At 40.7% G+C, this 113,980-nt stretch overlaps 6 protein-coding genes and 1 pseudogene across 8 annotated transcripts; 2 read left to right on the forward strand and 5 right to left on the reverse strand.

The window, feature by feature from the left end:
* Nucleotides 1-5,134: 5,134 nt before the first annotated feature.
* On the reverse strand, nucleotides 5,135-14,821 carry LOC124126648 (procathepsin L-like). The gene is made up of 9 exons (XM_048381825.1): nucleotides 14,714-14,821; nucleotides 11,661-11,803; nucleotides 10,103-10,208; nucleotides 9,480-9,554; nucleotides 9,135-9,275; nucleotides 8,370-8,493; nucleotides 7,801-7,898; nucleotides 6,885-7,147; nucleotides 5,135-5,401 (listed from the first exon to the last, which is right to left on the reverse strand). Exons 2-9 carry the CDS (start codon nucleotides 11,801-11,803, stop codon nucleotides 5,182-5,184), a joined length of 1,170 nt encoding a protein of 389 aa, XP_048237782.1. The 5' UTR covers nucleotides 14,714-14,821; the 3' UTR covers nucleotides 5,135-5,181.
* A 3,989-nt stretch (nucleotides 14,822-18,810) lies between these two features.
* LOC124135999 (cathepsin L-like) lies at nucleotides 18,811-24,078 on the forward strand. Its single transcript, XM_048381574.1, has 5 exons — nucleotides 18,811-18,825; nucleotides 20,215-20,335; nucleotides 21,105-21,205; nucleotides 22,611-22,882; nucleotides 23,979-24,078. Exons 1-5 carry the CDS (start codon nucleotides 18,811-18,813, stop codon nucleotides 24,076-24,078), a joined length of 609 nt encoding a protein of 202 aa, XP_048237531.1.
* A 4,124-nt stretch (nucleotides 24,079-28,202) lies between these two features.
* LOC124135974 (cathepsin Q-like) lies at nucleotides 28,203-34,316 on the reverse strand. The gene is made up of 6 exons (XM_046501710.2): nucleotides 34,208-34,316; nucleotides 31,531-31,673; nucleotides 30,042-30,144; nucleotides 29,439-29,513; nucleotides 29,089-29,229; nucleotides 28,203-28,454 (listed from the first exon to the last, which is right to left on the reverse strand). The coding sequence occupies exons 2-6, from the start codon at nucleotides 31,671-31,673 to the stop codon at nucleotides 28,308-28,310; spliced, it is 609 nt and encodes a 202-aa protein (XP_046357666.2). The 5' UTR covers nucleotides 34,208-34,316; the 3' UTR covers nucleotides 28,203-28,307.
* Nucleotides 34,317-36,412: 2,096 nt separating this feature from the next.
* LOC124135998 lies at nucleotides 36,413-41,638 on the forward strand (annotated as a pseudogene).
* Nucleotides 41,639-44,568: 2,930 nt separating this feature from the next.
* On the reverse strand, nucleotides 44,569-59,820 carry LOC124126641 (procathepsin L-like). The gene is made up of 9 exons (XM_048382107.1): nucleotides 59,774-59,820; nucleotides 57,086-57,228; nucleotides 49,563-49,668; nucleotides 48,968-49,042; nucleotides 48,618-48,758; nucleotides 47,844-47,967; nucleotides 47,289-47,386; nucleotides 46,352-46,614; nucleotides 44,569-44,896 (listed from the first exon to the last, which is right to left on the reverse strand). The coding sequence occupies exons 2-9, from the start codon at nucleotides 57,226-57,228 to the stop codon at nucleotides 44,695-44,697; spliced, it is 1,152 nt and encodes a 383-aa protein (XP_048238064.1). The 5' UTR covers nucleotides 59,774-59,820; the 3' UTR covers nucleotides 44,569-44,694.
* A 364-nt stretch (nucleotides 59,821-60,184) lies between these two features.
* LOC124135995 (uncharacterized protein K02A2.6-like) lies at nucleotides 60,185-61,000 on the reverse strand. Its single transcript, XM_046501730.1, has one exon. It carries the CDS (start codon nucleotides 60,998-61,000, stop codon nucleotides 60,185-60,187), a length of 816 nt encoding a protein of 271 aa, XP_046357686.1.
* An 11,849-nt stretch (nucleotides 61,001-72,849) lies between these two features.
* On the reverse strand, nucleotides 72,850-87,549 carry LOC124129214 (all trans-polyprenyl-diphosphate synthase PDSS1-like). 3 transcript variants are annotated; one of them, XM_046492727.2, is made up of 10 exons: nucleotides 87,375-87,549; nucleotides 85,334-85,513; nucleotides 84,942-85,075; nucleotides 83,753-83,891; nucleotides 82,908-83,019; nucleotides 82,359-82,468; nucleotides 81,493-81,573; nucleotides 80,785-80,898; nucleotides 74,292-74,372; nucleotides 72,850-73,106 (listed from the first exon to the last, which is right to left on the reverse strand). In XM_046492727.2, the coding sequence occupies exons 1-10, from the start codon at nucleotides 87,537-87,539 to the stop codon at nucleotides 72,966-72,968; spliced, it is 1,257 nt and encodes a 418-aa protein (XP_046348683.2). In that variant the 5' UTR covers nucleotides 87,540-87,549; the 3' UTR covers nucleotides 72,850-72,965. The 3 variants fall into 3 exon arrangements, with proteins under 3 accessions (XP_046348683.2, XP_046348685.1, XP_046348684.1); XM_046492729.2 differs by having other exon boundaries at nucleotides 87,470-87,541; XM_046492728.2 differs by lacking the exon at nucleotides 87,375-87,549 and adding an exon at nucleotides 87,196-87,331.
* Nucleotides 87,550-113,980: the final 26,431 nt, after the last annotated feature.

Here is a 113,980-nt window from a genome sequence, read left to right on the forward strand (position 1 = left end):
TAATCGAGTCTGGACCAGACAATCCAGTGATTGATATCACGACCACCGATCCACGCAATTGAGATACAATGACATGCATCAACCAAGTCAGCGAGCCTGACCACCCGATCCCTTTAGTCGCCTCTTACGACAAGCATAGTCGCCTATAACGGCAAGCATGGGTTGCTGTAAATCTATTCTTAACCGGATCTTCAAAGGTCAAGTGGGATTCAACTGATATGTTAAGATGAAATAAAACTGAATTATATGTGCTGTTTACATATCAAAGCTTGCCAAATTGTTACAAAATGTTTGGCCCGAGCAAGGCTACGTATTCACAACTTATTGTGGTAGGCACAGTATAACTCATGATTCTGGACTGAGGGAGGGCCGTTTTCCTCCTTGTGGGTCACCTGCTTGGCAATATGGGACGGGAAAACTGCAGGTGGTGAGGGCAGTTAAGTTGATGGTACAGACAGATAACAGAGATCATTTTACAAATGTGAAACCTCATTCCACAAAGGAAGAGGCGAAAGCTGAAACTTGGTAAGATTTACAGAACAAAGGCAGTTATTTCTAGTTTCTTACTGACTCTTGAGGATACATTTAATAAAAGTTCCTGTGTGCGACACGGCCACCAGTCACTAAATTTGGGTCACAATCTTTCTGTCTTCTTTCATTTGTCATCTGAAATACAATCCCTTCGTGCACTTTTGCTTCCTGCTCAAGTTACCAAACACACCCTGTTTACGTACACCTGCAAGATATATATTACGCCGAGGAGAATTTACGCAATGTCATATTTCTTATCGCCAGGGATCACAGGTGTGATACCAGTCTCCCTCAAGGAGACGTCTGATTAAACTCTTTGCTTCGTCAATGCTTCGTCTAGCCCAAACCGGTAACTGGTACCACTAGCAACGATACAATGGCGTACAAAGACTTACAATGAGTCAAGCATCCGTCACTCGATTTCCATTTTGATTGATTGTTTGATTGTTTGATTGTTTGATTGATAGATTGATAGATTGATACATTGTGAGTGAGTGAGTGAGTGCCTGTTTCACTGGTATGTCCGGATCTGGGTACGGGTCACCGGCTTAGCGTCACCGATCTAGATATATCTATGCAGGAATAGGTCATCCATGCGGATAGCGTAATCTCGATTAATGTATTCAGGAACCTTTCGTGAACAACATTTATTGAAAATGCTGCCGAAGAATCAAACAACTTTAAGATTTGGCTTCTGTGGTGGAATCATTCATATATTTAACATAACCGTTAACGTACTTCTTGAATGTTGTCACGCCATTCATTCAGACAGATCTCGAAGATATGTTAATATCTATGCGAGGACAGCGGATTAGATATCGCGAGGCCGGTTCACAATCCGTAAAAGCATGTGATATACCATGAATAGCCCATTGCATCTCCTGTACAAAGACTTTCTTTTGTACGTGTTGTCACAGAGCCACAAACTTAGGTCAATGGATCAGATAAAAGCAGGACTGCTGGAATCGGTTGAGGTGAACTTCCGATGACATAAACTCCTACTTGACAACCGCTTTAAGAAAGTGCCGCCATTCATGTACACACCCCTGTGGATGAATGAACGACCTAGCGAGGCCAGTAGCGCCACCTAGTGAGATATAATGGAAGAAGACCAACCGAGAGTTGAATCTTGACATACTCCGGTGCCATCTGCAGAACCTTGGTTAGCAATGGCACAGTGATTTATGAGAGTTTATGTGAGTCGGATTTGACGCCGCCTTAGCAATATTACAGCAATATCACGGCGGGGCATTCCCACATTGTGCCTATGATATGCAGAGAATCGAACCTGGACTTTCGGCACGAGGAGCGAACGCTTTTACTACTAGGCAACGCCAGCGGCCTTGATCATATGATCATATCATCACCATCATCATCATCATCATCACCATCATCATCACCATCATCATCGCCGTCACCATCATTATCACCACCACCATCATCAGCATCAGCATCGCCACCGGTATCGTTATCACAGGTATATACGGTACTCCACACAGAGATTAACGAAGGGCATCTATTTGATCAGGGGTTAGTTAAATATCAATAAAAGCTGTGGGTCAGTATATCCAGTTTCTGTCAGTACAGAAAAAAACCAAGTCGGTCAGCTGTGAACACGGTTCTTCAGCATCGGACATCAGCTGTCCTTGACACGCACATTTCAGCGCATTTGAAGCTACTGAGAATGCCCCCTGCAGAGTTCGACGAACATTCTGTGGTAGCGCTCGCGGCGGTGTTGACCAGAGGCTATCAGCAGTATTTCCTGTCCAGGTTATTTAGGTCCGTTGTGTGTGGGTGCGTGCGTGCGCGCGTATGTGTGTGTGTGTGTGTGTGTGGGGGGGGGGGGGGGGGGGGGGATGTGAGAACGGGGGGATAGATGATGGATTTAACAACAAGTAAGGTCATCTTGAGCGGGACGGTTTTCGTAGGATATAGATGGATTAGCATATGAAGTATGATTCTCTTTAGGTAGAAAAAGATCCACGATGTTCGACCTGGCAGAAGTGTGTAATCAAACTGCATAGCATTGGTCCTTGATTGACTGTGGCGTCAAAACAAACTCATTCATGTACTTGATCTGAATGTTCATCTTAATTGTTATGGATAGTCACGGAGCCGTGATCCAGAGAACAGGGTGTCATTAGATAAAAATGAAGTAATAATAGGATTACCAGAAAAACGGGGTATAACACCCAAGCCAATAACCTCCCCTCAGGAACACCAGAGTAAGTCAGTACAAGATTGAAAACTGCCCCATAAGTATATATGACAGGCTAGTCGGGTATTGTTACTTGTATATGTGAAAACACAAGTTATTAAAATTAATAGCAAAACTGATGAAAGTCACCAATAAACGTGTATAAGTGTTATATCGTCACTGTGTGTTGTCTTTAGTATTAACATTCAAATACGTGATATTTGTATTAGCGATATTGTCTACGTTCCACCGGTGAGTAAGCGTTAGCCTTACTATCTCGTAGTATAAATGTTGCAAGAAATTGCATTTCTGATGACATCACGATACAGTTTTTTTACGATGCATCACGTCTGCACCAGCGCTTGATAACAGCCTTGTTTTGGGTGTTTCAGTAGTTTAAATTGCTGTTCTTGATGTTGTTGAATAAACTTTGATACTATGAACAATATAAGGTTATATGAGAGTATGACTTTAGAATGGTAACATGCGTTAATGTATATCTGATATAAATATATATATATAATAGGATGACATAAATAGAACAATGAGTAGTACGCCCAGAGTATAGGCAAAATTTAAAAGTAGATGAAAGAACACAATCGTCCGGAATACAATGTATAATTCTAGTGCACTTCCATGGGACTATATAGCATACAATAAGCTTTCGGGCCCCGTTTGGGTCGGTTTGGGTGGCAGCTTAGATATCCATAGAGTAGATTCATCTCGGAATCTCCCATATAACTGGGGCTCCTCTTCAATTTAAATGGAGTTACTTGTTTCTTTCAAAACTATACAGTTTTAGAGACTAAGCATTAGTCTGAATAGATATCACCAGTTTGGAATTTGAAACTAATCTGTTTACAGTAACAGAACACTGTTTAAGTGTCATGTACAAATGAGAAAGTGGAATCCCGTCAATTAGGCGGACGAACCTTAAAACTGTTAATAAACATTAAAATAAGCAATATCAGGAAACTGATATGCATATACTATCAGGCAATATACACCAAGATCACCTTCTACAAAAATAAGTTTTAAAAGCCGGTTGATATTCTTTTGCGTATTTGACGATTATATAACTTTCGAAAGTATAAATCCTTTTCCTATACTCAGACGTTCCTGAGCCTTGCGCTTTCCTAATTGTTTTGACTAAAATTATTACCGTTATCATTGTATTTGTTAATGGGAAATACGCGCCGATCAAGTACGTGCCATAAATTAAAGCGACATTTTTCTGGGGGAAAAGAAGTATATACTGACTCAGGTATATTATCGCGGGCTCTATATTAACGCGGTATCGGTAAATCTCGTAATCTACATCCCCTGTCGACTGTTTACTTATTCAAAACTAAGCACAATATTTCATCGCATGATCGAATACAGGACTCGTTGCGTTATGTCATGGCTACTCGTAAGTATACACGTTAACTTTTTTATGATACTTTCTGGAATCTTTATGAGGTGGAATTATCCCTACCTCCATTCGAAATTTGTTAGAAAAGGATCCACTTGTTTGGACGATGTCCTTTGACCCAACCTAGGTCATATGGATACTGATTATGCATAATCTAAAACAGCAAGTGATGTTAACAACATAATCCACACGTAGCACACACAAAAATAGTGTAACCGCGATAATATAGAGTTACCCGCCCTTGAGTCGCCAATGACAGATACTTGGTTACCAACCTCGGTTAAGAAAATCAGCATCGATCAATCAAAATTAACATCCGCGATAATAGAGCGTACCATGCTATATACTTGAAAACTGGATTTGACAAACAAATTACGTTATCAAAATGTTACTTGGCTGAAAACAGTCGCCGAAACACCTCAAACGTAAGGTCCAAAAACACCATTTTGATACCCGTATCTAATAAACTATTTCAGATTTGTTTCCTTTCAGCCACTAAAACACATGGGTACCGTATTCGACGTATAAAGCGCCCCGCTCTAATAAGCGCCCACGGCGGTATTTGCTAATATATTGGCTAGTGAATAATCCCGATTAGCACCCCTTCCGATTGATCAATGTTCACAAGACTTATCTATTCGCGCACAATACGCACTCGTGTGTTATTTGCACCCTTAATTATGGGCAATTAAATTTTAGAAAAACATATCTGTCGTACATAAACATTCCAGGCTGTCAGCATAAACCACGAAATTTATCTTTCAACTCTGTTTTTTTTACTAAAATAATATTCTAATAAGAGCCCCCTATTTCTAATTTTGAGAGCGCCCTGAGCGCTTATTACGTCGAATACGGTATACACTTTATTTTGCCCGACAGTTTAGCATGGTACATAACTATGACTGCATTTCTGTCTGAACTAAGAAAAAACACAAACGAAGTAAATAACACGTATGATTGTATTATATACCAAAAGGGTAATGGACAAAAAGATAACAAATCATCAGAGACCGCTGTTTGTTTGATGGACGTTGTTACACTAAAGTAAAAATGTTGGCAGGAGGAGCGTCATGAACATTGCAGGGGTAGATACGACGGCGACGGTACCATCGATAGTTGCAGCAACTTCACCTGCGTGCACCGGGCCCCTTGCTACGTCTGTCAGAGTTGGGTAGGAGGCATAGTTTGAAATCTGGCACGCATTCGTCTCGTTTCTTGGGAGGTAGATGTAACCACTTTCTCCCCAGCCTGGTCCATAGCTGAAAGTGACAAAATCATTCCAACGTACATGTATGTACAGCAGACTGAGTGGAATCAGTTGGAACTCTTTAAGACCCTCCTTACAATACAGATAGCTTGATTTTGTTTGTTTGTTGTTTAACGCCGCACTCAGTTTATATTCCAGCTATATGATGGCGGTCTGTAAATAATCGAGTCTGGACCAGACAATCCAGTGACTGATATCATGAGCATCGATCCACGAAGTTGGGATACGATGACATGCATCAACCAAGTCAGCGAGCCTGACCACTCGATTCCGTTAGTCGCCTTTTAAGACAAGCGTAGTCGCCTTTTACGCCAAGCATGGGTTGTTGAAGACCTATTCACGGGTATCAGCTTGATAGCCAAAACTGTACGAATACTGTGTTCATGTTATTATGCTGTCATTTCTCTGAAGCGATGTAACCGGCGTGTGTCTTTGGTGGTGATAAATTGGACTGAGGATTAACATATGGAGCACGTGTGTCAAAACAGATTTTATTATGATTTTATGTATTATTATTATCTAAGCTTACTTACGACATTCAATGATTATCAAATATACATTAAGTTTTTAATAACAATCTCTGTATATGTAATGCATATTTTGCCATAAGTGTTGTTTGCGTGTCGCGAGTCATCTCCTTTGTTGTCCTGGGTGCCGTTGTACAAAACAACCTTAGCGCTACGACTGCCGTAAGTCTATGTTTAGATATGGGGGTTATGATCACCTTAGCGCTAAGATCGCTTTGTACAACGGTACCCTGTTCATATTCAGTCACGTAATTTCGTCAGTAGCGGAAAGTGGAGGGTAGTTGAGAATATACTGGCGCAAGTATACACGTAAAGCACATATAACGATGCCGGCCTTGACTTTCGGCGATCGCGTCAGAATAAACCCTCGGGGATCTGAAGAAATTACTGGGATATTTGTTATCGTTATCAAATAGTGTAAAATACCGAAAATCAGTGTTTAACCATGGACTAAGCTGAGACATTTTACAAGTTTTGGCAATAAATTGCAAAATGTTTTATCGAGGACACTAGCCAGATCAGTTTTCATATCTGTGCTTTAAGGCCTCCGCGGTTTGGGGACTTTCACCCAATTTATAACGGTTAGATTTGTCCAAAATGTAACCCTGTTTCATGTTTTCGCTCTGTGGACATCTGACTGCAATTCTTATAGCGGACCGAGAAAAGCTGTGTCGGTAATTGTAATTTTGCCTATATGAAGTGACGTTAATGTGTAACAAAATGTGATTAAGTAAGAACTATATTGACTGTGGTTACAATCATAGGGTTTGTAAGGGAATATATTAAAAGGCACATTCTTGGTTAGGTAGACAGGAGGCAGTCATTGTTGTGGTAGAGACATGCTCCATGTCCAGAACATACTCGAAGAACGTACGTCATGGGCAAGTGTGTACGGAGTGTGACAAGACTGGTACATATGTCGTTCAATAAAGAAGATATATACCATACCTGTTCTTCACCTTCCATACTGGGATCTTGTTGTATGTGGTGTATCCAACAACCAGCACAGCATGATTGACAACACCGCTACAGCCGCTGAACACACCTCGCTTGTAGGACTGCAGCCGCGGTCCTGTCTGGATTCCCACAGATATAGGCCCAATGTGTGCCAGAGCGTTCTTCAACATGGCGTCCGATCCCTGCTTCAGCGTCTTGTAGCCTTTGATATTGAGCCCAATCTTGACCGAAGCTCTAGACTTACATGGCCCGACCTCAAAGTAACATCGCATTATAAGTTATACTTAATGGTTAATCTATATGGCCTTCCGGTATCAAAGGTTACCATCGAGTGCATTTTTCAAAGGTTGCTCTCGCAAACGAGTGAGGCCTTCATTATCGTGCTATTTTGTTGCGGGTTAATTCTGCACATGGGTCCTACACTGGTAGTTATAACAGCCGAGCGTGTGTAAAAATATGAGACTGCTGTAACGTATTTAGCTCACGTGTTACTTCAGGTCATCATTTTGGTATCTCTCAGTGGCATCCTTTAAGTCATAAAGTGCTATTGCTGTGAGAGAAACTAACAGTCATCGTCAAAAACACTTACTGCCATAGCTAGTAATACTAACGAGTATAAAGGAAGATATTACTGTTTTAAATATAATATCGATTGTCAAGTTGAAATCATTACTTGATACTACTATTAGGCACTGTAAAAGAGTGAGTGAGTATGGTTTTACGTCGCTTTTAGCAATATTCAAGCAATATCACGGCGAGGGACACCAGAAATGGACTTCACACATTGTGCGAACGCTTTCACCACTAGGCTACCCGATCGCCACCACAGTGAAGAAGACATGACAACGAATTCATTGTCACTTTGAATGTTATTGTACACGTGAACTGAGAGATTATACAAACTTACAACTCCTCTGTAGGGGTATGATATTGCTGTAGCGATACCTTCCAGGATGACATAGGCATATGCCCCGGTGGGAAGACCGCCACCGCAACCTTTGTTTCCTGCAATGTTTATATACATATTCAGTCGATAGTACCAGCTTAACAATTATTGTTAATGACTCAGTGATCAAGTGGTGTTGCCGCCTTACTACTGCAGCCTGTAGATTATCGAGCTTGGCCCAGTCAAACCGTTGAGGTTTCCTTTTTTAATATAGTCTGAGAAACGCCCCTGTGCAGTCGGGTCACAATCAGCCTAGTCACACATTCTTACCACCAGTTCGCCATTTTAGTTCGACAAGCAAGGGATCTTGGGGACCTGTTCTGACTCGGAATCCTTACAGAGGGACCAGTTGGTGATGTTCAGTGGTCATTTCAATTCGATGCAAAATTAATAGGGTTTTTTTACATAATAAAAGACGTTTTCGACTTACTGGTAGTGGTCAAGCCAAAGATTCATTTCATTTGGATAATGATGAATGAATGAATGAAATATATTATCCTGGCCATCCTCAATGACCAGTCTGAACTGACCTTGAGCTGAAGAGCAGTCAACAAGATCCTGGGGGGATAGATCAACAGACTTCTTGTTCTTCTTGTACTGCTGGCCCTCCAGCGCCCCAACTGCGCTAAATGCCCAACACGATCCACATCTTCCCTGGTCAGTGGACACAAAACTAGTGCAACATGGTATCTTGTTTTATTTGTTTTGTTTTTTTATTTTGTAATCAATCTATCATCCCATCTGATATAGCGAAGGTTTCATGTTCATGTTTGAAGGACCATACTTGTATGCACTGCTTATCTACGAATGCATAGAAAACAAGGGTGAGGGAATGAGTTGGGTTAAACTGAGATCGATGTATGGTACATCCTTCCAACCGGTTATATCTGCAGTGTGATAGTTTACCATAACATGTTTTAAACCGTCATTGGTTTCATATGAGCTCTTCGTCTTATTACTAACAAGCACAAGCATAAACGAAACCAGCTCTCAAGCTGCTTAATAAGTTCGAGATGTGAACACCAACTGACGGTATAGGGGCATTGTTTGGCAAGAAGGGAAATTAAGTTTTTATCAATCGTTTCATAAAAGTGTACATTATGCAAAGGTCGGGGTGAAACAGGTTATGACATGAACACACAATGCCATTTAGAATATAACATGTGTTAGGTTATGACATGTATACTTCGAGTGTATACTTCAACTGACTTATCATTACGAATCTGTATAATACACAACTGCAAATATCAGGACGTTATAACACTCGATCCTTCTGTATGTATGTGTAATATTACCTGATTCTTAACACTCGTCACATAGCCCTTCTTGGACCAGTCGACATTCTCTGGTAAACCGTCCGAGGTATTGAAGGTGTACGGGTTTGACGAGGCTGTCCATACTTCGTCTTTGAAGCAATCCCCTGTGCCGTTTCTGTTCTGTTGGTCCACACAAAATGAAGGAATAAGAAAATGTGATATTTATGGATATATGAATAAAACAAACATTGTCCTAATGCATATATTGGGTGACCACTTAATGAGTACGTGCAATGTACAGTGATGGGGTTTCCTTTCTTATAAACTTTCACCCTTTCAATCTTCTTTTATTGGAATAGTAGAAGGTCGGTAAGTAATACATACCGCTCTCTTGGCTCTGTTCATGGTGTTGACGTCGATGTCTTCGCCGTGGTGGTAGGCAACATACTCCTCGTACGTCTGTGTAAATAGAAAAAGGTACTTCCACCCTATTCAAATATGTAGATAGGGGACAGGTAGGGTTGAGGGAAGATATAACATAATATTTATAATATCTCCATCTCTCTCTCCCTCCCTCCCACTCCACCATTGGATTCCACATTAGAAAGGGTTAGCATGTCCTGCTCTACCGGTAGCACTCGCCACTCACACAATTTACAATACAAAGTCAGACTTAGTATGATTTGTTGCCAGCATTGCACCTGTCATGCGAAGACGGCCCCTAAACCACCGAGTCCGGACCAGACAATCCATTCCTCCATATCTATGGAAGGATATGTCAAGTAACACATTCAAATGAATATAGTCACTAAGTGCACATTTGTGTTCAAAATCCACTGGGGTGGGTAGTGGCCATGGGTTGGTAGTTGGTCGGTCGGTCGGTCGGTCGGTCGTTAGGTCGGTCTCTCTCTCTCTCTCTCTCTCTCTCTCTCTCTCTCTCTCTCTCTCTCTCTCTCTCTCTCTCTCTCTCTCTCTCTCTCTCTCTCTCTCTCTCTCTCGGAATGTACCATGTCATCCCACTGAGTCTCCTGCATCCAGTAGTTCTGTAGTCCTTGGTCCGCCTCCTTGTTGTGCCTCTCAATGTCCTTCACCTTTCTCTCCCATATAGCACGCCTGTAAGAGAACGGTTCAAATAATTCTGATTAAGTCAGCTCGCAATCTGAGAGAATAAAGCGACAAAACCTTTCCCATAGACGTAAATAAAAGCGACAAAACCTTTACCAAAGACGTTAATAAAAGCGACAAAACCCTTTCCATATTCATGAGAAATCTTTGATTCCGACTGTATCATGAGTACGTGTTTATGAATCACAATCAAATAGTGATATTACCAGGTGTTCGCGAAAACGTTAAGGCATCTTGTCCAATCCGTGGCATCCGTCACAGACACATGTAAGCAGGGTCATTTGTAAAGTTCTGACTGCATAAGGGGCGGTCGGGTAGCCCAGTGGTTAAAGCGTTTGCTCGTCACGCCGAAGACCCGGGTTCGATTCCCGACATGGGTATAATGTGTGAAGCCCATTTCTGGTGTCCCCCGCCGTGATATTGCTGGAATATTGCTCAAAGCGGCTTAAAACCATACTCACTCACTTACTGACTGCATAATGAGCATGTGTTTATAAATCACTATCAGTTAGTGATGATACCAGGTATTCGCGAAAAGGTTAGCGTATCCTGGCCCACCGGTGGCACCCGTCACATGCAAAGGCAAGTCAATTATTAATTTTAACAAACAGGGGAACATACAATGAAAATGGGAAATTGCATCAGACATCGTATTGATGAGTCAAATTTAGATATGTCCAGCATAAAACATTTTTATCAACTTCTCTGAGGCCTTGAATATGTAACTTTGAGTCGTGTGACGCTGTTTGAATTCCCCTCATAAATTAAAGTGTACCCGAAATTAAACTTTACCCCATTGTGAAATGTAGGCACCAAAGGGTGCCGGCCCAGTGCGCAGACAAATGCATGAAGCCCATTTCTGGTGTCCCCTACCGTGATATTGCTGGAATATTGCTAAAAGCGGCGTAAAACCAAACTCACTCACTCACTCACTCTTCTTAACGACCCCAGCACACGCAAAGCACCAAGGTCGGACGAGAGGGGAGCGAACCTCGGTTCAACGGTTATTTGTCGCGAAAAGCACATCGCTTCCATGGCCCACCTGGTATAGGTCAGTTAGCGACCCACACCTTTGCCAGCGATATGCGTGAGTGAGTGAGTTTGGTTTTACGCGGCTTTGGCTTAATGTGGGAGGAAAGTCCGAAGTGATGCAGGTCTCAGACGTTTATCACGTCGGTGAAACCCACGAGCACGGGTATGGTGCTGACAACCCTAGACACATAATCGGGGTAAACCGGGATTCGAACAACGGGCTAAAACAGAGTGCTTCTTGTTAACAATCAGAGGGTTCTGGCGTGCCCACGGGACGTCCATATCGCCCTAGAAGAGGGGACTCGTCATTACGGAATGATGATGTAAACAGTCCCTCAAGTCCTATTGTTATATGCCTGGGATATTGCTGAGTGTGGCGGTAGACAACAAACAAACAAACAAACCTACCTGGCTGCCTCGGCTTCTCTCGTGTACATCCGATTGTACTCTTCCTTAAACTCCACCCAGCGTTCATCCAGAGTCACGTCAGTACCACAGACAGTGGACCACATCACTGCCACCACCATTGTCCACGCTGTTATGAGTAGCATCTAGTTTTGAAGCAAAGGAAACTATCAGGTGCCTCAGAGAGATTCGTTGTTCACAGCCCCGTTGGAATTCCGGGTGAGAATCATCTTCCCGAGGCAAGAGAGTTAACTGACTATTAAAGTCCAGTTACCACCCTTGCCGAACTAGGCTGGTATAACGGAGTTACATTTTGTCTGGACTGACGAGTCTATGCATAGTCCAATCAAAATCGCACAACGAAATCGAAATCCGGTTCGTAAACTGACATGCCGATTTTGGTCGATTGCAGGATTTGCAAAACATGTGCACCGCCAACGCGTTGTCATCAGATATTTTCCAAATCTTTTCATGTTTTCAGTCAAGGTTCTCATGTGATTTGATGCATTTCGCGATTTAAGACCCCTTTTATCACAATATAGATCTTGATTATCGATCAGATCGTTTTGACTGGGCAGCGCCATTTTGTTTGAAGCAAATGCAAGTGATACGAGAGGTGGAATCTGATTGGTCCATAGGAGAGGCTTAGAGGTGACATAACTCGTAATAGCCACTGGTGGCGCTACGACCTGGAATTCCAGCCTATTTCGGCAAGGGTGGAAACTGGACTTTTAAAGTCAGTTAACTCTCTTGGCTAGGGAAGATGGGTGAGAACAGGTCCCCGACAAACTATTCATGTTGTAAGATTCGACTTAAAAAGAAAGCAATTGAAGCATGTGTAGCTTTTTACATGTGCGGATTGGGAAATATAGGTTAAGTTATTCTATATATTTTGATTTTGTTATGAGACTAAAATACACATGCAGGGATTTTTTTTTGTCCATTATAAAGATTTCATAGATACCATGTATATGTCCAGAATGTTTCTGTCATGAAGAAAATATATAAATTTATACTCATTATGAGGGGGCACGGGTGGCCCAGTCGTCTAAGGCGCCGCGATTCGCTGTGCAGAGTTGCGTCCCTTGGGCACGCCAGAAACCTATGATTGTGGGTTCGAATCCCGGTTCGCCCCGATTATGTTTCTAGGTTTGTGATCAGCACCATACCCGTGCTCGTGGGTTTCACCGAAGTGGTAAACGTCTGAGACCTGCATCACTTCGAGCTGTTCTCCCACATTAAGCGGACACGCCGCGATATAACTGGGATATTGTTAAAAGCGGCGCTAAACCCAACTCACTTACTCACTCATTAATAAGCAATATATGGGGGTCAGTTGTTTATGTTAAAAAGCGTTGGCAATTCCGTTGGGTAACTTTGAAATTCTGCATCAAATCACTTCTCTTTAACTTTTAAAATGGAATAATAATCAGCTTTTATTCCTCCACAAAAGAAGAAGAAGTATAAGTTACAATGAGGTGCAACTTTACATGAATTGAGAGTCACATTGGAAGTTGTACGTATCGTGCAGTCTGTTATCACATATATTTTGAACAGATGTTTCTATAAGTCAGATCAAATAATCTCATCCGGGGATTTCCTATAACATGAAGTATGTTCCAGCAGTTCGGTGCCTTCTCTATGGTCAAGTTCTTCCACCCTGCTACATTTCATAGCAACACAACGCACACAAGTAACATACTGAATACATCTTCCCGAGGCAAATGAGTAAACTGAGTATTAAAACCCAGTTTCCACCCTTGCCGAACTAGGCTGGAATTATGCAGTCACATTTAGGCTGGACTAACGAGTCTATGCATATTCTAATCAAAATCGCGTAACGAAATCGACATCCACTGGATTTTTACAGTCAGTTAAAGACCTTGCCTCGGGAAGAAGACTGAATATAGAGCGCAGAACGGATTCCATGAAAAAGACATTTGTTCAGAGGTGCTTAATTTGATTGATATATGGTGAAAATAAAAGTTGAATGTACTTTCACCTCACACCAGAATTCTTTTTGCACCGAGAACAAATGCAAGCACGTCCTAGACATAGCACACAAAGATAAACACCAAGAAGGCATTAGGCAACAACGCTTTACATTAGGAATGTGAATAATACTTAGCCACACGTTCATACACAAAACATAAACTGGAAGGTCAATGAATAACTTTAATCCAGTGACCCAATTAAAGCTTGTGCAGCGCTTACCTTCTACAATGAAAATCCTGGTTTAGCAATCGGCCTCCATCGTTCTTGTACATTGCGAGTGTACACATCATATATTATCTCAATCACATGTAAAAATCAACCCGTGAAGATCCGGGGTAGAATATGTCTTAAGAAACCCATCTCGTAAAAGACGACCATGCTTGTCGTACGAGGCGACTAACGGGATCGGGTGGTCAGGCTCGCTGACATGGTTGATGCATGACATCGAATCGAGATTGCGTGTGTCGATGCTCATGATGTCAAACAATGGAATGTCTGGTCTAGATTGTTTTCGGGTTCATGTCATCTCCCATCTCCATCTCCCATCCTTTTCAATTGAAATGGAGTTGTTTGTTTTATCAAAATTATATATTTTCAGATGCTAAGCGTTAAGTCTAGCTTTGAATATGGACCAGGAGTTCACGTCAACGACAACCCGACAACTGCAATATAACAATACAGACTACGGTGATAGGAACATCTTTCAGGGCGGTGGGGTAGCTTAGTGGTTAAAGCGTCACGCCGAAGACCCAGGGTCGATCACCCACATGGGTACAATGTGTGAAGCCCATTCCTGGTGTCCCCTACCGTGATATTGCTGGAGTATTGCTAAAAACGGCGTAAAATCTAACACACTCACGTTAATCTTCATGTGTACCAGTAACCGATATATATTATATGCACAATGTTGCTCTCCGAAAACGCAGTTAAGCATCTACGTAATGCATACTGTCTACGGACTACACACTTAAAGTCTGTTCTATAGCTTTCAACAACAACAACAACAACAAGATTAATAGATCATGAACAACACAGAGTGAGTTAAAGTATTTGAGAAATACCTTTACGGTCTGTTTGTGGATCAGGACAAGAAGCAATGTGTTTCAGCCCGTCCTCACAAGGTGATATCCCAGTGCGCTGGTGGCGCACACAACCCAGCGCTGCTATTTTACTTCCTGTTCACCTGGGTATCGTATTTCTCAGACAGATTGAATGGATGACGTGTATACAATCTACGCCGCGAATACCTGCAATATTGCTCATGCGGCGTTAAGCAATAATTACTCGCTCAATCACCGTTTACACAATCCGTAAAGCCACACACAGCAATATTCCAGCTATATGACGGCGGTCTTTAAATAATCGAGTCTGGACCAGACAATCCAGTGATTGACATCATGAGCATCGATCTATGCAGTTGGGTTGACATGCACCAACAAAGTTAGTCTCCCTTTGCGGCCAGCATGCGTTGCTGAAGACCTGTTCTTGCCCGTGCACCGACAATGAAGACCTCTTTCCCACCCATCTCCTCCCACCGTAAACCCAATTCTTAACACGTACACTGTCTGAATGACAAGGACAACCAACGATAGGTTATAAGAAAAAGTATCTAGTCTCCATACAAAATCCCACCGACAACCGAATATCAAATGGTCGGTCCCTACTTGAGCCTCATCTCCCGAGTTGCAATCATTTCCTAGTTGAGGACATAACTTCTCATTTTGGCAAATATAATTGAATATTTACGGAAGCGTAGTAGGGCCACGTTGAATTTTTTTTTGTCTAAGTATCTCTCTTACGTAGGAGATCGTATTTCTAGACAATTCTAAGTCCTACGTAGGAGATACTAAGTCCTACGTAGGAGAAATTCAGTCCTACGTAGGAGATACTTAGACAAAAAAAGATTCACCGAGGCCCTACTACGCTTCTGTAAATATTTCATCTCCCACCTTTATCCAGTTTTAAAATTTAAAATTGTGCATACAATTTTGACTGCCTCTTAAAATATGTATTCTCGCAAAAATTTCAACAGACGAAAAGAAATTTATGTGTGAAAACATAGCTGTATATGATCGTGAGGACGATTTCAGTTTAGGTTCGTTCATATCGTAACAGACAACGTCAAGAAAGGCTGATAGCGTAAGTGTTTCTACTTGATTCCTAACTGAAACCGTAACTATATACCCTTACGATTTTGATGATTATTATCTATATTGATTCACCAAATTCCAGAGGTCTTTTTCTTTATAAACCTTAAACTTACCTATACTGTTATAAGGTAAAAATGCATCTCCAAGTCAACCTCAAATTTGGTGGTTATAGCTTTAATATGAGGAAGACAAAAAACGCAGAGTTGGCGCAAACAGGCAGGAAATCAAATATGAAAGCGCCAACCATGGACCCTTAAGAAAAGTCCATATAATCTATTCAGGTTTGCACGTTGGAGATAATCGCATTTGCGCATATTATGGATGTTTGATAAATTACTTTTAGAAGAACAAAATGTTAACACCAAATCAAAACTACACATGAAGTTGTGTGTAAATGTTATGTTAATGTTATTAAAGAATTTATTGACAAAACCTGGTAACAAGACACAAAGCGACACGCCCTAGAAAGTGGGATGGTGTAACAACTCAATTAACAATGTCAATATCGGGTTTGACCACCATTTGCGTTGTTACAGGCGAGGCAGCGGTGGCGCACTCAAGACACCAGATGATTGAAAACAGCCTGTTCCAGGATGTTGTTCCGAATGTCAACCAAAGATTGGTTTAAATGAGCCCGCTGTTATAGCTTGACCATTATATACAGACTTGTTCTTATAAAATTACAATTTCTTTGCGGAGATATGTTTCAGTCACTCAGTGATGACATCAGGTGTAAGGGTAAGCGTGTCTTTCCTCATCAAGAGCACCCAATACTCACACAATTTGCTTCAAAAGGTTTTAGTTTTGTTATCTGCGCCCGCAACAGTACTCCTGCCATGTAAACAAACCAGACAACCAGGTGAGCTACAAGCAATCGAGAAAGAGTAGTAGGAGTAAATTAATACCTCCAGCCCCTTCCGCAGGTGCCCTATGAATATTCATGAGCCTAGTGTTATGCTAATAGACATGCATGACATCACAATGAGAACGGCATCATTATGCATGAATGTTAAGAATGTGAAGAATGCAGCCTTTGTTAAAATGTCATAGTTGAGGAATTCTTTAGGAATGCCAGCTCTTTGGAATGCTTTAGGAATGCCAGCTATGTGGAATTCTTTAGGAATGCTAGCTATGTGGAATGTAGTCAGTGTAGATACCTTTAGATGTATACTAGAATGATCCTCATCAAATGGAATGTCACCCTTTCATGAAGAAATTTGGACTTCTTTAGGAATGCCAGCTATGTGGAATGTAGTCGGGGTAGATACCTTCAGATGTATACTAGAATGAGCGTCATCAAACGGAATGTCATCCTATCATGAAAGAATGAAACAGTCCTCGATCTCTTGATATACAATGAATAAGTTGAATGTCGTCATCGAGACGAAGAGGAGAATGTACGAGTTCATTCACCATTTGATCATCACAGTCGACTGCGAGGAAATATATATTATTTTTTTGTCTTACAAAATACAGACGTACCTTTCATTTTTGAATGGAAAAAATCTGATTCAACCAATACCATCAATTCCTTTGCTTATAACCTGCCCTAAGTTTCCCATCTAATCCCTAAATCTGACCATATACGTTCTTCTTAAATTATATCTGGTTCACATCACATATTATTTACCGAACATATGATAAATGAATGTAAGTATGTTGTAAAAGCTAGGTCGAAATGAAACATCCCCAGTTCTTATTAAGGATACATGAACAGTTTCAGAATAGTGTTATCTCACCGATAGTGTTTTCCAAATCCTATTGAAATTCACGAAACACATATCTTCCGTGTAGCATGTATCCCTTATTCCACACGGCTTTAAGAACTTTTACCCACCTCAACCATACACTGTGATATACCACCGTAAATGGTCTTATAGAAATAACCGTCCCCCCTTATGGTAACCCATGTTTAAGTTACAGTATCCTGTTGAGAGATAATACGTTAGTATGTACTCTGAAAAATAATGTTTACCTCATCCGACATCCGGATGAATAACAAATAGGATAGTTTTATAAAAAAAATCTCTACTTTAAAGTAGTAGTAAGAAAACTAGTATATGGTCAGAACAATCCCAAAACCTCCCTTTAGAAATGTGTGGAATGTGGGGAATTTTGAGAATGTCTATGAAACGTCTGAAATGTTATACCACGTCTGGTCTTTTATGGAATGTCTACAATGTTCTAACGCACCTCATTTATTATAGGATGTCGCGAATGTGTATCCCCAGTTTCATTACACAGATATATTCAACAAAATCTATGTACGCGAAGAAAACGTAAACCTCGTCATAAGCTGATGAAGAGATCGAGCAGTTATCTAAGTATTTGTCTATCATCTTCCTTTTCCATCGCATGCAACACTGACCCTTATTTCAACGACCACGTTACCCTAGTAGTAGAAAAAATATCGCTTTGAAACAACAAGGAAACGCGTGTCGACAACAATGTTAAATTCAAATGTTAAGTACACCATCACCACAGCTGGCGGAATGTAGCACATTACCGCACAGTTTCCACGACGTCTCGGGGAATCATCGACAATATCTATTATACCATATTCAAACGTCCACAAGCCTTACTCGTTATTTAATCACGAGTCACTGATTCGCGCTTGGGGGTAGAAGCAATAGTTTTCTTTCACATCTTTGAATTATTTTATATTTCCTGTTTCATTAAAAAGCAGCTTGTTCACTTGAACGCACACGCTATACAGCTGATGGGTCGTTAAGTAGTATTCAATCGTCGAGGTAGAAACGACTTTATCGTCTCGTTGTAAAGTATACATACTACAGCGACTATCGAGCATTGAAATAAATTATGTTTAAAAGTGAACTATTATTCCAGTTTGGTTCTTGGCTTAAAGTGGGAGCAATAGTCACCGTCTTCCGTTGAGGTTCATGTTTACTTCCTGCTTTTTTTGTAACTGAACGAAAATTGTACAACATATCATCTCCCGATGGGAAAGTGCGCCCGAGATTTAATAGCGAGATCTGAGGTTAATCGTCATGTCGCTGACGAACGTAGAAGAGGCATATGTATCAGACCCTTTCAAAGGGAGGACGCTGTAGTCGGAACTCTGGTTGGTTTACTGATGTTAGCAATCACCATTTTGACTGTCGTTAATGCGGTTACTTTTTCGAATTGGAAAAATAAAACTTCACAGCAAATAGACAGTGAACTATTTTTTGACGACCCTCCTATTGAACCAACCCTCAGTCTACAGTTTATCAACGCTTCTTCACAGGGTCTTATCCTATTCAACACGAGCTGTCGTTTGTCGTAGCGAAAATCGCAACGTACTTGACGTGAGACAGTTTCTGAATTAGAAACCAACAATAAAAGGTATAACGCTTACTCAGGGCGGATGGAAAGTGATGTTACGTCTGAGACCTTTCATCCGTGCAAAAATCAGATCCATGAATGAACGGACAATGAATAAACGAACACTGCCTAAATGATTTCCACGAACAATTTAAAATTACATATTTTGGCTATCAACAATGGGCTTAAAGACGATGAAATGAAGAAGAAAGTACTCGAAGTTTACTACGCTCATCAATGAAAACCTACATGCCATAGAATATAGCACTCGAACAGAGTTGTAGCGATATGTACCCGAATAAAAATACTTGAATGTAAATGATAAGATGAATTGCTTGTCACTCCTTTTGCCACGATAATCGAGACACTGTTACCTCCTCCCAATATGGGTTTAAGGTAAAGTGCATGCACGTGTGTGTGTGTGTGTGTGTGTGTGTGTGTGTGTGTGTGTGTGTGTGTGTGTGTGTGTGTGTGTGTGTGTGTGTGTGTGTGTGTGTTGTAGTGTGTGTGTGTTGTAGTCTGTGTGTGTTGTAGTCTGTGTGTGTGTGTGGGGGGGGGGGGGGGGGTGTGTTGTGTTGTGGTGTGTTGTGTGGTGTGTGGTGTGGTATGGTTTTGTGTAGTGTAGTGTATGGTGTGGTGTGGTGTTGTATGTGGGGTGGGGTGGGGTGTGTTTGTGTGTGGTGTGTGGTGGGGTGTGTGGTGGGGTGGTGTGTGGTGTGGTGTGGTGTGGTGTGGTGTGGTGTGTGTGTGTGTGTGTGTGTGTGTGGTGTGGTGTGGTGTGGTGTGGTGTGGTGTGGTGTGGTGTGGTGTGGTTTGGTGTGTGTGTGGTGTGTGTGTGTCGTGGTGTCTGTGTCAAATGGTCTATCAACCAACACATATGAATGATTCACTGTACATAACTATCTTTCAATGATGACAGAACCCACATATGTCAATTCTGTGTTTATTTCCAGATTTACAAAGTGGATAAAGTACAGGGATAGTTACATGGAATAGTCTGATGAGAAACATTGCAAGTGTCATCGCGCAGGAAGGGATTTTCGTCCTGGAGGTCCATATTTGGCTGGACTCCGTGTGTGTGTAAATAGGGTGCGTGTGGGTCGTGCTGGGCGTTCTCTGCCGCCTGTTCTCTGGAAGGACAGCACTACCGGAAGACAGGGCGACTCGTGTCCCTATCGGAACAGAACCTTGTGGACTTTTCACGGAATGGTGGGTACTATGCAGTGCCACTCACGCAATTTACCAAATCTTGTAACGTCTTATAGTTTATACACACTCTTATCTTATATGTCAGTTACCGAAAGTGTTTCATATTAAATCATCCTTTAAAAAACACCAACAGTGTCTTTTACAATAAAACATCAACGACAGAGAAAAAAACAAGTCTTGATTTGTTGAAACGACCCGTGAAGATCTGGGGTAGAAGCCATATTTGCCGTGAACGGTGACTATGCTTGTCGTAAGAGGCGACCAATGGGATCGGGTGGTCAAGCTCGCTGAATTGGTTGATGTATGTCATCGATCCCAATTGCGTGGATTGATGCTCATGATATCAATCACTGGATTGTCTGGTCCATACTCGATTATTTACAGACCGCCGTCATATAGCTGGAATATTGCTGAGTGTGACGTTACACACACAAAAGGTTACCTAGGAAGCACAGGAAAGCAACACATTTGGGACACATGACAACAACCCTTGTGGACCTGCCCCAAAACCTACATTATTTGTTTGTTTTGTTTGTTTGTTGTTTTGACGTGATTGACGTCATGAGCATCGATCAACGCGATTGGGATACGATGAAATGCACCAACCAACTTGAAGTCAGCAAGCCTAACCACCCGATCCCATTAGTTGCTCCTTACGACAAGCGCAGTCGCCTACATTTACATCATCCTATTGTTTCATTATAAAGGACAAAGTATAATATTTTCCTCCACAACATTCACCGACTAACAACCATCTATATTAATTAAGGTAATTACGGATGTGAAGGAGGATCCATGGAGTTGGCATTCGATTACATTCGTCAAAATAAAGGCATAGACACAGAGGAGTCCTACCCGTACGTAGCCAAGGTGAGAGGCAATTGATAGGATCGGGATAATTGAGCCGTAGGTGAGGTGAGTGAGTTTTGTTTTACGCCGCTTTTAGCAATATTCCATCAATATCACAGCGTGGGACACCAGAAATGGGCTTCACACATTGAAACCATTTGGGGAATCAACCCGGGCTTTCGGCGTGACGAACGAACGCTTTATCCACTAGGCTACCTCATCGCGCCGAGACTGAGTTGAGTATTGGAGATATGCTTTTCACATATTTGCAAATATTTAATTATATATAAGCAGGAGTTACAGTAAGAATGTGCATTCCCTCAACTATTGTGATGTATTTCAGTATCAAGTCTTACAGTCTTATCCAAGGTAGAGTTTTCATTGCTGCCGGATATTTACTAAATAAACTTTGAATTTAATATCTGGGTCAAGATTTTAACAACTAAATGAACAATTATACGAAATTAAAGATTTAACAATGAACAAATAGTCATCTTCTGCGAGGCAAGGGAGTTAACTGGCTATAAATGTCCGGTTTTCAGAAACTGGACTTTTACTGTCGGTTAGCTCCCTTGCCTCGGGAAGAGATAAATTGTATGCTTTAGATAAGCCGAGTCCCAACGATTAATATTCTGGGAGGCCTGAGAATTTGTAGCTTTTTTTCTGTGACTGCTTTTTAATTTTCTCTAAAAGAAGGTCGCTGTGTGGTTGAAATAATGCAGATGCGACATTAAATTTCAACTCACTCACTCACTCACTTTCTAAAAGGTTGGTTGGTCCGATGTTTTACGCCGCACTTAGCAATATTCCATCTAAGTCAAGTCAGCGAGCCTGACCAACCGATCCCGTTAGCCGCCCCTTACGACAAGCATAGTCGCCTTTAACGGCAAGCATGTGTTGCTGAAGCCCTATTCTAAACCGGATCTTCACGGGTCTCCCTAAAAGGAGGAACCAGGACAAATTGTGAGGAAGCACAACCCACTTGTGTCAGGACATCAACCACGTCCAGTAATTAATTGCTGGTTATTTTGTATAACCCGATTCTTTTGAATGATTTTTGGGAACAAATTAAATTTATTTTTTACGAAATATATCCCTTTCTTTTGAATAAAAACGTACGTTCAGTCACATTTGCGGGTCACATCTTCGTGGCAAAGACGCTTCATCGCTACTAACAAAATAGTTTCTGGCTTAGTTCGATATGTATCCCCATGACGTCATACTTTTATTTGCATCAATTGGAATACGAAAGTAACTTCTCGAGGCGAGCAATTTACGTAGCATCATTTCATCCTGAAATTTAGTCACGGTATGGCTGAAATATTGCCGATGTGACGCTAAATATTAACTCACTCATCCTGAAATTATGAGGTCACGGCAATAAATTACCAAATAATGTAATAACCAAATACCGTCCCACCCACAGCAAAAAGATTGCAACTTCAGCCAGGAGAATGTAGGCGCGACCGATGCCGGCTTTGCTGTTGTCATATCCGAGTCTGAAGATGCCCTTAAGAGTGCGGTGGCCTTAGAGGGACCCATCTCTGTGGGTATCGACGCCTCCTCAAGATCCTTTATGCTGTACAAGAGCGGCATCTTCAGCTCCTCTAAATGCAGCAGCACCAAACTCAACCATGCTGTGACTGTGGTGGGCTACGGCGCACAGAAAAAACAAGAGTACTGGCTGCTTAAGAACAGGTACACATGTACACATTGGTCACAGGCTAGCTGTTGCATTCCTGCTTTAGTAATCTTCCTGAGGCAAGGGGGTTAACTGACTATTAAAGTCCAGTTTCCTTCCTTGTCGAACTAAGGCTGGAAATATGGAGTTACATTTTGGCTGGACTAACGAGTCTATGCATGGTCCATCAAAATCGCGTAACGAAATCGACATCCGGTTCGTAAAATGCCGTGCAGATTTCGGTCGATTGCAGGATTTCGGTCGACAACTCGGCGTCAAGAGATATTTTCAAAATCTTTCACGTTTTAATCAAGGATCGCAAGTGATTTGATGCACTTTGCGAAGTAAGACCCGTTTTATTACAATATAGATCTTGCTTGTCGATCAGATCGTGCTGCCTGGGCAACGCCATTTTGTTTGAAGGAAATGCAAGTGATATGAGACGTCGAACCTGATTGATCAATAGGAGGGACATAGAAGGGACATAACCGTTATGGTCACTGATGGCGCAACGAACGAACCCAGAAATTCCAGCCTAGTTCGGCAAGGGTGAAAAAAGGGTTTTTACAGTCGGTCCCTTGTCCCGGGGAGATGTGGTTTAGTGAGAAAACACATTTGGCAAGGTGGGTGAGTGAATCAGGTTATGTTTGTGTGCACGCACCAGGTAAGATGATTGTGTGATAAGGTAATTGAGTGAACGCGTTAGGGAAGATATGTGAGTAAATGCATTAAGGAGGTAAACTGCAGGTACACCTTTGTGTGAGGTGAAAGGAGAGATGGAAACCTGATCAAGATCGTATGAAGAAAGGTACCATGATGACACATAACAAAGTAGGTTTCGCGTGAAAGGTCTTCCTCCAACTGTCATGAGTTGCCTCTACAACGATCTCTTATCTGTAAGTACGAAAGCCATACTCTTTTTTTAACTTACGTGTAAGCAGAGACCATATGGCAATAAAGTGATAAATAGCAACGACATTTCTCAAATTAAACTGATGATCCGTGATATTGCAGGAATGCATTCAATGCTAGGTTAATCCAACTGATTTACTCACTGGACACTCTAGTTCTTTTAGCATAAAATGTGACCACATCAACATTTCTGTCTTCCAGCTGGAGCACCACGTGGGGCGAGGACGGATATGTGTTTTTGGCCCGTAACGATGGCAACATGTGTGGGGTTGCCACCGAGGGAATCCTGCATCTTGTGTAGATACTGTGACGACATCTGACGTCGTGAGACGATGTTGTCATGTAATGTTTCAACTGACGGTCTCATGTATGTTATGAAATACTATTCGTAAACGTACTCACTAGCTTTTGTTTGTTTGTGGTTGTGTGACTGTAAATAATCGAGACTGGATCAGACAGTCCAGTGATTGACATCATGAGCATCGATCTACGCAATTGGGATACGATGTCATCGATGTCATCGATCCTTACCACCCAATCCCGTTCGTGGCCTCTTACAACAAGCATGGGTTGCTGAAAAACAATTTTAACCCGGATAATGACACTCAGTAATATTCCAACTATATGTTGCCCGCCTGTAAATATCTAGTCTGGACCAGACAAACCAGTGACTGATATTATTTGCCACTTGGCACCCAGTCGGGTTACGGTAACACGCAATCAACCCGACCAGGGTCGGTTGCTGGGGACCTAATCACTAGAAAGCTTGCTGAGTATGCACAATGCGCTTTCGAGTAGATCATGTTACTTTTCGTAAAAAGACAATATTAAGAGAACTCATAACCTTACATTATACTTTAAAACCGAACATGTGTAAGGGGGTCATTGTTTGTCTGTTTGTTTGTTTTGTTTGTTGTTTTATTCCAACTATGCGACGGCAGTCTGTAAATAATCGAGTCTGAACCAGACAATCCAGTGATTGATAGCATGAACATCGAACTACACAACTGGGATACGATGTCATGTATCAACCAAGTCAGCGAGCCTGACTACCCGATCCCGTTAGTCGCCTCTTACGACAAGCATAGTCGTTTTTTACGGCAAGGATGGGTTGCTTAAGACCTATTCTAATCCGGATCTTCATGGGTCAAACTGGTCATTGAAAACTCTTAATTGAACACATTTTTCTCAATAATGAAAGATATGACAAAATAGACATCACTCATTATTGATAGTGACGGTAAAGAGTGATTTGTCATTTGTCGATGCATTTGTCATTTGTTTAATGCATTCGTTTGGTGGTATACAGTGCTTCATAATAACTACCTTTAAGTTTAATTATATGAAATATGCAACCTTAACAACTCCCATGTGAACTTGATTTTAAGAAAAGGGAAATACTTATGTTAGACTTATATGTAATGGTTGGCAGGAGAGGCGTCATGAACATTGCAGAGGTAGATACGACGGCACCGGCATCATCGATAGCACCAGCGACTTCACCTGCGTGCACTGGGCCCCTTGCTACGTCTGTCAGAGTTGAGTAGGAGGCATAGCTTGAAATCTGGCACGCATTCTTCTTGTTTCTTGGGAAGTCCTGCGTGCACCGGTCCCCTCACTACGTCAATACTTATTAGTGGTGACGCAGTCATAAATTAAAGGGGCACTGATCTAAAGCAATTCCCCGGGACTGGTTGTTGCCTTTGTTATTGTATTTTCCCGTGAGTACCCGGATGATACGCAACGCAACTGAGCGTGACAAGAGACTGGGCTACCGTCTGCAAGGACAGCTAGATAAACTTGGAGGCAATATTTGTTTTACTTTTTTTTAACACTGATTGGTTAACCGTGATCTATAAAGATTTCGACAAAGGGCGCATGTTAATTAATTTCTTCAGCCTAATCTAACAGACAAAAAGAACGACGGAGTTCATCTGATGTCGTCATTTGGAAATACCCCTGATGGTTATAGTTTAACAATTCCCGGAGAATTGCTTAAGATCAGTGCCCCTTTAAGACCTGACCCCTTGTTGAGTTCCGGGTCAGATAAGGTGCCAAGCACCAATGCTTGTCTCACGGGCTGATCTGGGTCATTGGGCGCTATCGTACCACGATATCGGCAACTGGTGTGCATGACCCTTACTGGATTATTGACAGGCCGCCGTGACCTGTCAGACTGCAGCGTGACACAGGTATGACTCACCTACCCATACCCTTAATGACTCATAGTCTGGAGTTAAATCGATAACACTGGCTGCCAAATTGAAATAAAAAGTCTAAAGTATTCTTCTGGGGGAAAGGTATATTATCGCGGGCTCTATATTATCGCGGTATCGGTAAATCTCGTAATCTACATCCCCTGTCGACTGTTTACTTATTCAAAACTAAGCACAATATTTCATCGCATGATCGAATACAGGACTCGTTGCGTTATGTCATGGCTACTCGTAAGTATACACGTTAACTTTTTTATGATACTTTCTGGAATCTTTTTGAAGTGGAATTATCCCTACCTCCATTCGAAATTGGTTAGAAAAGAATCCACTTGTTTGGACGATGTACTTTGACCCAACCTAGGTCGTATGGATACTGATTATGCATAATCTAAAACAGGAAGTGATGTAAACAACATAATCCACACGTAGAATACCAAAAATAGTGTAACCGAGATAATATAGAGTTACCCGCCCTTGAGTCGCCAATGACAGGTACTTGGTTACCGACCTCGGTTAAGAAAATCAGCATCGTTCAATCAAAATTAACTTCCGCGATAATAAAGCGTACCATGCTATATACTTGAAAACTGGATTTGACCAACAAATTACGTTATCAAAATGTTACTTGGCTGAAAACAGTCGCCGAAACACTTCAAACGTAAGGTCCAAAAACACCATTTTGATACCCGTATCTAATAAACTATTTCATATTTGTTTCCTTTCAGCCACTAAAAAACATGGGTACCGTATTCGACGTATACAGCGCCCCGCTCTAATATTGGTGAATAATCCCGATTAGCACCCCTTCCGATTGATCAATGTTCACAAGACTTATCTATTCGCGTACAATACGCACTCGTGTGTTATATGAACCCTTAATTATGGGCAATTAAATTCTAGAAAAATATATCTGTCGTACATAAACATTTCAGGCTGTCAGCATAAACCACGAAATTTATCTTTCAACTCTGTTTTTTTTACTAAAATAATATTGTAATAAGAGCCCCCTATTTCTAATTTTGAGAGCGCCCTTTGCGCTTATTACGTCGAATACGGTATACACTTTATTTTGCCCGACAGTTTAGCATGGTACATAACTATGACTGCATTTCTGTCTGAACTAAGAAAAAACACAAACGAAGTAAATAACACGTATGATTGTATTATATAGCAATATAACGTTTTAAAAATCATCAGAAGAGGAAGAGATGTATCAAAAGGGTAATGGACATAAAGATAACAAATCATCAGAGAGCGTTGTTTGTTTGATGGACGCTGTTACACTTAAGTAAAAAAGGTTGGCAGGAGGAGCGTCATGAACATTGCAGTGCAGACGGCGACGGCACCATCGATAGTAGCAGCAACTTCACCTGCTGCGCCTGTCAGAGTTGGGTAGGAGGCAAAGTTTGAAATCTGGCATGCATTCGTCTCGTTTCTTGGGAGGTAGAAGTAACCACTTTCTCCCCAGCCTGGTCCATAGCTGAAAGTGACAAAATCATTCCAACGTACATGTATGTACAGCAGACTGAGTGGAATCAGTTGGAACTCTTTAAGACCCTACTCTCCTTACAATACAGATAGCTTGATTTTGTTTGTTTGTTGTTTAACGCCGTACTCAGTTTATATTCCAGCTATATGATGGCGGTCTGTAAATAATCGAGTCTGGACCAGACAATCCAGTGACTGACATCATGAGCATCGATCCACGAAGTTGGGATACGATGACATGCATCAACCAATTGCAAGTCAGCGAGCCTGACCACTCGATCCCGTTAGTCGCCTCTTACGACAAGCGTAGTCGCCTTTTACGACAAGCATGGGTTGTTGAAGACCTATTCACGGGTCTCAGATAGCTTGATAGCCAAAATTGTACAAATACTGTGTGCATGTTATTATGTTGTCATTTCTCTGAAGCGATGTAACCGGCGTGTGTCTTTGGTGGTAATAAATTAGACTGAGGATTAACATATGGAGCACGTGTGTCAAATCTATTTTCTGATTAATCTAAGCTTACTTACGACATTCAATGATTTTCAAGTACACATTAAGCTTTATTAACAATCTCTGTATATGTAATGCATATTTTGCCATAACTGTTGTTTGCGTGTCGCGAGTCATCTCCTTTGTTGTCCTGTTCATATACCACTTACCTTACCACTGTAGCCTGTAGGTTATCGAGCTTGGACCAGTCAAACCGTTAGATTCCTCCTACATATTTAAAGACGATTTCGACTTATTGGTAGTGGTCAAGCCAAACATTCATTTCATTTGGATAATGATGAATGAATGAATGAAATATATTATCCTGGCCATCCTAAATGACCAGTCTGAACTGACCTTCAGCTGAAGAGCAGTCAACAAGATCCTGGGGGGATAGATCAACAGACTTCTTGTTCTTCTTGTACTGCTGGCCCTCCAGCGCCCCAACTGCGCTAAATGCCCAACACGATCCACATCTCCCCTGGTCAGTGGACATAATACTAGTGCAACATGGTATCTTGTTTTATTTGGGTTTAAAAAATTGTGTAATCAATCTATCATCCCATCTGATATAGCGAAGGTTTCATGTTCATGTTTGAAGGACCATACTTGTATGCACTGCTTATCTACGAATGCATAGAAAACAAGGGTGAGGGAATGAGTTGGGTTAAACTGAGGTCGATGTATGGTACATCCTTCCAACCAGTTATATCTGCAGTGTGATAGTTTACCATAACATGTTTTAAACCGTCATTGGTTTCATATGAGCTCTTCGTCTTATTACTAACAAGCACAAGCATAAACGAAACCAGCTCTCAAGCTGCTTAATAAGTTTGAGATGTGAACACCAACTGACGGTATAGGGGCATTGTTTGGCAAGAAGCGAAATTAAGTTTATATAAATCGTTTCATAAAAGTGTACATTATGCAAAGGTCGGGGTGAAACAGGTTATGACATGAACACACAATGTCATTTAGAATATAACATGTGTTATGACATGTATACTTCGAGTGTATACTTCAACTGACTTATCATTACGAATCTGTATAATACACAACTGCAAATATCAGGACGTTATAACACTCGATCCTTCTGTATGTATGTGTAATATTACCTGATTCTTAACACTTGTCACATAGCCTTTCTTGGACCAGTCGACATTCTCTGGTAAACCGTCCGAGGTATTGAAGGTGTACGGGTTTGGCGAGGCTGTCCATACTTCGTCTTTGAAGCAATCCCCTGTGCCGTTTCTGTTCTGTTGGTCCACACAAAATGAAGGAATAAGAAAATGGGATATTTATGGATATATGAATAAAACAAACATGGTCCAAATGCATATATTGGGTGACCACTTAATGAGTACGTGTAAAGCAATGTACAGTGATGGGTTTTCCTTTTTTATAAACTTTCACCCTTTCAATCTTCTTTTATTGGAATAGTAGAAGGTCGGTAAGTAATACATACCGCTCTCTTGGCTCTGTGCATGGTGTTGTCGTCGATGTCTTCGCCGCGGTGGTAGGCAACATACTCCTCGTACGTCTGTGTAAATAGAAAAAGGTACTTCCACCCTATTCAAATATGTAGGTAGGGGACAGGTAGGGTTGAGGGAAGATATAACATAATATTAATAATATCTCCATCTCTCTCTCTCCCTCCCTCCCTCCCACTCCACCATTGGATTCCACATTAGAAAGGGTTAGCATGTCCTGCTCTACCGGTAGCACTCGCCGCTCACACAATTTACAATACAAAGTAAGGCTTAATTAGTTTGATTTGTTGCCTGTATGGCACCTGCCATGCGAAGACGGTCCTTAAAACCACCGAGTCCGGACCAGACAATCCATTCCTCCATATCTATGGAAGGATGACATGAATGTCAAGTAACACATTCAAATGAATATAGTCACTAAGTGCACATTTGTGTTCAAAATCCACTGGGGTGGGTAATGGCCATGGGTTGGTAGTTGGTCCGTCGGTCGGTCGGTCGGTCGGTCTCTCTCTCTCTCTCTCTCTCTCTCTCTCTCTCTCTCTCTCTCTCTCTCTCTCTCTCTCTCTCTCTAAATATACCATGTCATCCCACTGAGTCTCCTGCATCCAGTAGGTCTGTAGTCCGTGGTCCGCCTCCTTGTGCCTCTCAATGTCCTTCACCTTTCTCTCCCATATAGCACGCCTGTAAGAGAACGGTTCAAATAATTCTGATTAAGTCAGCGACAAAATCTTTCCCATAGACGTAAATAAAAGCGACAAAACCTTTCCCAAAGACGTAAATAAAATAATGCATAATGAGCATGTGTTTATAAATCACTATCAGTTAGTGATGATACCAGGTATTCGCGAAAAGGTTAGCGTATCCTGGCCCACAGGTGGCACCCGTCACATGTAAAGGCAAGTCAATTATTAATTTAAACAAACACGGGAACATACAATGAAAATGGGAAATTGCATCAGACATCGTACTGATGCGTCAAATTTGGATATGTCTGGCATAAAACATTTTTATCAACTTCTCTGAGGCCTTGAATACTGTAACTCTGAGTCGTGTGACGCTGTTTGAATTCCCCTCATAAATTAAAGTGTACCCAAACTTAAACTTTACCCCATTGTGAAATGTAGGCACCAAAGGGTGCCGGCCCAGTGCGCAGACCCAGTGCGCAGACCCCGGGAAAGTTGAAGCCATCCCAAAGCCACCCACTTGTCTTTCCAAAATAAAATAATATTATCAAGAACCATTCGCCTTCTTCAAGTATATATCTCTATATAAATGATATATATGAGGATATATGTAGATTTTCAAGTTGACAACTTTTAAGTTGACACTGAATGAAGATTTCATAACTTGTCGAAAAACATGTTATTCCGAACCAGCGTCTTATTATCCGAGGACATATGACAGTCGGCCTTGACATGACAGAACGGCGTGAAATTTATATTGACCTTAAAATCTGAGAAATTAACATGTACAACCTTGAGTTAGATCGTGTTAACGGTGCTCATGTTAAAGAAATTACATGAATTTTGATAAAAACAATTTATCAAATATCTATCTATCTATCTATCTGTCTATCTGTCTATCTATCTATCTATCTATCTATCTATCTATCTTTGTTCAGGGCACCACAAGGGTGCGTTATGTTCATGTTTCTGTGGGTCATTGTTCTTCTTAACGACCCCAGCACACGCAACGCATCAAGGTCGGACGAGAGGGGAGCGAACCCGGTTCAACGGTTTTTTGTCGCGAAACCGGGATTCGAACAACGGGCTAAAATACATTGCTTCTTCTAAACAATCATAGGTTTCTAGCGTGCCCAAGGGACGCCAAAGGGACGCAACTCTGCACAGCGAATTACGGCGCCTTAGACGACTGAACCACCCGTGTCCCCGCAAGCGATATGAACGCTCTCGATTGATGTTTCGGGGGTTGAAAGCCCATATCGCCCTAGAAGAGGGGACTCGTCATTACGGAATGATGATGTAAACAGTCCCTCAAGTCCTATTGTTATATGCCTGGGATATTGCTGAGTGTGGCGGTAGACAACAAACAAACAAACAAACCTACCTGGCTGCCTCGGCTTCTCTCGTGTACATCCGATCGTACCCTTCCTTAAACTCCACCCAGCGTTCGTCCAGAGTCACGTCAGTACCACAGACAGTGGACCACATCACTGCCACCACCATTGTCCACGCTGTTATGAGTAGCATCTAGTTTTGAAGCAAAGGAAACTATCAGGTGCCTCAGAGAGATTCGTTGTTCACAGCCCCGGAATTCCGGGTGAGAATCATCTTCCCGAGGCAAGAAGAGTTAACTGACTATTAAAGTCCAGTTAACACCCTTGCCGAACTAGGCTGGTATAATGGAGTTACATTTTGGCTGGACTGACGAGTCTATGCATAGTCCAATCAAAACGCACAACGAAATCGAAATCCGGTTCGTAAACTGTCATGCCGATTTTGGTCAATTGCAGGATTTGCAAAGCATGTGCACCGCCAACGCGTTGTAAACAGATATTTTCCAAATGTTTTCAGTCAAGGTGCTCATGTGATTTGATGCACTTCGCGATTTAAGACCCCTTTTATCGCAATATAGGTCTTGATTATCGATCAGATCGTCTTGACTGGGCAGCGCCATTTTGTTTGAAGCAAATGCAAGCGATACGAGAGGTGGAATCTGATTGGTCCATAGGAGAGGCTTAGAGGGGATATAACTCGTAATAGCCACTGGTGGCGCTACGACCTGGAATTCCAGCCTATTTCGGCAAGGGTGGAAACTGGACTTTTAAAGTCAGTTAACTCTCTTGGCTAGGGAAGATGGGTGAGAACAGGTCCCCGACAAACTATTCATGTTTTAAGATTCGACTAAAAAAGAAAGCAATTGAAGCATGTGTAGCTTTTTACATGTGCGGATTTGGGAAATATAGGTTAAGTTATTCTATATGTTTCGATTTTGTTATGAGACTAAAATACACATGCTGGGATTTATTTGTCCATTATAAATAATTTCATAGATACCATGTATATGTCCAGAATGTTTCTGTCATGAAGAAAATATAATTTATTCTCATTAATAAGCAATATATGGGAAATGGCAGGGTGGGTGTTCGTCAGTTGTTTATATCAAAAAGCGTTGGCAACTCCGTTGGGTAACTTTGAAATTCTGCATCAAATCACTTCTCTTTAACTTTTAAAATGGAATAATAATCAGCTTTTATTCCTCCACAAAAGAAGAAGAAGTATAAGTTACAATGAGGTGCAACTTTACATGAATTGAGAGTCACATTGTTTGTTGTACGTATCGTGCAGTCTGTTATCACATATATTTTGAACAGATGTTTCTATAAATCAGATCACATGATCGCATCCGGGGATTTCCTATAACATGAAGTATGTTCCAGCAGTTCGGTGCCTTCTCTATGGTCAAGTTCTTCCACCCTCCTACATTTCATAGCAACACAACGCACACAAGTAACATACTGAATACATCTTCCCGAGGCAAGGGAGTTAACTGACTATTAAAGTCCAGTTTCCACCCTTGCCGAACTAGGCTGGAATTATGCAGTCACATTTAGGCTGGACTAACGAGTCTATGCATATTCTAATCAAAATCGCGTAACGAAATCGACATCCACTGGAATTTTACAGTCAGTTAACGCCCTTGCCTCGGGAAGATGACTGAATATAGAGCGCAGGACGGATTCCATGAAAAAGATATTTGGTAAGAGGTGCTTAATTTGATTGATATATGGTGAAAATAAAAGTTGAATGTACTTTCACCTCACACAAGAAACTTGTATGCACCGAGAACAAAAGCAAGCACATCCTAGACATAGCACACAAAAATAAACACCAAGAAGACATTAGGCAACAACGCTTTACATTAGGAAGGTGAATAATACTTAGCCACACGTTCATACACAAAACATAAACTGGGCGGTCAATGAATAACTATAATCCAGTGACCCAGTTAAAAGCTTTTGCAGCGGTTACCTTCTACAATGTAAATCCTGGTTTAGCAATTTAGCAAGCGCCCTGCTATCGTTCTTGTACATTGCGTGTGTACACATCATATAGTATCTCAATCACATGTAAAAATCAACCCGTGAAGATCCGGGGTAGAATATGTCTTAAGAAACCCATCTCGTAAAAGACGACCCTGCTTGTCGTACGAGGCGACTAACGGGATCGGGTGGTCAGGCTCGCTGACATTGTTGATCCATCTCCCATCCTTTTCAATTGAAATGGAGTTGTTTGTTTTATCAAAATTATATATTTTCAGATGCTAAGCGTTAAGTCTAGCTTTGAATATGGACCAGGAGTTCACGTCAACGACAACCCGACAACTGCAATATAACAATACAGACTACGGTGATAGGAACATCTTTCAGGGCGGTGGGGTAGCTTAGTGGTTAAAGCGTCACGCCGAAGACCCAGGGTCGATCACCCACATGGGTACAATGTGTGAAGCCCATTCCTGGTGTCCCCTACCGTGATATTGCTGGAGTATTGCTAAAAACGGCGTAAAATCTAACACACTCACGTTAATCTTCATGTGTACCAGTAACCGATATATATTATATGCACAATGTTGCTCTCCGAAAACGCAGTTAAGCATCTACGTAATGCATACTGTCTACGGACTACACACTTAAAGTCTGTTCTATGGCTTTCAACAACAACAACAACAACAACATTAATAGATCATGAACAACACAGAGTGAGTTAAAGTATTTGAGAAATACCTTTACGGTCTGTTTGTGGATCAGGACAAGAAGCAATGTGTTTCAGCCCGTCCTCACAAGGTGATATCCCAGTGCGCTGGTGGCGCACACAACACAGCGCTGCTATTTTACTTCCTGTTCACCTGGGTATCGTATTTCTCAGACAGATTGAATGGATGACGTGTATACAATCTACGCCGCGAATACCTGCAATATTGCTGATGCGGCGTTAGGCAATAATTACTCGCTCAATCACCGTTTACACAATCCGTAAAGCCACACACAGCAATATTCCAGCTATATGACGGCGGTCTGTAAATAATCGAGTCTGGACCAGACAATCCAGTGATTGACATCATGAGCATCGATCTATGCAGTTGGGTTGACATGCACCAACAAAGTTAGTCTCCTTTTGCGGCCAGCATGCGTTGCTGAAGACCTGTCCTTGCCGTGCACCGACAATGAAGACCTCTTTCCCACCCATCTCCTTCCACCGTAACCCCAAATCTTAACACGTACACTGTCTGAATGACAAGGACAACCAACGATAGGTTATAAGAAAAAGTATCTAGTCTCATAACAAAATCCCACCGACAACCGAATATCAAATGGTCGGTCCCTACTTGAGCCTCATCTCCCGAGTTGCGATCATTTCCTATTTGAGGACAAAACTTCTCATTTTGGCAAATATAATTGAATATTTACGGAAGCGTAGTAGGGCCACGGTGATTTTTTTTTTGTCTAAGTATCTCCTACATAGGACTTACTATCTCGTAGAACTTAGTATCTCCTACGTAGGACTCAGTAGCTCCTACGTAGGACTTACTATCTCCTACGTAGGACTTAGTATCTCCTACGTAGGAAGTCCTACGTAGGATATAGGAAGTCCTACGTAGGGGATAATAAGTCCTACGTAGGAGATAATAAGTCCTATGTAGGAGATAATAAGTCCTACGTAGGAGAAAGTAAGTCCTACATAGGAGATAGTAAGTCCTACGTAGGAGATACTAAGTCCTACGTAGGAGATACTTACACACGCAAAAATTCACCGTGGCCCTACTACGCCTCCGTAAATATTTCATCTCTCACCTTTATCCAGTTTTAAAATTTAAAATTGTGCATAAAAATTTGACTGCCTCTTAAAATATGTATTCTCGCAAAAATTTCAACAGACGAAAATAAATTTATATGTGTGAAAACATAGCTGTATATGATCGTGAGGACGAATTCAGTATAGGTTCGTTCATATCGTAACAGACAACGTCGAGAAAGTCTGATAGCGTAAGTGTTTCTACTTGATTCCTAACTGAAACCGTAACTATATACCCTTACGATTTTGATGATTATTATCTATATTGATTCACCAAATACAATAGGTCTTTTTCTTTATAAACCTTAAACTTACCTATACTGTTATAAGGTAAAAATGCATCTCCAAGTCAACCTCAAATTTGGTGGTTATAGCTTTAATATGAGGAAGACAAAAAACGCAGAGTTGGCGCAAACAAGCAGGAAATCAAATATGAAAGCGCCAACCATGGACCCTTAAGAAAAGTCCATATAATCTATTCAGGTTTGCACGTTGGGGATAATCCAATTTGCGCATATTATGGATGTTTGATAAATTACTTTCTAGTATATGGTCAGAACAATCCCAAAACCTTATTTCAACGACCACGTTACCCTAGTAGTAGAAGAAATATCGCTTTGAAACAACATGGAAACGCGTGTCGACAACAATGTTAAATTCAAATGTTAAGTACACCATCACCACAGCTGGCGGAATGTAGCACATTAGCGCACAGTTTCCACGACATCTCGGGGAATCATCGACAATATCTATTATACCATATTCAAACGTCCACAAGCCTCTCTCGTTATTTAATCACGAGTCACTGATTCGCGCTTGGGGGTAGAAGCAATAGTTTACTTTCACATCTTTGAATTATTTTATATTTCCTGTTTCATTAAAAAGCAGCTTGTTCACTTGAACACACACGATGGGTCGTTAAGTAGTATTCAATCGTCGAGGTAGAAACGACTTTATCGTCTCGTTGTAAAGTAAACATACTACAGCGACTATCGAGCATTGAAATAAATTATGTTTAAAAGTGAACTATTATTCAAGTTTGGTTCTTGGCTTAAAGTGGAAGCAATAGTCACCGTCTTCCGTTGAGGTTCATGTTTACTTCCTGCTTTTTTGTAACTGAACGAAAATTGTACAACATGTCATCTCCCGATGGGAAAGTGCGCCCGAGATTTAATAGCGAGATCTGAGGTTAATCGTCATGTCGCTGACGAACGTAGAAGAGGCATATGTATCAGACCCTTTCAAAGGGAGGACGCTGTAGTCGGAACTCTGGTTGGTTTACTGATGTTAGCAATCACCATTTTGACTGTCGTTAATGCGGTTACTTTTTCGAATTGGAAAAATAAAACTTCACAGCAAATAGACAGTGAACTTTTTTTTGAAGACCCTCCTTTTGAAGCAACCCTCAGTCTACAGTTTATCAACGCTTCTTCACAGTGTCTTATCCTATTCAACACGAGCTGTCGTTTGTCGTAGCGAAAATCGCAACGTACTTGACGTGAGACAGTTTCTGAATTAGAAACCAACAATAAAAGGTATAAGGCTGACTCAGGGCGAATGGAAAGTGATGTTACGTCTGAAACCTTTCATCCGTGCACAAATCAGATCCATGAATGAACGGACAATGAATAAACGAACACTGCCTAAATTTAAAATTACATATTTTGGCTATCAACAATGGGCTTAAAGACGATGAAAAGAAGAAGAAAGTACTCGAAGTTTACTACGCTCATCAATGAAAACCTAAATGCCATAGAATATAGCACTCGAACAGAGTTGTAGCGATATGTACCCGAATAAAAATACTTGAATGTAAATGATAAGAGGAATTGCTTGTCACTCCTTTTGCCACGATAATCGAGACACTGTTAACTCCATCCAATATGGGTTTAAGGTAAAGTGCATGTACGTGTGCGTGTGTGTGTGTGTGTGTGTGTGCGTGTGCGTGTGCGTGTGTGTGTGTGCGTGCGCGCGACTGTGTGTTGTAGTGTGTGTGTGTGTGTGGTGGGGGGGGCGTGTGTTGTGTTGTGGTGTGGTGTGTGGTGTGGTGTGTGGTGTGTGGTGTGGTATTGTTTTGTGTAGTGTAGTGTGTGGTGTGGTGTGGTGTTGTATGTGGGGTGGGGTGGGGTGGGGTGTGTGTGTGGGTGGGGTGTTTGGGGTGTGTGTGGGGGGGTGTGGTGTGGTGTGGTGTGGTGTGGTGTGGTGTGGTGTGGTGTGGTGTGGTGTGTGTGGTGTGGTGTGGTGTGGTGTGGTGTGTGTGGTGTGGTGTGGTGTGGTGTGTGTGTGGTGTGTGTGTGTCGTGGTGTCTGTGTCAAATGGCCTATCAACCAACACATATGAATGATTCACTGTACATAACTATCTTTCAATGATGACAGAACCCACATATGGCAATTCTGTGTTTATTTCCAGATTTACAAAGTGGATAAAGTACAGGGATAGTTACATGGAATAGTCTGATGAGAAAGATTGCAAGTGTCATCGCGCAGGAAGGGATTTTCGTCCTGGAGGTCCATATTTGGCTGGACTCCGTGTGTGTGTAATAGGGTGCGTGTGGGTCGTGCTGGGCGTTCTCTGCCGCCTGTTCTCTGGAAGGACAGCACTACCGGAAGACAGGGCGACTCGTGTCCCTATCGGAACAGAACCTTGTGGACTGTGCACGGAATGGTGGGTACTATGCAGTGCCACTCACGCAATTTACCAAATCTTGTAACGTCTTATAATTTATACACACTCTTTTCTTATATGTCAGTTACCGAAAGTGTTTCATATTAAATCATCCTTTAAAAAACAACAACAGTGTCTTAAAATATAACATCAACGACAGAGCAAAAAACTAGTCTTGATTTGTTGAAACGACCCGTGAAGATCTGGGGTAGAAGCCATATTTGCCGTGAACGGTGACTATGCTTGTCGTAAGAGGCGACTAATGGGATCGGGTGGTCAAGCTCGCTGACTTGGTTGATGCATGTCATCGATCCCAATTGCGTGGATTGATGCTCATGATATCAATCACTGGATTGTCTGGTCCATACTCGATTATTTACAGACCGCCGTCATATAGCTGGAATATTGCTGAGTGTGACGTAACACACAAAAGGTTACCTAGGAAGCACAGGAAAGCAACACATTTGGGACACATGACAACAACCCTTGTGGACCTGCCCCAAAACCTACATTATTTGTTTGTTTTGTTTTGACGTGATTGACGTCATGAGCATCGATCAACGCGATTGGGATACGATGAAATGCACCAACCAACTTGAAGTCAGCAAGCCTAACCACCCGATCCCATTAGTTGCTCGTTACGACAAGCGCAGTCGCCTACATTAACATCATCCTATTGTTTCATTATAAAGGACAAAGTATAATATTTTCCTCCACAACATTCAAAGACTAACAACCATCTATATTAATTAAGGTAATTACGGAAGTGAAGGAGGATCCATGGAGTTGGCATTCGATTACATTCGTCAAAATAAAGGCATAGACACAGAGGAGTCCTACCCGTGCGTAGCCAAGGTGAGAGGCAATTGATAGGATCGGGATAATTGAGCCGAAGGTGAGGAGAGTGAGTTTTGTTTTACGCCGCTTTTAGCAATATTCCATCAATATCACAGCGGGGGACACCAGAAATGGGCTTCACACATTGAAACCATTTGGGGAATCAACCCGGGCCTTCGGCGCGACGCACGAATGCTTTATCCACTAGGCTGGGTCAAGATTTTAACAACTAAATGAACAATTATACGAAATTAAAGATTTAACAATGAACAAATAGTCATCTTCTCCGAGGCAAGGGAGTTAACTGGCTATAAAAGTCCGGTTTTCAGAAACTTTTTCTGTCGGTAAGCTCCCTTGCCTCGGGAAGAGATAAATGGTATGCTTTAGATACGCCGAGTCCCAACGATTAATATTCTGGGAGGCTTTTTAGCTTGTAGCTTTTTTCTGTGACTGCTTTTTTCTCTAAAAGGTCGCTGTCTGGTTGAAATAATGCAGATGCGACATTACATTTTAACTCACTCCCTCACTCACTTTCTAAAAGGATGGTTGGTTGGATGTTTTACGCCGCACTTAGCAATAGTCCATCTAAGTCAAGTCAGCGAGCCTGACCAACCGATCCCGTTAGCCGCCCCTTACGACAAGCATAGTCGCCTTTAACGGCAGAGATGGGTTGCTGAAGACCTATTCTAAACCGGATCTTCACGGGTCTCCCTAAAAGGAGGAACCAGGACAAATTGTGAGGAAGCACAACCCACTTGTGTCAGGACATCAACCACGTCCAGTAATCAATTGCTGATTATTTTGTATAACCCGATTCTTTTGAATGATTTTCGGGAACAAATTAAATTTATTTTTTACGAAATATATCCCTTTCTTTTGCATAAAAACGTACGTTCAGTCACATTTGCGGGTCACATCTTCGTGGCAAAGACGCTTCATCGATACTAACAAAATAGTTTCTGGCTTAGTTCGATATGCATCCCCATGACGTCATACTTTTGTTTGCATCAATTGGAATACGAAAGTAACTTCTCGAGGCGAGCAATTTACGTAGCATCATTTCATCCTGAAATTTAGTCACGGTATGGCTGAAATATTGCCGATGTGACGCTAAATATTAACTCACTCATCCTGAAATTATGAGGTCACGGCAATAAATTACCAAATAATGTAATAACCAAATACCGTCCCACCCACAGCAAAAAGATTGCAACTTCAGCCAAGAGAATGTAGGCGCGACCGATGCCGGCTTTGCTGTTGTCATATCCGAGTCCGAAGATGCCCTTAAGAGTGCGGTGGCCTTAGAGGGACCCATCTCTGTGGGTATCGACGCCTCCTCAAGATCCTTTATGCTGTACAAGAGCGGCATCTTCAGCTCCTCTAAATGCAGCAGCACCAAACTCAATCATGCTGTGACTGTGGTGGGCTACGGCGCACAGAAAAAAACAAGAGTACTGGCTGCTTAAGAACAGGTACACATGTACACATTGGTCACAGGCTAGCTGTTGCAGTACTGCTTTAGTAATCTTCCTGAGGCAAGGGGGTTAACTGACTATTAAAGTCCAGTTTCCTTCCTTGCCGAACTAAGGCTGGAATTATGGAGTTACATTTTGGCTGGACTAACGAGTCTATGCATGGTCCATAAAAACCGCGTAACGAAATCGACATCCGATTCGTAAAATGCCGTGCAGATTTCGGTCGATTGCAGGATTTGCAAAGCATGTGTACCGACAACTCGGCCTCAAGAGATATTTTCAAAATCTTTCACGTTTTAATCAAGGATCGCACGTGATTTGATGCACTTTGCGAAGTAAGACCCGTTTTATTACAATATAGATCTTGCTTGTCGATCAGATCGTGCTGCCTGGGCAACGCCATTTTGTTTGAAGGAAATGCAAGTGATATGAGACGTCGAACCTGATTGATCAATAGGAAGGACATAGAAGGGACATAACCGTTATGGTCACTGATGGCGCAACGAACGAACCCAGAAATTCCAGCCTAGTTCGGCAAGGGTGAAAAAAGGGTTTTAACAGTCGGTCCCTTGTCCCGGGGAGATATGGTTTAGTGAGAAAACACATTTGGCAAGGTGGGTGAGTGAATCAGGTTATGTTGGTGTGCACGCACCAGGTAAGATGATTGTGTGATAAGGTAATTGAGTGAACGCGTTAGGGAAGATATGTGAGTAAATGCATTACGCAGGTAAACTGCAGGTACACCTTTGTGTGAGGTGAAAGGAGAGATGGAAACCTGACCAAGATCGTATGAAGAAAGGTACCATGATGACACATAACAAAGTAGGTTTCGCGTGAAAGGTCTTCCTCCAATTGTCATGAGTTGCCTCTACAACGATCTCTTATCTGTAAGTACGAAAGCCATACTCTATTTTTAACTTACGTGTAAGCAGATACCATATGGCAATAAAGTGATAAATAGCAACGACATTTCTCAAATTAAACTGATGATCCGTGATATTGCAGGAATGCATTCAATGCTAGGTTAATCCAACTGATTTACTCACTGGACAATCTAGTTCTTTTAGCATAAAATGTGACCACATCAACATATCTGTCTTCCAGCTGGAGCACCACGTGGGGCGAGGACGGATATGTGTTCATGGCCCGTAACGATGGCAACATGTGTGGGGTTGCCACCGAGGGAATCCTGCCTCTTGTGTAGATACTGTGACGACATCTGACGTCGTGAGACGGTGTTGTTGTCATATTTCAACTGACGGTATCATGTATCTTATGAAATACTATTCGTAAACGTACTCACTAGCTTTTGTTTGTTTGTGGTTGTGTGACTGTAAATAATCGAGACTGGATCAGACATTCCAGTGATTGACATCATGAGCATCGATCTACGCAATTGGGATACGATGTCATCGATGTCATCGATCCTTACCACCCAATCCCGTTCGTGGCCTCTTACAACAAGCATGGGTTGCTGAAAACCACTTTTAACCCGGATAATGACCGTCAGTGATATTCCAATTATATGTTGCCCGCCTGTAAATATCTAGTCTGGACCAGACAAACCAGTGACTGATATTATTTGCCACTTGGCACCCAGTCGGGTTACGCTAACACGCAATCAACCCGACCAGGATAGGTTGCTGGGGACCTAATCACTAGAAAGCCTGCTGAGTATGCACAATGCGCTTTCGAGTAGATCATGTTACTTTTCGTAAAAAGACAATATTAAGAAAACTCATAACCTGTACATTATACTTTAAAACCGAACATGTGTAAGGGGTCATTGTTTGTTTGTTTGTTTGTTTTGTTTGTTGTTTTATTCCAACTATGCGACGGCGGTCTGTAAATAATCGAGTCTGAACCAGACAATCCAGTGATTGATAGCATGAACATCGAACTACACAACTGGGATACGATGTCATGTATCAACCAAGTCAGCGAGCCTGACTACCCGATCCCGTTAGTCGCCTCTTACGACAAGCATAGTCGTCTTTTACGGCAAGCATGGGTTGCTTAAGACCTATTCTAATCCGGATCTTCATGGGTCAAACTGGTCATTGAAAACTCTTAATTGAACACATTTTTCTCAATAATGAAAGATATGACAATATAGACATCACTCATTATTGATAGTGACAGTAAAGAGTGATTTGTCATTTGTCGATGCATTTGTCATTTGTTTAATGCATTCGTTTGGTGGAATACAGTGCTTCATAATAACTACCTTTAAGTTTAATCATATGAAATATGCAACCTAAACAACTCCCATGTGAACTTGATTTTAAGAAAAGGGAAATACTTATGTTAGACTTATATGTAATGGTTGGCAGGAGAGGCGTCATGAACATTCCAGAGGTAGATACGACGGCACCGGCATCATCGATAGCACCAGCGACTTCACCTGCGTGCACTGGGCCCCTTGCTACGTCTGTCAGAGTTGGGTAGGAGGCATAGCTTGAAATCTGGCACGCATTCTTCTTGTTTCTTGGGAAGTCCTGCGTGCACCGGTCCCCTCACTACGTCAATACTTATTAGTGGTGACGCAGTCATAAATTAAAGGGGCACTGATCTAAAGCAATTCCCCGGGACTGGTTGTTGCCTCTGTTATTGTATTTTCCCGTGAGTACCCGGATGATACGCAACGCAACTGAGCGTGACAAGAGACTGGGCTACCGTCTGCAAGGACAGCTAGATAAACTTGGAGGCAATATTTGTTTTACTCATTTTTGAACACTGATTGGTTAACCGTGATCTATAAAGATTTCGACAAAGGGCGCATGTTAATTAATTTCTTCAGCCTAAACTAACAGACAAAAAGAACGACGGAGTTCATCTGATGTCGTCATTTGGAAATACCCCTGATGGTTATAGTTTAACAATTCCCGGATTGCTTTAGATCAGTGCCCCTTTAAGACCTGACCCTGGTTGAGTTCCGGGTCAGATAAGGTGCCCAGCACCAATGCTTGTCTCACGGGCTGATCTGGGTCATGGGGCGCTATCGTACCGCGATATCGACAACTGGTGTGCATGACCCTTACTGGATTATTGACAGGCCGCCGTGACCTGTCAGACTGCAGCGTGACACAGGTATGACTCACCTACCAATACCCTTAATGACTCATAGTCTGGAGTTAAATCTATAACACTGGCTGCCAAATTGAAATAAAAAGTCTAAAGTATTCTTCTGGGGGAAAAAAGAAGTATATACTGACTAAGGTATATTATCGCGGGCTCTATATTATCGCGGTATCGGTAAATCTCGTAATCTACATCCCCTGTCGACTGTTTACTTATTCAAAACTAAGCACAATATTTCATCGCATGATCGAATACAGGACTCGTTGCGTTATGTCATGGCTACTCGTAAGTATACACGTTAACTTTTTTATGATACTTTCTGGAATCTTTTTGAAGTGGAATTATCCCTACCTCCATTCGAAATTGGTTAGAAAAGAATCCACTTGTTTGGACGATGTCCTTTGACCCAACCTAGGTCGTATGGATACTGATTATGCATAATCTAAAACAGGAAGTGATGTAAACAACATAATCCACACGTAGCACACAAAAAATAGTGTAACCGCGATAATATAAAGTTACCCGCCCTTGAGTCGACAATGACTGGTACTTGGTTACCGACCTCGGTTAAGAAAATCAGCATCGATCAATCAAAATTAACTTCCGCGATAATATAGCGTACCATGCTATATACTTGAAAACTGGATTTGACCAACAAATTACGTTATCAAAATGTTACTTGGCTGAAAACAGTCGCCGAAACACTTCAAACGTAAGGTCCAAAAACACCATTTTGATACCCGTATCTAATAAACTATTTCATATTTGTTTCCTTTCAGTCACTATCAAACATTGGTACCGTATTCGACGCATAAAGCGCCCCGCTCTAATAAGCGCTCACGGCGGTATTTGCTAATATATTGGCTAGTGAATAATCCCGATTAGCACCCCTTCCGATTGATCAATGTTCACAAGACTTATCTATTCGCGTACAATACGCACTCGTGTGTTATATGCACCCTTAATTATGGGCAATTAAATTCTAGAAAAATATATCTGTCGTACATAAACATTTCAGGCTGTCAGCATAAACCACGAAATTTATCTTTCAACTTTTTTTTCAACTAAAATAATATTGTAATAAGAGCCCCCTATTTCTAATTTTGAGAGCGCCCTGAGCGCTTATTACGTTGAATACGGTATACACTTTATTTTGCCCAACAGTTTAGCGTGATACATAACTATGACTGCATTTCTGTCTGAACTAAGAAAAAACACAAACGAAGTAAATAACACGTATGATTGTATCATATAGCAAAATAACGTTTTAAAAATCATCAGAAGAGGAAGAGATGTATCAAAAGGGTAATGGACAAAAAGATAACAAATCATCAGAGTGCGCGGTTTGTTTGATGCTGTTACACTAAAGTAAAAAAGGTTGGCAGGAGGAGCGTCATGAACATTGCAGTGCAGACGGCGACGGCACCATCGATAGTAGCAGCAACTTCACCTGCTGCGCCTGTCAGAGTTGGGTAGGAGGCATAGTTTGAAATCTGGCATGCATTCGTCTCGTTTCTTGGGAGGTAGAAGTAACCACTTTCTCCCCAGCCTGGTCCCCAGCTGAAAGTGACAAAATCATTCCAACGTATGTACAGCAGACCCTACTCTCCTTACAATACAGATAGCTTGATTTTGTTTGTTTGTTGTTTTACGCCGCACTCAGTTTATATTCCAGCTATATGATGGCGGTCTGTAAATAATCGAGTCTGGACCAGACAATCCAGTGACTGACATCATGAGCATCGATCCACGCAGTTAGGATACGATGACATGCATCAACAAAGTCAGCGAGCCTGACCACTCGATTCCGTTAGTCGCCTCTTACGACAAGCGTAGTCGCCTTTTACGCCAAGCATGGGTTGTTGAAGACCTATTCACGGGTTTCAGATAGCTTGATAGCCAAAATTGTACGAATACTGTGTTCACGTTATTATGCTGTCATTTCTCTGAAGCGATGTAACCGGCGTGTGTCTTTGGTGGTGATAAATTAGACTGAGGATTAACATATGGAGCACGTGTGTCAAAACAGATTTTATTATGATTTTATTTATTATTATTATCTAAGCTTACTAACGACATTCAATGATTATCAAATATACATTAAGTTTTAATAACAATCTCTGTATATGTAATGCATAATTTGCCATAAGTGTTGTTTGCGTGTCGCGAGTCATCTCCTTTGTTGTCCTGGGTGCCGTTGTACAAAACAACCTTAGCGCTACGACTGCCGTAAGTCTATGTTTAGATATGGGGGTTATGATCACCTTAGCGCTAAGATCGCTTTGTACAACGGTACCCTGTTCATATTCAGTCACGTAATTTCGTCAGTAGCGGAAAGTGGAGGGTAGTTGAGAATATACTGGCGCAAGTATACACGTAAAGCACATATAACGATGCCGGCCTTGACTTTCGGCGATCGCGTCAGAAAAAACCATCGGGAATCTGAACAAATTACTGGGATATTTGTTATCGTTATCAAATAGTGTAAAGTACCGAAAATCAGTGTTTAACCATGGACTAAGCTGAGACATTTTACAAGTTTTGGCAATAAATTGCAAAATGTTTTATCGAGGACACTAGCCAGATCAGTTTCCATATCTGTGCTTTAAGGCCTCCGCGGTTTGGGGACTTTCACCCAATTTATAACGGTTAGATTTGTCCAAAATGTAACCCTGTTTCATGTTTTCGCTCTGTGGACATCTGACTGCAATTCTTATAGCGGACCGAGGAAATCTGTGTCGGCAATTGTAATTTTGCCTATATGAAGTGACGTCAATGTGTAACAAAATGTGATTAAGTAAGAACTATATTGACTGTTGTTACAATCATAGGGTTTGTAAGGGAATATATTAAAAGGCACATTCTGGGTTAGGTAGACAGGAGGCAGTCATTGTTGTGGTAGAGACATGCTCCATGCCCAGAACATACTCGAAGAACGTACGTCATGGTCAAGTGTATACGGAGTGGGACAAGACTGGTACATATGTCGTTCAATAAAGAAGATATATACCGTACCTGTTTTTCGCCTTCCATACTGGGATCTTGTTGTATGTGGTGTATCCAACAACCAGCACAGCATGATTGACATCACCGCTACAGTCGCTGAACACACCTCGCTTGTAGGACGGCATCAGCGGTCCTGTCTGGATTGCCACAGATATAGGCCCAATGTATGCCAGAGCGTTCTTCAACGTGGCGTCCGATCCTTGCTTCAGCGTCTTGTAGCCTTTGATATTGAGCCCAATCTTAACCGAAGCTTTAGACTTGCATGCCTCGACCTCAAAGTAAAATCGCAACAAATATATATACTTAATGGTTAATCTATATGGCCTTCCGGTATCAAAGGTTACCATTGAGTGCATATTTCAAAGGCTGCTCTCGAAAGCGAGTGAGGCCTACATTATCGTGCTATTTTGTAGCGGGTTATTTCTACACATGGGTCCTACACTGATAGTTATAACAGCCGTGTCTTGTGTAAAAAGAGGATTCTGATGTTACGTATTTAGCTCACGTGTTACTTCAGGTCATCATTTGGGTATCTCTCAGTGGCATCCTTTAAGTCATAAAGTGCTATTGCTGTGAGAGAAACTAACAGTCATCGGGTGCCACCGGTGGGCCAGGATACGCTAACCTTTTCGCGAATACCTGGTATCATCACTAACTGATAGTGATTTATAAACACATGCTCATTATGCAGTCAGTGGTTGAGTATGGTTTTACGCCGCTTTTAGCAATATTCCAACAATATCACGGCGGCGGACACCAGAAATAGGCGTCACACATTATACCAATGTCGGGAATCGAACCCGGGTCTTCGGCGTGACGAGCGAACGCTTTAACCACAAGGCTACCCGACCGCCCCCACAGTGAAGGAGACATGACAACGAATTCATTGTCACTTTGGAATGTTATTGTAGACGTGAATTGAGAGATTATACAACCTTAAACTTACAACTCCTCTGTAGGGGTAGGATTTATCTGTTGCGATACCTTCCAGAATGACATAAGCAAATGCCTTGGTGGGAAGTCCCTTAGTGCATCCATTGTTTCCTGCAATATTTATATACATTTTCAGTCGAGAGTACTATGTGAATAATTATTGTTATTGTTAATGACTCGGTGATCAAGTGCAAGTGCTTCACCACTGCAGCATGTAGATTATCGAGCTTGGCCCAGTCAAACCGTTGGGTTTTGTTAACTATAGATTGAGAACCCCCTGCAGTCGGGTCACGATCAGCCTAGTCACATTCTTACCACCCGTTCGCCATTTCAGTTCGACAAGCAAGGGATCTTGGGGACCTGTTCTGACTATGAATACTTACAGAGGGACCAGTTGGTGATGTTCAGTGGTCATTTCAATTCAATGCAAAATTAATACATATTAAAAGACGTTTTCGACTTACTGGTAGTGGTCAAGCCAAAGATTCATTTCATTTGGATAAGGATGAATGACTGAATGAATGAAATATATTATCCTGGCCATCCTAAATGACCAGTCTGAACTGACCTTGAGCTGAAGAGCAGTCAACAAGATCCTGGGGGGATAGATCAACAGACTTCTTGTTCTTCTTGTACTGCTGGCCTTCCAGCGCCCCAACTGCGCTAAATGCCCAACACGATCCACATCTTCCCTTGTCAGTGGACAAAATACTAGTGCAGCATGGTATCTTGTTTTATTTGGGTTTAAAAAAATTTGTAATCAATCTATCATCCCATCTGATACAGCGAAGGTTTCATGTTCATGTTTGAAGGACCATACTTGTATGCACTGCTTATCTACGAATGCATAGAAAACAAGGGTGAGGGAATGAGTTGGGTTAAACTGAGGTCGATGTATGGTACATCCTTCCAACCGGTTATATCTGCAGTGTGATAGTTTACCATAACATGTTTTAAACCGTCATTGGTTTCATATGAGCTCTTCGTCTTATTACTAACAAGCACAAGCATAAACGAAACCAGCTCTCAAGCTGCTTAATAAGTTCGAGATGTGAACACCAACTGACGGTATAGGGGCATTGTTTGGCAAGAAGCGAAATTAAGTTTATATAAATCGTTTCATAAAAGTGTACATTATGCAAAGGTCGGGGTGAACAGGTTATGACATGAACACACAATGCCATTTAGAATATAACATTTGATAGGTTATGACATGTATACTTCGAGTGTGGACTTCATCTTGCTTCAACTGACTAATCATCATTACGAATCTGTATAATACACAACTGCAAATATCAGGACGTTATAACACTCGATTCTCTGTATGTATGTGTAATATTACCTGATTCTTAACACTCGTCACATAGCCTTTCTTGGACCAGTCGACATTCTCTGGTAAACCGTCCGAGGTATTGAAGGTGTACGGGTTTGACGAGGCTGTCCATACTTCCTCTTTGAAGCAATCCCCTGTGCCGTTTCTGTTCTGTTGGTCCACACAAAATGAAGGAATAAGAAAATGTGATATTTATGGATATATGAATAAAACAAACATTGTCCTTGTGCATAAATTGGTTGACCGATTAATGAGTACGTGTAAAGCAATGTACAGTGATGGGTTTTTCTTTGTTATAAACTTTCACCCTTTCAAACTTCTTTTATTGGAATAGTAGAAGGTCGATAAGTAATACATACCGCTCTCTTGGCTCTGTGCATGGTGTTGAGGTCGATGTCTTCGCCGTGGTGGTAGGCAACATACTCCTCGTACGTCTATGTAAATATAAAAAGGTACTTCTACCCTATTCAAATATGTAGGTAGGGGACAGGTAGGGTTGAGGGAAGATATAATATCTCCATCTCTCCCTCCCTCCCTCCCACTCCACCATTGGATTCCACATTAGAAAGGGTTAGCATGACCTGCTCTACCGGTAGCACTCGCCGCTCACACAATTTACAATACAAAGTAAGACTTAGTATGATTTGTTGCCAGCATTGCACCTGCCATGCGAAGACGGTCCTTAAAACCACCGTCCGGACCAGGCAATCTAATCCTCCATATCTATGGAAGGATGACATGATTGTCAAGTAACACATTCAAATGAATATAGTCACTAAGTGCAATCTTTCCAAGTAGAACATTTGTGTTCAAAATCCACTGGGGTGGGTAGTGGCCATGGGTTGGTAGTTGATCGGTCGGTCGGTCGGTCGGTCTCTCTCTCTCTCTCTCTCTCTCTCTCTCTCTCTCTCTCTCTCTCTCTCTCTCTCTCTCTCTCTCTCTCTCGGAATATACCATGTCATCCCACTGTGTCTCCTGCATCCAGTAGGTCTGTAGTCCTTGGTCCGCCTCCTTGTTGTGCCTCTCAATGTCCTTCACCTTTCTCTCCCATATAGCACGCCTGTAAGAGAACGGTTCAAATAATTCTGATTAATTCAGCTCGCAATCTATGCGACTATAGCGACAAAACCTTTCCCATAGACGTAAAGAAAAGCGACAAAACCTTTCTCATAGACGTAATTAAAAGCGACAAAACCTTTCCCATAGACGTAAATAAAAGCGACAAAACCTTTCCCATAGACGTACATAAAAGCGACAAAACCCTTTCCATATTCACGAGAAGTCTTTGATTCCGACTTTATCATGAGTACGTGTTTATGAATCACCATCAAATAGTGATGATACCAGGTGTTCGCGAAAACGATAACGCACCTTGCCCAATCCGTGGCATCAGTCACAGACACATGTTAATGCAAGTAATACCCCCATTCCACTAGGCGGCGATCAACGGAGCTCCGTGAGAGCGCCATAGAGCGCCATATAGAGCGCCAAGATCGCCAAAAGCGCTAACGGATCGCTAACAGATCGCTAACTGATCTCCATGATCGCCAAGGTCGCCGCCGGTTGACTCCCCTGCACAAAGATCCGTGGCGCTCCGCCAAGAGCGCCATCAGATCGCTAATTGATCGCCTTGATCTCCATCGGAGCGCTAATTGATCGCCTAGATCGCCATCGGAGCGCTTCTTGACCGCCAAGGTCGCAATCGGAGCGCTATCGGATCACCATAGAGCGCCGCCGATCGCCACAAAAGCTGGCCTACCGATCTTCGGCGCTCCATGGCGATCTGATGGCGCTCCTCGCAGATGCATTGGCGCTCCGATTGCGCTCCGATTGCGCTCCGATGGCGCTCTGATTGTGCTTCACTGTTTAGTTCACGATTTGGAACTCCAATGGCGCTCCAGGGTCTCACCCAAAAAGCCTTCCTTCTCCTTCTTCTTCGAGGCTGCTGGGCCAGAATAGCAATCTGCTGGTTCACGATGGCATGGTTCACGAGATTGTAAATCACTTGTATTATGGCAGCTTCGCTATGGTTCATGGTGATACCCGTCTGCTGCCAAGCACAGAACTGAAGAGCGCGGCTGAACGCCACAGGTTTTTATAGGATCGGGCCCCTTTGCGGCGATCAGGTCGCAATCGGATCGCCTAGAGCGCTACTTGAGCTCTAACGGATCTTCATAGATTGCACTCGATCGCTATCGGATCAGAGAAGAGCGCCATAGATCACAATGATCGCCATCGGATCGCCAATAGAGCGCCATTGGAACGCATCCTGATCACATCGGATCGCGAATGGAGCGGGAACTGATCGTGCAAGATCGCCACATTTTTGGGTGGTTGGGTGGCGATCAAGCGCCATCAAGTCGCTATCGGATCACATAGATCGCTATTGGATCTCTATCTGATCGCAATCGGATAGTACCCCTATATCGCCTCATTATATGGCGATCTATGGCGCTCCTTCAGATCGCGTAGATCACCGTGGATCGCCGCCTAGTAGAATGGGGGTATTAGAATCGCTGCTTTAAGCAGAGTGAGTTGTACAGTTCTGACTGCATAATGAGCATGTGTTTATAAATCACTATCAGTTAGTGATGATACCAGGTATTCGCGAAAAGGTTAGCGTATCCTGGCCCACCGGTGGCACCCGTCACATGCAAAGGCAAGTCAATTATTAATCTTAACAAACACGGGAACATACAATGAAAATGGGGAATTGCATCAGACATCGTATTGATGCGTCAAATTTGGATATGTCTGGCATAAAACATTTTAATAAACATCTCTGAGGCCTTGAATACTGTAACTCTGTAACGTGTGACGCTGTTTGAATTCCCCTCATAAATTAAAGTGTACCCAAACTTAAACTTTACCCCATTGTGAAATGTAGGCACCAAAGGGTGCCGGCCCAGTGCGCAGACCCCGGGAAAGTTGAAGCCATCCCAAAGCCACCCACTTGTCTTTCCAAAATAAAATATTATTATCAAGAACCATTCGCCTTCTTCAAGTATAACAATTCTTTATTTCAGTATAAAGGCCATAGGCCCACGTACAAATACTCATTGAAAAATACAGTATGAGGCAGATGACAGAGGGTACTAAGTGACAGTATTTCGGATTGCAAGTGCTTCCAGTATATACTTAACACAATTAGTTACAATACTAGTGCGGTTACAAGACAATAGAGTATTATATTTAAATAAGGTAGGACTGGAAGAGTAATAAATAGGTAAATACTTATTTCTTAAATATCTGTAACATGGGCAGACAAGCATAAAATGAAACTCATCTTCAATTTCCTGTAAATTACAATATCTGCACTGCCTATTACAGTACTCTATACCGCATCTTCTACCTAAATTTACCATCAATGGCAACTCGCCAATTCTTAACAAACAGAACATACGTCTATAATGACGGCTTGTGATTTCACAGAGATACTTTTCAACTGTTAGCAATGACTTATATTCCTTATACATTGATAATTTACGTATTTCACAAACTTTACAATACCAGTCCTGTTGGTTACAGTCTTTTAACCTTTGAATAAATGCATTAATAAAGAGGGTCTCATTACCAACTTCCTGCGAAATCCACACGTGGCCAAATCCATAACTGAATAATAGTCTTTTGACACAAGTTACCCATGTAGTGCGATTAACTTCATCTAAAGATTTCAGCATTAAATAACATTGCTTAGGGTATCTATAACTGGGTAAAGATAACAATTTCAACCAATATTTAATACATCTCTTGTGATAATCAATAAATAAGCCATATCTACCACATTCGCCAAGGGCAGCAACATTTGTAACATGACTACCAATTCCAACAGTAAATTTGCAGAATTTAATCTGAAATTTTTCAATTGCTGCAATTTTTGAATAGCCCCATATTTCTGAAGTGTATAATAATACCGGCTTAATTTGAATGTCAAATATTTTAAAAAGTATATGTACGGGTATGTTCTTCAAACAATGCTGTAATTTCTTAACGACGAACAGAGCCTTATTTGCCTTCTGAACAAGAGAGTCGATACCAGTCGTCCAACACAGCCGATTTGAAAATAACAAACCTAGATAATTATAATAGGTAGATACATTAACATTAACATCTCCAAACCTCCATTTCTCAGTACTCCTAAGTTTTCCACCATTTCTGAAAACTAAAATTTCAGTCTTACTATGGTTAACTTCTAAACCCCATTTAGTACAGAAAGATTTAAGGATATTAAGTTTTCGTTGGAGACCAACTACAGTATCATCAATTATGCACAAATCATCGGCATATAATAACAACAAAATGTCTAGAGATTCTTGACTCACAAATATTCCCCTCTCGCCGGAGGAGTGCAACATTGATTCTAATTCAACAATAAGCAAAGAGAACAATATAGGGCTAAGGCTGCAGCCTTGGCGTACACCACTTAGCGTTTCAAAGTAGCAAGTTGCTGTGCTATTTGATAACTTTACAGCCGATTTCACTTTTAAATACATACCTTTAATGACATAAAATAACTTTCCATGTATACCCTTATTTAACATGACATACCACAACAATTTTCTATTTACACAATCAAAGGCTTTTCTAAAATCAACAAATAAACAGTAAAATCTGCCATTAGCTTTAGATAAGTATTTCTGTATTAGACTTTGCAACACAAATATATTATCAATGGTGCTGTATCCAGCCCTAAAACCTGCCTGAGACTCTGGTATCTTATCGTAAATGTCACAAAACATAGTAAGCCGTTTATTAAGAATAAAAGTAAATATTTTACCCAATACATCACTAAGTGTAATACCCCTATAACTGTTAACATCAAATTTGCTGCCTTTCTTATGAAGGGGAGTAAGTAAACCTCGAGCCCAATCCTCAGGAAAATTACCACTATGCAAAATAGCGTTATATAATATAACTAGATAAGGAAGAAGATTACCCTTGCAACACTTTATCATTTCTGGTAGAACTCCATCGGGACCAGCCGCCTTCCCATCTTTCAAATGATTAATAGCATGTAAAATTTCTGGTTCAGTGATTTCACAATTCAAAATATCATTTAATTCTTCATCATTGCAGACAAAACAGTTAGATTCCTCGTGTTCATAAACAAAACTCTCAGCGGAAGCAAGATTATCATGATCAACATCATAATCAGTTATATTCAAAATATTTTTAAAGTAGGAGACCCATTCTGATGGAGCTATAAACTGAGTTGCATTACTGTTTTTTGATACAAGTCCCTTCACTTGGTTCCAGAAAATCTTAGGACTACAAGTATGAGCCATTAAATCCTCAAGTAATCGCTCTTCAAAAATCAATTTCTTTTGTCTACACATATTTCGATACGCATTTCTTAACTGTCTAAACTGTTGTAAATAGTTCAGATCACCAGTTATTCTAAACATATTAAGAATACGATATTTCTCATGTTTCAACTCTTTACATTCGCTATCATGCCATCTTGCTCCTGAAAATGTACATATGTTTGAGCTTGTAATTACCTTCATATCACTGACAGAAGCACAAGTAATGATCAATGATGTCAATTTTGTAACTGCACAATTAACACCGCTAGACATTTCACCCATGAAATCATCAAAGGGATATGATGATAGCGAGTCCCGAAGTAACTCAGAAAACGCTTCAGCCTTACCAGCACACCATCGGTATCTACAAATAGATTCTGCATTATCAGCATTCATGTTACTGATAACATTCTCTGTATCTGTAACAGCAAACTTAAATACAATGGGAAAATGATCTGACTCACATCTTGTGGCTACACTGAAATCATAATTAGTACTAAATAATTCAGATGAACATAAGCAATAATCAACCATGCTGGCACCCCCACCAGCAAAGCATGTAAAATCCCCGCGGGGATCTGATTTTGTTCTCCCATTCATCATATGTATATCAAGAGAACAGCATAAATCTATTAAATCACAACCATGGGAGTTTACACGATCATCTGTCCACTTTCTAGATATGCTAAAACTGTCAGTTTTATAATTCAAATCTTCCAGTGAAGGAATGTATTTGTTGCCATCCTGTAAAATATAATCCTTTAAGTTGTCTGTTCTAGCATTCATATCACCCATAATCACAAAAACAAAGTCTTCAATATCAGCATCATTGATGCACGAGAGCAAACAGTTTTCTAAGTAATCAATCCCTTTCTGCAGTCTTGGATCGCTCCGGACGGATGAATATACAGGGTGAATATACACACACCCATATAAAATATCGTATGTGTAACCAAAAAGTTTCTTATCCAAAAGCACGAAAATACAATCAGTAAAGTCAGACCAGATCTTCTTGATGTATTGACTTGCAAAATGGCTAACGCAAACGGCAACACCGCCTCTGTTATTAAAGTCCCGTTGGTTAATATAAACAGTATGGTTTGTAAATATAGAAGAAATGTCATCTTTATTTACATTGTTCCATATTTCAACAAATCCAATGACATCAAACTTCAGACAATACATTATAAAGTCAGAGTAAGCTAGTTTCTGTTTCAAACCATGAATATTCCATGTTACTATTTCAAACCAAGTACGCGCATCAATCTCTGGCGGCAACTGGTTGACCGGGCCATCTTCCTAGCTTAGGCCGGGCGAGCTGATGACATCATCAGACGCACTCACTGCACGTGAAAGTCCTGGCTTGTGACCTGATTTGACAGTTGTGACACAGTCTAAACCCAGGTCATAGGAATAAATATTATCCTCAGTATACAGCTTATCATACCGCAAAAATGCCTTCAAATCTGATTCACGCGCCTGAAACATCTTCGGGAGAAGTTTCTTTCTCTTCTGTCGCACCAATGGGGAGAAGTCCTCAGTAATAAACATACCAGTGTCCTTCAAAGCTTTAGATGCCCTCAGAATAGCGTGTTTGTCCTTGTCGTCTGCTAGCTTAACAATAATAGCCTTCCCCTTCATAATGCGATGTGTCCTTTGAATGTTCACATCATCTAATAACTGCAGGTCGTTCCTGAGGACATCTTTTACAATCAGTTCACAATCAGTCCATGACTCTGTTTCATTACCTCTCGGTACACCGTGAAATATCAGATTGTTACGCCTGCTCATATTCTCAAGGTAATCAAGTTTGTCATCCATTGCTTTCATCTGATCTTTCAAACGAAAATTTTCCTCTTCTAGGGCTTGACATCGGTTATTAGTCTCAGAAATCTGCTCTAAAACCACCTTCAGTGTACTCTCAACAGTCTGAAGTTTCAGATTCATATTATCATTAGAACGCTGAATTTTGTCTATTTTACATGACACTTCTCTCAGTTCATCCAACACAGTTTGTAAAGTTTTTTCACTTGCCTTTGAGGATAATGTAAGTTGCTTCTCTCCACCTTTACCTCCAGCAGTAGATCTAGTTTGTACGCCATCATTAGAATCAAGTATATATCTCTATATAAATGAAATATATGAGGATATATGTAGATTTTCAAGTTGACAACTTTTAAGTTGACACTGAATGAATGATTTCATATTTTGTCGGAAAACATGTTATTCCGAACCAGCGTCTTATTATCTGCGGACATGTGACAGTCGGCCTTGACATGACAGAACGGCGTGAAATTTATATTGACCTTAAAATAGCATGAACAACCTTGAGTTAGATCGTGTTAACGGTCCTCATGTTAAAGAAATTACATGAATTTTGATAAAAACAATAAATCAAATATAGATATATATATTTGTTCAGGGCACCACAAGGGTGCGTTATGTTCATTATATTGTTTCTGTGGGTCATTGTTCTTAACGGGGGCCTAGCGGTTGAAGCGTTCGCTCGTCACGCCGAAGACCCGGGTTCGAATCCCGACATGGGTACAATGCATGAAGCCCATTTCTGGTGTCCCCCACCGTGATATTGCTGGAATATTGCTAAAAGCGGCGTAAAACCAAACTCACTCACTCACTCTCTCTTCTTAACGACCCCAGCACACGCAACGCACCAAGGTCGGACGAGAGGGGAGCGAACCTCGGTTCAACGGTTATTTGTCGCGAAAAGCACATCGCTTCCATGGCCCACCTGGTATAGGTCAGTTAGCGACCAACACCTTTGCCAGCGATATGCGTGAGTGAGTGAGTTTGGTTTTACGCGGCTTCGGGTGTTCCAGTTACATCACGGCTTGCCAGCTTAATGTGGGAGGAAAGTCCGAAGTGATGCAGGTCTCAGACGTTTATCACGTCGGTGAAACCCACGAGCACGGGTATGGTGCTGACAACCCTAGACACATAATCGGTGTAAACCAGGATTCGAACAACGGGCTAAAACAGAGTGCTTCTTGTTAACAATCACAGGTTTTTGGCGTGCCCAAGGGACGTCCATATCGCCCTAGAAGAGGGGACTCGTCATTACGGAATGATGATGTAAACAGTCCCTCAAGACCTATTGTTATATGCCTGGGATATTGCTGAGTGTGGCGGTAGACAACAAACAAACAAACCTACCTGGCTGCGTCGGCTTCTCTCGTGTACATCCGATTGTACTCTTCCTTAAACTCCATCCAGCGTTCATCCAGAGTCACGTCAGTACCACAGACAGTGGACCACATCACTGCCACCACCATTGTCCACGCTGTTATGAGTAGCATCTAGTTTTGAAGCAAAGGAAACTATCAGGTGCCTCAGAGAGATTCGTTGTTCACAGCCCCGGAATTCCTGGTGAGAATCATCTTCCCGAGGCAAGAGAGTTAACTGACTATTAAAGTCCAGTTACCACCCTTGCCGAACTAGGCTGGTATAATGAAGTTACATTTTGGCTGGACTGACGAGTCTATGCATAGTCCAATCAAAATCGCACAACGAAATCGAAATCCGGTTCGTAAACTGCCATGCCGATTTTGGTCGATTGCAGGATTTGCAAAACATTTGCACCGCCAACGCGTTGTCAAAAGATATTTATCAAATCTGTTCATGTTTTAAGTCAAGGTGCTCATGTGATTTGATGCAATTCGCGATGTAAGACCCTTTTTATCACAATATAGATCTTGATTATCGATCAGATCGTCTTGACTGGGAAGCGCCATTTTGTTTGAAGCAAATGCAAGTGATACGAGAGGTGGAATCTGATTGGTCCATAGGAGAGGCTTAGAGGGGACATAACTCGTAATAGCAAGGATGGAAACTGGATTTTTAAAGTCAGTTAACTCTCTTGCCTAGGGAAGATGGGTGAGAACAGGTCCCCGACAAACTATTCATGTTGTAAGATTCGACTTAACAAGAAAGCAATTGAAGCATGTGTAGCTTTTTACATGTGCGGATTTGGGAAATATAGGTTAAGTTATTCTATATATTTCGATTTTGTTATGAGACTAAAATACACATGCTGGGATTTTTTTGTCCATTATAAATAATTTCACAGATACCATGTACATGTCCAGAATGTTTCTGTCATGAAGAAAATATAATTTATTCTCATTAATAAGCAATATATGGGAAATGGCAGGGTGGGTGTTCGTCAGTTGTTTATATCAGAAAGCGTTGGCAATTCCGTTGGGTAACTTAGAAATTCTGCATCAAATCACTTCTCTTTAACTTTTAAAATGGAATAATAATCAGCTTTTATTCCTCCACAAAAGAAGAAGAAGTATAAGTTACAATGAGGTGCAACTTTACATGAATTGAGAGTCACATTGTATGTTGTACGTATCGTGCAGTCGGTTATCACATATATTTTGAACAGATGTTTCTATAAATCAGATCACATGATCGCATCCGGGGATTTCCTTTAACATGAAGTATGTTCCAGCAGTTCGGTGCCTTCTCTATGGTCAAGTTCTTCCACCCTGCTATATTTCATAGAAACACAACACTCACAAGTAACATACTGAATACATCTTCTCGAGGCAAGGGAGTTAACTGACTATTAAAGTCCAGTTTCCACCCTTGCCGAACTAGGCTGGAATTATGCAGTCACATTTAGGCTGGACTAACGAGTCTATGCATATTCTAATCAAAATCGCGTAACGAAATCGACATCCATTGGATTTTTACAGTCAGTTAACGCCCTTGCCTCGGGGAGATGACTGAATATAGAGCGCAGAACGGATTCCATGAAAAAGATATTTGGTAAGAGGTGCTTAATTTGATTGATATACGGTGAAAATATAAGTTGAATGTTCTTTCACCTCACACAAGAAACTTTTATGCACCGAGAACAAATGCAAGCACATCCTAGACATAGCACACAAAAATAAACACCAAGAAGACATGAGGCAACAACGCTTTACATTAGGAAGGTGAATAATACTTAGCCACACGGTCATACACAAAACATAAACTGGGCGGTCAATGAATAACTTTAATCCAGTGACCCAGTTAAAAGCTTTTGCAGCGGTTACCTTCTACAATGTAAATCCTGGTTTAGCAAGCGCCCTGCTATCGGTCTTGTACATTGCGTGTGTACACATCATATATTATCTCAATCACATGTAAAAATCAACCCGTGAAGATCCGGGGTAGAATATGTCTTCAGAAACCCATCTTGTAAAAGAAGACCATGCTTGTCGTACGAGGTGACTAACGGGATCAGGTGGTCAGGCTCGCTGACATGGTTGATGCATGACATCGTATCGAAATTGCGTGTATCGATGTTCATGATGTCAAACAATGGAATGTCTGGTCTAGATTTTTCTCGGGTTCATGTCATCTCCCATCTCCATCTCCCATCCTTTTCAATTGAAATGGAGTTGTTTGTTTTATCAAAATTATATAATTTCAGATACTAAACGATAAGTCTAGCTGTGAATTTACAATATAGCAATACAGACTACGGTGATAGTAACATCGTTCAGGGCGGTGGGGCAGCTTAGTGGTTAAAGCGTCACGCGTCACGTCACATGGGTACAATGCGTGAAGCCCATTCCTGGTGTCCCCTACCGTGATATTACTGGAACTATTGCTAAAAACGGCGTAAAATCAAACTAACACACTCACGTTAATCTTTCATGTGTGCCAGGAACCGATATATAAATATATGCACCATGTTGCTCTCCGAAAACGCAGTTAAGCAGCTACGTAAAGCATACTGACTACAGACTACACACTTAAAGTCTGTTCTATGGCTTTCAACGATGAAATCATTTACACTAATAGATCATGAACAACTCTGGGTGAGTTAAAGTATTTGAGAAATACCTTTACGGTCTGTTTGTGGATCAGGACAAGAAGCACGTCCTCACAAGGTGATGTCCCAGTTTGATAGTGGCGCACACAACACAACGCTGCTATCTTACTTCCTGTTCTACTGTGTCGGGTTCTCCTTTCTGAGCTATTAAAGTCCTTGGTAAGCCTATTGTTACAAACTAGAAAATAACTTGTGAATCTGAATGACATATTAGAGTATTGCTAAACTAGTAAGTTAACAATTTCATCTGTCAAATATTCATTCTCACATACAATACTTTTGACAAAAGAGTCTTTTCTAAAGAGCAAATGAATAAAGGTCAATGATTCAACATAACCTTGTTACGTTCACATTGTTGAACACTAAACTAAAACAATAAAACTGGATTGATCAACACCTCAACATTTCACTACAAAGTCTCATCAGAGATCAAGTCTCTGGGGAGGTCTGGAAATTCTTCCAACTCTGGTTTTAGTGTCTGTTTGTCTGTTTGGTGTTCCTGGTAGACACTGGGGTGTGATGTTGCAGTCCGTATTTTGGTTGAACTCAGAGTCACAAACTTTGTCTCTTGAGGTTTCCGGTGTTGGAATCTTGCGTAGATCTGATCGGTTTCTCCGTACTTCCCCATTTGGTGTGTTCACGATGTAGCATCTGGGGGCATCTGCTTTCCGAACAACTTTGCTCTCTGATTTGTTCAACCAGACAGAGTCTCCTGGATTCAACTGTTGGAGTGTTTTCACTCTGTGTCGTAGATCATGGTTGTGTTTTGTCGCCAACTTCTGTTTTGAGTCGAGGTCTTGAAAGTGCTCGTGGTTAACACTTGTCGGCTGTAACTGAATCGGATGTTTCGGCAAACATGTTCGCAGTTTTCTGCCCATCAACAGTTCACTTGGAGATAATCTGCCTGTGAGAGGGGTTGTTCTATATACCAACATAGCAAGATGAGGGTCTTCAGCTTTCCGCAAAATGTTTTTACATGATTGCACCGCACGCTCTGCTTCGCCGTTGCTTCTTGCGTACAACGGACTGCTGGTCACGTGACTGAAGTTGTACTTGCTGGCGAACTCTCGAAATTCTGCTGATGCATACTGAGGCCCGTTGTCAGAAATAACTGTTTCCGGTATTCCATGTCTTGAGAATATCGACTTCAGATTGTTGATGATGCTAGTTGAGGTTGTCGAGGACAGCTTAGCTATTTCAGCATATCTGGAGAAGTAATCGACCACAATCAGATACATGGTTTTGTTCAGTTCGAACAAATCGGTCCCTACTTTCTGCCAAGGCCTTTCAGGTAAGGGTGTGGGCATCAGAGGCTCTTTCCGGTTTGGTCTGTATTTCGAACATACCTTGCAATTCTCAACGACCGACTTTAACTCAGTGCTCAGTCCTGGCCACCACAACGATGTCTGTGCTCGTTCCCTGCACTTTCGTATCCCTTGATGAGCTGCGTGGATTTTTTCCATCATTTCTGGGCGAAGAGTTTTGGGGATGACCAATCAGTTGTCCTTGAGAAGTAAGCCGTTCACTACTGTCAGGTTGTTCTGAAACCTGTATAACCTCTTTTCCTCCCCCTGTAGAGAGTGATATGCAAGCCATCCATTTTGGACGAAACTGAAGATCCTAGAATATTCAGAATGCTGCTCTGTTGCGATTTAATGCAGTTTTGCATCTGAAGCTGGTAAGTGACTGATAACCATTTCCACATACATTTCAGTTTCCTCTTCCAGTTTATTTTCTGTTCTTAGTGGTATTTCCTCCACTGGAGCTCTGGAGAGGGTGTCAGCTACAGTCAAGTTCTTCCCAGGGGTGTGAAAAACTATGTAGCTGTATCTCATCAGTCGCATCCTAAACCGCTGTAGTCTAGGAGATAGGTCGTTGGATCCCAGGATTGCCACTAATGGCTTGTGATCCGTTTCCACTTGAAAGTGTTTGCCGAGAACGAAGTCATTGAAGCGTTCTGTCGCCCAGGTTATGGCCAATGCTTCTTTTCCAATCTGGGCATATCGCTGTTCTGTCTCCTACGTAGGACTTACTATGTCATATGTAGGACTTACTATCTCCTACGTAGGACTTAGTATGGCCTAGAATTACTATCTCTTACGTAGGAGATAGGAAGTCCTACGTAGGAGATAGGAAGTCCTACGTAGGAGATAATAAGTCCTATGTTGGAGATAATAAGTCCTATGTAGGAGATAATAAGTCCTACGTAGGAGATAGGAAGTCCTACATATGACATAGTAAGTCCTACGTAGGAGACAGAACAGCGATATGCCCAGATTGGAAAAGAAGGAGATTGGAAATGTAGGAGATAATAAGTCCTACGTAGGGGATAAAAAGTCCTACGTAGGAGATACTTAGACAAAAAAAGATTCACCGTGGCCCTACTACGCTTCCGTAAATATTTCATCTCTGACCTTTATCCGGTTTTAAAATTTAAAATTGTGCATAAAATTTTGACTGCCTCTTAAAGTATGTATTCTCGCAAAACTTTCAACAGACGAAAAGAAATGTGTATCTCTGAAAACATAGCTGTATATGATCGTGAGGGACGGTTTCAGTATAGGTTCGTTTATATCGTAACAGACAACGTCGAGAAAGTCTGATAGCATAAGTGTTTCTACTTGATTCCTAACTTAAACTGTATCTATATACCCTTACGATTTTGATTATTAGTATTATCTATATTGATTCACTAAATACAATAGGTCTTTTTCTTTATAAACTGGGTACAATATGTGAAGCCCATTTCTGGTGTCCCCCGCCGTGAGGGAATATGTTGTTGGAATATTGCTAATTTGCGGCGTAAAACCATACTCACTCACTCTTTCTTTATAAACCTTAAACTTACCTATACTGTTATAAGGTAAAAATGCATCTCCAAGTCAACCTCAAATTTGGTGGTTATAGCTTTAATATGAGGAAGACAAAAAACGCAGAGTTGGCGCAAACAGGCAGGAAATCAAATATGAAAGCGCCAACCATGGACCCTAAAGAATAGGCCATGTAATCTATTCAGGTTTGCACGTTGGAGATAATCAGGTATGCACATATTATGGATGTTTGATAAATTACTTTTAGAAGAACAAAATATCAACACCAGAAATCAAAACTGCACATAAAGTTGTGTGTAAATGTTATGTTAATGTTATTAAAGCATTTATTGACAAAACCTGGTAACAAGACACAAAGCGACACGCCCTAGAAAGTGGGATGGTGTAACAACTCAATTTACAATGTCAATATCGGGTGTGACCACCATTTGCGTTGTTACAGGCGAGGCAGCGGTGGCGCACTCAAGACACCAGATGATTGAAAACAACCTGTTCCAGGATGGTGTTCCAAATGTCAACCTAAGATTGGTTTAACTGAGCCTGCTGTTATAGCTTGACCATTATATATACAGACTTGTGTTTATAATTTTACAATTTCTTTGCGGGGATATGTTTCAGTCACTCAGTGATGACATCAGGTGTAAGGGTTGGCGTGTCTTTCCCCATCAAGAGCACCCAATACTCACACAATTTGCTTCTAAAGGTTTTAGTTTTGTTGCCTGCGCCCCAAAACAGTACTCCTGCCATGTAAACAAACCAGACAACCAGGTGAGCTACAAGCAATCGATAAAGAGTTATTCTGAACTTTCGTAAATTTACATTCAAAAGATAAGCCTTCTCTTATAGTAGTCCGACATATAGTGTGGTAATTACATTTAAACACCGTTGTGTCGAACTTTGATGTTTCGAACTTACACTTGTCTCGAAGTAAAAGCTTGGTCCCGGCGCAATCCTTCTTTGTATATCATGTTTTGTTGTGTCGAACCTCGGATAACTCGAAAGACTTACGTCGATCCCTTCGACAAAACGGTGTTTGACTGTATTTTTTCCAAAATTGGACGGGGAGCAATTTTATGGATGATGTCAGTACATATATTTTAAAGTCTGGGGTCGGAGCCGCCATTCTCTGTGCACAATTGAGCATCTTGGGTAAGCCGGAAACCCTATGATTGTGGGTTCGAATCCCGGTTCGCCCCGATTAGGTTTCTAGGTTTGTCAGCACCATGCCCGTGCTCGTGGGTTTCACGAAGTGGTAAACGTCTGAGACCTGCATCACTTCGTGCTTTCCTCCCACATTAAGCTGACAAGGCCGCGATATAACTGTAATATTGTTAAAAGTGGCGTTAAACCCAAATGTTGTGGCTTGTCTACATGTTCCTCTCCATGTTTTAGCAGACATTCACACTGTGCTGGGTCATTTCTTAAGACTTTGAATCAGATTTGTTTCCTCAGTTAAGGTAACGCAGTACATATACTAAAATTGTAACGTTTCAGTCAAACTATAGGAGCATTTCAACAAATATCGGTCTTTTGGTCTGTTTGTTTACGAAGATGAATTCATTAACTCGCGAACTTTTTGTATAGAAATCCTAACGCCTTCTGCATTCTGAAATGTGTGTATTGGCATTGCCCCAAAACATGTTCCGCGTATTATAGATTTTCGGTACAGGGAAGAAGGACTGTGTCAGAAAATGGGAAGAAGCCACAGTCTTCGTGTCAACTCATAAGTTCATCATCAGTTGTAATCGTGATTGTGTTAACACATCAGACAACCTTGCAACAACAGACGTATGTACCTTAGTATAGTGCTTGAAAACCTGTGTTTGGGTGTATCATGACGGCATCACTGCACAACATTATCAGAGAGTTATTTGCTACTGGGGATTTTAACAACTGGATGCACTAATGCCACCGCAGCGTCAAAGACGTCCTTTGACGACCGAAGATTTGGGCAGATGCATAGGCATGCTTGAAACTAGGTCAACACAGCGTCACGTTGCAAACGTTTTTGGTGTCATCAGTACGGTGATCAGCAGGGTTATCAACAGGGCATGGAATCGGTACCAGACGTTTGGATCAGCTGCCCAGCGACATGCAGATTGTCCACCACAGAGAAGAAAGCCTAGCTTCTTCTGATTGCAGCAAGACGTCATCACTTCATGATTGCCACCACACTCAGAAATGACCTGACGTTTCTACTCAGACAGCACGTAATTGTCTCCGTGAGGCTGGTCTCCGGTCACGGAGGGCATGCTTTCGCATCCCACTGTCCCGACATCCCAGGCAGGCGCATTTGGATTGGGGTTAACGTCCATTGGACAGACAAGGACTGGGTTCCAGTACTTTTCACTGATGAATCTACATACTGTCGAGACTACACAGATCGTTGTGCCCGAGTATAGCGAAGACAAGGAGAAAGATTTCAGAACCGAACACGACAGCTATGGAGGGGGGATCCATTATGATGGAAGAACCGATCCCCATGTCCTACAGCGGGGCACGATGACAGGTGTGCGTTACATTGATGACATTCTGGATGTGTACGTGAGACCGTATGTTGGTGCAATCGGACCGAACTTCATCTTTATGGACAATAACGCACGACCTCATCGTACCAGGGTCGCTGATGCCTACTTAGAGCAGTAGACTATCGAACACATGTGGAACGAATTGCAGATCGCCCTCTCACGACGCCCCTGTCCTTCCTGGCACGAGTGGAGCAATCTTCTCTTAGCAACCACCCAGAGACTTATTGTGAGGAGGAGACGATGGTGCCATACTGTGATCGCATCACTTGGATCACAAACGCACTACTGAGTTGTTGTTTTCTGACAATGTATTTGTTTTTGTGATACTTTGACTTTTCAGTTTTGGTCAGATGCTCTCATTTTGACGGGTGATCGACTGATTATTGGTCACATGTTGCTTCTTGCCATTGTGTGGCGCATGACAACGGGCTTTTTCTCATTAAACATGTCTTCACGCAATTTGTCTTTGGCTATTTCAACAGATGCACACAATTTGACGTATTACCCTATGTTTATGGTGGTAATCTTTAGCAAATTCGAGTAGTATCCATATTACTGTTTAACAGTTTAATACCTCGATAATATAACATTCGGGGGACAAATCGGGACAGTATTTTCACAATGTATAACCATGTATACTTGTTTGATAGGGTGCAGATTTTTCATCACCTTTTTATTGATTAAGTGTTATCGCTCGAGTAAACATGCTGATAATTCAGGATAATTATGAAAATAAGCCATCCATTGACTAAACAATACTTTTTTTCTAATCCTGTTTTTGACAATCCATTCAAGTGATAACATGATAAAAGTTGAAAGAGTTAACCAATAGTTTAACTACATTGATATTCGTGGGGGATCCTAGTGGTAAAAGTGATCGGTCTTCGCGCCAAAGCTCAGGGTTCGATTCCCCGTGATATTGTTGGTTTATTGTTAAAAATCATACTCACTCATTCACTCACTCAATCGAGGAACGGGGTCAAGAGCTTCAGCTGAAGATGCGCTTAAGTTAAGGCCAGCGTTCCCGGGTGTGGAGACCCGCCCTGTCTCTTACACGCAGAAAGAAGTCGGACGGCGATTCTTCATCGTCGACGCAGTCGTTGAAGACTAGCCGTACAAACCGTCACATTCAGTTTCAGATTCAGTTTATCCTCAATATACAAAATTCTTTGTTGGAGAAGAGCTTCGCATCTGAAAAGACAGTGAAACTCAAGTCCTCCTGAGAGTGACTCACAGAGTTGGCCAGTCTCAATGGGCAAGTCGTGATTTGAAGTACAACATTTTATATCGGCATGTAGTTGACTTAGGGAGTAACCGAGAATTTTCAAAAATTTGGTTTTGCTTATAGTGTTTATAGTATATACCCTTTGGACTCGACTCCATACCTTCCCTCCACTTTTCTATTAACTGATCCTTAAGTATCTGTTCGACCGTTGAGACTAGCCACTTTGTAGGGCATATGTATAGTTTATGAAATATTTCACTTAGTCTGACATCATTTAGTATCTTTTGAACATACACAATCCATGGGAAATTAGTTTTATATTCCGCTGGTTTTGAGATAATGTGGCGGTATGGAAAATGTGACATTTTATTTATGCCATTTTGGCAAGTCAGTTTGTGCCAATAAGTTATCATACGTTTAAACAGTTTAACATAGATTGGTTCCCTGTTGAGTTCTCCATATACCATATGATTTGGCGTTGAATTTCTTAATCCGGCCGCAGGTTTCAAGAATTTTAAGTGTATTTTTTCTATTACTTCTAACTTTTCAGAACCCCATACATCTGAACTGTATAAAAGGATTAGAGCAACCATAATTTCAAAAGCAGTTAGGAGACCATCGAGTGGTAGGTTTACATTTCTAGCTCTTATTCATAAGCAGTACATCGCTTTCGTTGCACTTTCAATCAGAGCTTTTATTCCCATAACAAATCTTCTGTTTCTATGGAATTCTATTCCTAGGTATGTAGAAGTTTCTACTATTTCCAGAGGCCGTTTATTTAAAAAGCATATATTTTTGAAAGATTTAGCCGTCCTCCTCCAAAAATTAAAACCTTGGTTTTTGATATATTTACGTTTAGTTTCCACCTTAAACAATAATTTTGAAACACATCTATTGAGTCTTGTAGACCTTTGGGAGTCGATGATCTGGGCCCGTCTCTCTGATTGGCCATGTCAGTCAGGTTTTGTATATAGAGGTATTACATAACGTGAGACAATGTCAGTGACCCACGAACATTTACACGTCAGATCCGGCGAAGTGAGGACATTTGTAGAAAGCGTTGGAGATTGAGGGTCCTGCTCCGAGGGGGCTTATGATGGGAGGGAATACACCGAATGTTTGCTGTATACAATGGGGATAGAATGTCGGTGCACTTTGGAAAAACATTGAAACATATAGGTTTTTTACAAAATGAAGCTTTAAATAAAAGTATTAATATAGTTTCCACTATAACACTACTAAAAAGTGAATCACACTTTTTTGTCGCTACTTATGCTGCGCTCATGCAGTATATCTACACCATCAGGTGTAGCCATTGTTAGTGAGTATAGTCCAAATAAAAACATTCGTGGCGGCCTGTATTTTTGCGTGTGTTTCTCATGCTATGTTGGCATGTTCATGGGTTTTTTTATGGAATCACGCATTTTCTGAAGTCAGTATGGCAAATTAAACCATTTGAACACTTACAGGAGTCTTTTATCTGTTGCAAACCGAAATCGTTTCAGATTTGGTAAAAAAAAAAATTTGGCATTAAATCTTATTCAATGTCACAGGAACTTTTGTTGTTCAGTATACCGGTACATGTGAAGCCACACAATTGATTATCAGAGTTCTGTTTGTATATATTCTTATAGGATATATTCAGTTTTGAATTTATTTATAATATATCCAACTTGAGTAAATATTTAGTTGATATTTGCTGTCTTGCCTATCTGGTTAAATGTTGCTCAATATTGCGATATACAGGGATTTACCTGCCACAACACGATCTGTAAAATGGGGCGGTAGGGTATCCTAGTGGTTAACGCGTTCGCTTGTCACGCCGAAAGCCCGTGCTCGGTTCCAACATGGGTACAAAATGTGAAGCCCATTTCTGATTATCCGTGATATTGCTGGAATATTGTAGGGTAATCGCAAAACAAACTTGAAGTACTTATGCAGCGCTCATGCACTATAGCTGATTCAATACACCATCAGATATAGCCATTGTTTGTGAGTATAGTGCAAATGGCGGCCTGTATTTTTGCGTGTGTTTCACATATCCAAGCGGTCTTTAAATACAATACCCCTAGAACCTAAACAAAGTTCTTTTTGTATCCACTCATTCGCACGCTTGAAAATATGTCATCCCCAATGTTCTGTTTCATAAATGTATCTGCATTTCATCGAAAGGATATTCAACAGGAAGGATAGTACCCTTAGAGATCTCTTTCTTTAGGGTTTTTCTTCATTTTATATAATAAGACCCTTGACACCGATACAGCGACCGATTCATTACGAACATAGCACAATAACGATGTCGAAAGAGCCAAAACGCTTTTGAAAATATTCGAAATATATACCAAAGGAAAAAAGTAACTGTGCTTCATATGAATTATTCAAATAACAGTATAATATTTAGTCATTCGTCTGATCAATCTTGTATCATAACTATCTCATTGGGGAAAATCCATACCTGGTAACAGAAGACGGAGCGACACGCCCTAAAAGATGATGAATGTAACAACTCAATTGCCAATGCCAATGTTGAGTGTGACCACCATTTGCGTTTATACAGGCGATGCATTGAAGACATCAAAATGCTGTCTGGGGGACAGCCTGAAGAAAAATGTCTGGGGGATGTTGTCCCAAATGCCAACCAAAGCTACCGTTACCGGCTAGTTCTGGTCCTGTTGTAGGCGTTGACCCATCTCATCCCAGACATGTTCTATGAGGAAGAGGTCTGGAGAAACAGCCGGCTATTACAGCACAGCAATGTTATGTTGTTTTAAAAGTCCAACGGGTTGGCGGGCATTTTCCTGCTGCAACCTCCCTGCATTTACACAAAGGGTAGAACATGATCTTGAACGATGTCGATCGGTCTTCTGATAACTGACTGTAAAAGCCCAGTTTAGAGTCAGTTAACTCCCTTGCCTCGGGAAGGTGATGTCATCCCGGTAGCGTACACTTTTCATATTGCCTTTAACACTGATGAGTTGTGTTCTCCCATGAGCTGTGATGCCACCCCCAAAATGATGACGTTGTGTAATGCAGGCGACGCTAAAACGATCTCTAAACGCTTGTAGACCATTGCACGACAATCAGAGCTGTCAAAATGAAACCTGAACTCATCTGTGAACAGTATACTGACTCAGATTTGTCTTCAGAACATCAGATGTTGTCTACCCCAACTATGTGTCTTGACGGTAACGTGGAAACAAAATTGAGCGTATCGCTGGAGGTGGGGGCCGGATGTTGGGCCCCCTCTACCGCTTGCCCTGCTGTAGATATTTAAAATATGTGGCAGTTTCATTTGGTGTCATTCCTGTTTGCAGCAAACTCACGGCGCGTAGACGTTGATTTTCAGCAAGCCGTGGCATTGCGTAAGCTTTTTTTACAAAAACATATAAAATATAAATATATAAACAAACAAAAAATTATGAGCCCCTGATATTTTTACATTGTGTGTTGTTCACATTCAAATACCACGTGTGAGTATCATGCTCCCAACAAACACGCAAACATACAAATTAACATGCACGTGCAAACTGTGAATCGTGACCTAAAAGTCAAGGAGATGTCTTCATGAAGATATATTGAAAGTTGCATTATTTACTTTAGAATATATTTGTTTGTAATGGACTTCAGATCAAGAACAGTTACTATTTTCCGTTAGTAACTAATTTAAGGCTTTGTGAGTGTGGGTTCAGCTTGCGAATGATGTATGCATGTATGCATTATCAACCAAAGGCATCTATTTCTTCAGCCGGCTCTCTCCCTCTGAAGCTGAGCATGGAGATGAGAAACATAACATAATGCGAATGGCCTGATTGGGATCACTGTTGTCTTCTTGTGTTCCAGAGCTGGCCCAGAGGCAGTCGGGTAACCAATGGCATTTATAGTCGACGAGATTCGGGTATCAAATATCCAACCTATCCAGCCCTGAAGGTCCATTTACGGAGATATGTTACCAAACCAATCTGTAGTAACTGGTACCCCCACGTTGAGTTGAATCCGGATTTAAATTCCAGATTATATTAAAGATACATAACAACCACATCAGTCACGACGTTAAGTAATTCTAACTCTACATGTACATACATGTGAAGCCACACAATTTATTATCCGAGTTCTGTTTGTATATATTCTTATAGGATAAACTAGTATTCAGTTTTGAATTTATTTAAAATATATCCAACTTGATTCAATATTTAGTTGATATTTGCTGTCTTGCCTATCTGGTTAAATGTTGCTCAATAATGGTAATATACAGGGATTTACTTTCCACAACACGATCTGTAAAATGGGGCGGTAGGGTAGCCTAGTGGTTAACGCGTTCGCTTGTCACGCCGAAAGCCCGTGCTCGGTTCCAACATGGGTACAATATGTGAAGCCCCTTTCTGATGTTCCCGCCGTGATATTGCTGGAATATTGTAGGGTAATCGCAAAACAACTTGAACCACGTTCTGAAATCTGAAATTGATTCTCTTAAATATATTAGGTCCCCATGCTCCGTGCATTATCGCACTTATAAACGGGATTAACACTCCCTCCCATAGTCTTGCACCATGACTGTGGAATATATTTATTTCATTAAAAACATATTCTAGAAACGCTTACAAAGGCAAGTCTAACCAGCTCTAGCTATGAAATCAGCATAGGGAGATTTTTTAGAGTTAAGAAGGATATTGTGTTATATAAGATTTCGTAGACTAAATGTTAGTTTATCCCTCCTACAGCCTTGAGTGTTACATGATAGCTCAATCCAGCTCATTGCGGCTCATTGGCAGGTCGGTGAACATAATCCCCAATCAAACAAAAACAAGAATCCCCATGCAAGCCTGTGCGATTACTACCAATTTTTTCTAAGAACACTGACCGTTTTACTGGGGAACTATTTAGCCCTTAATTACATTTCACAGCCAGTTAACGTGAGACGAGCACAACTGTGAGATCAGCCATATTCAAACGGGTCATCTCAAAAACATTACTTAAATTCATGGTGTGGGGTATGTATGTAGTTTTGCGGTATTCCATTTTGTGTGGAAATCCAAGTCACTCCCGTGCAGTTGTGAATGTTGACTAAGAATATCAGTGCATGTTTCATATATAGATCTTTTCATCAAGATTCAGAGTGACAAAATAACTATTCACCAGACTGTATGACAAGAGGGAAGACTGCAATTTTCCAAGTCAACTTTCCTTTTATATCGGACAGTATTCCAGGAGCTTCAGTCCTTGGTGTACAACTTTTGAGGTACATTTTTGGTCTCTCCTAATCCTACCCCTATCCGAGAAGCTATATCACACTTGTAACAAATCATCACAGCCCTTATCTTGAACAAATACATATCTCATCACAACCTTTGTCTCTGAACCCTCCATATCTCATCAAAACACTTATCTCGACCCCTACACTACTCCTTTATCTTTTATCTTTTATCTATCCCAAATAATCATGCTTCAGACTGTTGAAAAAAAACGCCATAATTGCCTGCCACAAATATTACAATGTTGTAATGTTTTATTCTTAAACAATCAGGCTCATAGTTATAAATATATAAAAAATATCTGTTTTTATAGCTGTAGGTGAAAAAATATCTTATCTCGTTTCAAAGTACAATTCATGTCCACAGGTTAGGGTCAAATGAATGAATGATGTTTAATGACATAGTTGTAATACAGCTATATCGGAGGGGTTGTAAATAATCAAGTCTGAACCAGGCGAACCAGAGTTTGCTGTCTTGGTAGACATTGCGATCAGCCAATCCTAAAGGAAGTCCGTCTCTGACAAGAATGGGGTGGTGCAAATGTATTCTGACCTGGAATCCCTAAGAGGGCTATGTTCAAAACTCTCATGTCTGATATTGAACATCCTTTGCTCTGCCTCAACAAACATGAGAGTGTAAGTTGGTTGGTTTGTTTGTTGTTTAATGCTGCACTCAGCAATATTCCAGCTCTATTACCGTGATCTGCACAGAATGTAATTAATTAAGGGTAATGATAATAAGTGTTAATTATAAGCTCTTCTGTATGGAATCTTTCAAATTGTCTATGTATAAATGTTCCCTGCCACACTTTGAAGATCATTCTGGAGATGGTGAATGTTTTTCTGGCAAATGTAGCCTTGTAACTATCTCCTACTGAGCCATCACTCCAACAAGGCCTATGCTTGGTTTCCCTGAATTATCTTCCCTGACTTGTTTCGGTCGTAATACCCTGCACCTTTTTCCTCTGGACTGAGCAGCCACTGTGGCTGTTGTTGTGTATCACACTGCCTGTGGTGCTTATAATGGTGGTTGTGTTTGTATGCTTCTTGACCTTTTATGGCACTGAGAATTATTTTGCCACTTTTGTGTATATAGATAGATTGGAGTGTTTGTTGTATCATTAACGAGCTAAAACTTGTGTGGTTACAGAATTCATCCACAAAATAATGATGGTTTGCATAATTTTTTGTGACGAGTATACATTGACTTCACATCATGTCAACTGTATACAATAAAATATAACAAACACATATATAGGAAAGATGAGTTTGTATTTTTGAAAATAGGATCATAATCACAATACATGTATAATAAATCATTCAGAGTGTAACAACTATATAATTCAAACATACACCTACAAACCATTACTATTATTTTGTCCTTTTCAGCAGTATTTCTGCTATGTGAGAAAGGCTACTCTGAATTTCTGATTTTGCAAGCCGTCGCAACTGTCGCATTGCCTCTAAACTGTGCTGCTTAGCCAGGAGCCGTGTCTGTTCAACACCATCGCTCTGAAACCATGAACAAATACTGTAGACATAGTACTAGAAAATACAAAAATGGAACAAGCATGCATAACTAGAGCTCCTGATGAAAGGTTGCATGGTACAAATCACAGATGCTGAAAATTTGACAGGAACATAAATACTGCCTGGCAATAATATTGAGATTACTCATGTCATGTGGGAATTATATTTTCTGCCTCAAGACAAAAACCTAACAAAATTCTCCAGATAGTTGAAGTTGAGCTGCACAACATATTTTCACAACATGGTTTTTTCAGGACCAGAAAACAAACAATTCCAGCATCCTCTAGCCCCTGATCACCCTCAACCCCACCCACAGGATATTAAACTCTGGGACATATTTCTGTACCATTATGCTTTTGAAAAAGTTTTGTCTCCAACAGGATAGTTTGGCAATCTCATTCTGCTCATATCATTTCACTCCAATTGTGATTCTGACAACTCAATAGGAGGGCTCTGTAAGATCCTCAAACAGAGAGTTATCAAAATCAGAATGATAGATCTGAGTATCTTATTATCAATAGTGACAAATAAAAGGTTAGTGAATGAATTAGACTTATTGAAATAACAAAGAGGTTTGAGGCATGGCTAAGGGATTCAATTCACCAAAGTGAGATGCGGTGCCCTAGAATATGTTGGTGGGAGGGTGGATGGGTGTGTATGTGAGTGAGTAAGTATGTGTTTGTGTGTGTCTGTGAGTGTCTGTGTGTGTCTGTGTGTGTGCGTGTGTGTTGTTTCATGCTGCACTCAAAGACATCCCACCTGTATGTTATTAATCAAGTCTTGAGCAGACAATGATTCATAATAGCAATGAGTCACGCCATCGGGATACATTGACACACATTCAACAAGTGACCAACTTGACCACCTCACCACACATAATCAGGTTGAACCTGATGTCAACCAATGCCTAAGGGAAGCAACTCTGCAAGGCACAGTGCAGCACTTCAGTGAACTGGGCAAACTATGCTCCCTTTGATAAAAAGAAAACATTGCATGTTCCTTGATTATTCTATATGTAGACTATTGTTTCAACTTTCAATGGAAATTCAAGTTGAAGGGCTAAAAGTGATTGGAACTTTTCTTGGGGACCTTTTTCTTCTTAACAACATAAATAATTTTCAACTGCATACAATACATGTTAATATTATTCATGACTTCGAAAATTACCTTTGCAACCATTTCTCTTGCCCTTTCCACATCACCATCATGGGAAAATCTCCTCATAATCATTGCATTTAGTTCTGGATACTGCAAAACAAGAGCAACAATATCAAACCATCAGTATTGCATATTAGAACACCTCCTGACTTTTTAAACCAGGAATTTCAGGTCGCACTGACCCAAGTAGTCACTTGTACAAAGCTACAGTCTTTGTTAAGCCTATCCAAGTCATTTCAAGTATAGGCTGTTATGTTCACATTGTGCAAGTGGGATCATTGGGCCCATTTATGACATATAGCCGCTTAGTTTGTCCTTCTAGTACTGAAAATAATTTAATCATGCTTATCATGGATTAAATGTACAGATATACACCACAACATACTATCAATTATTCTTGAAAACCATCTAATATATTTCATTTGATAATACAATATTTTCTACAGTGTGGCAGTATTGAATGTTGTGCACCATTTCAATGGTGCAGTATATGTTAATGTACATGCATATTATTTTCTATAATTTAATGAGTGAGTGAGTGAGTATGGTTTTACGCCGCTTTTAGCAATATTCCAGCAATATCATGGCGGGGGACACCAGAAATGGGCTTCACACATTGTACCCATGTCGGGAATCGAACCCGGGTCTTCAGCGTGACGAGCGAACGCTTTAACCACTAGGCTACCCGACGGCCCCCCTATAATTTAATGGGCAAATGTATGAAATGTCATACTTATTGATAGCTGTCAGTGATCTTATCAAAATAATGGCTTCTATCAAGTAGTTGAGGGAGAAACCAAAAAGTAACTCAATGATACATCTATATCTTATTCTCTTTACACAATAATGAAAATAATCCTGAAATGTAGTGAAAATTCCATTTTGAAAGGAGTGTGTGTGAGTGAGTGAGTGAGTGAGTGAGTGAGTGAGTGAGTGAGTGAGTGAGTTTTTACGCTGCTTTTGGCAATATTCCAGAAATAAAACATTAGGGGACACAAGAAAGGAGAATGTCAGGAATTAAAACCCTGGTCTTCGGCGTGACGAGACAACACTTTAACCACTAGGCTACCCGACCGCCCCAATCATTTCTAACCATTTTGAAAGGAATGTTCCTCGTTGATCACATCAAACAACTGGAAATGAATGACGATCTATCAGCATCTTCAGTACCAGTAATTCTTTTGCCCAACATGACCATGAACCTTGTGATATCTGGTGTCGGAAGACACACCCCCTTTATGTCATTATTGTCTTGAAAAGTCCCTCAGGGCTGATGGTTCTGTGAGGAGAAAGACATCAGGGCCCTTAGGCAAAGCCAGATAAGTATATGAAATAAACATAATACTATTATTATGGAATATTTCTACCTTGTCCTGCATTACATATTGTACATTATCCGATGGTTGGTGGTGGTGCGTAACTTTAATCCAGGCTTCCCTCATATCCATTCACCAGTGGGGCTATATAATGATAAGTGGGCCTCCTTGGAGATTTTCTGTCGCCAACATGGTGTTATCCCCACAGATGCAACAGTGCAATTTATGGCAGACTACTGGCTCCACCTGAGAACCAATAAACACCATTAGGGTGGTACTATAGCTATGTACCTGTCCGCCATCGATACTGTCTTTGCTGTCACACCAAACCAAAAGCTATCCATGATACCGGAGTTGACAGCTATCATAAGGTGTTTCAGGTTGGAGTATCCAACAACGCCGCTATGAACCACTCGACAATGCCTCTTTTCACACCTGACTCAGAAGACCGTCTTCCTACTAGCTGTAGCTACAACAGCCAGGGTTAGCAAGCTTCATGCTCTAAATGTCCAGTGGGAACCCATCTTCCCGAGGCAAGTGAGTTAACTGACTATAAAAGTCCAGTTTCCACCCTTGCCGAACTAGGCAGGAATTATGGAGTTATATTTTGGCTGTACTAACGAGTTTATGCATAGTCCAATCAAAATCGCGCATCGAAATCAAAATCCGGTTCGTAAAGTGTCATGCAGATTTCGGTCGACTGCAGGATTTGCAAAGCATGTGCACCGCTAGCTCGTTGTCAACAGATATTTTCTAAATCTTTTCATGCTTTTAATCAAGGTACTCATGTGATTTGATGCACTTCGCGATGTAAGACTCGTTTTATCACAATATAGATCTTGATTATCAATCTGATCGTCTTGACTTGGCACCACCGTTTTGTTTGAAGCAAATGCAAGTGATACGAGAGGTTGAATCTGATTGGTCAATAGGAGAGGCATAGAAAGAACATAACTCGTAATAGCCACTGGTGGCGCTACGATCGAGCCCAGGAATTCCAGCCTAGTTCGGCAAGGGTGGAAACTGGACTTTTAAAGTCAGTTAACTCTCTTGCCTCGGGAAGATGGTGGGAACCACGCTCCCCCAACAAACTGAAACCAAGTATTTCCAGTTTATCTAAAAACTTGGTTTTAGGTTCCCATTTACTGGGTCATGAAAGTGCGATTCAGGGACTCGGTTAACCAGTGATTAGCATAGGTCTCCTTAGAGCACCGAAGGTTATGTCTGGTTGATCCTGCGTGTTATTGTTGCAGGTGTCCACTGGCAAGGGAGTAGCAGAGGTTTGCGCATTCTGCATATGACCAAGGAGTGAAGTTGGAACTGCTCTAGGGACAGTGGTGGCAGTGACTGTGAGGATCCCGCAGTAGATTGGACCACTCTGGGAGTTTAAGATCTGGTTGCCCGGCGATGAGTAGTAGGTCCGGGAAACTTATTCTTGCCAGCCAAGCGGCGCCAAAAGGATCAAGGACATGTCAGTTGTTGAGTTGATCTTTTGGATCACCCAGGGTAGGAGCTCTGGTGTGGGAAACACATAGGCACTGAAACCTTCCCAGTCTAAGGCTAGGGTATCGACAGTCCAGGCCTGAGGGTCTGGCAATGGAGAAAAGAAAGTTGGCAACTGCATGTTGTGACTTGTGGCAAACAGGTCGATGTATAGCTCCTGTGCAGCTTCCAGAGCTTCCATCCTCTGTGGGGGATGGGCGGTCTGACATTAATAGTGCATCGGCCAGGACATTTCAGCACCCAAGGATGTGTCTTGCTCAGGCGAAACATCTGGTTCAATACGAACCAGACTACTTGGCATTGGTCAGTTGATGAGCCCAATACTGTACTGTCAGGATGACAGCTTCTAGTTCCAAGTTGATGATGTACCACCGCTTTTGTGCTTGAGACCAGAGCTCTGTGGCTGTCCTTGAAATGGGCTCCCTATCTCTGGAGTGAGGTGTCAGCGAACAGGTGATGGGATGCTTGGAACTCCATCAAGGTCACGCCATCTAAAGTGTTCGATGGATTAGCCACCAGTCCAGGTATTGGTGAAGGTGGTCTGGCAAAGTAATCAAAGTCTAATATTGCTGGCTCCATAGATAAAGCACCAGAAACAGTTGTGGCCTGATGTGGGGCCTCCCCCTGCTGTGAGGTGCTGTGCTGCTGTGAGGAGGGCTATTAGTACTTGCCACTGATGAAAGGATTGGGGGCCAAATAGTGCCAACTGGAAATATGTGACACTCTTGTCCCATCGATCTGGTGGGTGGAGCAAGAGGCCACCTATGAACGTCAGACTCTGGGTCGGTGCTAGTTACGACTTGAGTAACCAATAAGTTGGTAGAACGGGCGCATCGTGTTCCCATTGAGAAATGAGCTCTAGGTGGTTCATGAGGTAGTTGTCTATTTACGACATGTAGTCGATCCTCCTCAGGTGTAGGCTTCATAATGCGAATAAACACACAAGGGGCCGTTGAAATGCAAAATATGAGAAAGGCCCATCCGTTAGCAGTGGTGGTTGTTGAAGAGGAATCTCAGGTACTTAATGTTCGCCTCATGGAAAGGGACATGGAGATATGCGTCTTGGATGTCTAGGAAGAAGAGATAGTCGCCTAGAGCCATGGACAGACGTAGCATCGGAAGAGTGGTCTTCCTGAACCATGGTGGCTGCTCTAAATATCGTTGATTGAACATGTGAATCATGAGTAGTTTCGATGATTTTTTTGAAGACCAAAAACACTGGGGAGAAGAACCTTGGGATCAGCTGTTGTGGGTCCATTTCCTCTATGGCCTCCTTACAGCTGGGTGTAATCTGAACTGAACTCCTCTTACGCCAGCATGGTCCTCCAGGTGTGTGAGTAAATAGCCGTGTTTTAATAACATTATTACAAAGTGGCCCACAACAGGAATAAAACTTTGCCAAAACAGAGTGGTGAGGTGAGGTGAAATGGGGTTTAAAGTTGCGTCCAAGATTATTGCACTTGTATAGGGATGTGCATGTGTGTTTGTGTGGCTGCTTTTACTAGTCCGGACTGATGCCAATTAATAGTGCTAGCTCACTGAGATACCATGCCACAGTTTAACATGAATACCCACTCATACACAGTATACTGACTCCGAGCCGACCAGTCCTTGTTTTAGCCCCTTAATGCCAAGCCACAGACAGGGTAACAACAAGTACCATCTTTTAATGTCTTTTGGATCGAACCCGGACCTTTCGCTCTCCAGGCGGACGCTCTACCACTAGACCACGGAGGCAGCCAAAACAGAGAGTCTTTCCCCTACTGGTTCGTTGCTGATACGGACAGCAGGGGGAGGATGTTCCCACTATGCCTGTCCCCTGGGAAGCCATTTCTTCAAGCCTCTCCTCCTCTCCGCCTCTTGGGTAGAAAAGAATCCTTGTCATGTCTCTCCTTAGCCTGTTTAGTGAAATTATTGTGTGGTTTGTAGCCACCCTGATGGGTGCTAAAGTAATCCTTCATGGCCTTGAGGGTGGAGAGCGTGGCCTGTCCATTTTCAATTCTCTCGACTTCTTCCACTACCGGTGCTATGGCATTATTAAAGAGGGTCGATGCAGTCCAAAGACTTAGTGACCAAAGACACCTTGAAGCGAGGATCCCGAGAGAAGGCAGATACGTCACTCTGTCTCCTGAAAAGCTCAGCTGACAGTGTTTGGAATTGTCCCATCAACTCCAGAGCTCAACCGGGAGACACATCACTTGAAGGCGCCGCTGCTTGAGGCACCGCTGCTTGAGGCGTCGCTGCTTGAAGCCTCACTGCTGGAGGTGAAGGCGTCTAATTTGACTTGGATGAAGTCTTAGACCTGGCCCGCTGTCGAAGCTGTGAAGAAGTGGAGGAAAGGTTAGATAGTCAGAGTAGTTTCCTCTTAGCATTGACTTTAATACAAGTGAGGAGATCCGAATCAGAGAGGAAAGCACACTCGGGACACCTTCGAGTGGGAAGACACAATATCAGATAATCCAGACAGCGAAAATGAGAACCACACTTAGCAGCAAACTGTAACATGGGAGGTAACCCCATAAAAGCCCGCCCAAGTCTAGCTAGAAATTCAACAAGCAGAGGATAGAATCTAACAAAAAAAGGTAAGATCTCGTCTCTCATGTCCTGCTTAGCTTGAAAAGAAGAGAATAATGACATATAGGGGGCATGTCTTCCAACACCAGATGTCACGAGGGTCATGGAGGTCATGGAGGGTAAAAGAGTTCCTGAAGACGCTGATAGATCATCATTTATTTCCAGTTAGGACTTCGGAAGTAAGAGCAAAGTGCAATATGTATTGCTAGATAAGTTAAAAATATGATTGATGTATGGCAATATGTACAACAACATATTGCATGTGTTCCTTCATCTGCAGTTTGTTATGAAGCTAAATAAAAATTTACCCATACATCACACTTGCCCCGCACATTTTTGACAACCTTGTCCGCCATTATGTTGGATAACGCACACCTCAACAACATTCCAGGTCAGCGTAAGGTGTTACAGTCACCTATCCTGATTTGTATACTGCATCTGCTGTTCATACATTCAGGTTGGTTGGTTGGTTTGTTGTTTAATGCCGCACTCAGCAATATTCCAGCTATATGACGGCGGTCTGTAAATAATCAAGACTGGACCAGACAATCCAGTGATTAATATCATCAGCATCGATACACGCAATTGGGATCAATGACATGCATCAACCAAGTCAGCGAGCCTGACCACCCGTTCCCGTTAGTCACCTTTTACGACAAGCAGAGTCACCTTTGACGACAAGCATGGGTTGCTGAACACCTATTCTACCCCGGAATCTTCACGGGTCTTATACATTCAGGAACGACCCAACCATCACATCATACAGTTTTTATCATGTCTGTCAGTTTTTTAACTCTGCACTTCACACTATTCCAGATACATAACAGTGGTCTGTAAATTATTGAACCTGTACCAGACAATCCAGTGATTGACATCACGAGTATCAATCCATGCAATTCAGATATAATTACATGCAATCAATCTGGTCCCTGTTCAACAAAGCAATAATAGCACTAAGACTGATGTAAGTCCATGTTAAAGTAGGGATTTAGGATAGTCTTAGTGCTACGATTGCTTTGTGAACAGGGCACTGGTCACAGAGCCTACTTAGTCGCCTTTTATACTTTTTCAGTTTGCCCAGCGGTGTTGTGATCATGATGTATACTTACAGACTGTGAAGCAAACAGCACCGGCGCAGTAGCCAGGCCTAGCTTCAGGTCAGCAGCAGTGGGCTTCCCCATCACTTGATCACATGAGACGAAGTCCAGCAGATCATCGATCAGCTGCAGGGGAAGTAAGGCAACTAGTTTGTTACTTTTATCAAATACTTCATGAATTTGGATATTCATCATGTAAGTATACTTACCATCCTGACAAAATACATTGAAATTTCATTACATCCCGTTCATATAACACAGAACCCATAACATGTCTCCTCTACATTTGTGCCACCCGCTGCCCTGGGTTACCAACCAGAGTTATCTGTCCCTGATCCCTCATCCTCACGTAGCTTGATATCCAGACAGGGGACAGACAGACAGGCCCTAGACTTGTTATGTCAGGATAAGTATAAAAAATTGTTGCATAATATGATATAGTCACCTTAGAGGAAGATATATGTGAAGTTTTATTCACTTACAATGTATAATAAGACCAAAATGGAGGACATGAACATGATGAATAAACGCAATAAACAAAAGGAGATAACTATCCAATGAGCAGGAATGTGAGGGAACAGGGACAGAAAACAGTGGCTGGTAACCAAGAGCATTGTGTTATTATTTATGTATTTGTTTTCAACTTGTCAGGTTCGCTACCTTTGCGCCTCAACTTGTGAATGAATATCTGATACTGTTGTACACACAAACTGGTCTCACCTGAAATGCTATTCCGATATTTCTGCCATATTGATATGCTATTTCTGTAACATCTTCTGTACAGCGACCAAGGACAGCAACCTGAAACATAAGCCAGGAACTGTCTACATATCTATTTATAACTACTCATTAACATGTGCAGCAGAAATTCGCCGTGCAGAGTAATTCCTTTGGGTACGCCAGCAACCTTTGATTGTGGGTTTGAATCCCAGTTCGTCAGATTAAGTTTTTAGGTAAGCGAGTACCATACTCGTGCTTGTGGGATTCACCAATGTGGTAAACATCTGAGGCCTGCATCACTTTGGGCTTTTCCCTCACAGTAAGCTGACATGCCATGATATAACTGGAATACTCTTCAAAGCAGCATTAAAACAAACTCACTCATTCCTAGGTTGAGGAGTGAGTCATAGTTATTAGTGATTATGTATATGTCTGAATGAAGCAAATCTTGATTAGATCCAATAAACAAGGAAAGGTTTGATTGTCTGGAAGGTATACTAAGATTAATCTAATAATGAAACTTGAGTAATATTTTACTTTTGTTTTTTATGTTGATTTGTTGTTTAATGCACACTCAGCAATATTCCAGCTATATAACAGCAGACTGTAAATTATCGAATCTGGACCAGACAATCCAGTGGTTGATATCATGAGCATCAATCTACGCAAATGGAATACGATGACATGCATCAACCACGTCAGCGAGCCTGACCACCCAATCCCATTAGTCGCCTCTCACAACAAGCATGGGTTGCTGAAGACCAATTCTAACAGGATCTTCACAGGTCTAAATTGGTAGGATTATTTAACTTGCAGTATACATTGTGCCAGCCACAGTATTTTCCAAGGATCTCTATATTACTCACTGCCTTGCAGCTGTTGGCTAAAAGGCTTGCCGTCTTCTTGAAGGTTTTTTTGAGGTAGTGAGCAAACCTTTCATTCTCCTCTTCTTTGGACCCTAATTGCATAAACTCTCCTGAAATTAATCAAACAGAATTGCACTAAAATGAAGGCCAAATTGCCAAAGGTACAAAAACACATCAAAATATACATGTCAACGCTACACCTTGGGAGTATTTCACAGATAATCAATCATTAAATGTCTGACAAAGATAAACAATAGGACATGGCTCAGTCATCACGGTAATGTGGTTGTAATCTTGTAGTTGGAACTCTGTATGTACTGATAGTTTCAAATAATGATATCTGCTAAAAACAAAAGTCTGGAATGGGTAAACTGATATAATACTAAGTTTTCATACCCAGGCTTTCTCCTCCTGAGCACATGTTGTGGCAGTGGAACAAGAACAAATAACTATCTTTAGTTGGTCGTTACTTTCCACATAAAATTATCTGAACCAATAAACATATAACACTGACTTTGTATGTCATGTTAATGATACATATCAACTTACCCCTAACAAGATCTTCTATAACCTGAGATAAAATAGAAACAACTTGTTCATTGCGGAGACGTGCCAGCGCCATAGATGCTATGGATAGAATGTAGTCACCGGCTAAAATTGCCTGAAAAAGTCAAGACAGGCATTCATTCTTAAATCATGTAAATTGAAACATTGTGCAATTATTTTTATATGTTTGGGTTACAAGTCTGTTTTACCCCATTTTGATACTGTAGTCACTGTCCTATTTTGAAAATTAACAGGGGTGCTTATAAAACTACACACAACAAGTTAAATTTGTTGTCAGTTATCTAGCGGTAGATAGATGTTACAATATAGCTGATGCGGCAGTGTCCTCATTAGTTGAAACAAGCATGTGAAGTTGCAGCTTCATTGACACAGTGGTTTCTGAGATTTGGATGTTTACAGAGTAGGGAAATGCATTTTGAGATAATTATGAGCTAGGTAAAATTGCAAAAGCCAAAATATCATATCATTGACTAACAACACATATACCAAACATGTAAATACTAACACTACAAACTACACATATACCAAATTTCATTACATTTTGAATAGAAATGGCTGAGTAATGGCCATAAAAAGTTTTAGCTTTCAGTATGGTCAAACTGTGAGGTCAAAATTTATAATATCACACAAAAACGGAAATAAATCCTGAGCCCCACTTATAACCACATTTCCCAAATTAAAACATTATGACAAAGTCAGCCCTAGCGATAAGTTGTAGTACTGGGATCTACTTGGGATCCTAAAAGGGCTAACCAGGTCTTTCACTGTAATTTGTAGATCATAAATCTAGTGGATGGTGATATTATAAAAACATTCTGCCTTCATACCTTCTTTTGACCCCAAACAAGGTTGATACTGGACTTATTGCGTCGCGTATCTGCTGCATCAATCACATCATCGTGAACGAGACTGGCAGTGTGGATCATCTCGGTGATCATGGCTATCTTCTTCTGAGCAGGCAGTACACTGAAAAGTAATCAATGTCATTAACCCACACCTGAAAACACTCTGCAAGTCATTGACTTTTAGTCAAAATAGTCAGATATTCATTACTCGCAACCAATTTGTGCTGAGTCAATCTGATCTTGTGGTATTCAACATGTTTAAACTGTAGAAGAGGAAGAGGAAGAAAAAGAAGAAGAAGAAGAATCCCACCACGCTCACTCTTCCCTTAGTCGCTTTTATAGAGGAAGGGCATAGCTCGATTAACATGGATGCTCTTCATGATAAAATTGTATTGTACACTTAAGCACACACCTATTTGTCTGGTTTCCCTCTTGTAAAGCATATCAAGACTTGTGATGAAAACAAGGCATTCAACAGTTCCTTAAACTATCCAAGGATGTGGGACATAATCTCAATGTCAATGTTGATTTTCTTGATGTGAGTCTCAACCAAGCGAAGTGTCTTATCAAATCGGCCCAGACTGCTAGTATTTGGTAGGGCTGGGATGATACATCAACTGTGTGATCTAATACATATCAAGATACCTTACTCACAATCCGATGTGTATCACGATACTTGCATGTGCTCTTATCTGTGGTGCGTAAGACATCTTTTTCATGGAGAGGATGGTCAAATACCTGGCACACTGATGATTAACAGCTGTCAATGTGAAGTATGGCACAACAAATGAAAATATTAATGTTTTCACTATTAACTTGCACTACTGATTAGTGTTTAGTGGAACAGTTATTAAAGCAAACATGTAAGGTCAGAATCGATATTTTTTACTTAGTGTGCCACTGTGATCAATACTTGTATTGAGAAGTAAAAAATCGCGATCCACCAATGTATTTGTGTATCATCCCACCACTAGTATTTACGGAGTGACTTTCTGAATGACCACTGCTTCTAGTTTATGTGCAGTGTGTTCAGAAGATCAGCAACCAACTGTTGCATTGTGTTAAGTGTGAAACAAGAGTTGAACCTAGGCTGTTGTCATCGCTAATCTTGCAGTTACTTTCACTGTGTTTACCATGTTCACTAAACTTGTTGGTTCTCACCAGCACTCACCAGTTGCCAGCATCATTGTGTATGTTGCAAGCTCTGGCCATCAGAAGGACTATCATTGGTCGAAATGCTTTTCCTTTCCCATCAAAATAGTAACCAGCTATTTCAGCCAGTTCATTGCTGTCAGTTACTATTTCCTGCAATGGATAATCAGGGTTCAAAATACAAATTTAAAATTAATTAATGAGACTGATTAATGAGTGATTTCAGCAATTCGTTGCAAATAAGGTGTGTCGGAGTCGGAGTGCGAGACTGTCAGATTAACAGGTCTAAAAAGCACTGATTTAATCGGTTATCATCATTTGTGTCAGATAAAGCTGATTGTCGGATTAACAAATGTCGGATTAACGAGAGTTGAATGCATGTAAGCTAGTGACTGAACAATAACACAATACCTTTTTGATATCCTGAGAAAGTGAGCCAAGTTCCTCCTCCACCAACTTGTATGGATTATACACTGTGTTGTCATGTTGTGGACTGTTGGACGAAGGCCTGGTGAGATGGAGGCCTGTGTTGTGGCCTAGTGGTGATCCCTGGACATGAGCTGTGCAGCAGGGATGCTGGTGGCGTTGCAACTGGAAATTCAAACTTTCAACATATGCACTCTGTTACTTCATTGAGTGAGTGAGTATGGTTTTACGCCGCTTTTAGCAATATTCCAGCAATATCACAGCGGGGGACACCAGAAAATGGGCTTCACATTGTACCCAGGTGAGGAATGGAACCTGGGCCTTCGGCGTGATGAACCAATGCGGTATTCACATTATGTCTGCCTGACTTGTGAAGACCTGGGGTAGAATAGGTCTTGTGCAACCCATGCTTGCCATAAAAAGCGACTATGTTTGCCTAATGATGAAAAAGTAATATTAAATTTATTATGCACAAAGTGCAAGTAAATAAGCAAATTTAGTTGTGAATTTGAGACAGCAGTTATAGGTTATTTTCAGGTGGCACTTACATTTAAACTTGCTCAGTTTTTTCATTGAGCACAACACTACTATTAGCAGTAATGGTTTCAGAATATATGTGTATTGTCATATCTGCAGATCCAAATATTGTGTATTTATTGGATTCAACATACTTAGATTCCAGTTAACAATTTAGCCTCTAGTCTCAAGCCAGCATCTTGTAACATTCTGGTGAGTCAGCAAATAATCATGATAACTGTCCATGATAATAACACAAAAATCTACTGACAACAAAACCAAATGCCCAGTTCAGGTCAGTAAGGCTCAAAATTGTTTGACACTGACTGCAGATGTACATTATGCAACAATAATTGTCACCATGGTAACTACACTTGATTCTACCCAAATAATATGCAATTATACTAATAATTATACTACCTACAAAAAAACTCTTAAACCCATTCTGATAAAGATAAAAATATCCATAAGTGTACACTGAATGTTACTAATTCACACTTATATATATTATGAAGATCCGGGTAAGAAATGGTCTCCAGCATTGCTTGTCATAAGAGGCGACTAACGGGATCAGGTGGTAAGCATCTCTTGACTTGGTTGATGCATGTCATTGTATCCAATTTGTGTAGCTCGATGCTCATGACTTTAATCACCGTATGGTCTCGTCCAGACTTGATTACTTACAGATCCCTGTCATATATAGATGGAATATTGCTGATAGCTGCATTAAAGAACAAACACACAAACTAAATTAGTAGTCAGAACTACTGCTCGAAACTGAAAAGGGCATAATATAAGGGGTGTCTTGTCTTTATGAAGTAGATATAGATATGATTAGCAATACTTTGAGCATTCTACATTACAACACAACATATAACTTTAATAAAATCCGAATTGAGACATACCAGTCTTACAGGGAATTAATTTTTATTTTTGGACAGAACTACCCTGAACATGCTGAATAATGACAATACTATAGGAATACAGATTTTCAGATTTTACTCACTGATTGCCAGTAAACATATACATATATAATATGCCAATCAAGTCCTGACTACTTTTCCTAATTTGATAATCATCTAGATAAATAGACTGTATTATCAAAAGTTGAAAAAATCATGAAAATGTCACAGTGCCACCTGTACCTTCGAAAATCACTGGGAATAATATCAAGAACAAAGCTTATGTGCCTATTATCAAGTGAATGTAAACATTTCGTTCAACAAGTAAAGGGAGATAACTTCTAGTCTCCAAGCCATTGGCAGTATCCATACATTTGCAGAAGTAAATTATTCTAGTAGTTGACAAAATACTATAGATATATCAATCACTTGATCGTTATGAATTGTCCCCTTCACTTGTACCAAAACGAGCGAATGTACGATGACAGATAAGGTGATAATAAATCCGAAAGTCTACCGACTGTATTTCATAAGAATGCGAGTTCCGGACCGGTGAAGGTCGACTGTGGAAGGTGAAGCACGTTTTCGTTAGACACGTCTTGACTTACCACATGATACTGGTTCTTGCTTATGTGAAATATTACTTGTCTTCTTCCTAAGAAAGAATCAAAGTGGTACGAAGCTCCTGTCACTGAGATATTACCTTGTTTATGTCTAAAGTGGCCACAAATTCGAAGCAAAGATTTGTGTAGTCTGCTTCGAACGGCGGCCATGATTGTTTGCAACTAGTTTCTGGAAAACTAGCTACAACTACCTGGGCTTTATCACAGACCATATGCCGTATATATGGGTTTTCGCTTTTTGCAACTGTGAAACTCATCAGAGCAATCTGGTCTGAATTTGTTGTGCGCCATAGTATATATATTTCGACTATGGGTTTATGTCTACTCGTCGTCATTACATCACTGCTAACTGCTTGGTTGTTTTCATTAATATTTGCCAACTAAAGTTCTGCTCTGCACATTGCGAGGCGTCAATGTATCAGGGTAATATTTCATATGCACAGGAAACCAAAATAAATAAACATTTTTTAAAAATATATATTTAATGATGGAATTGGATATATGTCGCTGATAGGTCATTTTATATTCAATAATTTCATTACTTAGAAGATTAGCATTAAACAAGTAGTATGTCCTCGTGAACACTGCGCTTTGTTACGATGCGGCAACTTGATATAGACGGAACCGAGTTTCTTTAGTAATACTTCAGACTTGTTACATAATCCTTTTATGGTTTGGCTACCTTGAACACGTACGTACGTCAATGACGAAATCAAATTTCCAAGGGTAAAAATCACTTTCTTAAGCTAATACCATCTGAAGACGTGTCATATTCCTCGCGCGAGCGCTTCAAGTTCTTATATATTTGGTGTAAGTTTTACGTTTGTATATACACTGTATGATTTGTTATTGGCGCCTGATAAACATGTGATTTACAGAGATTTTCATGGTAATCTAATAGTTGTCTTGATAATGAATATTTATCAGTATTATGTTCAATCGTGTTCTTGTCTCTTTAAAGGGATAAAATACATTTCCTACGCTCTAAGAACAAAACTTAAATATCGTAATATATAATATTTGTATATTAAACCATTTTGTAGAGTACTAAAACATAGGACATTAATTGACAATGACCAAAGTCGACGACTCCGGATCCCCACATCTGGAGGAAATACTGTTCAAAGTGACGTATACTTCAGGTGTGTGAGGTTCTGATTAACAAAATGAAATTGTGTATCTTTTCCCCACCAATCACCCTCTCTGTATCTGTATAGAGAAGGGCGCCCCATAGCCACATTAAACCCGACTCGGTCTCTCATTAAATTAGACACAGCTGTTGTGGTATACTGAACAGCGGGAGAATGGACATGTGGTACGGGATAGCTTGTATATATAATGTTATTATCATATACCTATCACTGGTATGAGGCATTTTGCATGTGCGATAGAACCAACAAAGAGACGGTCATATCACAGGTGTGTTATAGCCAGACACGCGTAATTACTTTCCCTGTATGGCTGACAGGGCTTGTCAATCCATTTTCAGTCCGGGTGGTAAGAAATTGGAGTTACGTCCCACAGTGCGTCGTCTGCTCGGCTAGTTTTCCCGTAACAATGTCTTCCAAACAAGGCGAAAATGAATTTGCATTCACTTGCAAATAGATACATTTTACAATCTGATGCTGTGGTATATCATAGAAAGGTTATTATATGACAGTTTTCATATCATACCCCATATCAAGCCTCGACCACCATACCAGCCTTCTGGCCTTTTGACCTCGGGATGATATGGAGGTCTCGGGCTAATGTGGGATATGATATAAAAACTTCCATGTAATAATCTCTAAGTAAATATAATGCATCGCAGCTTGATTACTAGACCCCCTAGACTGTCTCACAGTCAGTGAATAATATTATTTTCCCTTCCGCCCCTAGTTCAATCTCCCATCCCACTGGGGCTCCTTTTCATTCAAATGGAGTTAATTGTTTCTTTCAAAATTATATATTTTCACCGACTACGTGTTAGTCTATTGACTATGGGAATAAAGAAGTTTGGTTTTCACTTTTTACTGCCATAATGTATTCCCAAAATCGTTTTGATAAACCCTATAAGCATGTACGGGGAGTATTCTTTTTCATAAATGCTATGGTATATAATTATATTGAAAGCATTATTGTTCACTGGCTACTGAATAATGTCGAAGTTGTATGTCAAATCATTCACTGGCATTTTGAGTTGCTATATATATTGATGAGGTTGTTGAGAAAGGGGGAAGGGCACCTCGAATGTGAGGACAATTCAAACGACACTTTATTTATATATTCTTATTGAAAGTCTCTGGGAAATAGAACCAAGCAACTCCGCCTTTGTCAACAACATTTAATAAAATATTACATTTGAAGCGCTGGTAAAATACGGTTTGGTTTTCACTTTTTACTGCCATAATGTATTTCCAAAATCGTTTTGATAAACCCTATAAGCATGTACACCACTTTTTTCTTTGGTGGTGTTGAGAAAAACCATCATTGAATAATTGTTTGTTTTAAGTCTAACGCCTCACTCAGGGATATTACGACGGCCTGTACATTAACGCGTCTAGACGAGACAATCCAGTGATTTGCATCATGAGAAATGATCCAAGCAATTGGTGTAGATAACATACAATCAACCAAGTCATCGAGTCTGACAACACGATTCTTTTAGTCGCCACTTTGGACAAGCATATATTTCTGGGGACCTATATTCTTACCAAAAAAACAAAACATGGTTGTTACAAAAAAGCAATTATATAATGTTTGGAATACAAACAAACAACGACAGTCTCTTCAATTTGGACAGCCACATTGTGCTCTTCAGTTGATTGATTAGACCCTGCCTTCACACTTCTTATTCGATGAAAAGTGAAACATATTAATAACAGGGCTTGTTTTCTTAAGCAAATGTCGCAGTTCACATACAAATGAGTAACTTTGTTTCCATAATCAAATAAGGTAATCGTCAGGCTCAGGTTACATTTTTTAAAGTTAGGTTTTGTGTTACTGTAACGTGAGGGGCGGTCGGGTAGCCTAGTGGTTAAAGCGTTCGCACGTCACGCCGAAGATCCGGGTTCGATTCCCGACATGGGTACAATGTGTGAAGCCCATTTCTGGTGTCCCCCGCCGTGATATTGCTGGAATATTGCTAAAAGCGGCGTAAAACCACACTCACTCACTCACTGTAACGTGATAAACCGTTTATTATTTCAAATAAAATTCAATAACAACATGGATCATATAAATATTGAAGTTTCATTTTCACTTATGACCAAAATCGTTTTGATTACCTCATAAACATGTACTAGGAATATTATTTTCCATAAGCGCTATGGTATGTAATTGTATTTGAAGCATTTGTGGTTGCGAGGATACATGTAGAATCACTCACTGGTATTCGGAGTTGCTATGAACGAAACGAGCCTGTGTTGTTTAAATCAGCTGCTTCTGTATTTCGGAATTGCAAGCTTCAAGTTGTCACCGATCAGAAAAACTCTTTTTGGCATTTGTCTTTATTCTCTGAAACGATATGGAAAATGGGTAATTCGAATTATTGGTTTGGCAGTGATATTAATTTATGTAAACTGTCTGATATTAATGCTTAACTCTTTAATAATGTTTCGCCTTTTGCAACTTGATGAGCTTATTGAGAAACGGGGAAGGCCACCTCGAATTTAAGGACAATCCAACAGATACTTATTTGATATGTTCGGATTCACATTTCCTGGTGAAAGTCAGCAAGAGGTCTTTGAGGCGCTCGTAAAATCCGCTTTTGGCTTAACTCCGCATTCAGCAGTTATCCAAGTTGATGGCGGCGATCTGTAAATAATCGAGTCTGGTCAGGACATTCAGTTATTGACAACTGATCCGAGTATTTGGAACAGATAACATGGAATCAACCAGTTAACCAAGCCTGACCATCCGAATCTTTCAGTCGCCTCTTACGACAATCATAGGTTTCTGGGGACATAAATCCTCACCCTGAATCCCCACATGTGTGACAAAAGAGCGGAAGGTAGCAAATATGCTCTGCAAGAAAATGGCGATGCCGCAAATAGGCATAAGTAAAATTACAAGGTTTAAAAAAACCCGTCACAGTATCTTCACTTTGGACTACCATATCTTTAGAAGATAAATAGACCCCTGAAGATAGGTCTTCAGCAACCCATGCTTGCCGTAAAAAAACGACTATGCTTGTCGTAAGAGGCGACTAACGGGATCGGGTGGTCAGGCTCGCTGACTTGGTTGATACTTGGTTGGTCTAGACTCGACGAGTGCGGCGTTAAACAACAAACTCAACAATGAAACTTGACATAAGTGAGTGATTTTGGTTCAACGCTGCTTTGAACAGTATTTCAGTTATACCCCAGCGTGCCAGCTAAATGTGTGAGGAAAGCCCGACGTGATGTTCTTTCTTAGACGTTTTCCATCTTGGTCGAAGCAACGAGTACCGTTAGGTGTAGACAAGCCACGCAACATGATCAGAGCGACCGGGATTCGAACCCGTCTTTTGGACACATGTAATTCAGACATGCGCCTATGTGTCCCCGGGGTAACTCTCCCCATGTAAACGCATATACCCTTGGGAGTAAACCACCCCCTCGGTGAGGTGGAGGAAACTATGTTACCCCAAGCGTAAAGATATTTCCGCTGGCAAACATGTCATGTAAACGCCCAATTGCAGCATGTGACAAGGGGCAACTAAACGGAATAAACATTGTACGTTTGTCTGGACAGTCGTGAAGATCCGGGTTAGAATAGGTCTTCAGCAACAAATACTTGCCGTAAGAAGTGACTAACGGGATCGGGTAGTCAGGCTCGCTGACTTGGTTGATACATGTCATCGTATCCCTATTGCGTCGATCGATGCTCATGATGTCAATCACTGGATTGTCTGTTCCAGACCTGATTATTTACTGACCACCGTCGTATAGCTGGCATATTGCTGAGTGCGACGTTAAGCAACAAACAAACAAACATTGGTCTTTAGAAAATAAATAACAGAAGTTATGACCGTAAACCACTTAGCTATCTCCCCAACATGTATATGGTGTTGGCGAATTTGACATTGATAGAATTTTTCATCAGCATACTTGAGCGTGAGTACTTCACGAACGTCTTGTCAGCTGTCATGTACATGCTTGGTTAGCAAGGACATTAGCTTGCTTCAACGTGGTCAACTCATTTTCATCGTGTAGTCCACATCTACTTTATTCTATTCGCGTATATTCTCCTCTTTCCTTGAAACGTTCAAACGTGCTTTTAACGACCATAAGCGTACTGGTGAATGTGAAATTAATGTACGCCTTCTCAGAGAATTCGTTCCGAGCTCGTTGGTTTTATCAAAGGGGCAAACCTGTATCGCCTCTTACGACAATCATAGGTTTCATGGAACTTAAATTCTTACCCTGAATCCCCACATGTGTGACAAAAGAGCAGAAGGTAGCAAATATGCTCTGCAAGAAAATGGCGATGCCGCAAATAGGCATAAGTAAAATTACAAGGTTTAAAGCACGGACAAAAAAAACGTCACAGTGTCTTCACTTTTGACTACCATAGTGTTCTTTAGTAGATAAATAGACCCCTGAAGATAGGTTTTCAGCAACCCATGCTTGCCGTAAAAAACGACTATGCTTGTCGTAAGAGGCGACTAACGGGACCGGGTGGTCAGGCTCGCTGACTTGGTTGATACTTGGTTGGTCTAGGCTCGACGAGTGCGGCGTTAAACAAACACAACAATGAAACTTGACATAAGTGAGGGATTTGGGTTAACGCTGCTTTGAACAGTATTTCAGTTATACCACGGCGTGGCAGCTTAATGTGTGAGGAAAGCCCGACGTGATCTTCATTCTTAGACGTTTTCCATTTTGGTCGAAGCAACGAGTACCGTTAGATGTAGACAAGCTGGAATAATGCTGAGTGCGACGTTAAGCAACAAACAAACAAGCATTTGTCTTTAGAAAATAAATAACAAAGAAATTATGACCGTAAACCACTTAGCTATCTCCCCAACATGTACATGGTGTGGGCGAATTTGACATTGATAGAATTTTTCATCAGCATACTTGAGCGTGAGTACTTCACGAACGTCTTGTCAGCTGTCATGTACATGCTTGGTTAACAAGGACATTAGCTTCCTTCAACGTGGTCAACTCATTTTCATCGTGTAGTCCACATCTACTTTATTCTATTCGCGTATATTCTCCTCTTTCCTTGAAACGTTCAAACGTGCTTTCAACGACCATAAGCGTACTGATGAATGTGAAATTAATGTACGCCTTCTCAGAGAATTCGTTCCGAGCTCGTTGGTTTTATCAAAGGGGCAAACCTGCACCACTTTCGGCTATCCCCCAGCACGTGTTATGATTTCTTTGCATAGTGCATGCTTAATGAGTGAGTGAGATGGGTTTAATGTCGCTTTTAACAGTATTCGAGTTAAATCGCGGCTTGTCAGCTTAATATGGAAGGAAAGCCCGAAGTGATGCAGGTCTCAGAAACCCACCAGCACGGGTTTGGTGCTGACAAACCTAGAAACATAATCGGGACGGACCGGGATTCCAACCTACAACCATAGGTTCCTGGCGTGTCCAAGGGACGCAACTCTGCACAGCGAATCGCTGCGCCTTAGACGACTGGGCCACCCGTGGCACGTTGGGTTTATGACATTCACCCGTTTCAGACAAGCAGTATTATGCGGCTATGTGTGGTCAAGGGTTCATAAAACTTTGATGTTATTTTTGTTACAGAGGGTGTCGTTTCTGACAAAGGAGATCAAACGCCGTTCTAGATCCTCTGGAGTTCTCGCCATTGAAGTTTCCCCCGTCATTTGTAACACACGCATATGCCTATATCATCTAGTCGTCCTTTCCCTATATTAAATATAAGCTGCACTGGAAGTATTAATGAAATCACTCTCAAACCCAAACTTTTCATTAAATAATGTCTTTGTCATATTCGAAAACGGCATTTGTGTCCGTCACCAGATAGAAAAGGCCAGCAATAAACAAAAAACTACTTTATTAATCATGTAAACACAACATCCTTTTTGTTCATTTCCGCTGTGAGAAAAGTTACCCTATGGGGCAGATCTAGGCTACCCCAGGAATAAACATGGTGAGCTTTAAACGCCTGGGACACCCCTGTCAAAATAATTTTTTGGAGGCTCCAATCAGAAGTTAGGGATGGTTGATCCAGTGTTTAAATTAAGCAAAGCAAATCATATTTTGTAGTCATAAAACGCTTTTTTTTCTATTGATCCCATATTGATCTTCTCCTCAGGTAATTAATGATTTTAATGATATCAATACGATCAGCAGACCTGCCTTTAATAAAAGGAAGAAATATTCATGCTTGAAGATGTGCACATCTTTAGCCATGCTCTTTAAACTGCCAGCCCTTTACAGTGAGTTATAACACTATCCTTGCATTCGTCCTAAAGGAATACGTAAAGATATCTAATGATCAGTGTCTAGCTATGTCTGTCATAACGCCGTAACAATTCAAACTCAGAAAGCTAAAGCTATTGCGTTTTAGTTTTTATTTAAGCCAAAAGGATTCCATATTGATAGAAATCGGTGTGTCCGACCAAACCATGGAAAGGGAGACCATATGTGCATTGTCCCCGGGTTCATCTTAAAATCACAAAACACCATTCGCCACCAATCGCAGTGCAAGAGGCGCTATTCGGCTTGTCCCGGAATAACACGAGATGGTCACGAATACACAAAGCACCTCAGTTGTTCAGTCAATGGTAACGTTTTGGATATGAGGGTAATTATTCTATTGGCGAATGCCTTTGATTGTCGTAGCAACACAAGGGCGTGGTTGTCAAATAGTGTATGTTTATTTGAACATGAAATGGCTTCCAAACGTTGATGGTTTTACACTTTCAGTTAATGTATGCTGAGGCATTCTGGAGATGAAATGAAGTTGAATGAATCATACTGAGCAGAACCGTGATCCAGTGGCGCTGTACATGTGTCCTTTGGCCCTTACTGTAGCCCCGCCCGCATATTGTGTAGGGTAGTTCAGTGTCTCAAGCTGTGCATAAAAGTACCCCGCCCGAAAACTTATGCTACTATATTTGCAATAGATCCTCCCACCGTAAATCACTGCCTTGAGATATGAGGGGAGAAAGAGGAAGTAACATCATCAGATTCCAGTCAACGAGGTCCCACCCAAAACCTGATCTGTCAACCCAACTTCCAAATGCCGCTCAGAGAAGTGATCTGTCCCTGTTTTGCACGAGAGAGAGAGAGAGAGAGAGAGAGAGAGAGAGAGAGAGAGGGAGAGAGAGTAAAATGTAAGAGTCCAAAGAAGAGCTGTATACTAATATATATAGAGAATTATATATTAGAGAGAGAGAGAGAGGTGGAGCGAGAGAGAGAGAGAGAGAGATAAAATACAAGAGTACAAAGAAGAACTGTATAATAATATATATAGAGAGAATTATTATATAAGAGGGAGTGAGAAAGAAAGAGCGAGGGAGAGAGAGAGAGAGAGATAAAATACAAGAGTCCAAAGAAGAGCTGTATACTTATATATAGAGAGATAATCATAACTTATAGAGAGAGTGAGAGAGAGAGATAAAACATAAGGGTCTAAAGAAGAGCTGTATACTTATATATAGAAAGATAATTATGAATTATAGAGAGGGAAGAGAGAGAGAGAGAGAGAGAGAGTGAGAGAGAGAGATAAAACATAAGGGTCTAAAGAAGAGCTGTATACTTATATATAGAAAGATAATTATGAATTATAGAGAGGGAAGAGAGAGAGAGAGAGAGAGAGAGAGAGAGAGAGAGAGAGAGATAAAACATAAGGGTCTAAAGAAGAGCTGTATACTTATATATAGAAAGATAATTATGAATTATAGAGAGGGAAGAGAGAGAGAGAGAGAGAGATAAAGCATAAGGGTCTAACGAAGAGCTGTATACTTATATATAGAAAGATAATTATGAATTATAGAGAGGGAAGAGAGAGAGAGAGAGAGATAAAACATAAGGGTCTAACGAAGAGCTGTATACTTATATATAGAAAGATAATTATGAATTATAGAGAGGGAAGAGAGAGAGAGAGAGAGAGAGAGAGAGAGAGAGAGAGATAAAACATAAGGGTCTAACGAAGAGCTGTATACTTATATATAGAAAGATAATTATGAATTATAGAGGGAAGAGAGAGAGAGAGAGAGAGAGAGAGAGAGAGAGAGAGAGAGATAAAGCATAAGGGTCTAACGAAGAGCTGTATACTTATATATAGAAAGATAATTATGAATTATAGAGAGGGAAGAGAGAGAGAGATAGAGATAAAACATAAGGGTCTAACGAAGAGCTGTATACTTATATATAGAAAGATAATTATGAATTATAGAGAGGGAAGAGAGAGAGAGAGAGAGAGAGAGAGAGAGAGAGAGAGAGAGAGAGAGAGAGATAAAGCATAAGGGTCTAACGAAGAGCTGTATACTTATATATAGAAAGATAATTATGAATTATAGAGAGGGAAGAGAGAGAGAGAGAGAGAGAGAGAGAGATAAAGCATAAGGGTCTAACGAAGAGCTGTATACTTATATATAGAAAGATAATTATGAATTATAGAGAGGGAAGAGAGAGAGAGATAGAGATAAAACATAAGGGTCTAACGAAGAGCTGTATACTTATATATAGAAAGATAAGTATGAATTATAGAGAGGGAAGAGAGAGAGAGATAGAGATAAAACATAAGGGTCTAACGAAGAGCTGTATACTTATATATAGAAAGATAATTATGAATTATAGAGAGGAAGAGAGAGAGAGAGAGAGAGAGAGAGAGAGATAAAGCATAAGGGTCTAACGAAGAGCTGTATACTTATATATAGAAAGATAATTATGAATTATAGAGAGGGAAGAGAGAGAGAGAGAGAGAGAGAGAGAGAGAGAGATAAAGCATAAGGGTCTAACGAAGAGCTGTATACTTATATATAGAAAGATAATTATGAATTATAGAGAGGGAAGAGAGAGAGAGAGAGAGATAAAACATAAGGGTCTAACGAAGAGCTGTATACTTATATATAGAAAGATAATTATGAATTATAGAGAGGGAAGAGAGAGAGAGAGAGAGAGAGAGAGAGATAAAACATAAGGGTCTAACGAAGAGCTGTATACTTATATATAGAAAGATAATTATGAATTATAGAGAGGGAAGAGAGAGAGAGAGAGAGATAAAACATAAGGGTCTAACGAAGAGCTGTATACTTATATATAGAAAGATAATTATGAATTATAGAGAGGGAAGAGAGAGAGAGAGAGAGAGAGAGAGAGAGAGATAAAACATAAGGGTCTAACGAAGAGCTGTATACTTATATATAGAAAGATAATTATGAATTATAGAGGGAAGAGAGAGAGAGAGAGAGAGAGAGAGAGAGAGAGAGAGAGAGAGAGAGAGAGATAAAGCATAAGGGTCTAACGAAGAGCTGTATACTTATATATAGAAAGATAATTATGAATTATAGAGAGGGAAGAGAGAGAGAGATAGAGATAAAACATAAGGGTCTAACGAAGAGCTGTATACTTATATATAGAAAGATAATTATGAATTATAGAGAGGGAGAGAGAGAGAGAGAGAGAGAGAGAGAGAGAGAGAGAGAGAGAGAGAGAGAGAGAGAGAGATAAAGCATAAGGGTCTAACGAAGAGCTGTATACTTATATATAGAAAGATAATTATGAATTATAGAGAGGGAAGAGAGAGAGAGAGAGAGAGAGAGATAAAGCATAAGGGTCTAACGAAGAGCTGTATACTTATATATAGAAAGATAATTATGAATTATAGAGAGGGAAGAGAGAGAGAGATAGAGATAAAACATAAGGGTCTAACGAAGAGCTGTATACTTATATATAGAAAGATAATTATGAATTATAGAGAGGGAAGAGAGAGAGAGATAGAGATAAAACATAAGGGTCTAACGAAGAGCTGTATACTTATATATAGAAAGATAATTATGAATTATAGAGAGGGAAGAGAGAGAGAGATAGAGATAAAACATAAGGGTCTAACGAAGAGCTGTATACTTATATATAGAAAGATAATTATGAATTATAGAGAGGGAAGAGAGAGAGAGAGAGAGAGAAAAAGCATAAGGGTCTAACGAAGAGCTGTATACTTATATATAGAAAGATAATTATGAATTATAGAGAGGGAAGAGAGAGAGAGAGAGAGAGAGAGAGAGAGAGAGAGAGAGATAAAGCATAAGGGTCTAACGAAGAGCTGTATACTTATATATAGAAAGATAATTATGAATTATAGAGAGGGAAGAGAGAGAGAGATAGAGATAAAACATAAGGGTCTAACGAAGAGCTGTATACTTATATATAGAAAGATAATTATGAATTATAGAGAGGGAAGAGAGAGAGAGAGAGAGAGAGAGAGAGATAAAGCATAAGGGTCTAACGAAGAGCTGTATACTTATGTATAGAAAGATAATTATGAATTATAGAGAGGGAAGAGAGAGAGAGAGAGAGAGAGAGAGAGAGAGAGAGAGAGAGATAAAGCATAAGGGTCTAACGAAGAGCTGTATACTTATATATAGAAAGATAATTATGAATTATAGAGAGGGAAGAGAGAGAGAGAGAGAGAGAGAGAGAGAGAGATAAAGCATAAGGGTCTAACGAAGAGCTGTATACTTATATATAGAAAGATAATTATGAATTATAGAGAGGGAAGAGAGAGAGAGAGAGAGAGAGAGAGAGAGAGAGAGAGAGAGAGAGAGATAAAGCATAAGGGTCTAACGAAGAGCTGTATACTTATATATAGAAAGATAATTATGAATTATAGAGAGGGAAGAGAGAGAGAGAGAGAGAGAGAGATATATATATAAAGCATAAGGGTCTAACGAAGAGCTGTATACTTATATATAGAAAGATAATTATGAATTATAGAGAGGGAAGAGAGAGAGAGATAGAGATAAAACATAAGGGTCTAACGAAGAGCTGTATACTTATATATAGAAAGATAATTATGAATTATAGAGAGAGAGAGAGAGAGAGAGAGAGATAGAGAGAGAGTGAGAGAGAGATAAAACATAAGGGTCTAAAGAAGAGCTTATAATCATATATAGAAAGATAATTATGAATTATAGAGAGGGAAGAGAGAGAGATATAAAACATAAGGGTCTAAAGAAGAGCTGTATACTTATATATAGAAAGATAATTATGAATTAGAGAGAGAGAGAGAGAGATGGAGATGAAACATAAGGGTCTAACGAAGAGCTGTATAATTATATCTATACATATACATATATATATATAGAGAGAGAGAGAGAGCGAAAGAGAGAGAGAGAGAGAGAGAAAGAGTGAGAGATCAGTGAGCACTCGATTTTCATTCTCAGCTCCCTGGTGAGTATACAACCCAAGCTGCCTGTGAGGCGCTGGAAGGTTAACAGCCACATTACCATCTTATCCTAAGGAGACACCACATGTGATGCATGTGCTTCAGTGTGGGGAAGTACCGAAGCCCTAGAAACTCTCATGAGTCAGCTGCCTAACGTGGTCACGCATCCAACTACTCTCCGAGACCGACGTTGCTTAACTTCACCTGATTTGTGAACACCACCGCCGCCGTCATATAGCTGTGATATTACTAATTGCGCTTAACAACAAACAATCAAATCTTTCTTTTGAGATTCCAATATAATTATCTTTAAACGGCTGACATATTTAACTAAATAAGAATACAAAAGCACTACAATGTGTACTTTACTCAGAAAGTGTTATCCCAAATATAACACTGTTACAAGAATTTATATAGCATTTTTTATATATTACAGTTTCTATTATTCCCACGAAACATTGATGTCTTATGTTCCCAATAGCTCTGTAAAATGTCTAGATTCAAAAGCAAAGTAGTGAGTGAGTGAGTTGGGTTTAACGCCGCTTTTAACAGTATTCCAGTTATATCACGGTGTGTCATCTTAATGTGGGAGGAAAGCCCGAAGTGATACAGGTCTCAGATGTTTACCACTTGGGTGAAACCCACGAGCACGGGTATGGTGCTGACAAACCTTGAAACATAATCGGGGCGAACCGGGATTCGAACCCACGATCAAAGGTTTCTGGCGTGCCCAAGGGACGCAACTCTGCACAGCGAATCGCGGCGCCTGAGACGACAGGGCCATCCGTGCCCCCAGAAGCGAAGTAAGCGTGGTGATATGAAAGTATTTAACTGAAAAAAAATGAACAATGATGGTGGTGATGATATGTCCATGTGTATTTTACAGACTGGTCAACCCGGGGTCCTCTACTAGTGTACACAACAGAGCTGGGTAGAATGTACACATGTTTGTTGTTGTTTAGAACATCTTGTCATTATTTACTCATCGAATGTGGAAGATGGAACAATACACTTTTAGTTGACAGGACATACGCTCTATGTAATAATTAGGATATTACTGACGAATGTAAATACTGTAAACTACGGTTAACGAACCGGGACCACTAATTTTAGTTCGTTTTAACCGTTGTTCGTTATAAGCATTTCGACTGAATTTCCTCTCTTGTTGTCACATTTAAAAACATATTTTTATTTTAATTCCATCAGATAACTGTACATAACATTAAGCTTCACTGTTCAGCCATCAATGTACAAACTTATTCGGCTTTTCAATGTAAAGATCTGTCAAGTCCGTACCAGTAAGTCTCACCCTTGTGGTAAACGTCTAAGACCAACATCACTTCCGCGCTTTCCTCCCACATTAAGCTAACATGCCGTCAAAATACTGGAATAATGTTCAAAGCGGCGTTAAGACTCAACTCACTCTCACTCAGTGGGGGTATACTTTCTTGTCCCCGGCAGTTTACATGTCTATTGGGGAACAGACAATTGACTTAGAGAAATAAGAGCTAGGCGAAATTAGAAGTTTGAATTGGTTGGAAATTAATGTATCTTTTTCATGCTATGGATCATGCTTCGGTCAACTAAATACAAGTACACTTTGGTTTTGAGGAGAGGGTTTTTTATGTGCTTTTGAAAAATTCCAAAATGATGAATAAAAACAGAATTACGTTTTTTGTTAAAAGTTGTAAACACATTAAGAATTAAATGTAATCCCCATTGGATTTTTCCAGTGAACAGACCTTCTTCGTGTGGGCATGGGCGTGGTAGTCGGGTCGTAAGCTACACAAACTGCTTTAGAGCGTGTCTGGTAAAATATATACAGCAGACTACGGTTATAACGAACTCAAAGGGACCGCAAATTTTAGTTCGTTGTAACCGTAGTTCGTTATAAGCATATATACAGCAAATGACCGGGACCAAAAAAACAGTTCGGTATATTCGCCAGTTCGTTATAAGCGTGTTCGTTATAAACGTAATTCACTGTACTAACCTTGAACATCGCTGATTTTCAAGAAACTATTCATATAATTTTCATCATTATTTTGCCTTTTACGCCCAGTGGAATCTGGTTCGCCGGATAATCAAAACTGAATCTTATTCTCTGGCTCTGACATTTTGAATTTACATTAAGTTTTTCGTCTATTATCCGTAACTCGAACTGTCGTGTAGGATTATCCGTAACTCGTCGTGTCGTGTAGGAGAGTGTTGAAACTACGTTGTTTAGTTTTCATTTATATTCATGTACCTATCTTATATAAGTATCTTCTATACTGGAGGAAATAAAGACAATTTATCTATCTATCTCAGCGGCACGTTGTTTAACACTGACGTCACTACATTGCAAACTTCTTGTGGACCTCCTTGCACATTAATGACTTCATCAAACGATCGTCACTGCCCTTGAATGGGAAAATTACGCTAATGAACATATTTTCAATTGCTTATAAATAAGCACACATAAGTATAGAAATTCTCAGAATTACCTCACGTGGTTGTAATATTTTACAAGTTTAAACAATATTACTTATACATTTGAAAAAATGTGCTTGGATTCCTGAAATGTTTCTTAACTTGAATCGAATGCTCAGGTGGCCAGTATTGCCACTATCAGACAGTAAAATTGAACATTCTCTGGGTTCTTTTTCAATACCTTTTTGACATATGTACAAAACGTACACATTCTTTGATGCAAACCGTCGGACGCCTTTAATGGCTGGGTGTGTGCAAGGTGACTTTAGCCTTCTAATGATGATATCAGTTTGTTAATACCAGAACCCTGCATGGCGTCTACAGGTATATCTGTTTCATGCTCCGGGTATTTTATGGTCGGGTAGTGATGCATGTCATTATTTGTTAACATCGGAGGGTGTGTCGATGACACATGTCCGCGCACCTGTCAACGATCAGATATATATTTTAAAAACCCGGGTCGTCAAAAGAGAGCGTGTGGTATCCGAAGTATACAATAATCTGATGGTAGATGTAAAATCAAATATAGTGAGAGAGAGAGAGAAGTGAATGAGAGACGTGACCCTCCCTTCCCCTCTCTCTCTCTCTCTCTCTCTCTCTCTCTCTCTCTCTCTCTCTCTCTCTCTCTCTCTCTCTCTCTCTCTCTCTACATTTTACTTCTACCGTACTGATTTGGTTTAATTACATCTGCTGCGGCTTACAAGCAAAGAGACACACATAAGATATCTGATCGTTAAGCTACACAGTGAAGGGCAGTGGATGAGACACGTGAACTCGCTCTCTGTCCCACCCTTTTCTTCCCCTCTCTCACCCCCCACCCCCTCACCTCCACTCTCATTCTCTATCTTCCGCTTTCTTATAATCTCCTTGTACCCCCACCCACCGACGTTAGTAGTGACCTGACATAGCGACTGACAATGTACATTCCCACACACCTGTTTCACTCACGACCTTAACACCCCCATGTCTTTTTTCTGCTCGACTGTCCAATGTACCCACAAACTCAAACTTTTAGTTTAACTTGAATAAGATTATACAGCACGATCTCTCAGATCTCTTAGAAATATATGAAAATACATATACTGTTCCTTTTATTTTTTAATCTAAAAATAACCAATATCAATACCAAAACTCCAGGTTGTTTTATTCGCCATGTAACGACGACAATTCACATCACGGTCACTGGCTATGAAAGACGACAGGCACGCCCATAGTCACCCACTACTCGGAGTCGTAGCATTGAAGAACACGTGTATGCACCCCTGAAGGAGGTGAGAGGGAAATATCGGCTACCTGTACAGTGTGCCCATAAAATCAAACTTTTATATTTACTTGAATTTGTTTATTTATGCACGGTCTCTCCGATATTTGTGAAAAGAAATATCTGCTGCTCATACCATTTTTTGAATCAACAAAATACATATATCAATACAACTAAACTCAGGTTGTTATTATTCGGCATGCGCGACGATAATTCACGTTACAGTCACTGATCTCGAATGTTGACAGCATCGTCCAGTACGCGGAGTCGAAGCTTTGAAGGAGACAGGTATGCACACCTAAAGAAATAGGCGGGGACGTGTATGCCTAAAGATACGTAGACTATACCAGTGCGTTACATTACTTTTTGTGGTGAATTGTGAACACGGGGGCTTTTCACCCTCAATCCACCGAGTTCCCTCCCACTGGTTCTTACCGTGATGTTTACATGTACTTGTCGTTCTTGCTCATGGAGGCTGTCAAGTACCTGGCGATATGTGTAATCCCTCATTCCTTATGCTATTACATTCAATACTTGTCTAATTATCTACCACTGTTTACATTTTCTATCCTGTTATCATTTGTGAGTAATCATGCAAACATATGAAGTGCATGTAAAACACACGTGCATGATATTGTTTGGGGACTCCAGTTGTAATGATGTTTAATGGGCTGAACTTGGACTCAAAAGGATTTTATAAACATATTGTTTTTTCTGAATTATAATTCGAACAATATAAAAATCATTATGATCTGGTTAATTTTGAAGATGGACATCAGTTTGAAAGCGAAAGACAATCTGCCTTATATTTTTTTCACAAAACACATTATTCGGAGTCTAGAATCACGTCACTAAAACCCATTGGATTTCTCCGGTAACTATATTCTTCGATGTTCTTTTGACCAGGAAGTCACTGGTTGGCCCATGTAAATTCAAACATGGTACTAGATACAACTTGATCTTTTCATGGGCCCTTTAAAACTGCACCTAGCTACCTTGGTGTGCATATCCCGGTGTTCACCGTTAAAAGATGGACCTATATGTCAATAAAGTCATCAACGCCAGGGCATAACAGGTCTCGATTATCTGACGAAACAGATGTCATTGGTCGTAAAAGACAGCGGTGAACCATAAGGTGTCAGCATGCCCTTCTCTCACGGTAGCACTCGCCACTCACACAATTAGCATTAAATATATATATATATACATGTATGTATGTTGCATGACACCGCACAGCAGTACTCATTTGACGGTAGCAAGTAAACAAACCAGACAATCAAGTGATGGAAAGACACACAGTCCATATCCTCACTATGGTTAATTTACAGTTCGATTCATATGATTTCCACATGTATTCATGTAGGCATGGCTTCACCCCTTGTAAAGCTTATGCGAACCACGTCTTAAGCATGATGAGCAGACGGTTTCATCACAAAGCTACCCACCGCTTATTTTATCTGATCTGGAAGTGGGCGACTTAAATTCTTTAAATTCTTTAATTCCAGGCTTAACGCTTTTCACCAGGTTGTCCAGGAGAGTGTGGTAGGTCAGTATATTTCATATCAGCAATATATCCGCCATATAATGCCGATACTAGTTCATATATGCATGGCAATTCTGTCAAGGAAGGGATTGAAATGAATGTTTTGGTATCACATAAATCAAATGTGAGTGTTTAAGGCTGCATACAAAATAATCGTTTTCTTGGGCACATTTTTCTCAAACAATGAAGGATAGAGTATGGTTTTACGCCGATTTTTGCAATATTCCGGTAATATCACGGCGGTGGATAGCAGAAATGCCTTTCACACATTGTACCCATGTGGGGAATCGAACCTAGGTCTTCGGCATGACGAGGAATGCTCTAACCACTCCACCACCTTCTCCAAAAAAATAGGGAGTGAGGACATTTACATATTTTTCTTATAGAAATATAAGTACTAGTGACGATAAAGGAACAGTGTTTAGTTTTTGCCCACGAAGACTTACAGCTAACACTAATGGGAATATAATTAACTTCACACAACTCTTCAATGCAAGGTCAGTTGTCGGGCATGGTTAGCAGAGTCTGCTTCATAGGACGCGGGGAGTTTTGAAAAAAAGTTATTAGCCAAAACAAATGACTGACGCCGATGCCAGCAAATAGTTCCTTTAGAAGCCTAATTGAAATTCGTTTGGTTGATTAAATGGGATTCCAACCCCGTAAATATTCATGATAAATCCCCACCTATGAATTCACGCACACTCCGATGTGTTGCATTTTATTGCTGGTATGGCAATACCGTTATTTTCAGCAACAGCAACAGCAGCAGGAGCATGCGGCATCAACATCACCACTGGCACATGTAATACTCAAACGGAGATAAAGAAGGCCCGATATGTTTCTGTCATGTTAATCTGTCTTGACTGGTGGGTATTGCAACACAACCTTCCTATTGTGGCTGTTCTTTAACCTGTTTTGGGTAGTATATCTGTCACACTCATAATATGACGACAGATTTTGCCAATGATTGATTTTTAGATCTCTTTTGAAATAACCATTTAAACACGTATGTAGACAGTGGTCAAGTATGCCCCGTCGCACATTATTGATGACCAGAACACAATCATACTTAATTTGATCATGCAAAAAGAAAGGTGAGGTGAGGTGAAATAGGGTTTAACGTCGCGTCTAAGGTTATTGCACTTATATAGCGACGTGCCAGCTCACTGAGATACCATGGCGCAGTTTAACATGAATACCACCCCCCCCCCCCCCCCCCCCCCCCCCCACCCCCCGTCCTTGTTTTAGCCCCTTAATGCCGTGCGCCAGACAGGGTAATAACAAGTACCATCTTTTAACGTCTTTTGGTATGACGCGGCCGGGGATCGAACCTCGGACCTTCCGCTCTCCGGGCAGGCGCTTTACCACTAGATCACGGAGTCGGTCGCAAAAAGAAAAAATGCTTAGTTACCAATAACCTAATTATACACAATCATCGAAAACATTTGACAACAAAACATTGAGTGAGTGAGTGAGTATGGTCTTAAGCCGTTTTCAGCGATTTCCCAGTAATATCCCGACACTAAAAATGGATGCACACATAAAACCACTGATGTCGTCGTGACGAATAAAACGTTTAAACCATCTTAATTGTCACCCACCGTCTTGCGTCAGATCGATACAAAAGCCTACCCGCGGGAGGGCCTTTGTGCTACCCTGTTGAAGAAGAGTTTCTCATGCAGTTGTCGAGACACTCTTCCTTAAGTCACGAATCAGAATGCCGTGTATCAATAGTTCATGCAGCGCATAGCGTGACATTAGGTGGAGTACCGAGTTATGGGAAAGGCATGGCTTCAGTTGGGTGTATTAATGTGAACACTGTCATTGGACTTCACAAAAGATTTCAGTAATTGCTCTCTTCAAAGGAAGGCTCTCTCTGTACGACCATCTTGTGAAGCATGTCAAGATATCAAAGACAAACCTCAGGCAGAATACAAATGGAGACTTAAAAGATTAGGAGTTCAGAGCTGAACGCTCGCAATGAGGTTAAATTACTGTGCCCGTCCTTTCGTATTCTTTTGGTGTTGTTGATTGGACGAAACAAGAACTTCAGATCTTCCCTCAATCGCATATATTTTACTAAATATAATGGGAGGGCGTAGTTTGCTTAACTTGGAGGCTCTTCATGATAGAATTGTATTACGAACTTTTGCGCACATTTATTTGTCTGATTGATTAACCTCTTATGAAGCATGTAAAAACTCATGATGAAAACATTCCACAGTTTTTTTAAACGAGCCAAAGATGTGGGACATAATCTCAATGTCAATGTTGATTTTGTTGATTGTTCTGTACTGCTGGACGGTACAGATCTGAGTGTCAACCAAACGAAGTGCCATATCGGTTCGGCCCAGACACAGCTTTTCAGGGAGAGGCTATCTGAACGACCACTGAATCGAGTTTTTGTGCTGTGAGTTGAGGAGATCAACCCCGCAGAATCGGCTGGCCTGAAAGGTGAAACAGAAGTCAGTATCTTAAGCGACATGATGAAGTGGTTCGATCATTTTATTACCGTCTTCGCCATGTTTGTGGTTTTGACACAGAGGTCCGTCCATCCATGGTACGACTCAGAATATGTAGAGGGCGTCGTGGAAAATTAATATACAGCCTCAGACCTATCCACGCCAGCAAACCTGATCTTGTCCTTTTTGATAAATCCAGTGAAACCATTTATATCATTGAATTTTCTGTCCCTTTTGACGCTAATGTCTAGATTCAGGAAAAAAGGTGGCAAATATGCAGACCTCGCTTTCGAAACGCAACGCTTCCATTCCAAGTACCAAGTTGTTCGACTCCCCATTGTTCTCTGTGCCTTAGGTTTGGTACCTCCCAATCTGTTGACTGACATTGGGAGAGAACCCGGGTTTGCTACCAGGAATACAGCCCTTCTGACAATCTGGGTAATGCGGAAGGCCGCAGTGTTGGGGAGTCTTCAAATTCTACGAAAGTCAGGGATGGGTTGGACTTGGCAGCGGTTCCTGGGAGAAGTCCAATTCCAGCCTGACTGGCAGGATCACCCAAACCCTTTTTGCTGCAATTTGTATTTTAATTTGTACATAATAATAGTTATAACAATCACCAAATTTCCCACTTGGACATCTGCTCAGCAGCTCTATTGCATACCAGAGAGCCAAGTAGACAGATATGTATCGATGGTGCAGAACGGGTGATCGTGAGTCCAGCTGTCTATGATAAATTTACTTGTTGAAACATGTTGCCGCTTTTGGAAGTTTTCAGAAAAAGAAACGGTTCTTAGGTACTTACTGAAATATCCATAATTCTGTGTGTGACCGTAACGTCAATTGTCGTCGCACATGGCGAATATTAACAATCTGGAGCTTTTAGTATTGATATGGGTTAGAGAGAGAATACCCAACCGGGCAGCTTGTTCGGAGACATAAAATGATTTTAAGCTTCACATCGAATAAATAATACACCTTAAAATTCAAATATTTAACTTCACCCGAGTAGCGCATCTTGTCAGTCAACAACGGCGTAATCTTTGTAGGACGTGCAGCACACACATAACAACAACAACTGTTTCCAGAGATGGGAATACAAATAAGAAACAGTAGATATTGCAGGGTACATTTATTGCCGTGAAGCGTATTGACATTCAATAGGCTATTCCCGATTTTGAGTTATTTTGCAATTCATCGTTCTCATTTGGAGCCAAACGGACTTTAGTCTCCTCTTACGGCTACCAACGGAGTGCTGGGGTCACATTGTACCCCATAACTAAACAAAGCAAAAACATTAAACAGCTTCACAATTCTTCAGGTCTGTCCTAGCTTACGTGTGGAGCTCATTAAGGGTTGAGCTCTTACAACCAGAGTGATTGTGAACCTAGCAACGTCTCTAAACCTCTAATCCTGGCGACTTAATGCGTCACATTCAAACCAATGTAACTACTGTCCCAAAACATAGGTTCCATAGAGAACTCTACTTGTTTTTCAGCTTACTTTAAAAGATAAGTCGTGTAATGTCCTATACCGTTTCTTCTGTAAAGGTAACGTATTATCCACGTCCTCTTCCCTGTAGGTAACGTATTCTTCAATGTTTCTGTTCGTTGTGGGTGACGTATGATTCGTGTATCTGTTCTCTGTAGATAACGTATTTTTCTAATCCAAGAAGGTAAACTAATATTTATGTTTCTGCTCCCCGCAGGTAACGTATGATATATGTTTCTGTTCTCTGTAGGTAACGTACTATGTATGTTTCTGTTCCAGGCAGGTAACCAGTTATTCATGTTTCTGCTCCCCGTAGGTAACGTCTCATTCATGTTTCTGTTCGTTGTAGGTAACGTATTATATATGTTTCTGTTCGTTGTAGGTAACCTATTATTCATTGTTCTGTTTCCTGTAAGTAACGTATTATATATGTTTCTGTTCGTTGTAGGTAACCTATTATTCATTGTTCTGTTTCCTGTAAGTAACGTATTATATATCTTTCTGTTTGTTGTAGGTAACCTATTATTCATTGTTCTGTTTGCTGTAAGTAACGTATTATATATGTTTCTGTTCGTTGTAGGTAACCTATTATTCATTGTTCTGTTTCCTGTAAGTAACGTATTATATATCTTTCTGTTCGTTGTAGGTAACCTATTATTCATTGTTCTGTTTGCTGTAAGTAACGTATTATATATCTTTCTGTTTGTTGTAGGTAACCTATTATTCATTGTTCTGTTTGCTGTAAGTAACGTATTATATATCTTTCTGTTTGTTGTAGGTAACCTATTATTCATTGTTCTGTTTGCTGTAAGTAACGTATTATATATCTTTCTGTTCGTTGTAGGTAACCTATTATTCATTGTTCTGTTTGCTGTAAGTAACGTATTATATATCTTTCTGTTTGTTGTAGGTAACCTATTATTCATGGTTCTGTTTGCTGTAAGTAACGTATTAATCATGGAGGTCTGCATCAATGCACAAGCTTGACACACTCGCTATGGACTGTATCAACATGTCTCCGTACCCACATCGTGAGTCGTGTTCCATCTGCATGTGTCATGCCGACTGTTGCTCGTCCCCTCTTTCAGACATTATACTTTCTATGTGATATAATTCCATCCTCCAAAATAAAAATGTTTTGACCGATTCTCTTTGCGTTTTTGTTTGTCACTGTAAGTTTTGCCTTTGAGTGAATACACATTAACTAATACAATATTTCCCAGAAAATGACACTATGTGGTATGGTAAAATTGACATACGTTTTGGTTTGGTTTCATAGCCATTTGTAAGAAAGATCCAGAAAGATGTACCTTTTTTTAATGAAACGGTGCGGCAAAATATTGGGTTATACTTCCAGGAATCAAAGTACCTGGTAAAATAATACCTGACGACACCGCTCGTGAGTGTGCCCTCCAAAACGAGCGAATGGATAAATGAAAGATTTAAGATAATGTGCTTCTAAATAGAGATATAGTAGAATGACAAATATTGATATTCCTCTAAAAATATTTAGACGAGCATTCTCTCTTGTAAACTTGGCAATAGGAACATTTCAATAACCAGTTTAATAGTTATATCATATTATGTCATATAATATTAATAAAAGGCAGATGTTGTGACTTCAACCAAAATATCAATAGATAATGAGACAAACCGAACATGTGAACAAATACCTGGTCCACCACACATAAACAATACGGATGCAAAGTGTGGGAACATAACTGAACAGAGAAGATTCGGTCTTCTACAATTATCGACTGTATTGTGTTTACCGTGATTTTGATGTATGGTTTTACGCCGCTTTTAGCAATATTCCAGCAATATCACGGCGGGGGACACCAAGAATGGGCTTTACACATTGTACCCATGTCGGGAATCGAACCCGGGTCTTCGGCGTGACGAGCGAACGCTTAAACCACAAGGCTACCCGACCGCTCCTGTGTTACCGAGAACTATGTAGACTACGCTATTGTAAAATCATCAGTTCATTTACAACCATAAATGAAATGCCTCTAACATAATAAAGTAAATAATAATTTACAGAAATAAGTATGTAGAATTGCAATTATAACACACTTGCTTACTTCCGTTGAAATTGTCACAGCTAGAAAATATGCTAATTAATACGACAGAAAAGAACGACACAAGAAAGACATTGCTATCGGGGAAGGTATGTCTGGTATCCGGAACAAGTGAGTGGGCATTACTGGCAACCACCGGCTCAGATGATAATCCTGATGTCTTAAAGTTTACTTGCTTGTCAATTCATCTTGCAGACCAATATATTCAAAAAAGGGGAATTGTAGTATAGTAGCATTCGACTTAGTCAGACACTCATTCTTCTGGCTTTTATGGTCACATGTGGGTAAGTGGGGTTGAAGGGATTTAATTAAAAATATTGTTTCAGTCATATTAGTGACTTTCAGCCTGGTGTAGGCAGAAAGCCTGAAGTAATGCAGGTCTTAGACTTTTACCACTTTTGTGAAACCGACAAGCACGGTTGTGGTGCTGACAGACCAAAATCAAATTTAAAGATCAAAAGCCAAACGAATCTTAGATTCGAACGGCGTCACCGAGATATTAAGCAGCCTTTTGGTAATGTACGGGACTGACTCTGCTTGCAAGTTACTTGCATCTGCAGCAAGAATTCAGTGTGCTCTCTCAAACGGTTTTCTGTGTGTTGCTACCGAGGGTTCGTGGTCTCACAGATAATGGTTCGTATAATATGAGGTTTCGACACTTGTATGGAAACTGTCATCTCTAGGAAGACATAACACCAACTTACAGACAACCTCATTTGTTTATGAGAGGAAGAATGCTACATGTGATGGCAACTACGAAGATGGAGAAAACTGATATCCGAGGTGTATACCTGCATAAAAAGAGCATGTCACCAAAGGAAAAACACGAAAATGTAAAAAACACACTTAAGAATGACTGCCCGCCTCATTACACTTTTGGGAAACGGGTTGCAGATGAAGAATTATCACATAGTATATAAGGTCAGGTTTTCCTGAAGGTACAACATCTGAAACTCTACATTGTAACTCAGGATATGACCTGGGCCCATCAGATTTGCTTTAACCCCACCATACTTAGTGGCGTCCGCTGGCAAAGTCTTAGCTTCGGGATTTCTGTGACAGAAAAGGGTTACTGACGACGGGCTATCCCCAACGGGGTCAGTAGGTCAGTTAAGGGAAGCCATCAAGGAAACAGGTCTGGTAAACCAACTTTGTCAGTGCATCCAAGCGGGTGTGCCTTGAACATCAGAAAACATCATCCATATGGCTAGGGGCACAACCAACTTCATAATGATGACACAGGAATGTGGCTACAAACGGGTGTGGCTTATGACTTCTTGATAATGATATTGAACTCTAAACCAGTTCAGTTTCAATACATTGAGTGAAGGGCGAAGTCATTGGAAAGTAGTTCAAAGAAATCACCAATATCCAATAGTATGTACATACAACATACGTGTTGTGAAACATATATTGATACTGGTGGGGAAATCAGCCTCAGACACGCTTAAACAGATAACCTCAATACACTCACCATGATGCCTGAACAAACCAGACCATTCATTTCACATACTACTATGACTGTGTTGTGGACAAATCAAGATGGTTCAATATGTTACTACGCCTCCTATACGGCTCTCACACTTCTGTAATTTTCAAAAGCTAAACATTTAATGTGTCACGTTTTGCAACTCGATATAACGAAGAGGTGATTTGATCATCCGGCCATCAATAGGGCCATTGGAATATGAAAATGAATTATTTCTTTTTGCAGGTTTGGTGTAAAATGGCATATGTGTCTTTTTGTACATGAGACATACATTTTCGTGTATTTTGTAAATGTGTTATACAGCAACTGATGCAATATCAAACGTTCGCTTAAAATTATTTTTATATTCAAATATTGCGTCTAATTTACTAGTAATCACCTGACCCCTGTTTTGGGTAACTTATTTCTGTTCTCAACCGATCTCAACCCAAGTACAGAGAACTCCGTCATCTAACAATAGGTATTGTTCACAGAAATCACAGCGAGTGTTTTACCCACAAATAAGCTCTTTTTCGAGCCAGGGTGGTCTTAACTAATCAAGTCTTGGTCCCGCAAGCAAATAGGTAAGATGATGAACATGGGTAAAAGCATTATTCATGCCCCCAGCCACGATGGCACAATCAGCCATGTCAGCCATGTGACAATTTAGTTGTCAATCATTGGTTGCTGGGAACCAATTTTACCTGGAACCAATACTGCTCAATGGACATAACAAAACACTTATGCTACATTCTTCCTCATCGACATTCCTTGAAACAAAAATACAATTAAGATGCACAACTCCGAAGCATTTGTTACATCCTCTTTCTCAATCAAAAAGGGCAGAGCATGACAAGGGTCCATGCTGACCCCTTGAAATTAAGCATAAAAGTTCATAGGACTAAAAGCAATATCAAGTCCAGTTGTATGAGTGAAATGTGTGAATAGGTACAGTGTGAGAGTTTGGTAAGCCTGTTTTCAACACATTTAAGTTCCTATGTCAGTATTGGCAAGGTTATAAGCAGATATTATCAGAGCTTTCGAATTGACTAGTTTGTGTGGTATCACTCTAAAGGGTTAACAAACAGATTTGTCTGACCTGGCTGTAACGCGTTTTAAAGTGATCAGTTCAATATTCCCTTTTCACTGATTGTTTAGGAGATGAAGGAAGCATCAGTGAAGTTTTTTGTGTGAAAATGTTTATCTTAGGTCACAGATATGCTCAGAGGTTTGTCACAGAACTTTGGAAAATCTTCCTTCATTTGAGCCACAGTATTTAATGTTGTCTCTCACCTTAACATTCCACAAGTTTTCACAGATATCCCCAACTTTTTAAAAAATTAAACTTTAATAAGCTAGCATTTGCCCATTGTCAGTTATTTGGAATTTGTAATCAACTTCATAACTTTTCACGAGTTTAACCAACTTTGTCATTTTAGTTTTGTGGGTCAATCACAAGTGTCCGTTGTGGATAGTTTTCCTC

The sequence above is a fragment of the Haliotis rufescens genome, unplaced genomic scaffold, assembly GCF_023055435.1.
Source record: "Haliotis rufescens isolate VD_foot unplaced genomic scaffold, xgHalRufe1.0.p SCAF_4, whole genome shotgun sequence".
NCBI classification, from domain to species: domain Eukaryota; kingdom Metazoa; phylum Mollusca; class Gastropoda; order Lepetellida; family Haliotidae; genus Haliotis; species Haliotis rufescens.

Excerpts from the sequence above, each read along its gene's own strand:
- LOC124126648 (XM_048381825.1), bottom strand. The coding sequence starts at position 11,803 with ATGCTACTCATAACAGCGTGGACAATGGTGGTGGCAGTGATGTGGTCC. Across the intron at positions 9,276-9,479 it reads TGAACAGAGCCAAGAGAGCG|AACAGAAACGGCACAGGGGA; the intron begins GTATGTATTACT and ends GTGGACCAACAG. Across the intron at positions 7,148-7,800 it reads CATACCCCTACAGAGGAGTT|GTCGGGCCATGTAAGTCTAG; the intron begins GTAAGTTTGTAT and ends TGTTACTTTGAG.
- LOC124135999 (XM_048381574.1), top strand. Across the intron at positions 20,336-21,104 it reads TGTGGACTTTTCACGGAATG|GTAATTACGGATGTGAAGGA; the intron begins GTGGGTACTATG and ends ATATTAATTAAG. Across the intron at positions 21,206-22,610 it reads CCTACCCGTACGTAGCCAAG|CAAAAAGATTGCAACTTCAG; the intron begins GTGAGAGGCAAT and ends TCCCACCCACAG.
- LOC124129214 (XM_046492727.2), bottom strand. The coding sequence starts at position 87,539 with ATGGCCGCCGTTCGAAGCAGACTACACAAATCTTTGCTTCGAATTTGT. Across the intron at positions 85,076-85,333 it reads TTTCTCAGGATATCAAAAAG|GAAATAGTAACTGACAGCAA; the intron begins GTATTGTGTTAT and ends TATCCATTGCAG. Across the intron at positions 83,892-84,941 it reads CACAATGATGCTGGCAACTG|TGTACTGCCTGCTCAGAAGA; the intron begins GTGAGTGCTGGT and ends ATTACTTTTCAG.
- LOC124135995 (XM_046501730.1), bottom strand. The coding sequence starts at position 61,000 with ATGTATCTGATTGTGGTCGATTACTTCTCCAGATATGCTGAAATAGCT.
- LOC124126641 (XM_048382107.1), bottom strand. The coding sequence starts at position 57,228 with ATGCTACTCATAACAGCGTGGACAATGGTGGTGGCAGTGATGTGGTCC. Across the intron at positions 49,043-49,562 it reads AGACACAGTGGGATGACATG|ACGTACGAGGAGTATGTTGC; the intron begins GTATATTCCGAG and ends ATATTTACATAG. Across the intron at positions 46,615-47,288 it reads CCTACCCCTACAGAGGAGTT|GTCGAGGCATGCAAGTCTAA; the intron begins GTAAGTTTAAGG and ends TTTTACTTTGAG.
- LOC124135974 (XM_046501710.2), bottom strand. The coding sequence starts at position 31,673 with ATGCTACTCATAACAGCGTGGACAATGGTGGTGGCAGTGATGTGGTCC. Across the intron at positions 30,145-31,530 it reads AGAGAAGCCGAGGCAGCCAG|GCGTGCTATATGGGAGAGAA; the intron begins GTAGGTTTGTTT and ends GTTCTCTTACAG. Across the intron at positions 29,514-30,041 it reads AGACTCAGTGGGATGACATG|ACGTACGAGGAGTATGTTGC; the intron begins GTATATTTAGAG and ends CTATTTACACAG.